This window comes from Bidens hawaiensis, unplaced genomic scaffold, assembly GCF_021521415.1.
Source record: "Bidens hawaiensis isolate Kalapana, Puna unplaced genomic scaffold, B.hawaiensis_p1.1 tig00021034_1, whole genome shotgun sequence".
In the NCBI taxonomy this organism is placed as follows: Eukaryota; Viridiplantae; Streptophyta; class Magnoliopsida; order Asterales; family Asteraceae; genus Bidens; species Bidens hawaiensis.
The window spans coordinates 1-127,669 of record NW_027493253.1 but is presented as its reverse complement, the minus strand read 5'-3'; the positions used below and the strand labels follow the sequence as shown (position 1 = coordinate 127,669).

The following is a 127,669-nucleotide window of genomic DNA, read 5'->3' as shown; positions in this document are numbered from 1 at the left end:
AAAACAGCGGGTAGTTCTTGAAAATATTTTTTAAATTTTTCTTTCATTTTTACACCCATATCAAAATAAGGTGCACCCCTACAATGAAGGTCACTCAACTTTGTGCACATGACAGCAATTTTTGGTAAAGCAATGGGGCTTGTTGGATAGTAAACCCCGGATAAACTACTTGTGCAAGATTTAAAAATTTGAAGAACCTCCGTAACGATCTCAATCAATAACCAGTTTCTAGGATCGTACGGTGCACATTTACCCCTATTTGACAAAATTTGATGAAACGCAATTAACGATTGTTTTTGTTGGATGGCTTTCTCAAACATTTCACAAGTCGAGTTCCATCTTGTTGGACAATCCCAGTTAGGCCCCAACCATTGACAGTTAGCTTCTTCACAAAATTTTTTGTATCTTGAAAATGTTGAATTGTTGCTAAAAACATCTCGTAACATTCTTTTAAAATTGTTTCTTTGCGTTTCGATCACGTTTAACCCATCTTGCACGGCCAAGTTGATAATATGTGCAATGCATCGGCTATGAAAAAACGCTCCATCACAGATAGGTTTATACTTTAATTTTAAATGGCCAACCGCGGCCGTATTGTTGGACGCGTTATCAAACGATATTGAAAAGATTTTATCTTCAATCTTGTATTGTCGAATGACTTTATCCAAGAGTTTAAAAATATTTCTACCCGTGTGCGGGTAATCAAACAATTGAAACGCAACGGTTCGTTTCATCATTTGCCACGACCGGGGGTCAACCCAATGAGCCGTCACACAAATGTATGAGTCGGGCGAACCATTAGGTACCGACCACACATCCGTGGTTAAGTTCACACCAGTTTGTAAGTTTGAAAAGTATGAAATTAGTTCGGATTTAGCGTTTTTCCATGCTTTAAGCATATCTCTTCTAAGGGTCGAACGACTTACGTGTTGGTAGCGTGGTTGAACATACGTTTGCATCATCTGCGTGAATTGAGGGTTGTCGAAGTGGTTGAAAGGAAGTGATTGTTGAATCACAAAGTTGCCAAACTGTTGACGTACCGCTTCAAGGTCGTACGTAAACACCGTTCCTTGATTCGTCATCTCCGGCTGCGAACTACTTCCGGATTCGTCCTTCAAGACCTTGCAAGAGGGCTTTTCTACATGAGCTCTTAAACTGGAGTTTGCTTCTTTGTTATAAAACTTCAAACAATGTTTGCATCTAGCTTTTTGGGTTCCGTTAGACATTTCGCATAGGTCGAAATGTTGCCAAATATCTTGGTTTCGTTTCGTGGGGATGACCCGAACGACGGTTTCTCCCGTGTTCGAGGCACCCATGTTGACCGATGAAGCAGCACTTTGGGAGGCCATGATAATCGACTACGAATTAAGAGTGGTATACTCGAGTATGAAATAAACGACTACGAAAGAAGAGCGTTTGGAGTTGTATAATCGCGTATGAAATAAACGTTTAGAGCTTTTGGAGTTGTATAATCAAGTGTGATCTAACCAATACCCAACCTAAACTATATATAGATGTTTGTGGGGGTAAAATGGTAAAAAAACAAAAAAAAAAAACGGCTAAAAAACGGTCAAAAACACAAAAAAACGGCTATAAGGCCGTTTGGTAACGTTCGAAAACCGGTTAAACGGTTAACCCGGTTATTAAAAAACCGGTTAACCGGTTTTTTTTATAACGGTAATAACCGGTTATTTTAAAAACCGGTTAACCGGTTTTTTAATAACCGGTTATTAAAAAAAACCGGTTTTTTTTATAACCGGTTATAAAACCGGTTTTGGGTCCAAAACTTATAACCGATACGTAAACCGGTTACGTAAACCGGTCAAACCGGTTTTTAAAAAAACCGGTTTTTTAAAAAACCGGTTTTCGGTTTAAACCGGCCAAACCGGTTCCGTAACCGGTTTTTTTTGACCACCTCTAGCCGAAGCGTGAGGCTCACGGTGAAGATTTGAAGGTGCACCGCATTACATAAAGCTAGACGTATGGTATATGCATAATTCTTTTAAAAAAAATTACATAGGTTTTATCAAAACTTTTGATATGCATAAGCTCTACATATGATTTAACACGGAATTAACTATGTGTAAATCATATGAAAGTGTGTGCATATGATCCACAAAATCTTTAATAGTCAGAAGTGTTAAGAGTAGCTCGAGCTCTGCTCGTTTACTATTTATTAATTAATTTTTATATATTTATAACTATCTTTATATATATATATATCCAATTATAATTTATCTATAACATGATAATTATTTAGTAATTTTGTCATAACAATTTACCTATTAATTATTATTAGTAGTATTATTATTGGAAAAATTATATAAAATGACAGACTCGTTTAAGTTTGCGAGATGACTTGAGTTCGATAAGTGAATCTCGGGTTCGTGTATTAAACAATCATACTTTTAGGCTCGGGCTCGTTTTAGCTCGACTTGATCGAGCTTTTTCACAAGCCAATCTCAAGTATCTCACGAGCGGCTAGATTCGTTTGCATCCCTATCCGAACCCCACCTAACCCAACCCAACCCATTTTGCTATGTTCTATATCGAATCACGGAACATTAAATCCGTAAAAGGGTATGAGTTGCATTGATGGGTATACGAGTGTTTATTTACTTTTTAAATAATGCATTATAAATATGAATATTTCTAGCTCCACGTTTTAAATGAAAGGTAATTCGTGCATCAAAGGTCAAAATGAGAGAAAGTTGTATGCTATAAGTCTATAACTATAATTTGTGTTAAACGTGTGTTATCATTTATAATACCTATGGGCTTTTTTTTAATGAGCTTCTTTTTTTAAAGAAGCTGCTAAGTGAAAACTAGAGAGGGTTTTAAATAAAACCATAAAATCTCAAAAACCAAGGAGTATCAATAACATGGAAAAACCGAATCGAATTGTAAATTTGGTTTCTAACTGTATTCGAACTGTGAATTCATTAACTGCTTGGTTATCAGATTTATTTCACACCCCTAGTGTTCAAGATATCATAGTTGACAATTCCAAGTGTACAACTAAGAAGACTAGGTGTTGGTAAAAGCTTGGGTACATGTTTTCGAAGACTATGACCGGTAACCAACAATGATCGGCTGTTTTGTTATTATATAAATGAATTAAAATATTTAAATAAAAAAGTTTAGAAAATTCAGAAAGTTAGGGATGACGCCGTCACTTTATTATTTAAATAAATTATATTCCTTCATCCTTCTCTTTTCATGCCCTAGTAGAGGATACATACGGTGGCTCTGGAACACAATATGCGACTATGTGTGCGTTCTTTTTGAACGGCCAACAAAAAAATAACCTCCGTTAATAACGCTAGCAAGTCGCTAGGCATCATAATACAATCACCAAAACACAAGCAAAACGACAACAGGGGTAACAACCACAAAAAACAAACAACCTGACCACATGTTACAACTGGAATCTACACCACTTCTCTCAAGAGAGCCCGCTCCCCCCCCCCCCACCCAATTCTTGACCAAAGAAAACCCAGCACTTTTATTTCCTTCACTAGGCCCGTAAGATGTACCTAATACCTGAGTGTACTAACGCGTTCCTTTTTTCCATAAACAGATTGCTTGGACTATCAATGCCTTCCCCTTCCGGAGTGTCGAGAAATTATATAGCTCCAACACATCACGATTCACGATAGCTAAAAAAGTAAAAGGTCGGTAACTTACACCATTGAGCAATCACACTCCACATCATTTGAGCTAGACCGTATGAAACAAACACGTGTTCAATCGACTCTTCCACCTCACCACAAATCGGGCAATAAACCGATCTCACCGGAATGTTCCTTTTAATCAACGCATCAAACGTAGGAAGTCGGCCTAAAACCGCTCTCCAAACCACAAACACAAACTTCTTCGGAACAAGTCGATTCCACTAAAATTTGTAATCCGGGGGCAAACACGAATTCAACAACATACAATCTTTCACACTTCTGAGTTCTGATCGAGAATGCGCCGGATGACTCAAGTGACCATAAAACCTTGTCCTCCCCCGGTTCTAAATTGACCCCTCACAAATTTGGAGCTGCCCCCGAAATACATTTATTTCCGCTATGTGTGCGTTCAATTATGTAAAAGTTAAGCATTTTATAAATAAAAAACATTTTAAAATCAAATTTTAAAAGGTTAGGCCGTTAAAACTTTAGATGAATATTCAAAGACTAACCCAAATTAACCACAAATATACCTTAAATTATTTAACTATTGTTAACTAATAACTTCAATTTCATTTCATTTAAATACTAAGAAGTCACCAACATAATATTTGAAGAAAAAAAAAGATAAGACATCACTTGATGTAGGTGATGAGTGATTGGTGACTAAGATGCAATAGAACACATCCAATAAACTTCTGATGCTATCCATGCTCTGGATTTTGTCAAACCCATCATAACCACATACTCAAATCTCCCAAGTCACGTATTCGGGTTGATTATTATTATCTTATTATTATGTGGCAAATACTCATACAGTCATGCATTCGTACATTCATACATGTTACTTCTTAAGTTTTGAGACCACATCATAAAAGTTTGTGGGTAATAAATTGAAAAACAAAAACAAATAAACTTGAATATTATTGGACCAAAACCTTATTGATTTCCAATTATGGGGAAGGTTCATGTGTATTTTAATTTTAACATTTGAATATAGGAAATAATAACAATTCTTAAGAAAATGAGAACGTAAGAAACAATACTAATATACATAAACAATGATTTGTAATAACAAAGAAAAAAACCTAAAAATTACAACAAAAGAATCAAAATCAAGAACGAAATAATAATAGCAAATACCAACAAATACTTATAACAACAAAAGAAAAAATATAATAATAACAACAAAATATAAATCAGCAAATACTTATGACGTCTCGTAATCGATAATTAGCAAATACGTACAAAAAATAACAGCAAGCACCTAAAAAATAAACTTAATAATAACAACAAATTAGTTCTCACTGTTTTCATGTTAAAAATAAAATGTATTTGATTTTGTTTCTTCCAATTAATACCCTCCCGTAAGAATTCATACAACCATACTATCTTGTAAGTTGTAATTTTCAAATAACAAAAGTATAATTACACCCAAGACCCAAGTGGTGTCTTAGTGTTATCAAAATTATTATTTATAAGTTTGATTTTGTTTCCTTCTAAAGAAGAGAGGCTTGGTCAGGCTACATGAAACAATCCAATCAGCCTTGCAACATGATATCTTTGTTCATCTATCGGGCATTAGTGAAATACGAACGATTAGGTTCGTAATTCATTTCTAAAAGTTATTGTATGAATCATTCGTACAATTGAATTTATGACATGTAGTAGGCAAATGTATATGATTGTAGCCAAATGTAGCATAAAATATTGAACGACAAACTATATATGTGGCGCATAGCCAAATTTATGTGGGACGCATTTTGACAAGTGGTCGAATTTATGAAACAAAATGTAAATGAGCATACCTTATCCCATGGTTGATTTTATGTGGGTTGTAGCCAAATGTGTATGGGACATACCCTATCATATGGCCGATTATGTTTTAGTTGAAGCTAGAACTTAGAAATCATAAGATAGGTCTTTTATTTAAAATTAAAGGCCTAAAAATATACAAGATATATTTTCATAATAATTAACGGTAGCTAAAACTTACAATGAAAACATTCAGATGATACTTTAAAAACAAACATAACTAATCAACATACCTTTATATATTATATTGTTGATGAGAAGTAAGGGTGTAAATGAGCCGGGCTACTGTCTACTCGATATTGGTTTGTGAAAAAACTTGATCGAGCGAGCTTAAATGAGCCCGAGATCGAGTCTAAAAATAAGTTTGTTTAATAAACAAGCGTGAGCTTCATTTATCGAGCTCGAGCCGACTCACGAGCCTAAACGAGCATGTCATATATAATAACTAGTTAATAAGAACTATTAATTAATAATAATAATAATATTAATAATAATAAGTTATAGCGAACGAGCTTTTGGTCAATTAGCATTGGAGAGGAAGTGAAAATTTGGACCGGAGACAACAAGACTTCAGGTGCGAATCTGATCCCAACTAGGTTATACCTTAGTGGGCTTTTGGCCGGCGGCTTTTCCCCAGGAAAGGTAATGGTGGGCTTCGGCTATCCAACGCTATCTGTGATTGTGGACGTATGAGGTTGCCTTTTGGCATTAGATTACCCTGAATATCCGGACTTTATTCGTTGGTCGTAAAAAAATTGATATTGTTATATTCTAAAGAAGTATTGTACATCATGATAAAACATAAAAATTAAATGTGAAAAGAAATTAGCCATATGTAGTTTACAAAATTGAGTTTTCTAACAATATTTTGAACTATTAAGGATTTTATGAGTTTTACTATATAGTGTTTAAATAAAATCAAGTCCATTCAGGAGCCCGAGCGAACCACTACTTGGATAATTGAGTCCCAAAGATGAGCTCCATACTAAGGTGTAGAGCCGCGAGGTGACCAAGGTCTAGTTATACGATTTTCTTACCGTGTCAATTCTATAACTGGACAAACATTAATATCATATGAAATGTGTGAAAGCTTTTACAGTGACACGGTCACACTTATTTTACATTAAATACAATATCCTGCTAGCAGTGGAAAAAATATTATAGGCAAAAGAGTTGTTTATAGGTAAAATGTAGATACTAAGTTGCATTTGTTCTCCGAAAAAGACTACTATAAAAGGCAACCTTAATGACTAAATGACACGTCATCTCATTTAATACACACTATTATTACCGTCATTTGATACTCTCTCAACTCAAATATTTACTAATGCGCTTTGATACTCATTTGAAAATATTTATTCTATTGTTGGAGTCGAGTCACAGAGAAAAACACCATTCTAACAGGATTGGTTAGTCGTGATTAACTTAACACCAAAGGGAAATAAGAATATAAATTTACACATGTTAATATTTGCGAAGTGTCATGTTGCCCAATAAGCTAGTTACGCATGCGAATGAATCTCTTTTTTATTACCTTATCGAAAGATTACCTAAAGTAGCTATGAATTTGGATAATAGATGAAAAACTACATTGAAACTACTCACCGGCCACGAAGGGATATCAAGGGCATCAATCAATAGCAAGTCACCTTTTGATCACTAGCAACTAGGTCCATCGGTATTAATTGATCATCATTAGTAATAGCACATCCAAAACATGTGGACCATCCACTACATCTAGTTGTTAGTGACAGCCACAAATTGCCGACAATTATAAGCCTTTATCGTCAGTAGCGGACCTAGGATTTTTTTCAATAGGGTCCCGATTTTTTCTGTTTACAAAATTTTCAGGCTGGTTGTTATTCGGGTCGGGTCGAGGCGATGAACATAATAAAACCGGAAATATGGTATCATTGGAAACGAGTAAGTAGAAAGAATTTAGATTAGAAACTAGATAGAACATAGATTTTTAATTCATACCCGAAAAACATAAACGTAAGTTATATATATAGTCTTACATACATGACCAGACATGAAAAACTAACTCTAACACAAATAAATGATTAATTATGAAATGCATACACAAGATAAATAATAAAAGAAAATACGCAAAACTCATGTTGCCATTACATATGTTGCACGGTGAAATGACTATATTGGAGAAACTAACGAAAAACACAAATACCCTAACTAAATAACTAATAATGACTAGGATAAAAAAAACAAAAAATAAATAAATAACAAAAACAAAGTAAGGTGAGGTTTGAAACTACAAGCTCTCATAAGAAAAGGAATGGAATTTCCACTAGACCGGTTCAGCCTTAATAGTATGGGTTTCAAATATTAATTTTTCTGAGGTCCTTACAAAATTTAATATACCGGCTCTTTGTAATTTTTAAAAAACATTGATGTCCAGGCACCCCGATAGTTTCTATGTGAGTCCGCCCAGTTTACCGCCAACCGTCAACCTAAACGTTGTGATGATTTATTCTCTAAACAAAGAAGGCATTTTGTCTAAGTTCCATACGTATTTTGAATCAAAATTTAAATTTACATATTCGTTATTGTTTTTATTTGAATTATCCGATTAAAACTTTCTGTCAGTACCATGAAATAGCTAAATATGATATATTCCCGGAGTGATCGTTATGTTCATACGTTCGCTCGACACAATGCCTAATTTATTTGTATCATCACTTGTTATAACTTATTATAATCCAAGGTTAAAATGTTAATTCAAAATCAACTCAAAAGTGTCTTAACAATCATTCTATGTTACTATGTTAGATCCTAGATATCTTCGCCCCCTCCGTCCAAATCAAGACCGTCCATTGACATCGTCACAAATGCAACGGTCATGATTTAGTTCAAACGTATTTAATGGAACAAATCAAAGGCAAAAGTGGAATAAGAAAATGACTAAAAGATTGAAATTAAAAGAAAAAAACGACTACCACGAGTTACTTGTCCCCACGTGGATTCATGACAGCCCACAAAACTCCAATTCATCAAATATATTTATGCCATCTCCACTTTGGTGGGATGGTAAAGGCTTTGGCCTTTGGGTGAGAGGTCCAGGGTTCGATTCCTGGCAATGGTGGTATAATGTAAATAGTAGGAGGAAAGCTTTAACATTCAAAAAAAAAAAATCAAATATATTTATTGATTATTTTTTTGTTTTTTCTAATAGCGTTTTTCCGAGTCTACATATAACGGGAATTTAACCATCATGGTTATTCGCTTCAAGCTTGACTCGAAACTTCCTATAGACGGACACCCAAACAACATGGTAAACCCCCCTCTTGATAAAGACAACGAGGCTAGAATAAACGACATCTTCGTGAAGAAATAACCAGACTACCACTAAGCTACGAAACCAATGGTGATTTAAGTTTTGTTAAAAAACTATATTAATTATTAAAGGAATGCGAGAATAGTTTTTGGGAACTATTGATTCACTTCTTAATAGTAATTTTTAATAATATGATATTTTTTTTTATATTTTCTATAGTTTTCTAAAACAATTCAAATAAAGGATTAATGTAATAAAAATGCAATGTGCTTACAATTGGTGACTTTAACACTACATTAGAGACTTAGAGCATTTTCCATGTTTAACACCAATCATTTAAGATAAAATTTTAGGGTGTCTGTGTATTTTCTTGTAACTAAAAGAAGAGAGACAATATATCTTTTTGATTAAACCGATAGAGAAGTAGGAGATTTTTATAGGATGAACAAAATACATAGATGGGATGATTTTAAGTTGTATTATAGGAATGTTGGTGACAAATAAGACCAACAAGTTTTTTTTGATATTATACTTTTAATCTTTATTCTAATATAATCATGATCCTTTTTTTCCTTGTTTACTTTTCTCATAGTTTTTTCTATATACTTGCAAACTACCATTCTCACCACCCTCTTCGGTAATGTGCAACTTCGTCCCCTCTTTGAATCGTCGTAAAAGGGTTTTCAAACAATTAGATATTTAGACTTTGTTGATATGTTACCCAAAAAGGCGCAAGTACATCCGTATCCATGTCTCAGATCATGATATGTGTGATGAAAGAATGTAATTCTTTTTTACAGTAATCAAACCATAAAGTTATAAAGTTAACGACTGAATCAAAGCCATAAAGTTTATACTTGATTCACAGTCAAATAAGATCTATTTCCGTTATAACTTTTCAAAATATTTATTGTACATTATATCTAGACATTCAACTATTCCACATTACTATAATGTCGACCGAATCAAAAACCTACGAAAACGAACTGGAATTAACCAATAACCGAATTACCTGAAAATCGGTTCACCAAAATTAACCAAACCGAACCATTAATATTTTTCATATATTTATAGTTTTTATACATTCATTTCATGTATTTCATGTTTTATACCAATATTTTATACTAGACCTTTACTTCATGTATTTATGCATCTACAAAAAAAAATACCTGAATAACCGAACCGGCTAACCGAAAACCGAATGACTAATTTGGTTGAGCTTAATAACCAAACTGAATCGTACACACCCTTAGTTTTACCGTAATCACGCCATAAACTTATAAAATTAACACCTGAATAACACTTGATTCACAGTCAAACAAGATCCATTTCCGTTACAACTTTTAAAAATATCTATACGTTCAAACTATTTTCACATTACTACACACATAAACACTTGAAAGAAATATAATACCTGATTATTAATATTTATATAGTGGTCGGAATAAATATATAATTTGATTCTGTGGGCCTAATATTGGACCATTGAGACTCAAGCACACACATTAAGACGAACCTTATTGGCTATAAAGCTTATATAAACCGGACCTCTTGAGCCTGCATACACCAGGACCAGGCCGGCCGTTCACTTAGCCACACGGCCATCTTGCACTTCCGATCTACTCGTCGCTAACTGCTTCCGTCAGGTAGTTATCTTCTCATTTGATTTCAATAATAATCGATTTTTTTATATATTATTATTATTATTATTATTATATGAATGTTGTGGTTTTTGAACGTATTTGTTGATTTTAGGTCTGCGATTAGCTGCATAGTCGATATGTTGAATAGATCTGGTGTTTAGGTTATACGTGTGTGTGTGAGGTGTTGAATTTGAGTACTGAATGCTGTGATTTGTGACTGTGTTCGTTGAGAAGATGATGTGTTTAATAGATCTGGAGTTTACTGTATACGTATAAGTTAATAACTCAATTTGAATGAATGAATGCTGTGATTTGTGATTGAATTTGTTAGGTTTTAGGTTTTAATTTTGTTTAGAAGATGATGTATTTGATAGATCTAAAGGTTTTGAGTTTAATTGTTTCTAAGGTTGATTTAGGTGGAATGTAGGGATGGTTTTTACTGAAAAAAACTGAAACAATAGGTTACGTAGGCATTGGTATTTTTGGAAACGGTACCGGTACTTGATTTTCATATTTTTAACTATTGGTTACGTTTGGTTTTGGCATTTTAATGTTATTTATACCAGTCAATTCTAGTTTGAAAAAGTCGGTTCGATAGGTGTTGTATTTGTAGTACGGTACTGATCTCATCCCTGATGGAATTTGCTTATGTTTTGGAGATTTGATGTGAATTTTTTGCGTTACTTTTGTTTTACTTACGTGATGCAAGTGTTTGATTTGATGACTATAAGCAATCTAAGCATACATTGGAACCGTTTCGTTTCATTTTTGTAAACTTTACTTTTGTTTAGCTTTTTTCTTTGATAAAGTGTTTGATTTTCTTAAAAAAAAGTTACAAAAATAATAGTATATACGTGTTTCAACTTTATAATCATGTTATAATAGGTATTTACCAATGTTCGCGTATCATAACAAATGTCCTAAAATACATGTTTTTTCCTTAAATGTTTACGGAATTAATAGTATATTTTACGTGTTTCAACTCTTTCATGTTTTTTATCTATCTCGGGTAAACGGGTCAATTTTGTATATTACAAGACATTTACGATGATATTGAGACGTCTATATCAGAGTTCTATTTTCAACATTTTATAATGGTTGTGGATTTAAAAGACGTTTGCTTCACTCAATATCTATTTTAGCTCAATAAGACAATAACTGACACATAATTGTTTTACAGTTTGGTAAAGTTTTATCAATTAAAGGTCACTGATCTGTTTCTAACTTTTCAAGTAATACACTAATACCTAACTGGCTTATTATTGCTGGAGTGGCTTTTAAGCTGCAGAAAATTCTATATTAATGAACAAGTTAAGCTTGAAAGAGGATTTGATACGTAAAATAAATCAATTTTGATTAGAAAAGCCCGATAAAAACGTATTTTTATTGATTTAGAAATTTCTATCTCATTTTTTTCAAACTTGGTCTTTACACTCATTGATGATTTTTTTTCAACTCACATGTCCTAAAACAAATATAACAATTAATAGTTGAATTTTGTGATATACAAAATCAATGTCACAAGTTATACCAGAAAAGAAAGTTGCAACTTTGCCAAAGAGGAAATGCTTTTATTATATTTTGACAAGACTTTTATGCACCACACATGTGACATTTGTTTTCTTTTTAAAATAATCTGGTGTCTTTTTCTTCAGCCTCATGTGCCTTACCTAACTCTGGCAACTTAGTAAATATCTTGTATTATTTTATTTGTTTATTTTTCAACTACATATTTATTGTACTTTTATGAACCAAGTTGTAAATATGCCTTTATCAACTGTCTCGGTTTTGGCATATGCCTGCATCGATCCCGTCCAATCAAATAATGTTGCTATCATATGAGTTTCCTAGTTTCCTCCTTTTATTTTGGATATATGCAGTATATTCTTAATTTCTTTAATAGTAAAGTTTGAGGTTTTAAGCTTTTTTAGACTTTTATATATTAGTTTTACGGTGCACAGTCGAGTTTGAGCCAAACTCTGGTTCGTTTAAGGTACTGTGCTTGAGTGCAGGCCGAACTTACGTTTGTTTAAGGTTTTTCTCAATATTTAAAAATGATTTCGAGTTTGAAAAAAAAAACAACTCACGTGTTGGGCTTTAGAAAAGAGCTTGAAACAGGTCGAGTTTGAACTCTCGTAAATCAAAACGAGTCAAGCTTGATTCTAGTTGAGCTAGGACACAAGTGGTTCTAACGACAGAAAGATGTGAATCCGTGTTTGATTGTATCAAGTTGTAAAATTAAATTATTATATTATATTTGAAGTGTTTTAAGAAAGTAAAACACTACTCTATGTGATAATATTTGCATTTACTTTATTAGATAATTGTGGTCAAAATTGGAATGCTAACATGTTAGTGGTTTTTTATTTGAAGAATACAAACCATTGAATTTTGCCTAGTTGATGTATTTTCAATACATAAAAAACACGTCACTTTTTGAGAAAACTGTATCTAAATTATTAAATAAGTGTTTGGTGTCTGTCTTTTTGCATAGATATTATTTTGTCATCTTTCTTTGCATAGATAATAATTTTAATACATGTATACTTAGATTCAGATCCGGTGTTTTGCTTACTTGCTTGTGCCCACGCTTTAGTTTTAATAATTGGCAGTGCTTATTTAATTATTTTATTATAGGGTACCCACATATTGAAGTTGTTGTTTTTAAAATATTTTGTTAAGAAACAATGACTAATGATTTAAGAACTTCACTGTCACTTGTTCAGAAACATATTTTGTCAAGTTGAAATAAGCACATGACCTGCCTTATTGATAATTAAGACCAGTCCTTTTCCTTACCAAATGGTCCCATTTGGATCTCTTTAAAAACCCATAAATAAAAAATCTTTGGTTTATAAAGTTTGATCCTCACAGCAATTCACACTTGAAAGTAATATTCATTTTTTGATCTCTTTGCAGGTAACTGAACCATGGGTGCAGGTGGGCGAATGTCGAACCCGGTTAACGGTGAAACCACACCCGACTCGAAACCAATCGAAAGGGTTCCATACCAAAAACCCCCGTTCACGGTTGGAGACGTCAAAAAAGCCATCCCGCCCCATTGTTTCAACAGATCGGTCCTTCGTTCGTTCTCCTACGTCGTGTATGACCTCACCATTGCCTCCATATTTTATTACATCGCCAATAATTATTTCCCGCTCCTCCCTAGCCCGCTTGCTTACGTGGCGTGGCCCCTTTACTGGGCCTGTCAAGGTTGTGTCTTAACCGGGGTTTGGGTCATAGCCCACGAGTGCGGTCATCACGCGTTTAGTGACTACCAATGGCTCGATGACACCGTGGGCCTTGTTCTACACTCGGCCCTACTCGTACCCTACTTTTCATGGAAATATAGCCACCGTCGCCACCACTCGAACACGGGATCGATCGAGCACGATGAAGTTTTCGTCCCGAAACTAAAGTCAGGCGTACGGTCAACCGCTAGATTCCTAAACAACCCACCAGGCCGAATCTTCACCCTACTTGTAACCCTAACCCTCGGCTGGCCCTTGTACCTCATGTTCAACGTTTCGGGCCGGTACTATGATCGCTTCGCGTGCCATTTTGACCCAAACAGCCCGATTTACTCTAACCGTGAACGGGCCCAAATATTTATCTCTGACGCGGGTATTTTAGCAGTGTTTTACATCCTCTTCCGTCTCGCAATGACCAAAGGGCTCGTGTGGGTGTTGACCATGTACGCTGGCCCGTTGCTCGTGGTGAACGGGTTTCTCGTCCTAATCACATTCTTACAACACACTCACCCATCACTACCTCACTACGACTCAACCGAATGGGACTGGCTCCGTGGGGCTCTAGCCACCATTGACCGTGACTATGGGATCCTAAACAAGGTGTTCCATAACATAACCGATACTCACGTGACACACCATTTGTTCTCGACAATGCCTCATTATCACGCAATGGAAGCCACCAAGGCGATTAAACCGATCTTGGGTGATTACTATCAGTTCGACGGGACTTCAATTTTTAAGGCGATGTATAGAGAAACTAAGGAATGCATTTATGTTGACAAAGACGAGGAGGTTAAGGATGGTGTTTATTGGTACCGTAATAACATATGATTCGTCAAAGGAGTGTTAGGTTATGTTTGGTTTGTGTTGTGTCGTTTAAGATGGGCATGGAGTTATAATAAGTGTTGAACTTTAACTATTATTCTTCTTTGTCTTTTAAGGGGTTTACATATAGTCTTAGTGTTGTTTTTCTGCTTGTTTTTTAGCATAAATCTTAATAAACGAACTGAATGAAGATTTTGTTAGTTTAGTTGAACAAATGAACATAAACACTTGTTTTGTTTGTTCATTTGTGTTTTCTTCAAGGCAAATGAATGGACATGAAAAAGCCCCTTACGTGTTTGCTCGGTTCATTTTCAAGCCTATTCTCATTTCTGTTCATTTTCATTACCATTCCAACTTTTGTTTGAAGTTCGTGTTTGAACAAACTTTCGGGTTTGGATTTAGTTTAAATAGACTCGAGCCACATAAAACTGTATGAAGATTGTTGTAGGTGTTCCCATAGATATCATAGTGTTGAGAATAAGGATTCAACAATCCTGCAAACTTTGCTCTACCATAACATGCTATAATAAATAGTATTAAATAAAAACACAAATTACGCAAGGGCTTTAGGCCCCTAATTTCCAAGGCTCGCGAATTCTATAAAAATTGTACTTTAGATAATTTGAGCTTTGAGATTGTCGGTTGTGGGATTTGTGACCCATTAATCATATTATCATAGGACCAAAAACAGTATCGTTTACCAAAGTTGCCCCGAGTCCCTGATTTTTTTCAATCGCTTTGGAGCCGACCGCCCGACCCTGTACTTTCGGGCCTTCAAATAGGCCGCACTCTTTGGGCCACAACACTTCTTGCTAGCAACGAGCCCATCTCTTTGTCGAATAGCTTTAACCCACTACTAGCCCGCCCAATCCACTACAAGCTCAGCTACAATCCCAACACCATAGCCTGAAACGTTCTTAACCCAAAAAGGCAAAAATATGAAATTGTAACATTTAACCACTAATTGGATTGTTTAATCTTTAACCACTTTTCATATGAAGTTGACTTTTTTTGAATATCTAGTTAACTTTCTATAATACAACAACCTTTGAAATAATTAAGTAAACTCATAAGTTATACACATGGATCATCCATACCAATTAACATCTCACTCATGCTCATCTAGTCATCATGCATAATGTATGCATTGGTAGCTTACATATGTTATATACTTATATTACAACTTACAAGGATAACTTTCTTTTTTTAAATGTTGTGATGGTATAAAATAACGGGCTTGACATTACATGGATAATCTAATGGAAAAAGTATAACAATGAATCAATCAAATTTAGTTTGTTTTTGTGTGTCAACAACCTTAGGGTGCATTTGGTTTGCTGAATGTTTTGGGATTAGAATTGGAATTTGCTTAGGAATTGAAACCGAAGGAATTGGATTTAAAATTTAAATATTCCAAAGGGAGTGAGAATTTGTTTGAATTGGACTCCCATTTCCATTCTTGATTTGTTTGGTTTGCCAATGAATTGGAAACAATCACCCCGACCCCACACCAACGACCCGCCCTGGCCTACCAACCATCCACAATGTTACGACCTGACCCGAACCCAAATGCTGAAACGTTGCGGATCGGTGGCGGGGCTGGGTCAGGTCAAAACGTTGCGACGTGCCAGTCTTCGGCGGGCCGGGTCGAAACTTTGGAGGTCCTGAGTGGCTAGTTCAGGTCAACGGACTAGGTTGAGATTCCAATGATTTTACTTGGTTCCTTTAGTTATAAGAATTTAAAGGATTTCATAAACAATTCCAATTTCTTTACTAACAAAAAAAAAATCAACAATGGAATTAAAATTTCAATTCCAACAAATTCTACGAACCAAACAATTTGAGAGTTAATTCTCTTAAACCCTCGCAATTAAGTGAATCATAAACTTTGTCGATATCAACCTTAAATAACATGCCTTTCTTATTACACCGTCGTATCCACACAAAAACTTCGCCCGACGAAGAAGGCAAACTCCATGGAATATAAATTACTGATAACACCCTTGAGACGATTGACCAAAACCTTATTAATTAATACACCATGTAAGGCTTATAGGTCTATATTGCTTGGGTCTCGATTGACATTTTACAAATGAGGTGTAAGCTAGTGTTAGGCAACGACGTGCCATAGACTAGACTAACCTCAAGGTGAATAGTAGTTAACTAGACATGGCTATCAACAATTAAAATAAATTACATTAAAGAAAATGAAGTACATTGTTATTTTGTAAGTTATCCATGTAACTTACATTATCATTTTGCAAGCAATAAATGGATACCCGATGTTAATTTGGATGCTCTAACATTTCTACATTCTCTTTTCTCCATGTGAGCTCTCGTTTAACCACGTAAACACTTCCATATCGTTAGGGTTGAACAACTTCTCATACGGACCTCTTAACACGACACGGAGTTAAACAAGTCTGAGTTTGTGCTTAACCAATTTCGTGTCTTAAACATGCGAACACATTTAAAAACACATTGACTATAAACTTAACATTTTACTGTCCCTAAATAGGTCATGTCGTGAGACATGTTTTCAAAAAGGTTCGTGGTTGAAAAAACTGGTACAATTCGCGATCGTATGCACCCCAAATAGTGGTGTGCCTGAGTCGGTTTGGGTCAATGTTGTCTCAAAAACATAGCCACTACCATAACCGAGATGTTGGTTAATAGATAACTATAACCATAACCGATCGGTTATGACATTTCAGTTAATTGGTTTTAAAGGTTATAACGAGTCAGTTAACTATGAATTTGGATTCTAGCTAAAAGCAGCTCAAAACAACATAATTAGATATTATTAAACATTTATAGATAATAGTATATTACATAACATTAAAAAAATACATATAATATATAATATTAAAAAAATTAGATATAATCAGTTTGGTTTGGCGGGTATGAAAACCTTGTTAACCATAACCAACCCAGTTATCGGTTTTCTATAAATCATTTAACCAACACATTTATTTTTGGTATTGACTCGGCTATATCGGTTCACTTTCATTGATTAATTTGGTTACGAGTCAACTAATTCGTTTTTCCGCACACCCTAATCACATACAATCGTATCTTATCTATCATGTCGTGTCGAACCTGTTATCCGGAAAGTTACAATTGCTTATGCACTATACACACATGACACATACACATTATAATTTTGACTTGAGGGTATCAGTCAAACTAATTCTGTTATACTTTCTGTTATTATTTTCAAACGAACTCACATTTAAATACAACTGACACCAGTCCACGTGTCACACTCACATTCATTCGTTACTCACTTTTAAACCGTCGCTAATTCGTTGTTCATTCTCCGGCGAACACTTTCGTCTCCGATCATCTTTTCTCCACCGCCGTCAAACTTCGAACACATCGTTCGCAGTTAAAGCTTCTGAACACTGTTCAGAGATTACGTAATTGTACGAAACAAATTCAATATAATGTAAGTGCTCTGTTTCTTTGTTATCAATTATGATCATTTTCGTTCGAATTAAACGTCAATTTGTGATAAATTGTACTGTTTGAAGTAATGGAGTTTCTGGGTTTTTGATTTAGTAAGTAATTGCGTTTGTAATTATGAATTTGAAGCGTGAATTTTGCTGTGTTCTTGAAGTATGAAGTTATGATCAATTTCGTTCGAATTAAAAGTCAATTTGTGATTGTTTATACACTTTGAAGTACTGGGTTTCTTGGGTTATTGATTTAGTAACTAATTGTGTTTGTAATTATAAATTTGATACGTGCATATTGCTGGGTTTTTGGGTTCTTGAAATATTGAATTATGATCAATTTCGTTCGAATTAAACGTTAATTTGTGATTGTTTATACATTTCAAGTAATGGGCTTCTTGGAATTTGGATTTAGTAATCAATTAACTGTAATTGCTCTGTTACTCTGCTATGAAATTGATCAATTTGGTTCGAATTAACCGTCAATTTGTGATAAATTGTAGTCTTTGAAATGATGGGGTTAATGGGTTCTTGATTTAGTAACTAATTGTGTTCATAATTATAAATTTGAGACGTGAAATTTGGTGGGTTTTTGGGTCCTTGATTTTGCGTAAATGTGTTTATGAATTGATAAATTATGATCAATTTGGTTCGAATTAAATGTCAATTACTCTTGTATATAATGGGTTTCTTGGGTTTTTGATTTAGTAATCAATTGTGTTCGTTATTATGAATTTGAAACGTGAAATTTGGTGGGTTTTTGGTTTCTTGATTTAGTGTTAATGTGGGTTAGGGTTTTAATTGTGTTTCAGTTGCATTGATTGTTAATATTAATATTTATTGGAATCTTGAATCCATAATGTGTTTCATATATCATTGATTCTTGACCTCTAAATTAGTTTCCGGATTTATGAACTTAATGAAATTGATCATAATGTGTGCACGGATTGATTTGGGTCGGGTTTTGGCTAAAACCGATTTTGGGTTTTCTTGGTTTTGATAATTGGGCTTCAAATTCTTGGGCTGAAAATTTTGGCCCAAGATATTGGATTCGGTTTCGGATTTTGTGGTTCATTTCGGTTATTATGACTCGGTTCGGTTTGGTTTGGTTTTGACTACCGTCCGTGTTATGAACTCTATAAAATTTGATCATAGTAATTTGGCCCGTTTGGTTTCGGTTATTGTGGCCCGTTTCGTTTTTTGGGGTTTAACTTTAACGACATACCGAACCAAACTGTGGGTTTTTTAGAACACATGACTAAACTGTCGGTTTTTGCTACTGTTTAGGTTTTTCAGTTATTTTGGTTACTGTTCAGTTTTATGCACTTTATTAATATTCTTGTTAAACTTTTTACAGTGGATATTAAGAAGGTACTGCAGGATGCTTACTTGGGTGAAAAACTTACTGCGTTCGAACAAGAATGTTGAGCTGGACCCTCCCAATGATCTCGATCCACTGCTCTGGTTTAGAGATTTGGAACAGCACGCGTTCGGTGAGTACTCATTTGCTGCTGTGCAAGGAAATACGGCTGTTGAAGATTTCAGCCAAGTGGAAACGGGTCACCAAGCAACGTTTATCGGTGTCTATGATGGTCATGGCGGCCGGCAAGCAGCACATTTCACCTGTGATCATTTGTTTAATCATGTTATTGGTGAGTCATCTTTGTTGCTTTTATGTTAATCACATAAATGATGGTTTGGTTTTATGTTTTTGCAAAAAATGTTTTTTTTTCTTTGGTTTCGGTTTAGCATGTACTGAAAACCGATAACCGAACGCAGCCCAAAACAACGGTTTAGTTTGGTTTTATGTTTTCGCGAAAACCAAATTTTCGGTTCGTTGACGGTTTTGCATGTCTTAAAAACCGAAAAAACCGAACAGTACCTTAAAAAAAGACTTTTGTTATTGAACTTATGGATTCTGATTTTTATTTTTGAATGTTGTAATTAATTTATAGATGGTATTGCTGAACATGGAATATCACAAAACACCTTAAGAGATGCTATTGCTGCAACTGAGGAAGGATTTTTAGCATTGGTTACTGAAACTGCTGGGGTGCAACCGTTAATCCAATCAGTTGGTACTTGTTGTGTAGCCGGGATAATATCACAAGGCACGTTATATGTTGCTAACATGGGTGATTCGAGAGCTGTTATCGGGCGTTTAAGGAACCCAAATGAGATTGTAGCTGAACAGATAACCGAAGATCACAACGTGAGTGTGAAACGAGTTAGAAGGGAGCTAAAGCGAGCTCATCCGGATGACCCAAATATCGTTATTAAGAGAAATGACGCATGGCGTGTCAAAGGCATTATTCAGGTTCTTTTTTTAACTGTTTAATTAAATTGTTAGATTAGATGTCGCGTTTTTGGTACATTTAATTATATGTTAAAATTTCTTGAAATGACAAAACTTATAATCTTATGTAATATATTCTGATTGTTTATAAATTATGAAAAGGTGTTGACGGGTCGACCGAATCGAAACCACCCATCTGACCCGTTACACAACTTGTATCATCTGCCCATTTTGCCACCTGTACAACTTGTGTCATATAAATGTATAATCTTTTTATTATTGTCATGCTGTCTTAGATTACCAAAAGCATAGGAGATGCATACTTGAAGAGGCCAGAATTTGCACTTGGCGAGGATTTCCCGCGGTTCCACCTTCCTCAGCCTCTCGTGACGGCCGTTATAGGAGACAAGCCGGCATTGTACAGTAGAGTGTTGACAGCGGCTGACAGGTTTGTTGTGTTTGCCTCGGATGGATTGTTTGAACATTTGACGAACGCAGAAGTCGTTAAGCTTGTGCACAGATATCCCAGATCAGTAAGTTTTTATTTTATTTCATGCTGCAATTAGTTCAACCATTTATGCTTAATTGAGTGACATTGACCCGTTTGGCTCAGTTTAAACACGCCAAACATTTTGGCACGGGTCAAGTTTTAACATTTTTTGTCAATTTTTTTAAAAAGAAATAATTAGTGTGTTAAATATGTCAAGTTAACATTTTTTGGCACGGGTTGGTTAAAACTGTCACGTGTAGTAAGTTTGGTACGGGTCGGGTCAATTTGTTTGACCCGATCACTTTTTTGTTCAGATATTTTATTTACAGTTAGTTAATGTTTTAAATATTTTTACAGAAGTTATATCGTTTCAGTAAAAATCTTTTGGGCCAGTTGACCCGTTTTCATCTTGTGACTTTACCTGTTTGAGATATTTATAACCCGAAACGGCCCGTTTAACACCTTGTTTGTGCAGGGTATTGCACGAAGGCTGATTAAATCAGCAGTAAAAGAAGGTGGTCGGAAAAGAAGGATGAGGTACCAGCAGGTGAAGAGAATAGGTGGAGGTCTTAGGCGTCCTATTCATGACGACATAACAGTGGTTGTCGTTTTCTTTGACCAGCTGCAAGCGAATGCACAAGTCGCTGAGTTGTCAATGCGTGGTTTTTCTCAAGCAACCACGCCATCGAGATTTAACACACTCTAAGTGAGGGGCTGCGTTTGATGGCATGAACATAAAACACTTGAGAGTTTTGTTTACTTTTGTTTGATATTGGGATTTAGTACATTGTAAGTAAGTGGCTGTTTTCATCATTGGATTGATATGTGTTTGATGACATGAATATAATAATAAAACAATGAGCTTTGGGATGTATCTCATATTCATACTCTTTACCAATGGGATTCTTGTATATCTTTTAGGTTCCCACATTTTTTTAAAACATTTTTTTTAAATACAGTTATAGGATTAAAACCCATGACAACTTGGTTAATTAAAATCTCTAGCATTTACCAACTTAATTATTAAATACTAGGGGTGAGTATAAACCGGTTAAAAACCCATGAAACCCGACCGGGATCATACCCGGTTATTTTTAATAGGGTCGGTTCCGAGTCCTAATAATACCCGTAAACAAGTCCGCTCGGATCTTGCGGGTCTAACCATTTACTTTTTACATATATAATACGGTCGGGCGCGCGAGATTCGTGAGACCAATGAGACTCGAAACGATTAGACCCAACTATTTACAATAGCGTTGGTCCCGATAAACGGGTCCAAATCGGATCACGCACACGTTTGCACACCCCTAAACTTAATTATGCTAAATAACTACAGTATAGAAATATATGAATATATATGATTATATTATACGACAACCATCGTTATGCCATCATGAACAGCACGCCTAAGACCCCTTGCCATCCTTTTCACTTGATGGTACCTCTTCTTATTTTTCCGTAATTAATGTATAAATTTCACATAATATGATTGATTATTATGTACTGCATGTTACATGTAAAAGAAAACAAGAATGAAGTTCTTCAATATATATAAGAAGTATAGGAGTAAAATTAGGGATATACGATTTTTTTGAACTTTAATTTAATTGAATTAGTTTTAAATTTTAATTTACAATATAAACCTTCAACTTCCTGATTAATTACATTTATACCCTTATTAGTTTATAAATTAATGGCTAAAAAGAGTTCTTAAAGAAACCTAACCCATATATGAGTTATGCATAATTACTTTTATCACAATAGTTGACACGGCTGTAAATGAACCGAAGGGAACCAGACGAGACTTTGTCCATGTTCGTCTGTTAAGCCTTTGTTAAAAAACGAACGGTTCATGAACACTTTATTGAATAAATTTCATTTGAATTAAGCTTGTTCTTGTTCTCCTGTGTCCTTTTTTTAATTTTTGTAAATGAACGGTAACGGACACTAATGGACATCAAAACATAAATGGACACATACTAATTTGAGAATAACAATCACTAAATCAACATAATATCACCCAAAAATCCGAAAGTTAGTATATTATAAAAACTTAACATAGTAATTATAAACATAATTAAATCAAAATAATACTAGTAAAAGATATATATGTAAACGAACGTTACCGGGCGAACATAAACGAAAGTAACTGTACCGTAAGCGAACGAACGTTCATGAACATAATTTAACGGGCGCGGCCTCCGCTCGTGTTCGTTTGATAAGCTTACCGAAAAAATTATTTGTTCATGTTCGTTCATTTATTAAACGGACGAACATAAAGAAATTTTTCCCGAACGGTTCATTGGGCGTCTCTGTTCGTTTAAAGTCTTAATAGTTAAATTTTTAATGTAGTAACACAAGGATATTAAAACCCAACAATTTGAAGTCCCCGCACGTTGCGACGGATAAAACTTGATTCACAAATGAACTTTAACGTCTATGCAAGTTACCTCGCTGGAAAGCCCGATATTATCCTTACCCTCTCTCTATAGATGCTTTAAGCTGACGCGTTGTGATAGGGACACGACGGTAACTCGGTTGGTATTGAGCTGGTTCGTTACGACACCATCAAATTAAAACTTTTGTGAATAAAGTTGAAATTCTAAAATTCACGTGCCCAAAATGTAAATACATGAAACCTAGATAGCTAAAGTTTGAAGGTTGAAAATTTAAAATTTGTTTTTAAAAGTTTTGGTGGCCAAATAATATGTTATTGCTTGGAATGCAAGTAATATTCAAATTATTGCAACACCGTATCACGAGAACTATCAAATTTAAACACATTGATTAATAAAAAATATCTTAACATATTAAAATAAAATAAAACCGTACATCATTTTACCATATTTATCATCCAAAGGGTTAAAAGTTTAATCGCCTCCATACAAATACAAATATACAATTACCTTAACATTAATATTATTCCTTCGCCACCATCTTTCTTGATCTTCACCTTCATATCCTTTGTAATTGAAGGCATGAACAAGGCAACCAAATTAGCTTTAGTTAACTTAAACAACTATCCCTTTTATGATCTCTCTCATTATTTTGTGTTATGAATAGTTGCTATTATTTTTAGTACTTTTATTACATGTGTCACGCTTTATGTTATTGGATACTATACTTAATGTCAAGAAAAGGGTTTTTTGTGGACATGCAAATTTTTATCTTTAATTTTTTTTGGTATGGAAAGTGAAAGTAAACTATTATTTTGGTCTTGTTTTGTTTAACGTTGAAATATCGATTATTGATTTCGCCATAATACTTTCAGTAAAGGTTATCTTCAGGTTGTACTTTCGCGCTTATCGGGTTGGGTGAATGGGCTTTAAGTAGTTGACGTAGAAAACTAAAAGAAGATAAATTAAATGCTAAAGTTAATTTATGATATTCACTTGTAACATAAATAAGTAAATAAAAAACCAACATGATCCAAAAACACAACCTTTAGAATAAAGAAACATTATCATTTTCACTTGTAGAATCGAACAAACTTGAAATCTTCGTAGAATTAATAGAATAAATAAAAATTTATAAGTAGAATAGCCATATAGTTTGAAATAGATGGAATGCCAATCGAAGAGTCTATGATGGACTGCTAAAAGTTTGAACGCCTTGCGCACTAATAGCAGTAAGGTATAAAACGCAAATGGGGTTTTCCGGTATACTTGAAATCCTCTAAATAAATAAAAGTAACCGTGTTGGTTCAGGCCCCAAATATAACACACACAAAACAAATCAAGAGTTTGTACGTGAGCTCTAGAAAAGAAAGACCAATGATATTTGGAATGCAACTTAATTCCTTATGCAAAACAACTACGTACATGCACTTAAATAGTGAAGAAACGTGGATCTACTCACTGGTAGCAGATCTACTTTCCTCGGGTTTTGATTGTACTATTTCACCGATGGTTCTTCTGGATCTGTGTTCTTCCACCTACAAAATGAACAACGCCGTTAACTTACCCCTCAGAAAGGGACAGAGGGGTCCTCTTTGGGGTAACCCTCCGGCGTGAGAATAAGTATGTGTAGGAGAAGATAATAATGTGAGAGTAAGGGAATCTGGAGAGTATTGCTTAATAGCTGAATACTGTATGATTGTGTGACTATGTGTTTGTATGTAACTGACTGTGAGTGAATGTAATTCAATATGATTGAATGTGATATCACTGCCTGTAACTGTCAATGATTGAGTATGAATGTGTCCATCAAAGTGGAGTTGATGCTGTATTTATAGTGCTAGGGTTTCCACTGATTGGGCTCAACCTCGTTGGCCTCCTCCAATCGCATTGCGCCACGTGTCCTCTGGGACACCTGGCGCTTTCTCGTTGGTTGTAATCGCGTGGTAGCACCTGTGTCATGCTGAGTTGTCGACCTTTCATTTGGCAGCTGTCAACATCAGCATATTCTTACTCCTTAAAAAGATGCCTTCTGGAAGGTTGCCTGACGTGCACAATCTAGGTTGCCCTAATCCTGATTGGGATAAGGACGAGGTCGATTATGTGCATGTGTGATATGCGCCAATCCTGAGGATGCGCGAGGTCTTCTCTTTATTCTCACGCGCAGATATTTCATGCGCAGATGTGATATGCACGAGCATGTGATATGCGCCGCGCGCTGATGCGCCGCGCGCATATGTGATGCGCGAGCATATGTGTGCCTGGGCATATGATGCCTGAGCATGTTTTGTATGCGCCATGCGCATAGGTTTTGGCTTTGTGCCTTCATAATGTCTTTATCTTGTGGGTTGACCCGCCTTGCTCGGTGCTGAGGCGGGTACATACCTCTTCAAGCCCCCCCAGTCTAATGTGTGTCTTATCTCGCGCTAGCGCGGTAAGATAGATATTAGACTTACTGATTTGGTCTTTTTAATGGGGTTTTGTCGTTTTCTTGGTTGTTTCCATCGTTGCGCGAAGTTCTATCCATTTGGTTGAAACGAAGGGTCCAAACACGTGGTTGGTTGGTGGTGACGTGCGCCGTAAACGTGTCAGACGTTTCGTGTGCTCGAGGTGCTACAGTTGCCTTTCATGTCCCCTCGCACAGCTGTCTGGAACACGTGTCGCGCTAGCATTGGTTTGCACCTGCGAGTGGGGGCGCGTGTCTGCTCCGTGACAGTTCCGTTACGTTTTTATGTCCCCTCAACAGTGTTAGGGACACGTGCCGCGCCCTCGTTGGCTTACACCTGCGAGTGGGGGCGCGTGAAATCCGATCAGTTGCCACTTTTCTCTCTCCTGGGCCTATAAAAGCAGGCCCTTAGGAAAAAAATTTTCTTCATCTTCATTGTTGTGTACTCCAAAGCTTCTATTATTCCGATTTTCTGGTTATTGCTTCCGAATACCCTGTTATCTGTTGCTGTTATTATTGTATGTCTGATAGCTCAGACTCCTCTAACCCCTCAATCACCTCTATTGCCTCTCGAAGACGTCGTGTGAAATCTGTGGTGATGTCGACATTGAAGCAAAAGGGCAAGGGGAATAGGGTTGTTGAAACCACATCGGAGGAAGTAGGGAGGACCAAGGCCACGAAAAGGTGGAATGAAATCCCCTGCAAATTGAGGCAGGCCGATCTCGACAGCCTCATCTCGTCACATGGTTTTCTCCCTGTGTTTGGCTGCATGTTGCCTGTGGCCGGGCAAACGGCGGCGGACCCGCCTTCCGGCTATATTTCACTGTACACCCATTTTTTCACCCACTGCAACCTTCGTCTTCCGATGACAAGGTTTGTAGGCGCGGTGTTACGGTTTTTTGGGATACATATATCCCAAGTCCATCCGTTTAGACTTGTGCGCATGACTCATTTCGAGTTCATGTGCAAATCACAGCGCGAGGAGCCCACCCCTCGGCGCTTTCAATTTTTTTACAAGCCTAAGATCCAAGATTCTTGGATCTCCTTTATTCCTCGCAGTCAGAAGGTTAAGTGCAGCACCGTGTCATTCAAGAGCCTTCATGACTGGTCTGAGAGATTCTTCTACATCAGGGCTGGTGTAATCCCCATCCGCATGACGATGCGCGCGATCGATTCTGCGCCCGCGGATGCGGATGTTATTAAGAACCCAACCGGCGCCTGGGTTAAGAAACTGACCGCCGAACCATCCCCCGCCAAGAAAATTCGCGAGGAGGCGCTGGTGGGGGTCGGCATGAGTAAGCTGTGGGCCGACAGCGCGCTTGAGCCCGTTATCCAAGTCGACGGGTTGTGTAAGTTTATTTCATTGCTTTATTTGTTTTTCTGCGCGAACATAATTCTTTTTGCTGATATCACTTGACTTGTTTTTGCGCAGTCACCAAGGATTATATCCACGCCGCTTATGATGATCAAGTGGAGGGTGGCTCCGTCGCGCTTGGCGCTGGGGAGGTTGGTTTCCCAGATCGCTTCGATGACATGTTCATCCCTGTGGATCTGGAATTTGACTTTGATAGCGACGCGCCTGGTAAGCCTTCGCACTTATGCTTATTCCTTTAGAATACCAAAGTTTATTAACAGTTCTGTTGCTTGTATTTGCAGATGCGCTTGAAAACTACGAGCTGGAGCTCGCGGAAGAGGAGGAGGAGGAGGAAGAGGAGGCGCCCCTACTAAAGCGCAAAGCTAAGGGGAAATCTGGCGCAGGGGGCAGTAAGAAACAGAAGAAAGATGACACCCCTGTCGCTCATCCCCATGCTCAAACGAAGGGACCTGAGGAAACCCAGGTGTTTACCACCAAGGTTTCTTTAGCTTCCCTGCCTGTGAGAGTGGGCAGACCTCCTGTCCACTTGAGGCATGGTGGCGTGACCTCCTCCCTTCGCGCGGCTGAAGAGAGATGCAGTGCCGCGCCTGCGACAGGTATACTTTGCTTACCCATAATGGTTCAATCAGGGCGATCCTGATTGAATGATTATTAAATCTTTTCGCATTTGAATGTTTGCAGGACCGGCGACGGTAGCAGATCAGCCGCAGGCGCAACAAGGTGCTGAGGCTGCGCCGGGGGCTGCTTCGAAGTCCCCTGTTCTACCCTCAGAAAAGGGTAGAATGAACTTTATGGCGATGTTCGCCGCGCGAACAGAATTGCGCCAAGGTATGTTTGCGCATTTGTCTTCTGAATTTTTTGTTTTGATCAAGTCATAAACCATTTTTTGTTGTTGCTTTGTTCATAGGAGTTATAGCTGGCGTACAAGCTGCTGGTGACACTCCTGGCGCCGTTGCCGGCGCCGCTGGTTCTGCCCCTGCTCCTGCTAGTGCTGAGTCTCCCCTTATTGGGATTACCAAAGAGCAGGAAGCCGTATTGCGCGCCGAACTGGCGGCGTCGAGACCTCCCTCGCCTCCTCCTACACGCAGCCCTCCCCGCAAGACTGGTTTGGAGCCCTCCAGGTCGCAGGAGAAGAGGCCTATTGAAGAAGATGAGGAGGATGAGGAGGCTCAAGCTGAAGACTCCTTGGGAGACCGCGCCAGCCCTGCGATGCCACAAGACTTCGCAGCGCAGACTTCTGGTGGGGCTGGCGCTGACTTTTCTGCTTCATCCCCGCAGGTATGTTTTAATTTGTTGCTCCGCTGCGCGTACCTCCATATAAGTATGTTTTATGACTTAGAACATTTATTGTGTTTTGCAGGAAGGTGACCACGTTTACCGCCCGAGATGGAATATTAATGAAGACAGTTCCTTCCAATCCATGGGCGTATGCGAGGACTTCTGGGCTCATGCCGTGCCTCCTACTGAAAGGAGGTATCAGGAGGAGCGCACCCGCGCGGACTTGCTGAATGACTATATTTTCGCTGGGTCAGCTTTCTTTGCTGCCTCCCAAGAGCTTCATCGTGATTATATTAAAGTACGCGATGCTCTTGTGGCAGCCCAGCAAGAGGCTAAGGTGGCTGCCTGGAACCTTTCTGATGCTCGCGCACGAGCTGAGAAACTCCAGGCGGAGCTCAGAGAAAACCGAGCAAGTGCCAACACTGCCTTTATTAAGCGCGGGCATGAGCTCCAAGCTGCGCGGGAGAAGCAGCAGGTGGCGGAGGCCGAAGTTGCCAAGTACGCGCGGAGAGTGCGTGTCTTGGAACAGCAGGCGGAGGCGCGTGACCAAGCTATCGTCCAGAGTATCACTGAGAAATCATCACTGGAGAGTGAGGTTGTGCGCCTGAAGAAGGAGTTGGCGGCCGCGCAGGCCGATAGAGATGAGGCCTTGGCGACGGCAGCGTCTAGCCAGGAAGCACTTGATGCTGCGCAGGCGGAGAAAGGAAAAATTTTGGCGGCAGCAGCGTCTGATAAAGAGGAGCTAAAAAAGACCAAGGAAACTGTTGAGTTATTAAACTCCCAGGTTCCTGCCCTCGAGACGTCTGTTGCTGGCCTCGCGCAGGATCGCCAATGGCTGGTGTCACAGGGCATGACTCGTTGCGCTTTGGCGATGAAATATTCTGCCGAGTTTCAGGCCCTTGTGATGGACTGCAATGCTGCCGCGCGCTTGGTGGGTCGAGCTGAAGGGTTTACGGATGGGTATGAATATGGCATGTTGAAGAAGAACCCATCCGAGTGCCCTTACAAGAGCGACGCGGCCTGCGCGGACATGGCCGCGGTGGGGGAGAAGTATATGAATACTCCCATCCCCATCCTTATGCAGGTACCTTGACCTTAATGAGTTTTTCTTGATTAATTTTCCAAGTGTTTTGTACTCAATACTTTTCTAATGATTTGCAGATAGCTGCGCTTGCTGACCAGCCCGACCTCGGCGCGCTAAAGAAGTTGCTCGATGAATGCGAGAGGGCTGGTGGCGATGATGGTGGCGCGGGGGATGTTGCCCCTGCCAGCGGCTCTGGCGCGGCGAAAGAATCTGCTCCTGACACCGTCGTGATAAAAGACTCCATTGAGGAGGAAGAACTTGACTATGGTCAGTTCGGAGATGAGGAGCGGGCCGCGCAAGATGCTGCGGGAGATGATGAGGGTGATGAAGTGGCTGACGTCGACGTGGAGACTTGAGAAGCCCTTCATCTTTCTAAATTTTTTTTTTTTTGTTTTTTGTTATACTTGTAATTTGTAACTCATCACACTTGTAAATTTCAATGCTATGGAATGAAATTTGTTTTCCCTTTTTCACATCTTGCGCATTTCCATTCATCTCTTCATGTTTGCTTGTATAGATATAAGATATGCTTGCACGTTAAAATAAGAACAAGGTTGTAAGGAAATTATTTACTTAACCATAGTCCTATTTTGTAAGTGGTTTCGCAGTATCTTGTTTATGCTGACATGCGCGATGACTTTTCACTATTCCTTTTTTGCGCGTCGTTGTCGCGCGTTTTTTACATGGAATTATGAGTTTTAGCCATTACATGTCAGCATGTGTTACTCAGATATCCACTATGATTCCGCGCGCGACCTCGACCTGAGACCTTAACAACTATGATTTGGCATGTACTTTGCCTTAGTTGTGTTTAGGGATTTTTATGATCAGGCTGCGCGGGAAGTAAGATGGATGTTTGTGAGTGTTTTGAGCTAAGGCTCTTTGTTTTGGGCTAAGGCCCTGACGTTTTTAGAGTTAAGACTCGTTAACGTGTTTGAGCTAAGGCTCGTAGGTTTGGGCTAAGGCCCTGAGGTTTTAGAGTTAAGACTCGTTAACGCGTTTGAGCTAAGGCTCGCGCATGTATGTTTTACTTCGTTTTATTTTGTTTTGAAGTCAATATAGTGTTGTCATATTGCTCCAAATTAATAAAGGAAGTGTGAAACATGTATGCAAAGGTAATAGAACAAATATTGAAAGATAGCGCGAATCATCATTCATGATGGCTTAAAAGCCTTGATTACATATTTGAATTTTTACATGAAGCATTTTCTAAGCTGTGCTGCGTTCCACGCGCGCGGTATCTTTTTTCCCTTCAAATCTTTTAAAGTGTACGCGCCTTTCCCCAATTCTTCTGAGATTTGATAAGGTCCTTCCCAATTGGGGGACATTTTTCCTGGGGGTATTGCGCGGCTAGCTTCATTGTTTCGAAGGACAAAATCATTTTTCTTGAAGTGGCACTCTTTAACGCGCTGATTATAATATTTTTCCAGCTTTTTCTTGTATTTGGCTTCATTGATGATAGCCGCTTCTCTGCGCCCTTCAAGCAAGTTGAGGTCCAATCTTCTTTCGCGCTCGTTATTAGTCTTGCTCATCATGAGTACCCTATGGGATAGGCATCCAATTTCTGCTGGGATCATAGCCTCTGTCCCATAGGTTAGGCTGAACGGGGATTCGCCATTGCTAGTTTTGCTTAATGTCCTGTGCGCCCACAGGACATTAGGTAACTCTTCGACCCAAGAATGGGATTCTCCCTCCAACCTTTTCTTCAGCCCATTTAACAAACTTTGATTCGCGCGCTCCACTTGGCCATTCCCCTGAGGGTGGTAGACCGAAGTGAAGATTTGGTTGATGTGCAATTCTTTGAGCCAGCTGGATATCTTCCTGTCAGTGAATTGTTTGCCATTGTCGCTCACAATTTCCATAGGAAGGCCAAAACGGCAAATGATGTGGCTCCAGATAAATTGCTTCATCGCCTCAGCTGTGATTTTTGCTAGTGGCTTGGCCTCAACCCATTTTGTGAAATAGTCTACCGCCACTACCAAAAATTTCACTCGCCCTTGCGCTTGCGGCAGGGGCCCCACAATATCAATGGCCCATTTGTGGAAAGGCCATGCGGAGGTCACTGGAATCAAGTTGTTCTTTGGCCGCATGGTGTTTGGCGCGTAGCTCTGACATGCCTTGCATTTTTGGATTTCTTTTAGCGCATCCAAGTACATGCCTGGCCAATAGTAGCCTGAGCTCATTGCCTTGGCAACCACCATGCGCGGGCCAGCGTGTATTCCGCAGATTCCTTCGTGAATCTCCCTAATCACATAACTTGCTTCTTCAGCATCCAGGCATTTCATGAGCGGTCCAAGATAAGAGCGTCGATATAATGTACCATCAAGTAGTTCATAGTTCTGCGCCTTGTGTCTTATCTTTCTCGCCTGTGCGCGATCGTCCGGTAACTTCCCCTCCTTCAGGAATTCCATTATTGGAGTTATCCAGGATGAAGGGGTTGTATGAATTACAAGGACAGATTGAGTTTGCACTGACGGGTTGCTCATCACTTCCACCCTGACATCTTTGCCAAAGTGATCAAAATTAGTTGATGCCATCTTACTCAACGCGTCAGCGGACTTGTTTTCGCTGCGCGAGATGTGTATGATTTTGAAGAAGTCAAACTGCTCAACGAGCTTTTTTGCCTGCTCTAGATATAGAGGCATGGTGTTTTCCTTGGCATCATAAAGGCCATTGACCTGTGCAGCTACCAAGTAAGAATCAACATGTGCCTCTAGCCTTTTAACTCCAAACTTGCGCGCAATGCGCAGACCAGCCAGCAGGGCTTCATACTCAGCCTCATTGTTGGTACTCTTGAAGTCCAACCTAATAGCATAAGTATATTCATGATTATCAGGGTCCACCAGTTTGAGGCCTGCGCCGGACCCTTCGCTGTTGGAGGCTCCATCAGTGAATAGCCTCCAAACATCTTCTTCATCATTTGCTCGCGGAGGCTCTACCTCGCGCTGAGCTTCTTCAATCTTTCCCTCTGGGATTTCCGTGATGAAATCCGCTAAAACTTGACCCTTTATTGCTGGACGGGGCTTATAGGTGATCGTGTGTTCACCTAATTCCAGCGCCCACTTTGTCAGCCTTCCGGATAGCGCGGGGCGTCGCAAGACTTGCTGGATGTTGTAACCTGTCAGAACTTCAATAGGATGACCATTGAAGTATCTATGAAGCTTGCGCGACGCGTGTGTTAGTGACAAAACTAACTTTTCCATGATGGAATAGCGCGTCTCAGGGTCTGTCAGCACCCGACTCACATAGTATATTGGCGTTTGGATCCCCTTGCGATCCACCAATAATACTGCGCCGATGGCGCGATCTCCAGCTGACAAGTACAATGTAAGGGTTTCGCCAGGAAGTGGAGCTGTGAGCGCGGGCAGCTTTATGAGACATTCTTTTATCTCACTGAAAGCTTGCTCAGCCTCAGGCGTCCACTTGAATTGGCTCTTCTTCAAGCAGTTCCTCAAAGTGTTAACGAATGGAGTAGATTTGCTGGCGTGGTTCGCTAGGAACCTGTTGATTGACACCAATCTACCATTCAGCTTCTGAACTTCCTTCATGGTGGATGGTGAAGGCATGTCAAGGATGGCTTCCACCTTTTCAGGGTTCACCTTGAAACCATCCTTAGTGACCATTACACCAAGAAATTTCCCCTCTTCCGCGCCGAAAGTACATTTGCTCGGGTTGAGCTTCATGTTGACTTCCGTTAATCGCTGAAGAGTTTCCTCGATGTCTTTGAGCATTTGTCTCTCCTCCCTGCTCTTGATCACCAAATCATCAACGTAGACTTCTAGATTTCTTCCGATTTGTTCCCTGAAAACCGAATCCATAAGTCTCTGATAAGTGGCGCCCGCATTCTTTAAACCAAAGGGCATTTTTGTGTAACAAAAAACACCATTGTCGGTTCTGAAGGCAGTCTTGTCTTCATCTTGTGGTGCCATTTGAATCTGGTGGTAGCCTTTGTAGGCATCCAGGAAACATTTGAGCTTGAATGGCGCCACGGAGTCCACCTTTGCGTCGATGTTTGGGAGGGGGTAACAGTCTTTCGGACATGCTTTGTTGAGGTCCTTGAAGTCAATACACATCCTCCATGACCCGTTGCTTTTCTTTACCATCACAGGATTGGCTACCCACGTCTGGTATCGGATCGGGCGGATGATGTTTGCGCGCAACAGGTCCTCAACTTGCTCATTCATGGCCTTCGCCTTTTCATCCCCTATGATTCTCTTTTTCTGAGCAACTGGCTCCACCGACTTGAACGTGTTAAGAGAATGTTGCGCCAAGTCTCGCGGGACCCCAGTCATATCGGAGTGTTGCCACGCGAAGACCGACGTGTATTTTGTGAGCAACATTTTCATTCTCAATCTCGTTTCGTCTGAAATGGTAGCGCCAATAGTGACCGTTTGCTCTGGGAATTTTGGGTTTAAAATCCACTTCTCTGGCGCATTGTCCGCCATTGGAAGTTTCATTCTCCCTTCCCACGGCGTGCTTGTCACTGCGCACAAATGATCGCGGTAAACAAATGTTACGCCCGTTGGTGTAGGGAACCCCAATGCGCCGTGCGCTGGCGACGGTATAGCATTAAATTGTGCAATCGTTCCCCTACCCAGGATCATATTGTGGCATGACGTGGTGGGCAAGACCAAGAAGTTGACAACTTCGGCTCGCTTGTGCTCATCATCCCCCATAGTTAGTTCAAACTGAATTTGACCTAGGGGATGGATGATTTCATTTGAAACACCACAGATTGGTGCGTTCACCATCTCGAGCCGCGCTTGGTCTGCCGGGTCTAACTTTCTGAAACATTGCTCATACATAATGTCAGATTCGCTTCCAGTGTCCACCAGGACCTTTGACACTTCGTAATGAGCAATGTGTGTGGTGATGACGAGAGGGCTGCTGATTGAAGGGCCTCCCCTGATTCTTGGGAAGATAACTTGCTGCTCGCACCAATCTCCGTGGATTTGCGCGCTTCTCTTTTTTGACGTCTGCCCTTGTCGTCCCCCCTCAGCCACACAGATTCTTTTGTATTTCTTGCTGGCAGAGGCTCCTTCCGGTTGCTCATCTTCTATTCTTGGGTTTTTCACCAAGTGAGCCAGCCTGCCTGATTTTACATCCTTCTCGATCGCATCCTTTAAATGATGGCATGCGTCGGTGTTGTGGCCCGGGGACCTGTGAAATTCACAATATTTGCCACTGTTTTGCGGTCCCTTGTAGTGTAGTTGCTTGGGGGGCTTGAATTGGACATTCTCAGTACTTAACACCTGTGAAGGTGTTTTAGTGAGGGGTGTCCATATTCTTGGCAGAGGTCTGCTAGGATCTCTGCCGCCCTCCCTCTTGTCACCCTCCCCGCGATTACGAACATCTTTTTGGGGCTGGGGTGAGCTTGGTTGCGTTTGCTTTTCTGCGGAAGAAAAACTTGTTGGTTGCAACCTGGACCATACAGAGTTCTGTTTGGCCCTCTTCTCTTTGCTGCGCGGTGATTCAGCCTGATGCGCTCTTTCTCTTGCCCTATCTTGGGCAATCTGTTTTTCATTTCTCGCGAAGACTCGCGATGCTTCCATTAGTTTTGCCCAGGTTGTGGGCATACCATCTCTGCTTACGAGAGCTCGGCGGAGTTGATCACTGCGCGCGCCTTGTATAAAAGCCACGCGCAGAAGTTGCTCAGTTATACCCCCGATTGCCAAAGACTCCTGATTGAAACGAGTGATGTAGTCCTCAATCGTTTCATCATTCCTGCGCACGCAGTGCATGATGTCATCAGGATCGCGCGTGTGTCTGCGCTGCTGTACGAAGTGGGCTTGGAACTTTTCCAATAGTTCCTCGAACACATCAATTTGCCCAGTCGGCAAGCTCTCGAACCAGACCCGCGCCGCGCCCGTAAGGCAGCGTGCAAACATGTGACACCATGTTGGCATCGTCCAGCTCTCTAGGTTTCCCGTGTTATAGAAACCTTGCAAAAAGTCATCTGGATCTGTTGTGCCATCATATTTGCCCAGACCACTTGGCATCTTGGTCTTGTGCTGGATGGGGGCCTTAGCGATGCGCTCAGTAAATTTTGAGTGCTTCACTAAGATGGCCGGCCTGTACGGCGTGGTTACGTCCACTTGCCCCCTCACTGGCGGGCTGTACGGCATGTGCAGATCCAGATCTGCTCTGGCTCCAGGCGCCATGTTCACTGGCGCGCGGAGTTGTGAGCCTCCTGCATGAGTATCTCGCGTCTTCCTCATGCTATGCACTTCTTCATCACTGAACTCAGTGTGTGCAGTGTGGACAGAATGTCCTTCTTCCGGCGCGCGCGGCCTTTTTGTAGTCTGCTTATCAAACGCTTGCCTTTGTGTTTGGTCGGCTAGCTTTTTCTGTTTGACCATTTCATTGTACTTTTCCATTAGACGCCGCTGCTCGTTTATGAGCCATTCATTCGGATCATTAGTTTCTTCTTCTGGACCCATTGGTCCTTTCAGTTTCGCGCCGGCAAGATTTTGTAACGTGAGATCGTCTGGAGGAGTTTCAGTCTGGCCGTGAGGGGTTGTGATGAGGGGACGGTTACTGGTGGTGCGCGTAGAATCACGCGGCACCCTCAGAAACTGCTGTCCCTCATTGACACCCTCACGTTCAATATCCTCCAGAGCTTGATCAGCGTTACGAACGCCAGAAACCATGGTGATTGATTTTTTTTATGTAGATCTGATGAGATCTGATTGCCGTTTGTAACCCACGGATGGCGCCAATGAAGAAACGTGGATCTACTCACTGGTAGCAGATCTACTTTCCTCGGGTTTTGATTGTACTATTTCACCGATGGTTCTTCTGGATCTGTGTTCTTCCACCTACAAAATGAACAACGCCGTTAACTTACCCCTCAGAAAGGGACAGAGGGGTCCTCTTTGGGGTAACCCTCCGGCGTGAGAATAAGTATGTGTAGGAGAAGATAATAATGTGAGAGTAAGGGAATCTGGAGAGTATTGCTTAATAGCTGAATACTGTATGATTGTGTGACTATGTGTTTGTATGTAACTGACTGTGAGTGAATGTAATTCAATATGATTGAATGTGATATCACTGCCTGTAACTGTCAATGATTGAGTATGAATGTGTCCATCAAAGTGGAGTTGATGCTGTATTTATAGTGCTAGGGTTTCCACTGATTGGGCTCAACCTCGTTGGCCTCCTCCAATCGCATTGCGCCACGTGTCCTCTGGGACACCTGGCGCTTTCTCGTTGGTTGTAATCGCGTGGTAGCACCTGTGTCATGCTGAGTTGTCGACCTTTCATTTGGCAGCTGTCAACATCAGCATATTCTTACTCCTTAAAAAGATGCCTTCTGGAAGGTTGCCTGACGTGCACAATCTAGGTTGCCCTAATCCTGATTTGGATAAGGACGAGGTCGATTATGTGCATGTGTGATATGCGCCAATCCTGAGGATGCGCGAGGTCTTCTCTTTATTCTCACGCGCAGATATTTCATGCGCAGATGTGATATGCACGAGCATGTGATATGCGCCGCGCGCATATGTGATGCGCGAGCATATGTGTGCCTGGGCATATGATGCCTGAGCATGTTTTGTATGCGCCATGCGCATAGGTTTTGGCTTTGTGCCTTCATAATATCTTTATCTTGTGGGTTGACCCGCCTTGCTCGGTGCTGAGGCGGGTACATACCTCTTCAAATAGAAAACAAATAAACAACTTAGTCCTACTAATACGGTCCACTACTCCACATGCAACTTGCTTTACACGTACACTCCCATAATACTCGGTCAAGCTACACCAATTTTGCAACAACCTAATTGACCCGTTAATGCTAAACTCGGTTTCGACCCGTACCCGTTTACCCGACTTTGACCCAATCAAGATTATACCCAACAAACCGAACCGAACAACAACGGATTGGGTTCAGGTTTGGTGAGTTCGGATGCGGGTTCTACAAGTATAGGTACTTACGGATTCGGGCTAACAGTTTCTCGGGTGGGATTTCGGGTTACGGATAGAAGTGACATGCCTAAATTTCGGAGACCCAACTTTAATGGAAGAAGACAAACAGAGTTTTGACTTACAAAGTTTTGTTGCAACTTTTATTTTAGTATATTTGATACAAAGTTCATGAATTCATTATGACATGTGTGTTCATATGTGTTGTCATATGTTTAGGGATGGCGTGAGCTTAACGAATGTTTTAGAAATCTTATTGATGGGCTCCTGGCTCAGCAGTAAGGGGGGCCATGGTTCCATCATGAGTGGTCAAGTTCGGGCCGTGCATTAGTAATCTTAGTCCTATACCTAGTGGTAAATCGTGTCCAATACTTGTCCCAATACCCGTCGGATATCAGACATTCCCGCAAGTATTGTGATTACCTGTTACTTTGTTAAAAAATATTCGTTAGAATTTTCAAGTACATGTTTTTGCCATTATACACCGTATATTATTTGTTTATATATCATCATAAATTAATAATATTATTATAACTTTTATATAATGTTACTGGGTACGATGATGATGATGATATAATTTTATGCATATACTTCACAACATACAAATATAATAATATTAATATAATAAGCAGATATACCGTAAGTTAAGTTTTCACATAATGGACCTACTAAAATGAAGGATTAAGGGAAAATATAAATAAAAATCAAAATTTTCGGGTATATGGTTCAGATTAACAGGTATGTGATTTCAGGTAATCGAGTCGAGTATTATCTAATCTCATAGCCATCTCATATTCACAAAAAAAAAAATTAATCCCATACTCGTCAAGTTTCTGGTATACCCATCCCATATGTTTCAGGACCCGTTGGGCTCGAATTTTTTTTTTATGTCCCTAATCATGAGTAGTTATTTCAACCAGTGTTGTTGAAACCGGACCGGACCGGACCAGCCGGTCGAACCGGTCCGACCGGGATTCGGTCCACCGACCGGTCCGGTTCACATAGTTCGCTCGGCTAGTTGAACCGGAAAACCGGACCGGTTGAACCGGTTTTCTAAAAAAAAAATTTTTTTTTGAAAAAATCAGTTTTTAAGCTTGATCAGTCATTTTTTGACCAAATTTGTTCGACCGGTAGGCCGTCCGGTTCGGTGTCCGGTCCGGTTATGAATACATTGATTTCAACTCCAAAAAAAATATATACAAAAAGTTTCTTTTTTGTTCAGAAGTGGCATTTGACGTGACATGGCATCAACCAGTGTCACATCATCATTATACATGATTGATAAATAAAAATTGGAACTTGTATTTGTATGATTTTTCAGAAGGATTTCAGCTTTACGAAGAAGAAAATGAAGTCGAATGTTACTTTTAGCACATTTTTATTTTTTCACGTGTTTAAGATAATATATAACCTGATCAACACATTCATTAGTAATTTGGTTAAAACTGTCACATGTAGTAAGTTTGGTACGGGTCGGGTCGGGTCAGATTGTTAGACCCAAACACTTTTCGTTCATATATTTTATTTGCGGTTAATGTTTTAAAAATTATTACAGAAGTTATATCGTTTGAGTAATAATCTTTTGGGCCAGTTGACCCGTTTTCATGTTGTAACTTTACATGTTTGAGATATATATACATAAATAACCCGAAACGACCCGTTTAACACCTTGTTTGTGCAGGGTATCGCAAGAAAGCTGATTAAATCAGCAGTAACTGAAGCTGCTCGGAAAAGAAAGACGAGGTACCAGCTAGTGAAGAGAATAGGTAAAGGGCTTAGGCGTCCTATTCATGATGATATAACGGTGGTTGTCGTTTTCTTTGACCAGCTACAAGCGAATGCAGAAGTCGCTGAGTTGTCAATGCGTGGTTTTTCTCAATCAACCATGCCATCGAGATACAAGAATCCCATTGTTAAAAGTATAGGACGCGCGAGATTCGTGAGACCCACGAGACTCGAAACGATTAAACCCAAACTATTTATAATGGCGCTGGTCCCGATAAACACAGGGTCCAAATCAGATCTCGCAGGTATGATCCCTTTGCACACCCCTAAACCTAAACTTAATTATACTAAATGACTACAATATAATATATAAATATTTGATTATACCATACTATATTATACGACAACCACCGTTATGCCATCATGAACAGCCCGCCTAAGACCCTTTTGCCATCCTTTTCACTTTATGCTACCTCTTCTTTTTTTTTTCCGTAATGTATTAATTTCACATAATACCATTATTATGTACTGTTGTTACATGTAAAAGAAAACAAGAATGAAGTTCTTCAATATACATAGCAAGTATAGGAGTAATATTAGGGATATCCGATTTTTTTTAACTTCAATTTAATCTATATGATATATATAAATGAAGACATAAAAGTCATATGTGTCGCGATATGGTCGCTCCCCCTTTTTTTGGAGTCATCAGATTTGTTTGATTTTTAAATAGAGACTTCTCATGCATTGACCCGAATTCATGGGTATGGGTCTTATCAAACCCAGATATTCCTTAAACGGGTTATAATATCTCATTAAATTAAAAAATATTCTCACCAAATTTTTGATGCAAAAATCCTATAAAATATGATATAATAAAATTAATATCCTATATATTTTATATATATATATATATATATATATATATATATATATATATATTATTTAAATTAAAAAACCAATTTGATAGTAAAAAAAATAAACGGGTATTGGGTCTCATCAAACCATAAATATATTATTAACTTTCATAAATATTATTTATAATTAAAAAACCAATTTGATAGTAAAAAATATAAACGGGTCTTTGGTCTCGTCAAAATCGTATAGCTTTTAAACCGAGTTATAACATCTCATATATATGTGAAACAATTTATTATCAAACCATAAGTATATTATTAACTTTCATACAATAAAAAAATATAAATTCAAAAAATAAATAAATATTAAAACAAACAATATAAAACAACCCCCGTAATACGGGGGATAAAAACTAGTTGAATTAATATAAACCTTCTAATTGCTTTTATCTGATGTATAGATCACAATAGTTGACAGGGTTGTAAACGAACTGAAGTGAACCAGACGAGACTTTGTTCGTGTTCGTCCGTTAAACTTTTGTTAGAAAACGGACGGTTCATGAACACTTTATCGGATAAATTTCGTTTGAATTAAGCTTGTTCTTGTTCGTTCGTGTTCTTTTTTTAATTTTGTAAATGAACGGTAATGGACACTAATGACATAAAACATAAATGGACACATATTAATTTGAGAATAATAATCACTAAATCAACATAATATCACCCAAAAATCCGAAAGTTAGTATATTATAAAAACTTAACATAATAATCATACACATAATTAAATCAAAATAGTACTAGTAAAAGATAAAACTTGATTCACCCAACAAGTTGAAGTCCCAGCATGTTGCGACAGATAAAACTTGATTCACAAATGAACTTTAACGTCTATGAGAGTTACCTTGCCGGAAACCCGATATTATCCATACCCTCTATCTATAGATGCTTTAAGATGACGCGTTGTGACAGGGACACGACGGTAACTCGGTTGGTATCTGAAGAAACACTAATAGACCCCGGGCAGATTACGGATAATCTGGGGGTTAAGTAGATGTTTCCCACGAGGGGTTGGGTCCGGCAAAGATGGTTGTTCTTCAGATGACCTGCAAAACAGACACCGTGAGCTCGTCACTGAGAAGGGGGGGTACCTCCTTGTGACCACCCTCCGGCGTGAGAATCAGACTAGATTGCTCTTGAATATAAGTGTATATTAAGAGAAATGACTAGAGCAGATATGATGGTATGAGATGAGATGATATCGTTCCAAGGTGTTGGAGTATTTACAGCCGAAGGTAGGTTTCCAAGCAGGTACACAAACTGTGTGCTACGCACGTGCCATGCTGGTGGTTGGTGGGTAGGCAGCGGCTGATAGTGACCAGGCCGGCTGTGTACTATTCCTTTCCCACCAACTGCAGGCTATGCACGCGCTACGACAGGGGTTGATGAGTAGGCAGTGGCTGATAGTGACAGGGGTTGGTGAGTAGGCAGCGGCTGATAGTGACCAGGCCGGCTGTGTACTATTCCTTTATCACAGTAAGCTGTCGCAGCTTTGGTCAGATCTTTTGTCCATACCTTGGCAGGTACAGTACAAAAGATCCTCCAGTAATGTACGGACTGGCTCATTTGGGCGGGAGTATTCCCGGCTTGCTCATTCCCTCTTCAGGTGACATTACTGAATTATTTGAGAGTTAGTGCCTTGTGCGTGTAGCCTTGCTGTGCGGGTAGCCTTCCCTGATGGCTAGTATCCGTAGCTGCGGGAACAGGCGGAGTACGTCGACCATTGGGAGGCGTTTCCTGCGGGAGCAGCTTGCGTACTGCGCGTAAGGACGTCGCGTCTCTGAGCATGGTTAGTCCTGCGGATCCAGTTGGTCTTTGCGCAGACGTCTCTTAAGGAGTCTTGCGAGTTCAACTGCGCAGACGTCCCTCTTCGAGGTGAGTCTTGCGGGTCGGACTGCGCAGACGTCCCTGTTTAAGGTGAGTCTTGCGTGTCCAACCGCGCAGACGTCCCTGTTGAAGGTGAGTCTTGCGGGTCCAACTGGGCTCTGCTGGGACCTACCTCTTCAGTATCGAGTTGGTTCGTTACGACACCATCAAATTAAAGGTTTTGTGAATAAAGTTGAAATTCTAAAATTCATGTGTCAAAAATGTAAATATATGAAACCTAGATAGCTAAAGTTTGAAGACTGAAAATTTAAAATTTGTTTTTAAAGTTTTGGTGGCCAAGTAATATGTTATTGCTTGGGTTGTAAGTAATATTCAAATTATTGCAACATTGTATCGCGAGAGCTACCAAATTTAAACACATTGATTTAATAAATAAAAAAATCTTAACATATTAAAATAAAATAAAACCGTACATCATTTACCATATTTATCATCCAAAGGGTTAAAAGTTTAACCGTCTCCAAACAGATACAATTACCTTGACATTAATATTATTCCTCCACCACCATCTTTCTTGATCTTCACCTTCATATTCTTTGTCACTGAAGGCATGAATTAGGGGTGTGTTTTTTAGCCGTACCCAAATAATGAACCCAAACCGAAGCGACCCGATACCTGAATAACCTGACTTGAATTCATCCGAACCAATTAAACTCCTAACCCGAACCCGAGATAAAATATTTGGGCCGGTATTTGGGTTGAAATACCCAAATTCGGGTTGACCCGAATAACTCGAAGTATAATACGTTGATGCATGTATCCCTAATTTTTATAGGGTAGTTTGTTTAGCATTGAAGTAACAGAGTGACCTTATGTAATCTTATTCGGTTGTTCTCTAAACTCCAATTAATATTTGGATCTATCACATTGTATCCCAATGTATTAGTTATCATAAAGCATGTTGAGAATTTGTGTTCAATTCAAAAACTTAAATATTATAGTATTTAAACCAAAATATTGAGCATGTTTTTTCAATCTACACAAGTATCGATCCATACCCGGGCTCAACAGTAAGGGTGCCAATGGTTGGGCCCACAGAAGTAAGTACCCTTCCATCATGAGGAGAGAGTAACAATAAGTCGAGGTCGAGTCGCGTATTGGTAATCTTAATCAATACCAGTGGTGAATCGTGTGCCATACGCGCCCCAATACCCGCCGGGTATCAGTAATCGGGCATACCTGTAGCCGTAGGTATCGGATTTACGCGTTAGTTTGTTAAAAATACTTGTTGAGAAGTACATTATTTTACCATCATAACTATTGTATAATTTTTATTTTTATATCAACATCCTAAATTAAAATATAATTATAACTTTTATATAATTTTATGTATATACTTCACAATATACAAAATGTAATAATATTAATATAATATTTAGATATGCCATAAGTTAAGTTTTCACATAATGGGCCTACTAATATGAAGGATTAAGGGAAGCTATGAATAAAAATCAAAATTTTCGGGTTTATGGGTTGAATTAGTAGGTATGTGATTTTGGGTAATCGAGTCGGGTATTATTTAATCTTATACCCGTCTTATATTCGCTAAAAATTTTTAAATTAATCACATACCCGTCAGGTTTCAAGTATACCCCCATATGTTTTGGGACATGTTGGGCTCGAGTTTTTTTTTTCCGTCCCTAATCATGGTAGTTATTTCAAATCCAAAATAAATAAATACAAAAGGTTCACTTTTTACAGAAGTGCTTGTAACATAATATACAAATTTTGAAAAAGTGTGAGGATACTTGTCCTGGTTTGAAAAGAATAATATCTAATTTTATAACATTATACTAATTATAATATGAACTCTTTTGTGTTTACTACAAATAATCTATCTTTCAAATAAGTATAACCATCATAACTTAATTTAAATGCATGTACTCAAAATTTCTGACATGTTTTGGTCTGGTCATGCTGTCTTAGATTACCAGAAGCATAGGAGATGCATACTTGAAGAGGCCAGAATTTGCACTTGGCGAGGATTTCCCGCGGTTCCACCTTCCTCAGTCTCTCGTGAGGGCCGCTATAGGAGACCAGCCGGCATTGTACAGTAGAGTGTTGACAGCGGCTGACAGGTTTGTTGTGTTTGCCTCGGATGGATTGTTTGAACATTTGACGAACGCAGAAGTCGTTAAGCTTGTGCACAGATATCCCAGAGCAGTAAGTTTTTATTTTATTTCATGCTGCAATTAGTTCAACCATTTATGCTTAATTGTGTGACATTAACCCGTTTGGTTCGGTTTAAACACGCCAAACTTTTTGGCACGGGTCAAGTTTTAACATTTTTTGTCAACTTTTTTTTTAAAAGGAAATAATTAGTGTGTTAAATATGTCAAGTTTTAACATTTTTTGGCACGGGTCATTAGTAATTTGGTTAAAACTGTCACGTGTAGTAAGTTTGGTACGAGTCGGGTCAATTTGTTTGACCCGAACACTTTTCTATTCAAATATTTAATTTACAGTTAGTTAATGTTTTAAATATTTTTACAGAAGTTATATTGTTTCAGTAATAATCTTTTGGGCCAGTTGACCCGTTTTCATCTTGTAACTTTACCTGTTTGAGATATATATACATATATAACCCGAAACGACCCGTTTAACACCTTGTTTGTGCAGGGTATCGCATGAAGGCTGATTAAATCAGCAGTAAAGAAGCTGGTCGGAAAAGAAAGATGAGGTACCAGAGAGTGAAGAGAACAGGTCCAGGGGCTAGGCGTCCTATCCATGATGATATAACAGTGGTTGTCGTTTTCTTTGACCAGCTGCAAGCGAATGCACAAGTCGCTGAGGTGTCAAGGCGTGCCTTTTCTCAAGCAACCACGGTATCGAGATTTAACACACTGTGAGGGGCTGCGTTTGATGGCATGAACATAAAACACTTGAGAGTTTTGTTTAATTTTGTTTAGTTTGATATTGGGATTTGGTACATTGTAAGTAAGTGGCTGGCTGTTTTCAACATTGGATTGATATGTTTTACTTTTGATGACATGAATATAATAATAAAACAATGCGTTTTGGGATGTATCTCTCATATTCTTTTCATATTCATACTCTTAACAATGTATATCTTTTTATGTACCAACTTATTAATTAGGGGTGAGCATGAGCATAAACCAGGTAAAACCCACGAAATCCGACCGGGATCATACCCGGTTATTTTTCTATAGGGTCGGTTCCGGGTCTAAAGAATACCATTAGATAGGTCCGGTCGGATCTCGCGAGTCTAACCATTTACTTTTTACATAAATCGGTTAGGACACGCGAGATTCGTGAAACCAGCGTGACTCGAAACAATTAGAGCCAACTATTTACACTAGAGTTGGTCCCGCTAAACGGGTCCAAATCGGATCAAGCGGGTATGACCCCGTTTGCACACCCCTAAACTTGATTATGCTAAATAACTACAATATAGAAATATATGATTATATTATACGACAGCAACCGTTATGCCATCATGAACAGCACGCCTAAGACACGCCATCCTTTTCACTTGATGGTACCTCTTCTTATTTTTCCGTAATTAATGTATAAATTTCACATAATATGATTATTATTATGTACTGTTACATGTAAAAGAAAACAAGAATCAAGTACTTCAATCTGGTGGGAATATATTTAGGAAGCATAGGAGTAATATTAGGGATATCCGATTTTTTTGAACTTTAATTTAATTGAATTAGTTTAAATTTTAATTTACAAAATAAACCTTCAACTTCCTGATTAATTACATTTATGCCCTGATTAGTTTACAAATTAATGGCTAAAGGAGTTCTTAAAGAAACCTAGCCCATGTATACGAGTTATGCGTAATCTGTTATTATACTCTTATGTGCATGTATATATCACAATAGTTGACACGGCTGTAAACTAACCAAAGTGAACCGGACGAGACTTTGTTTGTGTTCGTCTGTTAAGCTTTTGTTAGAAAATGGAGGGTTGCATGAACATTTTACCGAATAAATTTCGTTTGAATTAAGCTTGTTCTTGTTCGTCCATGTCATTTCTTTAATTTTTTAAATGAACGGTAATGGACACTAGCGGACACTAACGGACATAAAAACATATTGGACACATATTAATTTGAGAATTATAATCACTAAATCAACTTAAAATCATCCAAAAATCTGAAAGCTAGTATAAAGAAAAAAAACTTAACATAGCAATCATAAACATAATTAAATCAAAATAGTACCAGTAAAATATATATATATGTAAACGAACGTAACCGTACAAACATAAACGAATGTAACTGTACCGTAAACGAACGAACATCCACGAACATACTTTAATGGATGCAAACTTCGCTTGTGTTCGTTTGTTAAGCTTACCGAAAAAAATTATTTGTTCATGTTCGTTTGTTTATTAAATTGACGAACATAAACAAACATTTCCCAAACGGTTCATCGGACGTCTCTGTTTGTTTACAGTCTTAATAGTCAAATTTTTAATGTAGTTGCACAAGGATCTAAAACTCAATAAGTTAAAGACCTCGCGCGTTGTGAACGATAAAATTTGATTCACATATGAACTTTAATGCCTACGAAAGTTACCTCGCCGGAAAACCTGATATAATCCATACCCTTTCTCTATAGATGCTTTAAGCTGACGCGTTGTGACAGCCTGAGGGCACGACGGTAACTCGGTTGGTATCGAGTTGGTTTGCTACGACACTATCAAATTAAAAGTTTTGTGAATAAAGTTGAAATTCTAAAATTCATGTGTCAAAAAAGTAAATATGTGAAACCTAGATAGGTAAAGTTTGAAGATTGAAAATGTAAAATTTGTTTTTAAAAGTTTTGGTGGAATCATTGCAACATTATATCACGAGAGCTACCAAATTTAAACACATTAATTTAATAAGAAAATCTTAACATAATAAAATAAAATAAAACCGTAATATCATTTTACCATATTTATCATTCAAAGGGTTAAAAAGTTTAACCACCTCCAAACAATTACCTTAACATTAATATTATTCTTTCACCGGGTAAAGTTAAAATACAAAGGGAGACAAAAATGAGAAGCGTAAGAAAGTTTTGTGACCACACAAAAAACCTTTTAAAAATAAATTAAAAAAAAACATAAAAAAACATAATTCAAAATATAAATATAAAACGAAGAATATTAAAAAACTAAAATGTTTCCGCCAACATTCCCGTTAAAAAAATACAAAAAAAATGTGACGAAATGACACAATGCTGAGATAAAGACACAATGACGAAAATGAATAAAAGACACAATTATAACTAAAAAAAGACACAATAGATCGTAAAATATAACACAACGCCGAACAAAATACAGCACAATGTTAAGTAATATAACACAATATAAACAAAAAAGACACAATAATTGACGAAAATAAACACAAAACACAATAATAAATAAAAATAGACAACTTTTTCACTTACCATTGTGTTTTTTTATGAGAACGAGAAAGACGGTAGAAACATTTTTGTGTTTTTACCTTTTTTATATCGTTTTAGTAATAATCTTTTGGGCCAGTTGACCCATTTTCATGTTGTAACTTTACATGTTTGAGATATATATACATATATAACCCGAAACGACCCGTTTAACACCTTGTTTGTGCAGGGTACTGCACGAAGGCTGATTGAATCCGCAGTAACTGAAGCTGGTCGGAAAAGAAAGACGAGGTACCAGCAGGTGAAGAGAATAGGTAAAGGGCTTAGGCGTCCTATTCACGATGATATAACAGTGGTTGTCGTTTTCTTTGACCAGCTGCAAGCGAATGCACAAGTCGCTGAGTTGTCAATGCGTGGTTTTTCTCAAGCAACCACGGCATCGAGATTTAACACTCCGTAAGTGAAGGGCTGCATGGCATAGCTTGATGGCATGAACATAAAACACTTTAAGAGTTTAGTTTTGTTTGGGATGTGTTTCATAATGGGATTTAATACATTGTAAGTGGATTGATATGTGTTTGATTACATGAATTGTAAAGCAATGAGTTTGACAATGGGATTCTTTTAGGTTCCGCTTTTTTTTGGTTGGTTATATGTTTCAAAAAAGCGACTGTATCACTAACAATTCTACAGTTTCATAATATAAAAAAAAATTATTGAATGGTGCAATTTTGTGATTGGACTAAGATTAGCAAATAAGACTATGATTAACAAACCTTATTCTATAAAATATATATATATATATATATAGTGATATGATTAAAACCCATGACCACTTGGTCAATCAAAAACTCTAGGCAGTATACCAACTTAATTATTAGGGGTGAGCATGAATCCGGTAAAACCCATGAAATCCGAGCGGGATCATACCCGGTTATTTTTAATAGGGTTGGTTCCGGGTCTAAAGAATACTGTTAAATTGGTCCGGTCGGATCTCGCGGGTTTGACCATTTCCTTTTTACATAAACCGGGTAGAACGCGCGAGATTCGTGAGACCCGCGAGACTCGAAACGATTAGACCCAACTATTTACACTATAGTTGGTCCCGCTAAACGGGTCCAAATCGGATCACGCAGGTATGACCCCCGTTTGCACACCCCTAAACTTAATATACTAAATAACTACAATATAGAAATATATGATTATACTAAATACTATACGACAACCACCGTTATGCCATCATGAACAGCCCGCCTAAGACCCTTTGCCGTCCTTTTCACTTTATGCTACCTCTTTTTATTTTTCCGTAATGTATAAATTTACATAATATGATTGATTATTATGTACTGCATGTTACATGTAAATGAAAACAAGAATGAAGTTCTTCAATATATATAGGCGGTATACGAGTAAAATTAGGGATATCCGGTTTTTTTGAACTTTAATTTAATTGAATTTATTTAAAATTTCAATTTACAAAATAAACCTTCAACCTCCTGATTAATTACATTTATGCCCTGATTAGTTTACAAATTAATGGCTAAAAAGAGTTCTTAAAGAAACCTAACCCATATATAGTTGGCGGGGCTGTATACGAACCAAAGTGAACCTGAGGAGACTTTGTTTGTGTTCGTCCGTTAAGCTTTTGTCAGCAAACGGACGGTTCATGAACACTTTACCAAATAAATTTTGTTTAAATTAAGCTTGTTCTTATTCGTCCGTGTCCTTTCTTTCATTTTGTAAATGAACGGTAATGGACACTAGCGGACACAAACATATGCTAGTGGACGGACATAAAACAAAAATGACACATATGAATCTGAGAATAATAATCATTAAATCAACTTAAAATCACCCAAAAATCCGAAAGTTAGTATATATAAAAACTTAGCATAGTAATCATAAACATAACTAAATCAGAACAGTACTAGTAAAAGATATAAATGTAAACGAACGTAACCAGACGAACATAAACGAAAGTAACTGTACGAACGAACATTCACGAACATAATTTAACGGACGCGGCCTCCGCTCGTGTTCATTTGTTAAGCTTACCGAAAAAAATATGTTCATGTTCGTTCATTTATTAAATGGACGAACATAAACAAACATTTCCCGAACGATTCACCGGACGTCTCTGTTCGTTTACAGTCTTAATAGTCAAATCATTAATGTAGTTGCACAAGGATATTAAAGCACAACAAGTTGAAGACCCCACGCGTTGCGAGGGACAAAACTCGAATCACAAATGAACTCTAACGCCTACTCAAGTTACCTCACCAAAAAACCCGATATAATCAATACCCTCTCTCTATAGATGCTTTAAGTTGACGCGTTGTGAAAGCCTGGCAGGGACACGTCGGTCACTCGGTTGGTATCGAGTTGAATCGTTACAACACCATCAAATTAAAAGTTTTGTGTATAAAATTGAAATTCTAAAATTCATGTGCCAAAAATGTAAATACATGAAACCTAGATAGTTCAGGTTTGAAGTTTGAAGTTTGAAGATTGAGAATTTAAAATTTGTTTTTAAAAGTTTTGGTGGCTAAGTAATATGTTATTGCTTGGGCTGCAAGTAATATTCAAATTATTGCAAAATTATATCACGACAACTGCCAAATTTAAACACGTTAATTTAATAAGAAAATCTTGACATAATAAAATAAAAATAAAACCATACATCATTTACCATATTTATCATCCAAAGGGTTAAAAGTTTAATCGCCTCCATACAAATACAATTAACCTAACATTAATATTCTTCCTCCACCATCTTTCCTGATCTTCATATTCTCTGTTATTGAAGGCATGAACAAGCTGGCAACCAAATTAGCTTTAGTTAACTTAAACAACTCTCCCTTTTATGCTCTCTTTCATTCAACTCCGTTTTTCGATAGTCGACTACACACCCAATGAGAATCGGTAATCCCCTCTATACTATACCCTTTTATCTGTTACTACTATGGTTTTCTTATTATTTTGTGTTTTGAACAGTTGCTATTATTTTTAGTACTTTTATTACATGTGACACGCTTTATGTTATCTGGATGCTATACTTAATGTCAAGAAAAGGGTTTTTGTGGACATGCAAATTTTTTTCTTTAAATTTTTTTTTTGGGTATGGAAAGTGAAAGTAAACTATTATTTTGGTCTTGTTTTGTTTAACGTTGAAAACTGATATCGATTATTGATTTCGCCATAAAACTTTCAGCAAAGGTGTTCTTCATGTTGTACTTTCGGGCTTATCGGGCCGGGTTCCTCGGGTTTGGGTTTTATCGGGTTGGGTGAATGGGTTTTGAGTAGTTGACCTAGAAAACTAAAAGAAGATAAATAAAATGCTAAAGTTAATTTATGATATTCACTTGTAACATAAATAAGTAAGTAAAAAACCAACATGATCCAAAAATACAACCTTTAAAATAAACAAACATTATCATTTTCGCTTGTAGAATCGAACAAACTTGAAATCTTCGTAGAATTAATAGAATTAATAAAAATTTATAAGTAGAATAGTCATATAGTTTGAAATAGATGGAATGCCAATTGAAGAGTCTATGTTGGAATGCTAAAAGTTTGAACGCCTTGCGCACTAATAATTGTAAGGTACAAAACGCATAAGGGGTTTTTCGGGTATACTCAAAATCCTCTAAATAAATAAAAGTAGTAGAACCGGAAAACAACGGATTGGGTTAGGGTTTGGTGAATTCGGATGCGGGTTCCACAAGTATAGGTACTTACGGGTTCGGGCAAACAGTTTCTCGGGTGGAATTTCGGGTTACGGATAAAAGTAACATGCCTAATTTTCGGAGACCCAACTTCAATGGAAGAAGGCAAACAGAGTTTTGACTTACAAAGTTTTGTTGCAACTTTTATTTTAGTATATTTGTTAGGTCGTTAGGACACCCGTAGTGGGTGGCGAAATCTGGTGTTGATGGGCGAGAACACAACCCCCCCATGCGATAGGGGGGGATATATATAGGGCTACAACACCATTACACCTCAAAAACAATAACCTACCATTTGCTGATTGGGCGCCACATGACGCAAAACGACCATTTTGTAAAGTTTTGACTTACAAAGTTTTATTGCAACTTTTATATTAGTATATATGTTAGGCCACCCGTAGTGGGCGGTGAAATCCGGCAATGATGTGTGAGAACCCCCCTCCCCCTCCCCGTTGATAGGGGGCGAACTATTTATCGTCTGCTTCCATTTTGATTTTATTATTATTATAATTGATTGTATGTGGTGTGTGTGTGTGTGTATATATTGGACTATAACACCATTACACCCCAAAAACAAAAACTCATCATTTGCTGACTGGACGCCACATGACGCAAAACAACCATTTTGTAGCCCCTCCACTACACATAACTTTACAAAGTTTATGAATTTATTATGACATGTGTGTTCATATGTGTTGTCATATGTTTAGGGATGGCGTGAGCTTAAGGAATGTTTTAGAAATCTTATTGATGGGCTCCAAATATTCTATGGGCCCGGGCTCAACAATAAGGGGGGCCATGGTTCCATCATGAGTGGTCAAGTTCGGGCCTGTGCATTAGTAATCTTAGTCCAGACCTGATGGTAAATCGTGTCCAATACTTGTCCCGACCAAATACCCGTCGGATATCAAGCATACCCGCAGGTATTGTTATTACCCGTTACTTTGTTAAAAACTATTCGATAGGATTTTCAAGACATTTTTTTGCCATTATACACTGTATAATTTTTGTTTATATATCATTATAAATTAATAATATTATCATAACTTTTAAATAATGTTACTGATGATGATATAATTTTATGTATATACTTCACAGCATACCAAATATAATAATATTAATATAATAAGCAGATATACCATAAGTTAAGTTTTCACATAATGGACCTACTAAAATGAAGGATTAAGGGAAAATATAAATAAAAAATCAAAATTTTCGGGTATATGGTTCGGATTAACAGGTATGTGATTTCGGGTAATCGAGTCGGGTATCATCTAATCTCATACCCATCTCGTATTCGCAAAAGAAATAAAATTAATCCCATACCCATCAAATTTCAGGTATACCTATCCCATATGTTTCGGGACTCGTTGGGCTGGAATTTTTTTTGCTGTTTCTAATCATGAGTAGTTATTAAAAAATCCAAAAAAAATATACAAAAAGTTCATTTTTTTTTCAGAAGTGCTTGTGTGGCATTTGACGTGACATGGCATCAACCGGTGCCACATCAGCATTATACATGATTAATAAATAAAATTTGGAACTTGTATTTGTATGATTTTTCAGAAGGATTTCAGCTTTATGAAGAAGAATATGAAGTCGAAGGTTACGTTTAGCACATTTTTATTTTTTCACGTGTTTAAGATAATATATAACCTGATCAACACATTCATTAGTAATTTGGTTAAAACTGTCACATGTAGTAAGTTTGGTACGGGCCGGGTCAGATTGTTAGACCCGAACACTTTTCGTTCATATATTTTATTTACAGTTAATGTTATAAAAATTATTACAGAAGTTATATCAATTCAGTAATAATCTTTAGGCTTCTTTAGGGCCACTTGACCCGTTTTCATCTTGTACCTTTACCTGTTTGAGACATATATAACCCGAAACGACCCGTTTAACACCTTGTCTGTGCAGGGTGACGCACGAAGGCTGATTAAATCAGCAGTAACCGAAGCTGCTCGGAAAAGAAAGATGAGGTACAATCAAGTGAAAAGAATAGGTCCGAAAGTTAGTATAAAAAAAACTTAACATAGTAATCATAAACATAATTAAATCAAAATGGTACTAGTAAAAGATATATATGTTAACGAATGTAACCGGACGAACATAAACGAAAGTAACTGTACCATAAACGAACGAACATAATTTAACGGACGCGGCCCCTGCTCGTGTTCGTTTGTTAAGCTTACCAAAAAAAAAAAAATATTTGTTCATGTTCGTTGATTTATTAAACGAACGAACACAAAGAAACTTTTCCCGAACGATTCACAAACGGTTCATTGGGCGTCTCTGTTCGTTTACAGTCTTAATAGTCAAATACTTAATGTAGTTACACAAGGATATCAAACCCCAACAAGTTGAAGTCCAATAAAACTTATTCACAAATGAACTCTAACGTCTACGCAAGTTTCTTCTGCATATATCTGATTTTAGAATTCATCTTTATTATTATTATGCGTAACTGTATTATTATATTGAGTTATTATTAACATTTAAAGATTTCAGGCTGCTAGTTTACTTTTTTTTTGAATGACAGGGAATGTGAAATATTTTGAAGTGCATGATCCTCACCGGGTGGGAAATATAAAAGTTGAACTGGTAGGAAGGATTAAAGATTGTCGTGCTCTCACGTTCACGAGATGTTTGAATGCGCCTACAGATGTTTGCTTTTTTGTTGTTTTTACCACTTTAGCTAGTTCGTTTAGATATATATATACTAGGTTAGGTTAGGTACCCGTGTGATACACGAGTTGGATAAATTATATTATAAAATAGCCAATGAATTTAAAGATGCACTTAAAACATCTAATAAATTACAATGAAGACAAATAGAATTACATGACAAAACTCTCTAAAAATCTCTTTATATATAAAGTCCGTAGTCTTTTTTTAAACCTGACCATCTTCATAAACCTGACCTCTTGTTTTAACTCTAAACAGTGCAACATATAACTGGCCATGTGCGAAAATTGGTTGTCTAAGAAATAAACCAACCCTAGAAAGCGATTGGCTTTGACTTTTATTGATTGTCATTGCAAAACAAATTACAGCAACCGGAAACCGCCTCCTTTGAAATCTGAACGGAATTTTTTTATCTGTTGTTATAAGATATGTTCTTGAAATATAAGTGTGGTCACCAATTGGTTCCAGATATGACAACTTCAATAACACGATTATAAAGTCTTTTTACCTGTAGTCTTGTTCCATTACATAGACCATTTTTTTGGTAAACATTTCTAAGTAGCATGATTGGTACTCCAACTTTTAGTACTAACTTGTGATTTGACATTCCAGAAATTTTTAATCCATTTAAAACATCAGGAGAGTACATATTTTATTGAAGCGTGTCACAAATATTTTCATCTGGACTTATACTATCAGAGCAAATGTATTCTTTCTCTTCTCCTGGAAACATGGACAACAAACGATCGTTAACTTCCTCAACGACCTCATTTGTTGGTGAGTAAGGCTCATTCACTAAAGAAATCTGGATTTTCATAGTCTCTGAGGATACAAGGATATACAAAGTTAATTAATTGTGAAATAGGATCACTGGTATCCTTAATAAGAAGATCGTCAGGAATATCAAAAGTCGCGTTACCATTATTTTGACCACCAAGTTTTCCCTCTCCTAGATCCAAAAACCAATTAGCGAACTCTTTTGTTTCTTGTATTTTAGATTTGTCACTTCCAACGATTAACCTAATGTTTTTTGTTAGTTTAAGTAGTTTGCAACCCCAAAGGTAGGATGAATACAAAGATACATTAACAATGTCTTGCCTCGTGCCACCTTGAACAATAGGAAGAGTTTGTCTAAAATCATCACCAAAAACGACAAACTTTTCCACCAAATGGCCTTTCACAATTCATGTTACCATTTTGACCCAACATGTATCTCAAGGTTCTGTCCAAAGCTTCAAACGCATGTTTATGAGTCATAGATGCCTCGTCCCATATAAATAACTTTGTTTTCTTTAATAAATGGGCAACATCAGTGTTTTTTTAATGCCACAAGATGAAACCTCAGTAAGATTTATAGAAATTCCAAACCTTGAATGTGTTGTTCTTCCTCCCGACAATAATAAAGATGCAATGCCGCTTGAAGCAACATTCAAAACTATTTCTTCTTTGGATCTTATTGAAGCAGAAATGTCTTCCACAAAAAAGTTTTACCAGTTCCACCATAATCGTAAACAAAGAATACAACATTAGTTTTGTACATATTGTAAACGCTTATATGGTTACTATACACTAAAATTAACAATATCTAAAATTGTAATATTTAAATAATTTATGTAGGTAAGTATAATGTGTAAATTTAATATTGATGTGATGATTGATAAGGCTAATAAGCAATGTTTTAAATCTTAACTAAAATTGTATTTTAAATAATAAATTGAAGTAGAAATTATATAAGTGTGCCACTTGTCAAAATATTAGGCCAACTAAGGAGTTTGTAGTTCAACCAACATTTTTGTTTATTATAATAGTATATATATAATTAATAGTTTAAAGAACTTGCATATGCCACGATTATTTATGTAAGTGCTGCGCGCAATTTGCATTTATTTTTTTGTCTATTATGAAATATGGAATCTCTTTTTGTAAGAGCCCTTGAGATAGTCAGATACTAAAAGCTAGGTAGACCCAAATGGTTGTTTTATAAAAAAAAATAGATGGAACACATGTATTTACTTACGGGTTATTTTTGCTCTGATATTTGAACCTGTAAGGTTTTTTGTAGAGGTTTGTTTGTTCATCTTTCAAATTAAATTTGCAAAAGTCTAGGAGGTTTAAAAAGTTGGTTATCTGAAATAGAAACTGGATCAAAGTTGTTGAGGCTTACAAAATTAACCAAATTATCATTATCATTTTACAATCTCTATCTAGTTGTTGTCAACCAATCAATCATACCCAGTTAAGTCCCACCAACAGCAAATATATAAGTAGGGTCTGGGGAGAGTGGAATGTAGGCACACCGTACCTCTATTCAACGGAATAAAGAGGTGACTTCCAGAGAGACCCTCAGCTCTATAATACATATGTATGATGCATTACAAAGTAAATGACATAATAATAATAGTACTAATAAAACAATAATAGTAATAATAAAATAATAATAATACACATACTAAAATAAGGTGAATAGAAGCCTTAAGGTGTTCATTTCTCCCTAAAAATCTTTAACTTTAATCCTACTTCTCCAAGAATTCTTATCTCTAACCATGTCCTCTGAGAGGTTTAGGTCTATCAAATCACGTATAATCCTCTCATCCCAAGTCAATTTCGGTCGTCCTCTACCCCTCATCCCCTCTATAGTCATGTTTTCTACGGATCTAACAGGATTCGTCGAATGTCTTCTCTTCACATGTCCAAACCATCACAATCTCCACTCTCTTATCTTGTCTGATATGTTCGCTACCCCTAATCTCTCCCGAAACACAACATTTCTTATTCGGTCTAACCTTGTGTGCCCACACATCCATCGTAGCATTCTCATTTCTGCTACCTCCATCTTCCGCACTTGTGCCTTCTTGATGGCCCAACAATCTGTTCCATATAGCATTGCAGGTCTAACTGCGACCCTATAAAGTTTTCCCTTTAGTTTAGTTGGGAAACTCTTGTCGCACAATATACCTGTGGCTGCTTTCCATCTACACCATCCTACCTGGACTCGATGGGTCACATCACTGTCTAATTCCCCATCGCTTTGAACAAATGATCCTAGATACTTGAACTTCGTTACCTGCGGTACCACCTGCCCTTCAATGGTGATCTGTGTGTCATCATTGTCATTTACCCCCCCTCCCCCAAAAAAAAATCACAGTGGAGGTACTCCGTCTTAGAGCGACGAATCCTTAAACATTTTGTCTCTAAGGTTGATCGCCACTCCTCTAACCTCATGTTTAGATCTTGTTTTTCTCTGCAAGTAACACAATATTGTCTCCGCAATCGACTTTGACAACTCATCCAAGACTACTGCAAAAAGAAACGGACTCAACGTTGACCCCTGGTGAAGTCCTACCTCTACGGGGAAGAACTCAGTATCCCCCATAGGCGCACACACACTTGTTGCACTCCTGGTATACATATCCATAATTATCTCTATATATTTCGTCGGTACTCCTCTACCCTCCAAGCACTCCCAAAGCACCTGTCTTGGCACACTATCGTATGCATTTTCAAGGTCAATAAACACCATATGCAGGTGACGTTTCTTCTCCCTATACTTTTCCATCAATCTTCTTATAAGGTGTATTGCCTCTGTGGTGGAACGCCCCGGCATGAAGCCAAATTGCCTCTGTTTATATATTATTCATTTCATTTTTTTTCTTTGACTATTTATGAAGGTGATAACAACCCCGAATGGCGTATTGGACCATGAAGAGACTATTCGACAAAATGTTGGATGTCAGGTTATGGGCTACTTTTATTGAGCACGCTAGGATTGATTTTCAAGTTTCAAATCCATGACGAACCTTCAAATCGTGATTGATTTTATTAATATGCAACTCTGTAATGTGGTTTTTAGGTATCAAAATACCTAACATTAGTCTGATTTTTGAGTTATATATATTTGACTGGTTGTCAAATTTACTATTATGCAATGGTCTAAAACCAAAATGCAACTTGATGCAAGTATTCGTTACAGTTGAATGCCCAACAATTACAGTTGAAAGTAAAACATTAAGTGGGGTTGCAGATTGTATGTTCAATGGGTGTGATATTCATATATGTTAACCATCAATTGGTAGGTATATGTTTTAGAATCGGTCCATACGTCTATTTTTGTATCAGTGGTCATGTACACTTGTGAAGATGTTACAATCTGAATGTCACGGATGAACAGTATCATGCCATATGTGTAACAATTATGCATATGAACAATATCTCACAACATAATCTTGCGAACGTGTGATAGTTGTTACAACTTGTACTGTTATCACAAGCCAAGAAGTTCTATTACAAGCATGATGTTAAATATAGGGTTTACAAACACAAACATCAACTATGTAGTATGAACATGCATCAAGAAGCAATGATAGTGGTCATAAATGTATATGAAGAAACATGCATGTAAATTTATTAAGTTATAAAGATAAAATGGGGTCAAGGTTCTAATCACTAACCTCTTAGTTGCAGGGTAGTTCAAACATTCAATTCATTGAGGGTCAATCATAAGATTCATTTATCTACCCATGACCTATTTTGTTATCAACTAAATAGTTAGCGGTTGCGGTTGCATGGTGGTCGGAGGTTGTTCGGGGGAATGCTCCAATGTTAAAAAGTAAAGGGAGTTTGGCACACAAAATAGTGGCGATTAGGAACTAGCAAATAGACATGTAGTGTTTGTGTCAACCTGACGAGCTTGTGAATTAACCTATCTACCCGTTTATATATGTAAACTAAAAAGATGTTTTATTAGTATTTTACGGCAACTTTTGAAAAAAAAAAAAGTTAACATCGGGTTTTAATGTAATTTGATTCTTTTAGTAAAATTTTAAATTTTACGTAAAATAGATGTATGTGTCAATTTGGAAAAAGCTAATGTAATGTTCGGGTTCATGTTACTTTGACACAATTTTCAGATTCATGTGTGTGTCAGAGTGTAGGATCGCGACCCTTGATCCACAAACACAGAGAAACTTAACACCACTACTAGAAAGCACATTGTGAGGCATAATTGCATAAATAGGACTAGAGAAGGATCGGAGGGTACTTAGTTCAAAACTTCAAATGGAATACAATCACAAGATCCATGAATACAACTGGAACATGTTCAAAATCATCAAAAGCATTGATATCATTCATAATACCAATATGATAATACCATATATTAAGGATATGCCTCTGCCTCACACGATACAATCTCGATTCTTAGTTTCTTTCTTTTACACGTTCGAAACATCCTGCAGCTGTACACAAACAATTTCAGATCGTTGACTTTTTAACCAGCAATAATAAGAAGAAGCAAATCACAATCTTACTCCCAACTTTTTTAAACTGCTTGTTGCTGCTGTAAAGTGGTTCTTAGTTGTTGAAATTCCTAATTTCCATTCACACAATATAAATGACAATTTCAACCCATGAGTCGGTCAATTTGGATTGTGTTTAATCTCAAACGGGCCAAATCAATTAACTTCCACATTGAGAGTTTTCTTGAGGTCAGAAAGCTCCTGCAGACACAGTAAAAAGTCTAAACTAAAGCATCCTGTGCTTAATAATAAATAATCAATCATATTTTTTGAAGTTATTTTATATTAGCATACCAACAGAAGTTCTTATAATAAATAAACCACAACATGGCAATGCTCCATTTCATGCGAATCAACAGCTTCGTCTAACTTCAACTAAATTTGACAATTTTACAATTTAGTATGACTTATTATTATATTTACATCACGGTAGCTCTTAACTTGAGTATCTCCAGCTTTGAAGATCCTACAAATTGAACTCAAATACAATACAAGCAATGAGTAAAATATCATGATAAAACTTATATTAATTGTTTTCATCTTGTAACATTACCTGTTTGAGATATATATAACCCGAACGACCCGTTTAACACCTTGTTTGTGCAGGGTATCGCACGAAGGCCCTCACTTACAGTGTGTTGAATCTAGATGCCATGGCTGCTTGAGAAAAGGCACGCCTTGACACCTCAGCGGCTTCTGCATTCGCTTGAAGCTGGTCGATGACATAACAGTAGTTGTCGTTTTCTTTGACCAGCTGCAAGCGAATGCAGAAGTCGCTGAGGTGTCAAGACGTGCCTTAAGCAACCACGGCATCGAGATTCAACACACTGTAAGTGAGGGGCTGCATGGCATAGTCTGATGGCATGAACATAAAACACTTGAGAGTTTGTTTAGTTTACATAATATGATTTACATGTGAAGCAAACAAGAAAGAAGTACTTCAATATATATATATATATATATATATATATATATATATAGGCAGTATAGGAGTAATATTAGGGATATCCGATTTTTTTGAACTTTAATTTAATTGAATTCATTTAAAATTTCAATTTTAAAAATAAACCTTCAACCTCCTGATTAATTATATTTATACCCTGACTAGTTTAACAATTCAATGGCTAAAAAGAGTTCTTATAGTTCATATTAAAATTAAAATTGGAGTTCATATATAAACCCAACCCAACCCAACCCAACCCAACCCAACCCAACCCATATTATATATTAGTTATGCATAATTACTTTTATTGTCTAATTAAACTCTTATGTACATGTATCACGATAGTCAACAGGGTTGTGATGGGCACAAACAAACGTTACAGGACACTAACGAACACATATTAATTTCAGAATAATAATAATAATAATAATAATAATAATCAATTAATCAACATAAAATCACCCAAAAATCCGAAAGCACACCACATAGAATAAAGACAAAAACTTAACATGGTAATTATAAACATAACTATATCAAAATAGTAATAGTAAAAAATATGTATATAAATAAAAATAGCAGTAGTAAAATTATGATAAACGGACATACATATGTAAACAAATGTAACCAGAAGGATATAAACGAAAGTAACTGTACAAACGTAAACGAACAAACTTTCACGAACATAAATGAGCATACGCCTTTGTTCATGTTCATTTGTTAGACTTACCGAAGAAAATTAATTGTTCTTGTCCGTCCATTTATTAAACTCGCGAACATCAACAAAGTTCCCCAAACGGTTCACGAACGATTTATTGGACGACGTCTGCTCATTTACAACCTTAATAGTCAATTTTTTAATCTAGTTACACAAGGATATTAAAACCCAACAAGTTGAAGACCCTGCACGTTTCGGTGGATCAAACTTGATTCACAAATGAAATCTAACGCCTACGCGAGATACCTTGCTGGAAAACCCAATAGAATCCAATTCCTCTCTCTATAGATGCTTTAGTCCGACGCATTGTGGCAGGGACACAATAATAACTTGGTTGGTATTGAGTTGGCTCGTTACGGCACCATCAAAATAAAAGTTTTATGAACAAAGTTGAAATTCTAAAACTCTTTCAAAAGTGTAAATACATAAAACTTAGATGGCTAAAGTTTCAAGAAGAGGTAATTTTGTGATCAAAAGTTAAAATTTTAAAAGTTTTCAAACTTTAAAAGTTCTGGTGGCCAAATATAAAAATATTTTTTTTTATATCCTATTTTCGATTTTTTCGAATTCTAGTCTGATTATTGCTTGGGCTACAAGTAACATTCAAATTAATGCAACATTATATCACGAGAATTACCAAATTTAAACACATTGATTTAATACAATAAAATCATAACATATATCAAAATAAAATAAAACCATTCATCATTTACCAATTATCATATTTATCATCCAAAGGGTTAAAAGTTTAACCGCCTCCATCTTTCTTGTTCTTCATATTCTTTGTAATAATTGAAGGCATGAATGTAGGTGTATGGTACTAAACCCGGCTTACGACTTTAATTTATTATGTTTGGCTTATTTTATTATATGGACTAATACAATATTATTGGGCTGAGGGGGTTTTGTGGAGGTAACCCTAACTGGGCTAGGCCCATTAGAATACCATGATGGTGGCCATGAGGCTCCCTATATAAGGAGGTCTCCACCTCCTTATTAAGGTTGTTCTCAATAAGAGCCACCACCATAACCATTTTTGTGTCTGTAAACAAGAGATCCTCGAGATTTCTTAGCAGTCACCTCCACATCCCCAAAAACCATTGCAGATCTGAGTGGAGGAGAGCGAGATTTGGTTACATCATCCCGTAGAAGACGATCCGAACTATGCCTAGTACGTTTCGTGTTTCTTCATTGGCGCCATCCGTGGGACCACATCGAAAACGAGCCGCATCTTCGACTCTCCTTTTTTGACTTCTAGATCTGCTTTTTGGAAGAACGAGAGGGTGAAATAAATCTGAAAACCTTTTCAGATCTGATAATTTTTCAGAAAAAGCTACCAGATTCGGACAATAATGCTCCGGATCTGTGACGGTTTTAATTAGATCTGACTGTGACGTCCAGATCTACTTTATTTCGGTGGTCAAAAATTCTCACGGTGCAAGATTTGCATTTTTTCCGACAATACAGCCAAGATCCGGCGCAGAAATCTTCATATACGAGTTCATAATGCAAAAAATGAGCTTTTAGATCTGCTACCTTACAAAAAAAAGGATGGTGGTTGTTTCATTTTCTGTGCAAGTTTGTCACGTAAAAGGGGACATTACATGACATGTGGGTCCCAGCTTCAATTGTCTTGTCATCCAGGGATGTCTTGTACAAATCTCATCAGAACAGTGCTGGCCAGATAGACTCCGCCTCCTTCTTCTATTCAGCTCCGTCGGGGCTGTCTCCGCCATCAAGGCGCCATACATGTGCGCCGCCGCGGATCTGCATCGTGCGGCCATCCATGAGCCCTGGCGTGAATCAACACCGCGCGTCATTGCAGACCATATAAGCGCTATGGCTTTCCAACACCACCACTGTGATGTCCATTCCGCGCCCATAAGCAACAGTGCGCCATCATGCATGCGCACAGTCGAACACCCGATACAATATATGAGCGCCACCGCAGATCGTCGCCGCGTCACCATGCATGCGCGTCACCACGGAAGAACAACGCAACACGCATGTCTGCTACCGCGGCACAACACTCCGCCACCACGCATGCGCCACCGCTGTTCGATACACCGCCATCACGCATGCGCCACCGCGGTTCGATACACCGCCACCACGCATGCGCAACCGCGATTCAATACATCGCCACCACGCGTGCGCCACCGCGGTTCGATACATCGCCACCACGCGTGCGCCACCGCGATTCAATACATCGCCACCACGCATGCGCCACCGCGGTTCAATACATCGCCACCATGCATGCACATCGCCGCGGATCAACATTCCGCCACCATTCATTCGCGCCACCTTGAGGCAACATCGCGCCGCCATAAAGCAGTAGCGCGTCGCCGCGGATCACGATGCGCCGTCGCGGGCCAATACTCCGCCACCATGCATGCACACCGTCGCGGATCAACATTCCGCCACCATTCATTCGCGCCACCTTGAGGCAGCAGCGCGTCGCCGCGGATCACGATGCACCGTCGCGGGTCAATACTCCGCCACCATACATGCGCACAGTCGCGGATTAACATTCCGTCAACATTCATGCGCGCCACGACAAGTGAACCTCGCCACCACGTAATGTCATTGCGCCACCACGCGTACACGCCACCGCGGATAACCATCTGGCCGCCATGGTGCATGCCACCATGCATGAGTTCCACCGCTATGAAGCAGCAGCGCGCCATCACGCATGCGCGCTGGCGCCGAGCACCGCACCACCGCGATCCAACACCTCGCCTTTTTATGCTCTCTTTCATTCAACAAGCTGGCAACCAAGTTAGCTTTAAGTTAACTTAAACAACTCTCCTTTTTATGCTCTCTTTCATTCAACTCCATTTTTCGATAGTCGGCTACGCACACAATGGGAATCGGTAACCCCCTCTATACTATGCTCGTTTATCTGTAATGTTACTACTATAGTTTTCATACTATTTCGTGTTATCAATAGTTGCTAGTACTTTTATTGGTTGTGTCACGTTTATTATATCTGGATACTATATTTTATGTTAAGAAAAGAGTTTAGGTGGGCATGCAAATTTTTATATTATATTTGGGGTTTAGAAAGTGAAAGTAAACTAGTATTATTTTGGTTAACGTTGAAAACTGAAGTTACATATTGATTTTGTCATTAGGTGTTCTTCAGGTTGTACTTTTGGGTTTATCGTGCCGGGTTTCTCAAGTTTGAAAAATTCGTATATAGAACCAAAACCCGGCCCTATTCTCTTAGGTTGGGTTAATAGGGTTTCTGAGTAGTTGGCCTAGAAAAAGAAAAAAAACACAATATCATTTTCACTTATAGAATCGAACAAACTTGAAATCTTAGTAGAATTTATAGAATAAATAAGCAATACTTATAACTTAAAAGTAGAATAGCCATATACTTTGAAATAGGTGTAATGCCAGTCGAAGAGTATGTGACGGAATACTAAACGATTGAACGCCTCACGCACTAATAGTGTCAACGTATAAAACACGTAATGAATTTTGCGGATATACTCGAAATCTCCTAAATAATTAACAATAAAAGTGACATGCCTACTTTTCAGAAACCCAACTTCAATGGAAGAAGACAAACAGGGTGTTGACTTACGAAGTTTTGTTGCAACTTTTATTTTAGTATATTTGTTACAAAGTTCATGAATTCATTATGACATGTGTGTTCACATATGTTGTCATATGTTTAGGGATGGCGTGAGCTTAAAGAATGTTTTAGAAATCTTATTGATGGGCTCCAAATATTCTATGGGCCCGGGCTCAACAGTAAGGGTGCCAATGGTTGGGCCCACAGAAGTAAGTACCCTTTCATCATGAGTGGTCGAGTTCGGGCCGGGTATTAGTAATCTTATTCTCATACGCGATGGTAAATTGTGTCCCATATTTGTCCCAATACTCGTCGGGTATCGGGCGTACCCGTAAATATTGTAATTACCCATTACTTTGTTAGAAAATACTCGTTGGGATTTTCAAGTACATTTTTTACCATTATACACGGTATAATTTTTGTTTATATATCAGCATCCTAAATTAAATACAATTATAACTTTTCTATAATTTTATGTATATATTTTACAACATGCAAAATGTAATTAATATTTTTATAATAAGTATATTGTAATTAATATATATACCAAAAGTTAAGTTAAGTTTTCACGTAACGGACCTACTAAAATGAAGGAATAAGGGAAAATATATATAAAAATCAAAATTTTTGGGTATATAGTTCGGATTAACAGGTATGTGATTTCGGGGATCATCTAATCTCATACCAATCTTATAACCGCAAAATAAAAATTAAATTAATCTCATACCCACCAGGTTTAAGGTATACCCATCCCATATGCTTAGAGACTCGTTGGGCTCGAGTTTTTTTTGGCCTACCCGGCTACCCTAATCATTAGTAGTTATTTCAAATCCAAAATAAATAAATACAAAAAGTTCACTTTTTTCTCTGTGCTTGTGTGGCATTAGACGTGACAGCTGACATGGCATCAACCAGTGCCACATCAGCATTATACATGATTAATAAATAAAATTTGGAACTTGTATTTGTATGATTTTTCAGAAGGATTACAGCTTTATGAAGAAGTATATGGAGTCGAAGTTGAGACGATTTTTCAGTCTGCTTTAGGTTGTAACACCGGGTTCTACTTTTGGTCGTTAATAAACGACGAATCGCCAATAAACACATCGAGCTATTATTTTTATTATAGTAACAAAAGTTATTATGTTTATGATAATTATTATAATAAATATTATGATAATTATTATGATAATAATAATAACGATTTTAATAATGATAATAATAATAACAATGATTATAAGAAGAATCGGTCTTCACGTAAAAAGAGACGATGGTTTGAAGAAGACGAGGATGATGACAGGGACGCGGACGGGGATGATAAGTCAGCAAGAGTGGAAACTGTTTTAAGAAAAGACAGAATTGCCCTTGGTTTGAGTGGTTCTGGCCCATTAAGCCTTGAAGATGTTAAAAACGCGTAAACTTTTCTATATATTTCCTATAATGGTATCATAAAGGTTTATTACCTAAAAACAGTTATTATAGTCTCAGTTTTGAGTTTTTATGTTAGTGAAGGCGGAAAATGAATTTGTTATGAACGTTTGTGTTTTGTAGATACCGGGCTTGTGCGCTGAAATGGCATCCAGATCGTCATACTGGTTCTTTCAAGGTAACTTCTAAATACGGGTTGGGTCGGGTCGGGTCAGGTCAGGCTAGACCGGGCCCATAAACACTCTTTGTTCAGTGTTTATTAATTTATGAATAATATATGCATTAAATAAGATTGTAAAAACATTTAGAGTTAAAACGAAAACATATTTTTTTCTTGATAAACTGATTTATGAGGTTTTAATAATTTCAATAAAAGCTTTGGTGATTATTGACCCGTTTGACCCATTTTTATTTTAACAATTAAAATAGGCATGGTCATACGGGTTGCGACAGGTGAAAATTGGTCATATGGGTCGTATGGTAAGCAGAAGTTTGTCATATGACAAATGGTGTTCGCCAAATCATATGGTACATATGATGTGTTAGACTGATACAAAAACGACTGATTTGACCATGGACAAAGTCATACAACTCTTAAGACCATTTTTCACTGTTGATTTGCAAAACTTGATTTGACATCATACGGCCTAAATAACATCATATGGCATGCATATTTGGAGTGGTGTCTTTTTAACACCACGTGTAAAAATAATAAAACGGTGTACATGAATAGGCTATTGCAGAGGCGAAATTCAAGGTCTGCAACGCTGCATATCAATCTTCATGTAACAAACTCGGGCCGAAGTAAGAACAATATCGGATTCAAGTCAGTTTGGGAGAGTTCGTTCGATTTGATTGACGTAGTTTTATACGATTCAAGATCATCATCATGGAGAAGACACCTAACTTAACATAGATTGTTTTGGCTGCTGCTAAATGTATTTCTGTATATGACCCTTTCAAACCTTGCTAAATTAATAGGTTATAACATTTTTGTAGTTTTTCTAATAAATAATTTGTGTGTTGGATATCATGAGAAAAATTAAATTATTTCAGTAACAGTCTCATTTTATAATAAGATAGATTAACTAAACAAATTGTATGACTTAAGTAGTGAAATAAATAAGTATTTTATTAATATTTTACTTAGAATTGGTTATGTATAATTAGTTAAATACTAAATCACTGTTATACAGAGAAACTGTGAGTGTAGTGCACTAAAACTTGTTCCATGGAATAATATGTTTTTGCATGCAACTTTGAAATTTTTTTAGCGGAATAAATCGGGTCACTAAAAAACTAGCTTCAAGTGTTTTACCCGATTGAATCATGTTTAGTGAAAAAATAACTCGTTACCAAATCTAGTAAATTAAGAGCGTGATGTTTTATTAATTTCGTCATTCGTAAAAAAAACACTCCACAAACAACCAACTTTAGTTTTATATCTTCACCAATTAAGAGTGTGTTGTTTTGTATGCAGGTCGATATCCGGAAAAAAAATATATGGGGTCAATCAAATTCTGATTGTATATACATAATATACAAATTTTGAAATTTGAAATGTGTGATGACACTTTTTTTTAAAACGACGACTTTCTTTTTTGAGAGAACATATGAAGTGGCCATAGTTTCTCAACCATAAGAGGATTGGACTATAATTAAGCCAGTGAAGACACAATAACTTGGTGTTTACTTGTAAATATTAATATTATTAATATTTAGGACTCACGCGTTATGAAGTATATGGTTTATTAAAATTCCAATTAAACTATACATGTTATATTGTATTTTAACGAATACTCTAAAAGAATAAGTAATAGCTCCAATAGTTCGAGGGAAGAAAAGTAGTACAACTATTGAAACATAGTGTACGATAAAGCAATGCACCAGAAAAAGGAATCGTAACCTTGATAAAGGAAATAGATTTAAAAAAAAATAACATATAGGAAACGCAGCTTTTATCCATTGTTTCAAAGTTGCATCGTACCATGATCGGAACACCATAGTCCAGTTAAGCAACCATGAGTTGTCCACGTACACCTGTCGGTTAGTACAAGTTGTCATTTAAACCAGTAACGTCTACTCACTATCTCATTAATATTCAACACACCATTTGCAATCGATTTATTTACGCAATTCTCACAATAAATTTATTCTATAAAGAAATGTTAGAAAATTTTTAAAAAAATAAATAATAATAATAATAATAAATAAATAAATAAATAAAAACCCTACTACATCAATTACCATACAAATGGTTGAAAGAAAGTTTTAACCTTTTTCCATTTTCTCCATACAATTACCACCTTCCTATTATTATTATTATTATTATTATTATTATTATTATTATTATTCCTTCACCTCCAATTTCTTTGTAACAATTGCAGGAAGGATGAACAGGGCAACCAAATTAGCCCTAATTAACTTAAACATTAACAACAATTACCCTTTATATATCAAAGCCTCTTGCTTTCATTCAACCCCTGTTCTTGATCGTAGACGAAAAACCCATTGGGAATCTGTAAGCCTCTTTCTTTAATTTCTTGATTTTAATTTAATTCATTCAATTACTCTGTTTTTTTGTTTGTTTGTAATTAAAAAAACAATCTTTAGAGCACATGAATAACATTAGATTAATTGCTTAGGGAAATTAGTCAATTAGATTGGGGAAATTGATTTACATAATTTTTAGGTTTTCGGTAACATTAGATTGACTTATTGGGCTTAAAGGGTGTTGGGATTTGAGTTTCAGTTTGTAAAGTTTCTATCTTTAGCATTCGATGTTGCCGGTGCTTGACTTGGCTCCTGCAAGGTCTGGGGAGGGGCCACATTAGGGGTGCAAACGAGCCGAGCTGCTCTTGAGCTCGAGCCTTGTATGTGAAACTCGTTGACCGTTAACGAGTCTTGTGTGTTTTTAACTTTGACCACTTTTGGACTTCTATATGTATTAATGGGAGATACTGCACTACGGAGCTCGAGCCAAGCTTTGGCTCGTTTAAGGCACTACATGAGCTCGAGCCAAGCTTAGGTTCGTTTAAGGTTTTCTTAAAGATATATAGAAATAATAAAAATGTATTGAATATTAATTAATAAATAATAAACGAGCCAAGCTCAAGCCTAGTTGTGCCCGGGCTTGGCTCGGCTTGTTTGCACCCCTAGGCCGGATCGATAAAAGAACTGATTTTGATTTAAAGTAAAAAAGATTAGAGCTTTGTAAGTGCTAATAGAATGAAATATATTAAATAGCTTGTAACTTGAATATACATGATGAAAGTATGACACAATCTTGTGTATTATTGTGGTTTCATTTGATCATAGTTAGCAATATGTGAATTTAAATCACTTAGTTTTCTAATCGCACCCTTTTCTTGTTCTTGAATGTCGCAGCAGATTGGACGGTCTGGTAGGAGTTCCTCACGGGTAAGAATCTTGGATGCAACCCTTTCTTTTCAAGATTCCAGTTATTCAATTGCTTAAACATGTTGTAGTAAAAGGGCGGGGTCCCGGGGAGGGGGGGGGGTCATACACATCCTTACCCTGCATTTCTGCAAGAGGCTGTTTCCGCAGCACGAACCTGTAATATGTTTGTGCAACGATTTCTTAAGAATTATAGTTGAAGTATTTTTCACTCAACATTGTTTGTCGTGAAGTGAGATGAGCTATTAGTATCTAAAAGGCATGATTTTTCTCATCAGTATGAGTACCCTAAAACTGATTATTGATTTCTTTGCGGTGTTTTCAGAGACCTAACTTCAATGGAAGACAACAAAGAAAATATTATGCCAAACAGGAAATGTTGAGGAATGTTAATGCTTTTGCAGAAAATATTTTCCAGGTAAATCTCATAATCAAATAATCACTCATGTATGAATATCATTGTTGAGTTGGTTTAGTCACTTATGTCAATATTAAATGTAAAATATGAGATTCTAGGGTGTTTTCTAGCAAGGGTAATTAAATCCTAAAGTTCAAACTTTCGTATAAAGTTCATGTCTTTTCCCCCCTTTCAAATCACTATAACTGTTTGTCACTGAATAAACAAATACGAAAACCACTTTTTTATCGTGAAACATCGACAGAATAATTTTTTTTTTCTGTTATAAATAATTGATTTTATAATTTTTTACTATGGAATAGGTAAATACTACATTTTTAGTATTTTGAAAGGGTAAGTAATTAAATATGAGATTATTAGTATCAGAAGGATATATGTGAAGTTGCCCCAAAAGTTTAGCTAAAAAGGGGTCAAACAGATTTTGTAGCTTAAAAGTTGGACAAAACTTACTTACTTGAGTGTTTATAACCTCCTTGTTTATTTTATAGTTCATTAGTTCAATAATTTTGTTGTAATAGTATTAAATATTTATGAAATTCAAAGGAAGTGGAAAAGTATTGAGACACGACATGTCTTTATGCACCCTAAAAATATATGTATTTTGACCCATTATATATGTTACCAAGTTTTGTCACAAGTCACAACTTTTGTCATTAACTTATGTGTTAGTATATTTGTTTAAAAGTTCATGAATTTATGTTGGCATGCCTGTTGTTATATGTTTAGGGACGGCATGAGCGTGACGAATATAAGCCGTCTTCACGCTCATGGTATAAAAATAACGGGCCCCGAAGATTCTATGGGCCCTGGCCCAACCCAAAGGGTGCCAATGGCTGGGCCCACAAAAGTAAGTGTCTTTCCATTATGATTAGTCATTTGGTGAAGAAGTTCATATGCCTCTTGTGTTAGATTTCCATATGTGTATGCCATGTGGCATCTCGCTTGATAATTTTTTTCAAATCCAAAAATTTAAAAAGTTCAATTTTCAGTCTTCTAATTTTTTTGTTTTTTTAACATAAGAAATTTTTACATATGTGGCATGTGATATGGCTGCTGACATGGTATCAACCAGTGCCACATCAGCACTATACAGAATAAATGAATAAAATTTAGAACTTGTATTTGTATGATTTTTCAGAAGGATTTCAGTTTTATGAAGAAGATGAAGAAGTTGAGACGATTTTTCGGTCTGCGTTTGGTATTAACGCCGGGTTCTACTATTGGTCGTTTATAAATGATGAACCGCCAAGAAACTCATCGGGCTATTATAGTAACAATAATAATCGGGATTCATGGAAATGGAGACGCCAGTTTGAATCTGATGAGGATGATGACGAGGATGAGGACGATGAGTTAGAAAGAGTAGAAACTGATTTAAGAAAAGACCGAATTGCCCTTGGTTTGAGTGGTTCTGGCCCGTTAAGCATTGAAGATGTTAAAAATGCGTAAGTTTTCTAAATATTTTGTATAATGGTATTATAGAGATTATTGTCTGCAAAAAATGACTTCTGTGTCAATTTCGATTTTTTATGTTATCTAAGGCGGAAAATGATTTTTTTATTAACATTTGTGTTTTGTAGATACCGGGCTTGTGCACTGAAATGGCATCCTGATCGTCACAATGGTTCTTCCAAGGTAACTTTTAAATACGGGACGGGTTGGGTTGGCCCTCAAAACACTTTTTTTGGCATCTTTATTAATTTTTTGAATATTAAATGTATTAAAATAGATTATAAAAGCGTATAATCATTTGGAAACACTCTAGTAACCGTTTGGCCCGTTTTCATGTGAACAAGTATTAAAATAGTTTTGGCTAAGGAAACACCACTGCCACATTTTCCACACTATTGACGTTTCATTCGGGCCGTATGACATGCAGAATCAGGTTATAAGGATCGTATGACAGGCGAAAATTTGTCATGTGGGTCGTATGACAGTTGGTGTTCACGGTCCACCAAATTACCCGCCCCATACGATATTTTGACTGATGTAGAAATGACTAATGTGACCACTAACAAAGTCATAGACTCATAGGCACCCAAGTGACAATTTTACACCCTATCATACTGCCTTAATGATATAACAGCCGCTGATGTGCAGACTTGGTATCACATCATACGGCCCGCATGTTGTCATAGGCACGCTGGCGTATAAATTTGGAGTGACTCATTAGTATAACATCATGTTGTACATGAACAGGATATTGCCGAGGAGAAATTCAAGGTTTGCAGCGCTGCATATCAATCGTTATGTGACAAATTGGCGCCAAACTAAGAATAGTTACGGATTCAAGTCAAACGCATAGAGTTCATTCGATTTACATGATGTACTTTTACTCAATTCAAGATCATCATTATGCAGAACACGCCTAAATTAACGTAGATTGTTTTTACTGCCGCTAAATGTTTTAGTCTTTTAGATATTGTTACTGTACTAGTGTTACTAGCTTCTTATGCCACAGATGAAATAGTTCTTTTATGGATAAGTATGTATTACTGAATTTGTGTCATTATAAAAGATATCTTGTAGTTATTTTTCAATAATAAATGAATACATTTTAATTAAAATTTTACTAATATTTATAGTTAGTTTTTTAGAATAATCTAAAGAGCTAAATGCATAGATAACCATAATGTAATCTATTTTCAGTTGCACTTTCACGTATTTTGTTACAATCATTTTTATACCAACAATTTTTTAAATAATAAACTTATTTTACTTTTATTAATCAAAAAAGGAATTTTGGATTCTGTACTGAATAGTGTGGTTAGATAAACCTTTTTCTAGTCATGTGATTTTTTTTCTCCCTCCCATCTAGCGCTTGCTAGTCAATGTTTATTTAACTCAGTACCACCGTTAAAAAACATGTTTCTCTATTCAAACTAGATTAAGTTTGACATGATCAACAATCACAAGATTTCGCAATCCCTTCACCATCAATAAAACATCTATTGTAATATACAAAAAGGACAAACATGTTGTGTTTGCTAAAATCTCATACCCGTTATACGTTTTTTGTTTGTTTGTTTTCTTTTGTTGTATAGCAATTTCAGAACTATGTTGGTGTGCAGGGCCGGCTCAACGTCCTCGGAGGCCTAAAACTAACTAAAATGTTTTGGCCTTTTTATTATTTTTTTTATGCGTATAGCGCTAGAGAGTATACAATAATTATAGAATATGAATAATATGTCATGATAATGGATAGCTTGTGGCTCATTATTTAGTTACTAGTTCTAAAAGAACTATACTTTCAAAATCTCATAATACATAACTTTTAAATAAGATGGAAACCCTATAAATCTGGAGGCCTAAAGCCATTGTCTCATTTAGCTTAGCCACAAGATGGTCATGTGCTAGTGTAGGGTTAAATTTCAACTTATGCCAAAACTAAGGCCCAATTGAAATTCATTTAAAGAGGGTGAGAAATATGATGACTTTGATTGTTGAACAATCCATTTTTTAAATTTTTATTTATATTATAATAATTATTATCAGTAAAAAAAGACTTTCATTCCACAATGTAAGATGCAAGTACAATCTTACCTGGATTGAGCAATCACATGCAATTATTCGTTCATGACGTATTAAATGACATTCATGATATATCTCTATAATTCTTGATATACAAATAACATCAAATTGTTTATTGGTGTAGATTTCAGTTGATGTAGTTTTGAAAATAGATTGAATTTTAAGTTGATAGATTGGTTTAACTTGTGTAAATTTGATGACGTGGTTTTCATGTTGTTGTGCTTTCTCTCCGGCTTATTTATAAAAGTTGGTTGTTGGTTATTCAAGGGGGCTGCTGGTTGTGTTGATTTATTTATTAAAGTTTGCAATTTGAAATAAAAGATAAACAATTATTTTTATTGTCTTAGCTCAAATTCATGCATTTTTTTTATTAAACTTGTTTTATTCGAGTTCCGCATAATTTCCACTTGCTTTATTCAACACTAGTTTTTAGCCCGTGTGTTACGTGAATTTGTTTAGTTTTTTTTTAACATTATTTTGAATATACAATTTTTTATATTTAATTTAATTAATTTTAATTAATTGTGCGTTATGATGTTTCGGGCCTACATGGGCAATGGTTAATGAGTGGGCTTATTTTTTTTGTTTTCAAATTTTTAAGGATATATTGTTATAATGGTTTCGGCCTATATGGACTATGAGTGTCACTTTTAATGTCATTTTGAGTGTTGTTTTCTTCAACCGAGATGAGGTATATTTATTGTTGTGGTGGAATTTAATTACAAGTAAACGTAATGACTCAATGTTTGTTGTTTTTGTTGGTTATATCAAGCTTATTGTTTTGTTCTCTATAGTTGAGGTGATTTAATGTTTGATATTTTGTTTGTCTGTTTTGCATCTAATTCATATCCGATGCTATTAATTTTTAGTTATTTTTTTGGAGTGAGGTATGGCTAATTTTTAATTTTCAATGTATTTTAGTTTTTGTTTAAATAAGTTGTTAATTTATTTTACTTGATTTTAGTATAGATTTTTTACGTAAGTTTATTTAGATTTAATACATACATATTAGTCTGTTCACTACACGGTCTTTGTGTTCGTAAAGCCATATAACAAAAAAAAAATTCCATTTACAGAATCGTTTAATTGCACTCGGGTTTGGGTGTTACAGTTGTTCGCATATGTAGCCTTGTACACGAACTGAACGAACTCAATGGCTTGTTTAACGAAAATGTAATGAATATTTAATAATAAAAAGAATTGTTGTCACCATTTACAAAGGCAAACTTGGTTGTGTGTATAAAACTTTGTTCACAGACATGAGAATGAACTCTTATTAAGAGAAAGCCCAAAGGCCTGTAAAAACTACATTTTTATTAATTTGCTAATAGGATCTTATGAGTATTATGGTTATCATTTTCCTAAAGTATAAATAAATCGCACTTTAATTATCTAGAGCTTTAATGGGGTTGTCACACTTAATTAAGATCACTCTTATTCCTAGTTCTTTCTCTGCTAATCTTATCAGCAATGGCTAATTCGCATCAGTATCAGGCTATCAGCAATTGCAAGTTTAAGTTCTTTGACTATTTCAAAGTCAACATGGTACAGATTCTTCACCAGATGTTTTTATTCCATTTTAAACTAATTATATTAGTGTTTTGAAATTAGAAAATAAAAGTTGTTTCCCTTCAACTTATCAACACATGGAGAAATTGCAATGTATAAGTAATTAATTGATTAATTAATTATTTATTTATGAACTACGAATCATTCTACTAAACAATTTAAACCACATAATACTGTTTTTTTTGTTATTCTTCAAAGTACATACTTCCCAACCACTAAGCATAAAATCCTACTCATATAGTGGCTCTTTTGTTATCTGAACAACTGTAACACCCGAACCCGAGTGCAGTTAACCGGTTGGTAAATGGATAGCAAACTTCCGTGTTTGAACATAAACTGTCTTACACGAATTTATTTTAGACGGGTTGTTTGGATTATTGTTTGTACGGAAGTTTGTTTAGATTATAAACTTAAATATTAGTCCCTGCGTACCTTCTCATTCTTTGTCGAGGGCATTTATGTCATATGACAATGGTGGAGCAAAAGGTTTATCACTTGCAACATCACCATGCATTTGACCGGAATGAAATCAAAAAATTGGTCGTACCTTGTATGTTAAAGTACCACCAAAAAAGTTAGGCTGACGAAGTTTTACATTTGAAATAGTATCGTTTGTAGAAAGAAAACATATGGCTTTTGACCCATGTTAAGCAAAGGATATAATCTCCATATTAACAATTTATTATCCTAGACACAAGAAATAAGCTTAATAAGTGCTATTAATATAATTAAAATACTCTTAATCTCTCATATTCGTTTTTTGAGTGTAATTTGAAGTCAAATTTTCCTATCTTTGAATCGATTATCATTGACCAATAGTCAAAGTAGATTCAAAAAACACATGATACATTCATATTATTCACGCTCAAGAAAATTAAATCTAAAATAAAATATTGGATGAAAATACCTATCAAAAATTAACTATAAGCAATTGGGCACAAAATTGAGAATAAACAAGTACAGCTAATGCAAATGTGAATTGGGAAAGTCATGGTTTTAACCCATTTGTAAATTGCAATCAATTATGTTATAAAAATAAAAATTTTCCAATCTTAAGTTCATATTTTAAAAGTACACATCTTAATTTCCCAACAATCCGATTACAATAACAAAGTACTACATGGATGAAACAAAAAATGATGGTTTTTGAAGAATAAACTAAACAAACAATTCCATGAAATCTGTTTTGACTATTGATACTCAGTTTCTTGTTTTCTTATTTTACAATAACAAAGTACTCAGTTTCTTGTTTTCTTCATATGTTTCTCGTTTCAACTCCGTTTTCTTCGCCGTTCTCGCTCACGTTCTCGTGATTTCATCTTCTATCTCCACCTACCTGAAATTATACGAGTAACCGTAATATAATTCCATGAAATTAATTGGTTAAGCATATGCATTTATATCTTTTGGCTCGCTTAACGGCTTCCCTACGTGCACCCGTCAGGTACCGATTTTGGTACCGGTACCAATCGGTACCAATATCGAATTTGCTCATCCCTATTTTAAAGTAGTTTTTCCTTCTACTTGTACAACACGTTACTTATCTATATACTTCGAAGACTATTTCACCTAAATGTTAACTAAGTTTCTAAAACCTTCCATGTTTTCATTAAAGTCACTCATTTTATTTTTCCTTGAGAATAAGACTGTGACTTAAAATGAAAAATATATAAATTCGGTTACAATTTAATGATTATTTTTTCAGTTCAAGCTAAAGTAGAAAATAATTGTATAGTTAAAGGTTTACCGAATAAACGAATAGTAGCCAACTTTCAATAGTGTTCTTTGAAATATAGCTTAATGGTATTGTAGTATGCTAACTATTTCAATCTAGAGGTCGAGGGGTCGACTCATTCTGAAGTGTAAACTCATAAGTAGTATTAAGAGTAGATTAAATGAGTTTATGAGTTACTGTTTATAGAAAAAACATAATTGAATTAAAAAAACACTAAATAGTAATCAGCTAAGTACATTTTCATTTAGATAACTTAATCTTTAAAGTTTTATATCTATAAAATTTTTATAAGAAAGAAATAATATTGGAACTTAGGGTAATTTTTTTAGTTTAGAAAAAAAGTGCAATTACAACATTGAAAGTTTGTTAATATTTTATCATATAGTTTTACTAATTGGTCAATAAGACTTGACCCTCAATTTTCGTTAACGTAAAATTTACTTTGTTATTCGTATATGTTTTTATTTATCAAATATATCAAAGAAGAAATATAATTTGTTTTCTTTTCTTTAACTTTACCTAAAAACTTAGTTGATTTGTAGTTCTAACAAAAAAGAAACACGATTGATACATTGCAAAGGTAAAGCTTTACGGGTCTTAAAAAGACAAGAAATTTATATGGAATACAGTTGTTATGCAAGTTCCAATCATAGATTCATAGGTACGTGTTAAGAAATCGTTTTTGATGTTGATTCATTTCCGTTAAAAGCTGATAAAAACACCATGTCATAAACTTGGCATGTGAAATATATAGCTAAAATGAATAAAGGTTAAATTTTATGTTAAGTTCACTTTAAATAGAATAGGTACTTATAACAAACACTTTCGGCTTCAACGTGTATAAGAAGGTTTGTAAACTATCACAAAAAAGAAAATTCTTTTTAAGGAATTGGTTTTTCAGTTAAAGCGCGATGCTCTACAATAGGCATCCACCTTTTTCCTTTTAATTTATTAATAGTTCAATATAACAAGTATTGCATTTCCATCTATATCTGTAAGATCGTATATTTTTTTAATGTTAACTTATGAGTATTTTTGTTATTTTACCTATTTAGATGAAAGTGTGATCAAACCTTATGGACTAAAAAAAAACTTATGATAACTCTTAAACCAACTCATTGTAAACTAGCATTAATTAGGGCTGTCACTTTAACCAAAATTCAAAACTCAACCTGAGAAAAGACGTACCCAAACTAACCCGACCCGAAAACCCGAACCCGAACTAACCCGACCCAAAAACCTGAATATGAGAAAAGACTAACCCGAACCCGAACCTAAGTAATTCAGGTTGATTCTCGGGTTTGATTTTTAAGTTTCGGGTCAACCCGAATAAATTTTAGTTTTGAAATTAAATATATTTTTATGTATAATAGGCTTAGTCTTAACCACTAACGTTATCAGAATCTGGTCCTAATCGATTGTTGTCATTGCAACTTTTATAGATCGACTGTTTATTGTTAATTTATATATTATGTTTATTACCGATAGCAACCGTAATCGAACAACCAAATCACGCCCGATTGAAGAAGATTACTGTTCGAGTTAATTTTACTCTTCTTTTGGCTTGTTTTATTAAGTTATGTTGGTTTATTATTTGATTATTTGTTTACGAGCAAAGAATAACATGTTGTAATTTTAGTATTGTACTTTTTTATTTTATTTTTTTGTTTTTTGTTTTGTTTTCTAGGATTCTCAAAACCCGATAAACCCAACCCGAAAAAACCCAAAGCCGAATTACCCGAACCCAAAAAACTTGTGAGAGATTCGGGTTGGGTTTCGAGTCAAGATTTAAAAATTTGAAACCCAAAGAACTTGAAAAACGAACCCGACGAACACCCCTAGCATTAATCATTCGGTCGCCTCCTCTTCTACATTTCCAGTTGTCTTCCCTAGCCACTACCAAACTTTGGTCGACGAAATTCCGACGACACCCAAAGAATAAAAGCGGAAATCAACCATCGTTTTCTTTACGAAACCATCTGTTGGGAATTTAGAGTAATCATATTATATATTTGATTAAACATATATTAGCAAAAATTTTTAATTTATAAAGAACCAGCTTTTATCCTCCGTATTATGGTGTTTACATTATCCGTTTTTAATATTTATATATATTTTTTTAGATTTTTATAAAATTTACTGTAAGGAAGTTATAATATACTTAGGATTTGATAATAAAATGGTTTCACAAATAAATGAGATGCTATAACCCGTTTAAGGTTATCCGAGTTTGGTGAGACTCATACCCGTGAATTCAGTCAAATGCATGAGAAGTCTTCATTTACAAATAAAACAATATGTTGCCTTGAGAGAATGTAAGAAGCAACCAGGAAGCTTTTAAAGGTTTCGTTTATATATATTTAAGATTCAGATTCTTAGTTCTATAGTTTTATTTTCTTTCATTTTCCTTTTTTTTGCACGCAACATGTGTTGTAATTTATTTACATCCTCATGTGTTGTTTTACATTATTCGTTTATAACATATATATATATATATATTGAATTTTAATTTTATTTATTATAAGGAGGTTAATAATATGCTTAGAAATTTATGATAAAAGGGTTTTATAAATAAATGAGATGTTATTGTTGGTTTAAAAGCTATTTTGGTTTAGTGAGATCCATGACCCGCTCATTTATTTGTTTTACTACAAAATTGTTTCTTAAAATAAATAATATTTTTTTTTAAAAAATGGATATTAATTTTTAGTATATCCCTATTTTATAGGATTTTCTTATTAAATAATTGTACACACGTGTCAGTTTGTGGTTAACCCTTATAATTTTTTTTCTCTCCAATCATAGATCAATAATTATTCACTTTTCTTTTACACTTCATTTATATTATATCTATAACATGATTAAATTATTAATTTTTCTTTAAACTCTATTTATATTATATCTATACGCTTTTATAAAAATAAATGTTTACATATTATACTACTACACATTGTTAGAATATATTTCACAACATACTTGGTGAAATCCATAAATCAATAAAAAACCGTGTTTGTTAAATATTGAAATTAATATAATTATAAATGCTATCATTAACATATTATACTATGTATATTGTTGAAGATTGTAAATAAAAAATAAAAAAAACTTTAATATGCTTTCAATTTACGAATTAATTTTTTTTAATTAATAAACTATAAATATATGTTTAAAAGTTAATCCATAAAATAAATCCATTTACCTATTGGTTTTTTTGTACATTGTCATATAAAATTTATAAATTATAAATATATGATTCAAATCTATCTATTTATTTTTTCAGTTAATTTAATAAACTATACATAAATATGTTAAATTGTAAGGATAGTATATACCAATCACTTTCAAATATAATAAAGTTTATCATACTTAGTTTATTTGATTTTTTTACCAAGGATTGCTTTGGGTTTTTTTTTTTGAACTTAAATTTGATTATTACATGTTAAAAGTTGGTAATCGTTTGATACAAATTAACTACATTTGGCTCAAAATTTATGCTCAAGTAAAGCAAAACATTCACAAAATTGAACGTATTAACTTGATTTTTTTTGTCAATTGGCAAAGTAGAGAAGCCACTCAAACTTATCAAAATATTTTCATAGTGTAGCTCAAAACTATTATTATATGAGAAATATTCTTCAAAATTGGTTAATAACAGAATTTCTTTCGATTATACATATATGTTACTGAGAATAAATTTTCAATGGATGAAGTGTTCTTGAGTATGTTTTTCACGTGCATTATTTTTTTATTAAGTTCATTTTTTTTTGGAAAGAATCATTTTGTGATATAAATAAAAATCAATTTATGTATAATGTTACAAGTTAGATGTAATACAATTTTCTATATACATTATATATTGTTTTATTTGTAACTTAATTATTTAGATCCTCTTGTGTTTTACACGGGCTTTAAAATTAGTTTTTAATATAATAAGATGTTATAACCCGTTTAAGGGCTATATGGGTTTGGTGAGACCCATACCCGTGAATTCGGGTCAAATGCATGAGAAACCTTCATTTAAAAATAAAGCAATCTGGTGTCTTAAGATAATTTAGCGAGCTTTCGTTTATATATATATATATAGAAATGTTCATGTACATTTTAATCTTAACATGAGAACATAGAAAATATACTAATTTATAAAAAAATAAGAACGTAAGAAATAATACCAACTGCAATATCAATCTATATAAACAATGATATATAATAACAAAGAAAAAAACCTAAAAATTACAACAAAATAATCAAAATCAAGAACAAAATAAAATAAAGCAATCTGGTGTCTTAAGATAATTTAGCGAGCTTTCGTTTATATATATATATATATATAAATGTTCATGTACATTTTAATCTTAACATGAGAACATAGAAAATATACTAATTTATAAAAAAAATAAGAACGTAAGAAATAATACCAACTACAATATCAATCTATATAAACAATGATATATAATAACAAAGAAAAAAACCTAAAAATTACAACAAAATAATCAAAATCAAGAACAAAATAATAACATCAAATACTTATAACAACAAAAAAAATCTAATAATAACAAAATATAAATAAGTAAATACTTATAACTTCTCATAATCGAAAATTAAATTGGTTCTCACTATTTTCATGTTAATAATAGTAGCAAACACCTATAAAAATAAACCTAATGATAACAACAAATTAGTTTTCACTATTTTCATGTTAAGAATAAAATGTATTTGATCTTGTTCTATATACACACACACACATTAGGTTTTATCTCCCATATTATGGGTTTTCTATATTTTTTGTTTCTAATATTTATTTAATGAAATCTATATCTATACTCTCTAATAAAAGGCTACAAGTTTTGTCACTTGTCACTCCTACATTAATCCTCACCATTTTTAACAAATTTATAATAGTAAAATAATACTTTCAATTCTTAAAATTTATGTTTTAAAATTTGTTAATTTAATATTTACTTCCAGTTTGGGTCATTAAGGTTCGTGTAAAATGAAAGTAACTCATTTATTATCGTTGAGGTGCAAATTGTGGTTCCTTGTTCAGTTGTTCTCTCTGATCCTGTTAGCTTTTCTCCCTTTCTCACCGTCTTGGACTCTTGGTGTTTATAGAATATTAACCAAAGTAGGTAATTATATAGCTTTTATCACATGTATTACAGAGGTTGTTTTAGATTATTCGTTTTTAATATTTATATTTTTTGGATTTTAATTTTATTTATTGTAAAAGGGTTTCAAAAATAAATTAGATGTTGTAACCCGCTTTAAAAGCTATCTGATCAGTTTGGTGAGACTCATAATCCGTTTTTTACTATAAAATTGTTTTTTAATTGTACATGATATATTTCTTACTTTTTAAAATCGGAAATACTTAGTGGATTAAATTTTAATTTTATGGGATGTTATAAACCGTTTAAGGGTTATCTGGATTTGGTGAGACTCATGCCCGTGAATTTGGATCAAATGCATGAGAAACCTTAATTTGCAAATAAAACAATCTGGTGGTTTGAGCAGATGTGAGAAACAACCGAAGAGCTTTTAAAAGTTTTGTTTATATATATTTAAGATTTATAGTTAATTGAGTTCAAACCATTGATCATCTTTGATTTTAGTTCAAACCGAATGCTCTAATATATCATCAATGTAACCTCGAAACCTGCTAATTAGAATGGAACGTTAAATGAAACTTTAATGACCTTAAAGAGAAAAAAAGGGAAAGATTTGAGTAAATTTAGTGGAACTTATGGTAAATATTTCATCATATTATTACTGGGCAAGTCTTGGTGATAATGTTACTCAAGGGAAATGAACTGTTATAAAAAGAAAATTAAAATGCATTTACCCTTCTATCTTTGTTTTAAGTAATTAATCTCCAAAAAATCTCAAAAGAGCAAAGTGTAAAAGGAATGTCCAAAAAAATCATAATATATTGGGGAAAAACCTTATCCCTAAATTACGCTTTCTTTTTTTGTTTTTGTTTCTTTTGTTGTATAGCAATTTCAGAACTATGTTGGTGTGTTGTTAAATCTCAACATGCCAAAACTAATTAGGCCCAATATGATGGCATGTACAATCTTATCTGGATTGAACAATCACATTCAATTATTGTTCATGATGTATTAAATGACATTCATGATATATCTCTATAATTCTTGGTATATAATTAACAGCACATTTTTAGGTACACAATTATTGGTGTAAATTTCAGTTGACGTAGTTTGAAAATAGATTGAATTTTAAGTCAATTGATTGGTTTAACTAGTGCACAAGTACGATTTGCCTAAATTTTTTTTAAAAGTGGGGTATATTTGGGATTACTAATCACTTGGGGTGGGGGGTTGGGTTTGTTTTTAATCATATTTGGGGTGATAGTTTTTAATAGTGGCGAATAAAAGTGTTAGTATATGTGTGTAAGAGAATGTAAAAGAGTTGTCAGGTGAGGGAATCTTATTTGTATTTGATAGTGACGAATAAGATAAATTGCGTTTGATAGTGGCGAACAAGGTTAACTGCGTTTGATAGTGGCAAGTAATGCAAAGGCTCTCTCTATGTACAAGCGGGTTGTCCATCAACCTTTTTTTAATATTTTTGAGAGATTCCATGGTAAAGTCTCTTCATTATAAATCTTTATTTATTTTGAATTTGTTTTATATGAACCCAATATAGATTTATTCGAAGCAAAGCATAGCTACCCTTACTCGCCGATATCAAGTGACATTAAGGTTATTCGTCAATACTAAGTGCTAATTGCACTTGGTCACGTGATCTCATTCTTACTTGCCACTATCAAACGCAGTTAACCTTGTTCGCCACTATCAAACGCAATTTATCTTATTCGTCACTATCAAATACAAATAAGATTCTCTCACCTGATAACCTTCTTACATTCTCTTACACACGTATACCAACACTCTTATTCGCCACTACTAAAAACTATCACCTCATTTGTGATTAAAAAACAAAGCCAGCCCCCCAAGTGATTAGTAATCTCAAACATACCCCGTTTGTAAAAAAATTCGATTTGCCTCGACTTGCAGACGCACTGCATGATTTGATAAGTTGTACGTAGAGGTGGTCAAAAAAACCGGTTCGGGAACCGGTTTGCCTGTTTAAACCGGAAACCGGTTTTTACAAAAACCGGTTTTTTAAAAACTGGGTTTACAAACCGGCGGTTTGTACTTCGGTTACAACTTTTAGATCCAAAACCGGTTTTAAAACAGGTTAATGAAAAAACCGGTTTTTTTTTAATAACCGGTTTTTATAAACCGGTTAACCGGTTTATAAAAAAACCGGTTTTTTACCGTTGGAAAAAAACCGGTTAACCGGTTTCTTTATAACCGGTTAACCGGTTAAAAACCGGTTTAGACCGTTGTATAACGGCTATATGGCCGTTTTTTTTTTTTTACCATTTTACCCCCACAAACATCTATATATAGTTTAGGTTGGGTATTGGTTACATCACACTTGATTATACAACTCCAAACTCTCTAAACGTTTATTTCATACGCGATTATTTTGTTATCTCACGCTCAATTATACCACATTACCACTCCATACGCTCTTATTTCGTAGTCGATTATCATGGCCTCCCAAAGTGCTGCTTCATCCGTCAACATGGGTGCCTCGAACACGGGAGAAACGGTCGTTCGGGTCATCCCCACGAAACGAAACCAAGATGTTTGGCAACATTTCGACCTATGCGAAATGTCTAACGGTAGCCAAAAAGCTCGATGCAAACATTGTTTGAAGTTTTATGGCAAAGATGCAAACTCCACTTTAAAAGCGCATGTACAAAGGCCCTTTTGCAAGGCCTTGAAGGACGAATCGGGAAGTAGTTCGCAGCCGGAGATGACGAATCAAGGAGCGGTGTTTACGTACGACCTTGAAGCGGTACGTCAAAAGTTTTCAAACTTTGTGATTCAACAAACACTTCCTTTCAACCACTTCGACAACCCTCAATTCACGGAGATGATGCAAAAGTATGTTCAACCACGCTACCAACACGTAAGTCGTTCGACCCTTAGAAGAGATTGTCTTAAAGCATGGAAAAACGCTAAATCCGAACTAATTTCATACTTTTCAAACTTACAAACTGGTGTAAACTTAACAACGGATGTGTGGTCGGTACCTAATGGTTCGCCCGACTCATACATTTGTGTGACGGCTCATTGGGTTGACCCCGAGTCGTGGCAAATGATGAAACGAACCGTTGCGTTTCAATTGTTTGATTACCCGCACACGGGTAGAAATATTTTTAAACTCTTGGATAAAGTCATTCGACAATACAAGATTGAACATAAAATCTTTTCAATTTCGTTTGATAACGCGTCCAACAATACGGCCGCGGTTGGCCATTTAAAATTAAAGTATAAACCTATTTGTGATGGAGCGTTTTTTCATAGCCGATGCATTGCACATATTATCAACTTGGCCGTGCAAGATGGGTTAAACGTGATCGAAACGCAAAGAAACAATTTTAAAAGAATGTTACGAGATGTTTTTAGCAACAATAAAACATTTTCAAGATATAAAAAATTTTGTGTAGAAGCTAATTGTCAATGGTTGGGGCCAAATTGGGATTGTCCAACAAGATGGAACTCGACTTGTGATATGTTTGAGAAAGTCATCCAACAAAAAGAATCACTAATTGCGTTTCATCAAATTTTGTCAAGTAGGGGTAAATGTGCACCGTACGATCCTAGAAACTGGTTATTGATTGAGATCGTTACGGAGGTCCTTCAAATTTTTAAATCTTGCACAACTAGTTTATCCGGGGTTTACTATCCAACAAGCCCCATTGCTTTACCAAATATTGCTGTCATGTGCACAAAGTTGAGTGAACTTCATTGTAGGGGTGCACCTTATTTTGATATGGGTGTAAAAATGAAAGAAAAATTTAGAAAATATTTTCAAGAACTACCAGCTGTTTTGACATGTGCTGCTGTGTTAAACCCTTGCATCAATGTTGGTGGTGTTGAAGCTTTAATAGAAAAAATTTGTGATGAGCTAGAGTTAAACGACGATCAAAACCCCTATTATTGCCAAACTTTAAAGAATGCTTTCAACACCACCTTGTCAAACATGTATGATGTTTACCTTACAAAATACGGGTCGTCTTCCCAAATTCATGACTCGTTAAGAGCTGTTGCCCAATCCCAATCCCAAACTGACCTTGAAATGGGGATGTACTACATGATTTGGGAAGACGCCGGTAAACGTCAAAAGGTAAACACCCCAAGCAGTGAACTTGGAAGGTATGGTGGTACCAACTTTGTGAAACACATGACTCCGGATGAATTTAGAAGTCTTGATTTGCTGGCTTGGTGGAGAGGTAAGGAGGATGAGTTTCCGATCCTCGCCGCCATGGCCAAAGATTTACTAACGGTCAAAGCTTCCACGGTAGCTTCGGAGTCTGCTTTTTCTGTTTCTGGCAGGGTTATATCGATTAGGAGGACTCGACTCACTCCACCAGCTATAGAGATGTCGATTTGCTACAAGGATTACTTGGACTCTTTAGATAAGGCACAACATCAACGCTCACTCGATGGGGAAATGGAGTATGAGGCGGGCTTGTATGAAGACGAGGTCAATCAAGGACACACTCAACCAATGACCGATGAAGAAGCCGCGTACGACGATTACCTAAGGAATAGCTCGGGATCGGGTAGCGAAGAAAATTAGTTAAAGAAACAGCAAACATGGAGACAAATAATGAGTAAGAAACAGCAAGTTGTTCATGTAATCGTGTCTAAGCATTCTTTAATGTTTGTATTTTTGAGTTACGAATATGCGATAACGATTTAATGTTTGTATTTTTATTGTAAAAACTATAAATGAAAGTTATGTGTTTTTAATCTTCCAAGCAAAGAACCCTAACAACGAAAGCAAAGAATGGCTTCGGTCAGTCCGTTTTGCCTTGTAGTTACCGGTTTGCCTTGTAGTTACCGGTTTGTTTATACTGTGAAAAAATAATGGTTATTTAAAAAAAAAATAAAAATAAAAATAAAAAAAAACCGGTTAACCAAAAAACCGGTTATTAAAAAACCGGTTAATAAAAAAACCGGTTTATTAACCGGTTCTAACCGGTTTCTAAACCGGTCCTAACCGGTTAGACCGGTTAGGGTTTTGACATACAAAAACCGGTTATTAACCGAACCGGTTTTTTTCCGGACCAAAAAAAACCGGTTCGGTTAATAACCGAACCGGTTTTAACCGATTTGTGCACCTCTAGTTGTACGAGTATGGATGTCAATAACATCAACGCGCCAGGAATCTTTGTACGACTATTATAAAATGAAAAGGTAATGAAATTAGTAATAATTTACTATGCTCAAGAAAGCTGGCGGCTGTGACTCGTACACTATAAAAGGTAGCATATTTTGCAAGAAACCATATCAAACCAAAGTTATTCCCAACTCCACATTATACTCAAAACTTTTAATTGTTAATAACACACCATGGGTGAAGCCGTTATGATCTCTATATCCGATAACTACCACGAATCTAGTGGTACCTCACCAAGGGACATCAATGATCTTGACGATTCGTGGTTTGAAGAAGTAATCGATGATGATCTTAAATGGTCTTTTGCATTGAACAGGTTTGGTATATATCTCACTAACTACTACTACTCTATTAGAGTTGTTTGTTTATTTCATATCAACCGTTTAACACGTTAGAATATGAAATGGATTGGTTTAAGTTTATAAACATTATCATCTTGATTCTAACGATTTAGACATACATATGTTTTAATTAGTTATTTTACACTATTTTCCCGTGTTAAAGTGTGTTACATAAGGGGATCAGTGAGTACCAAGAAATCGTTCTTTTGGACACAAAGCGCTTCGGAAAGGTATTATGAATATTTTCGAGTTGAGAGTTAGCTAGCTAGCTTAAACGTACTAGCTATCAAATACCGATATTAATATCTATTAAGTTTGTAAAAAATATGTAGGCGTTGGTAATTGATGGGAAGATGCAGAGCGCAGAACGTGACGAGTTCATCTACCATGAATGCTTAATTCATCCTTCTCTGCTATCTCACCCAGAGTAACCTCATTTCAACCCTTCTAGTTTCATTTCATTTAACACAATTGATTAGTCCTTTTGTTTATACTAGAAAGGTGTCCGCGCGATGCAACGGGTGTTTAAACATAGACTCTGGTAATCACGTAACAATTATGGGAGTTCATGGTTCGGTTTGAAACCTTACAACTGTTTAAATAGGTCATCGGTTAGGTTAATGATTGGTTTTTTCTTTAACTTTCGGTTTCAATTTTCAACACTTTAGATACTATTTTCGATGACAAATAATCGTTACTAATAGTTTGGCTCGCATGTTTAAATTAAACCGTCAAAACCGGCATTGAACACGCATACGTAACATGTTGATTTATTTAATTGTAAAAAACTCCAACAATATCATATTTAAATTAAAGAGAATAAAATGTTCGTTTTTATGGTACAACTTTTTTTAAAAAATATTAACATACGAAAAAGTTATGTCAATTTAAAAAATCATGAGGGAAATTGGTTTAAAATTAAAATAATTAGTAATAAATGGTTACAGATGAGGGGAAAAAATGTAAGTATTATTTCATTTAATAAAAGTTAATAGTAAAAAATTGTAAATATATTAGATGGTTTGAAAGTTCAGGTGTGCAATTTATGCTTGAAAGTCCATTTTGCTCTTCTTTTTTATGCTTTGTATGTTGTACCATGTGTTGTATAGAGTGTAAATCCCGGTGTCTTAATTTGTCATTTTCTCCTACATTATATATGGTATAAATAACCGTATGAAAGCATAAAATAGTTAATCTTATAATCATTTCAAAATAAAATGTATGTTTCACACAAAACTCAACTCGATTAAAAGAATCTTAATTAAAATTGCGGATACTTGATCATAAGTTTGTATTTTAAAATCGGAGATGACGATATATGCAGCCCAAAATCAGTGTTCATAATGGGAGGTGGTGAAGGGTCTACGGCAAGAGAAGCACTGAAGCACAAGTCAATTGAAAAAGTCACCATGTGTGATATTGATGAGGTTTGTTAATTTGGCATAAATTAATTAAGTACAACAACTACTAAGCATGCTTATTTATTTTATAATATAATAATTTATTTGGTCGTACGCATGCATGCATGATGCATGAGTAGGAGGTAGTTGCATTCTGTCGAGAACACCTCACGGCAAATAAAGAAGCATTCGGTAACAACTTGCTTGAGCTCGTCATCAATGATGCTAAGTACGTAACCTTTTCATTAAAATATTATTCCTTTTGACTTTGACTTTTAGTCTTCGTTGACTTTAAATAATTGTAAATATTTTTGGTTAAAAAAGGGTTGAACTGGAGGAGAGGAAAGAGACATTTGATATCATAGTTGGAGACTTGGCTGATCCACTTGAAGGAGGCCCATGCTATCATCTCTACACAATGTCTTTTTATCAGCATATTCTTAAACCTAAGCTTAATCCCCATGGAATCTTTGTCACTCAGGTCCTTTAATTTCCTAGCTATTATTACAAAACAAAATGATATGTATTCATGAAATATCTACAACGATTACAGAAACGGATGTTTTAAAAACCGGTATTTTACTCGTACCGGATTTGGTTTAAAAATGATACAATCGGGATGAATATTTAACCATGTTCCACATAAATACAAACTCAACCCAAAAAATAACCCAAAAGTACATTAATAAACATCACACATGAACAATACCGGTTTTGAAGTATAACCGGTTCAACCGGCCGGTATGTACCGGTTTTTAAAACATTGATGGTAGCAATAACTGATGAAAAAATTTATTTAACAACATATATCTAGAAAAGGTATTATTATTATTATTATTATTATAAAATACACAAAGTTTCTCTCGTTATAAAGAAAAACGATAATTTTATTTTAAGCTGAATATGGGTAGTGATTGATGCAGGCTGGACCAGCAGGGGTGTTCACACACCAAGAAGTATTTTCATCCATATACAACACCATCAAGCAAGTCTTCAAATGTAAGAATTAAAATTCTAAATTGATTCATAAGTTAAACAAAACAATAACTAAACCTTTGTTGGCCATCATATATATATATATATTTGGTCCAGATGTGGTTGCATACACGACCTATGTGCCTTCTTTTGCTGATGAATGGGGATGGGTTATGGTTAGTACTTTTATGTTTTCCAATATCCTTAATTGTCAACATTTGTACGTTGTCTTTTTGGTGATCCAAGTTGATGAAAATGACTTAATTCTTGTTATATATAGGCGTCAGACTCGCCGTTTTGTATCGAGGAAGAGGAAATGGACAAGAAAATACGAGAAACGATTATTAATGGAGAGTTATTGTATTTAGATGGTGCTTCATTCTACTCCTTAACAGTTCTTAACAAGATGGTTTCATCCTCGTGAGTTAATGACGTCTTACTATGTATATACATATACTAATCATTCTATTTATAAAAACTAAATTGTACGTATTGTTCGCTTATGTTGTTTTCAGGTTGAAAAATGAAACTCATGTGTACACCGAGGACAATGCAAGGTTCATTCATGGCCAAGGAGTTGGGAAGAAGGAAAATATTTGAAAGTACTGTTCTTTAATTCAAGAACAAATTTATTTAAGATGTAAAACATTGGCAAAAAGAATCATGAATTTATAACTGTTGATACAAATTTTAGTTTTAGTTGGAGCAAAATATGGGTCGGTAAATAACGGATTACGCCAGTTAGAGCAGTAGAAACCCTCAATGTAGAAGGAAGGAGGAGCAGAGGCAAACATGATTTACCAGAGTTACACCTCTCTGAGGACATGGTCCATGACATGACTTCATGGAGACGTAAGATTAAGGTTAAGGACTTTTAAAGAATGCCACTTTTGTATCTTAGCTTTAACATATGGACACAGACTCTTCTACATTTTAGGAGATTTTGTTTGTGCTTGTTCTTTGCTTGGTATGTCTATTTGGATTCTACGATTTCATAGGTGATGGTTATTGACTACGCCACTTTAGCACTATATGTTTTGTTATTGGTACATGTGTATTTGTATGTTGCATGCTTTGGAGTCGGGGATCTCTTTGGAAGCAGCATCTACATCCTCATGGATAGAGGTAAGGTCTGCCTACATCACACATTCCCCATACCCTACTAATAGCTTTTGCTATTGGTAGGATTTTACTGGGTACGTTTGTTGTTTGTTGATGTTTGTTCGTTCTAATTTTATCAATTTTTTATATTTTAATTTCATTTGTTGTTATGAAGTTAATAATATACTTAGGATTTGACTAGTAGGTATGCCCGCGCGTTGCAGCAGGGACATAATGAGGATTTGGTCGGTATGAGTTCAGCTTGCGTCGCATATGCGATGGAAATTTAATGGCATCAGTGTGGTTGGTGACGATACCATAGTTTGCTATAGGTTAATGCAAGATATGATAGTGGAGCTTGAGTTAAAACAAGGTTAATGAGACAAATCGGGTGAGGACTGTGGAGTCTTTAAGGTCAGCACAAGACAACTTGTAAGACGGTACTCGTTTATGTTAATTTTTCAATCATCTCACGATATATTATACTTCTGTCAGTTTTGTTAATAGTTTATTATATTCATATATTTTTTATTAAAGTTTAGAGTTAGTGGCATCAGAGTGGTGCGATATTATAAAACCGCAAACTCTGTTTTGTGCGAGTAGCAGCATATCTTTTGTATATAGCATGTCACTGAGATGATTAGTAAAACCTTCTTGCAGAACATATATTTAAAAGAATCCGATTTTTTCAACTCACATGAGTTTTCATTTTATCCTTTCATATAAACAAATAAATATTTAACAAGAATCCGACCCGTTCTCATCCATTCCTTTACCTTTATTTTATCTAGTAATTTTTACGAATGGTTGTGACTTGTGAGTAAATGAAAAGAAACCAGTTAATAAAAATATATTAATTAATTAATTGACTGGTAAAATTTTTTAAGATTGAGATATATGAGATTTTTTAAAAGACCTTCATTTATTATAGAGATAAATTAATATTTTGTTTCGTTAAATTACTTCCCATAATAATAATTCCTTTATCGCCATCCATCATCTTTGTAATTGTAGGCATGAACATGGCAACCAAGTTAGCCCTGGTTAACTTAAACAAATCCTCCTTTTATGCTCTCTTTCATTCAACTCCGGTTCTCGATCGTCGACTACGACCCCACCGGGAATTCGTAATTCTCATTCTTTGATTTCATGTATTTTAATTTGCTTAGTTTGATGTACAATACAAGTAGCATTGAGTTACAAAGTTTCATGAAATTGTGTTGACATATGTTTAGGTAGACACGCACAAATCGGGTACACTTGGAAAACCCGAACTGGTTCGGAACCGGTTTTTTTCTCACCGGGTAGGAAATGGCACCGGTTCTAGTCAGGAACCGGTTCGGTTCCCGACCCGAACTGATGCCCCGAAATGCCAACTTTTAGGAACCGGGTAGGGTAGGAACCGGGACCGGTTAATACGTAAAAACCGGTTCCACCGGTTTTTTTTGAATTTCAAATAATATAGCCGTTACAAACCGGTTCCAACGGCTATATAGCCATTTTTGACCGTTGGAACCGGTTTTTTTTTACTAAAAATAGGTTATTTACCTTCTATAAATAGCAAGGTATGGTGTGTACTTGTTAAACCACTTCCAAAACTATAAAAACACACACCAAAACACAATTAAGCTTAAACCGACAACAAATGGCAACTAACGACGACGTTGTTATGGTGATCGAAACAACACGATGCCCCGATGTTTGGGTTCATTACGATTTGTGTCTCATGACCGACTCACAAGAGATGACTCGTTGCAAATATTGCTCGAAGTTTCTTAAAGCAGGGTCCAACTCGATATTAAGAAAACATACGAATAAGTATTGTCAAGAGAAAAGAAGTTTGGATGCTAAAAAAGCGGAAGTGAGAGAGTCGTCCAGCTCTACAACCCAAGCATCTACCGCCGGTGACAACGCTTAATCGTTGTAGAACACCGGATTAAAACGGCGGACTTTTTTTTAGTTTAAGTTGTTATGTTTAGTATCGTTTATGTTTTTTTTAATAAAAGACGATCTCGTGCTTGGACCATATAGTTGAAAATAATGGTCATAAATGTCTTGAAGGTTTTTGTTAAACTTTTCACACGCTTCCGTCGACAACTTCGGGTCGATCTCGTGCATACCCATGTTGTCGAATATTTCTTCGATCATTCTCTCAACCCCATTAACATTCCAATATGGGTTTAAAGCGGCGGCACAAGTGAAGACCGGCGGTATGTTTTCAAAATATTTTAAGAACTTTTCCTTCATACCCCCAACAATATTCTTGAATAGTGTGTTCTTCTCCTCAAACTCTTTAAAAGTACAAGACATGTAGTATAATTCTTGCAAAACCCAACAACTAGTAGGGTAATAGACTCCAGATAACTTTGTTGTTGAGTTTTTGAACACGTCAAGATACCCCAACAAATAACCGACATTGACCCAAACACTTTCCAGAAGCATATCGGCCTCTCGTACGTCAACAAGATTGTTATGAAAACTTTGTAGAGTTTGCCGTTGGGCGAAAGCACACTTGAGCATATGACAAGTTGAGTTCCAACGGGTTGGAACATCCCAATTCGGCCCCAAATACTTTCTTTCAACCGACTTGCAATAATTCTTATATTCAAGATGTCTTCTTTTACCACTTTTGAAGACATCTTGTAACATAAGTCTAAAAAATTTTAAATCGTCACAAATATTTTCATTTTCGAGACCTTTTTGAACAACCAAGTTGATGATATGTGCAACACATCGAACATGAAAAAAATCCCCGAAACAAGGTGGTGAATATTTAATGATAAATTTTTAAACCGCCTTAGTATTGTTTGATGCGTTGTCAAACGAAATCGAAAATATTTTATTTCTCAAATTGTAAGTCGTTATAACTTCATCAAGCAAGTCAAACAATTTTTCGGCGGTATGTGGGTACGGGAAGTTTTCAAAAGCTATGGTTCGTTTCATCAATTGCCATGTCACCGGATCAACCCAATGAGCGGTGACACATATGTATGATCCGGGCAACCCGTGTGGTGCCGACCAAACATCGGTAGTTAAACTAACCATCGCTAGTAAAGAATGAAAAAACTCGATTAACTCTTTTTTAGCACACTCCCACAACTTGATACAATGACGTCTTAAGGTAGTACGACTTACATGTGTGTATCGCGGTTGTAGAGTTTCTCGAATCAACGACGTCAAATCCGGGTCATCAAAGTGGTTAAACGGCAAACCTCGTTGAATAACGAACTTTGCCATTCTATCTTGAACATGATTCGTGTTGTAACGAAATAGCGTACCATCATTACCCAAGTCAACTTGATCGGTCGCGCCAATCCCTTTCAAGGCCGGGCAATATAAATTCTCGATGTGCTTTCTCAAAGTCGAGTTGGAATCGTGTTTTAATTGTTTTCCACATAGTTTGCAACGAGCCTTTTGATCACCTTCGGCATTGACAACCAAATCCCAATTCTTCCATACGTCTTGGTTTCGGGTATGGGTGACGACCGCAAGAACATTTGGGTCCTCCATAGCACGAACGAGTTCAATAAAAACATTCTTCTTTGCCTTCTTGTTAGTTTTTTTTATGGGTGTCATAATAATATTTAGTTGGATAGTCGGGTTTGCTAAAGGAGAAGTTTTTTTGTTTGTTTTTGAGTTTGGTGGTGAAACAAGTAATGGAAAACAACTTATATATAGGTTTTGGGCTACAAGAACCGGTTCCAACGGCTATATTACCGTTGGAACCGGTTACAACGGTTCTTTTGTTTCTCAAAAACCGGTTCCAACGGCTATATTACCGTTGGAACCGGTTACAACGGCTCTTTTGTTTCTCAAAAACCGGTTCCAACGGCTATATTACCGTTGGAACCGGTTCCAACGGCTAGTTTGACCAGTGTTTGACCTTTTTAAGAAAAACCCGCCGGAACCGGGTATTTCGGGTAGGAACCGGACCGGGTACACTTAGGAACCGGGTAGGAACCGGGTTGGAACCGACTGGGAAATACAAATAGGGGAACCGGATATAATATTCGGGTACAATAATACCCAAACCGGGTATTTGCTCCATCGGGTAGGAACTGGTTTTTTTTGCACGTCTATGTTTAGGGGTTTAGAAATTTTAATGATGGGCTCAGAAGATTCTATGGGCCCAGGCCCAACAGTAAAGGTGTCCATTGTTTGGGTTGGAACTACAAAGGTAAGTACCTATGTATAGTTTATTTTTAAATCCAAAAAAAAAAGTTAGTTTTTTCATACTTGCAAGTGAATTTATAAATGTTTAGTTTTCTTGAGCAATTTTTGCATATGCAGCATTTGATGTTGCTGCTGACATGGCATCAACCAATACCACGTTAGCACTATTCAATATTCATGTAAAATGAAGTCTAAAACTTACTTTTGTATATTTTATATGACGGATGTCATGTTAAGTACAAGTATGAGGATGAGGATGAGGAAGAGGAAGAAGACGAGGACGAGGATGAGGATGATGACGAGGAAGAGGGAGAGGAAGATGAAGAGGAAGAGCAGGAGTATGAGTCAGCAAGAGTGGAAATCGATTCAAGAAAAGAAAGGATTACCCTTGGTTTGAGTGATTCGGGGCCGTTATGCCTTGAAGATGTTAAAAACGCGTAAGCTTTTCTATATATTTTCAATAATGGTATTTTAAAGGTTTATTATCATTGTTTAGAAAAATATTTATTGTCTAAACTCTAAACACAATGATCACAGTTACAATTTTAAGTTTTTAATGTTACAAAAGGCAGAAATTGAATTTGTTATTCGGGCTTGCGCACTGAAAAGGCATCCAGATCATCACAATGGTCCTTACAAGGTAACTTTAATTTGGGTCGGGTTGGTTCGGGCTAATGAATGTATTTTCAAATGTTATAAAAGCATATAATGTTAAAATAATAATCTATTTTTCTAATAAACTGATTTATGAGGTTTAAATCAATTAAATACCCTTTGGTGCTTGTTGACCCGGTTGGTCCTTTTTTATGTTAACAATATTAAAAAAGGAACATGGCTAAAGAAACACAGCTGACACACTATTCACAAAACTGATCATATGAGTCGTATGACAATTGATGTTCGTCAAATCATATGATTATTTTTCACCCTATCATACAACTCGTATGATATAACTAGCACTAGTGTGCATATTTGATTTGACATTATACGGCCCCTATGACATAAAATGGTTCGATGATATGACGGACATGTTGGTGTACGAATTTGGATGGTGTTTTTTTAGCATTGTCTGTTAAAATAATAAAATGTTGTACATGAACAGGCTATTGCAGAGGAGAAATTCAAGGCATGCAATGCTGCATATCAATCTTTATGTAACAAATTGGCGCCTAAGTAATTAAGAATATTTATGTATTCAAGCTTATCACTACGTAGAAGATACCTGAATTAACATAATTATTACTGGTTGATGCTGATTTAACAAGTTTACTGCTTTCTTTTTTAGCCACATTTGAAATTGGACAATGGATGAGTAAACATGCATTACCGAATTTGTGTCATTATAAAAGATATCTTGTAGTGGTTTTTTTAATAATGAATGAATAGATTTCAATTTATAATTTACTAGAATATATAGTTTTTTACTTTTTTAAGGATATTTAAAAAGCTAGCTGCAAAGATAACTAAAATTTATATAGTAACAACTGTCCTTTTTTTATATTTTAGTACAATCATTTTATACTAAACATTTAAAAAAATATATAATAATAAGTTATTGATTTTTTTCTTTGCCAATGCCATTATCATTTTTTTCTTTTACAAACAGAATGCAAGCGAGCAATAAGTTACACCGCTACCCCTTTTTAATTTAATAAAAAATAGTTTCAGACGTTATACAACTTTTGTCATAAAATAGTAACTTTTTTAAAACTTTATTAATCAAGTAAATAAAAAAAAATTAGATGTCATGCTTGAGCATAGTTCAAGAAAGATTCTAGCTAAAATAAATCAAGCCTCAAAATAATAACTTAAAAATAATAACTTAGAGATAAGGTAAGATCTAACAACTCTAATCTATAGACTTGATAAGCATATATTTTATTCAAACACAACAAAGTTTGACATGATCAACACGTAGAAAATAATCTTGCAATCTATTTGTGTGTCCATCAATAAAACATCTACTATGACGGGTAGAATCAATAAATATATCGTATTGATTAGAATCCCATACTTGTTATGATTAAAATCCAACTGAAGATCAAAAATCAATTAAGTGCCTATGTACATAGAAGATCCACCTATATTAGGGTAGATATTGTATGTTTCCGCAAAGCCAATCGACCTATCAGGGTCGGCTTAACGCTTACTGTTAAGAAGAATGTAACCCATTTCCAATATATCCTTATTCATTTATAAATCTCTTGTATACGCCTTATACACACACATACATATATAAAGAGCCGTTTAATACATAATATACAAAATTGTAAGACCCATTTAAATACTTATTAATATGTCTATAGGGGATGGATCATGCGAGAAGTGATGATTAGATGTAATCAATGGTTCAAAATTGACAATGGTATTTCTGTTCTGTAATTATCTAGATGTTCCGAATGCAGTTTATAAAGTTGTCCAAAATGTGTAGGCCAGGCCTATAGAAGAAACGTACCGATATAATGAGATTCCCTTCAATTCTTCTGCCAAAATCATCGTAGCTCTAATGCACAAAATCTTCAATCTCAAACGTGATGTAAGGTAAAAGAAAGGGTAATCATCTTCGTTCTCGCTTGCTCAAAATTGGAGCATCTGAAGGATATCGGTCACAACAGAACAAGGTAACTCGACTTTTCTGTTTTTTTTTTATTATCAATCTCACCGATTATCTCTGATATTATGGTTATATGGATTCATTCGATTTTTCTGCACAGTATTTATCATGGAGATAAAAAGGTCTTTTTGTGTATGTTGTATACGTTGTATGTTTATTGTGTTGGTAGGTAGGGGTTTTTGATTTCATATTAAGGATGTGTATATATGATTTCCCTGTGTGGTATGATATCGTTGATGTGTAGGTAAATTATGTTGTGAAGGTTAATTTGATTAAATATATCGTAGGGTTTAATTATGATAGATATCATGTCAAATTGTAAGGTATATATGTTGGGGGGTAAATTGTATGATATTAAAATCTTAGAGTGTAGAAGTTAGTTCTCATGTGTAGCAGGTATATCTTTTTCTATGTTAAACTGTTTGGAGAAGGTTGATGGTGTTAATTATTTTTACGGTCTATAACCAATGGATTCCTTCGCAATGAATATTGTTTTGTTTGAGTATGACCGAAAAGTGAGACTTGCAAAGAACGTACATGGCCTTTTCCAAGTGTACGAACGATGCTTCGAATCCAGTTGCTGCGGTAGAGGATTATATCATATACAGTAGGTGTATTTTTTATAATTATTATGTGTTGTGAAAGTATTAGTTATGCTATTTTTTTGTTTTTATATACATACAAATCAAGTTTATGTAAAGCTTTTAAAGCAATTGTATCACAAGATGAAGATGGTGTAAAGGAGAACAAGTCAACAACAAAGATGAACAATAATGGCCAATTTTGATATGTCATGAGTTTTCTGGTGTTTTCATAAATGTCTTGGAATATGATATACGTAAATGGTGTTGTTTGGTAACCGTGTATGGTATGCTGCTGTGTAGGGAATCTTGATATTGTAGAGGAGTTTCGGTGTCTTTATTGGTATTCATATTTTTTGTTTTTAATGAACGAATGTAGTGGTGTAGGGGAATGGGGATGGCTATGTAGGGTAAGTTGGTTAGTAGTGTTGGGAAACTTTGTATGTTGTGTAAGGGAAACTAGAATGGTATTAGTTGTTGATGTTGTGAAGGAAACTTGGTTAGTTGTGTAGAAAGATCTATTGATTGTATGTAGGAGGTTATGGGTTTTGTAATGTGTAATATGTTTTTTTATTATGCATTTTTCTATTATGTATTGTAAGAGAATTGAGATAGTTGTGTAGGGTAAATTGGTTAATGATGTTGGGAAACTTTGTATGTTGTGTAGGGGAAGGTAGAATGGTATTGGTTGTTGATGTTATGAAGGGAACTTGGTTAGTTGTGTCGGTAGATCTATTGATTATGTGTAGGAGGTTACGGGTTTTGTAATGTATAATTAGTTTTTTTTTTAATTACTTATTGTTCAGTTATCTATTATGTGTATGATAATTCTTTTTTCTTTCTTATACATGGATAACTGTGTAAGGTAAGTTGGTTAGTAGTGTTGTGGAACTTCATATGATGTGTAGGGGAAAGTAGAGTGCTACAGGTTGATGATGTGAAAGGAACTTGGTTAGTTGTGTAGGTAGATTTATTGATTGTGTGTAGGAGGTTATGAGTTTTGTAGTGTATGTAGATTTATTGATTGTGTGTAGGAGGTTATGAGTTTTGTTGTGTAGGTAGATTTATTGATTGTGCGTAGGAGGTTATGAGTTTTGTAGTGTGGGTAGATTTATTGATTTTGTGTAGGAGGTTATGAGTTGTAATGTGTAATATGTTTTTTTATTGTGTTACTTTCTAATTTGTATATATTTTTTTTCCAGTTGGCAGGAGACATATAAGCAGTTGGTAACTATTATGGTATATTGATGTGCAAGGAATGTTGATATTGTGCAGCGATGTATAAATTTTCTATTTATATATATGATTTGTTGTGTAAGAACAAAGGTACTCTGTTAGATGTGTAGGGTTGGGTGGTTTGTGGTGTAAGTTGATTGTGTTATGTTGTGTATGGGAAATTGGTGTAATCTGTTGATGGTGTGGAATGGATTGGCATTATTAATAAATTTGTTTGTTTTGTTTTGTAAACAAAACGAGAGGCATGTGAGGTTCAAAGGTTTCACACACTTAAGGGGTTAAATTTGGTGAAAAACAATATTAAGCGCACAATAAATAACGATATCTCTAGATTGACAATGAAACTATTTGAATGTTTTGATGTAAAAAATAAAAATCTTTCGATTTTGGTTATCGACAATGTCAATTCATAAAAGAAAAACATTTTTACTTTTGCATATTACCATTTCATATTTTTGCCGTCGTCTATTGTTACCTTGACATAATTTTTGGAGTGTAGGATTAAACAAATTGCCATAATGATTTATTAAAGGGGACATTGCAATAATGATCAAAAGTATTGTTAGATTGGTGTGCTCATACGACACATACATTGGTAATCATGAATTGAACTTTAAAAATGCAAGTTGTCTCAATAGAAATAACCTAAATTTGTTTATACTTTTTATCATGCATAGACATATAAGTCATATGTAGGTATGTATAAAGTTTGTGTAGTTTCATCTTTATTGGATCGCCTTATTTTAGACTAACCTAATAATTTAATAGTAGGAAGCTTTATAGTCATGTAATTGGATAGATAACGTATGATCTGTGAATTATAATTAAATTAAGATAATGATGGAAATGATAGAAAGGTTTGACATTGAGTTATTCAAATAAATTCTATGGATGTGAACACCACACATTGCAACTGAAATAATCACATTAATTAAATTAATCTTAAAATCAAACACAATTGAATGAATATAAGGATAATATCAAAACCGAACTTGGCATGTCTCGGTTTAAGTATAATATCGAATAGAAACAATTAAATATAATGATAATATGAAATTGATCTTAATAACAAACTGAATTTGGTGTAGCTTGGTTTAAGGATAATCAACAGAATACTTATGGGTAATTGATGGATCGGTCCTTTGTATTTGCAATTCTTGATGCGTTGAATCATGAGTCCCTGATTCAAATATTCGATCCATATAATTAAGGAAATTGGAAGAAAAGGATATATATTTTTCTTTAATTGGGATAATTAATCAAAACAATCGATGTAGGTTTATCTGGTGATTACAGCTTGATTCAATTGCTGGAATTGGGGATACTTGAGAAATCGAACATATAGATTTAGGTTTATTTGTTGATAAAATATAATTCGGAATATATAGATTATTTTCAAGGAAAATGAATAATACTTGTATTATTAAAACAGTTAAACAACCAACAAAAAGAAAATATAACTTATCCCATATTGTTGTTACTTACCATATATAGAAAAAACTGGATTTACTAAAATACCCATTTTATTAAAATAAATCATAAGTAAAGGAAAAAATTGTAATTGATTGGATTGATTTCTCGCACTAAGAAATACTTTTGAAATAAACCTAATCCTATGTCTCTATATGTATATATATATATGGTCTTACACTATATATCCATGATTGATCCCCGCGAACTTATTAGTGGCCTCGAGGTTACGTCTTGGGACCCATTCTTTCCAAGTTTCTATGATTATCAAAGGAGCAGTGCTCTAGCGGTACCCGAATGACTTTCTTTCGATGATGTCATATGTTTGAGTTTCATTCATGACAAAATACTACGCGTAAGCTAGAGTTTTACCACAGTGAGCTTTCAGTTCCCCTGGAATTGGTGGTGCGCCGGATCACCGACACTGTCTGCGACCGCGAACGTCTTTTGGAAAAAAAGTAATAATAATTTGAAATTAAGAAAATCATAAAGGACCATTCTTGTTACTAATATTAACTCTTTGAAATCCGAACATTATGGAAGGAAATGAAACCCCAACTGGATTTGGGGAAAAACCATTTGATCAAATAGGATAAAACAAAATCAAGAATCAAGAATCAAGATTCATGAAATTGCATCTATCAATTTGAATAATAATAATAATATTAATAATGCACAGAACCATACAATTTCTGGGTTCCTCTTCAGGGTTCTTATTCCAAAGATTAAAGCTTCATGGCAACCATTATTATTATGCAAAACCATCTTCAAGATTAATAATTTCAAGATCACCCCTTTATTTTAGACAATTTAGAGCTTCTTCAATTCGTTCTGAATCAAACCCAGATGCAGCATCATCTTCTTCATCTGCACCTGCACCTTTTAGATTAACTGTAAGTGTTTTGTTTTCTTGATTGTGTATATATGCTAAAGATGCAATTTTTATGGGGGTGAGGGCTTTTTTGAATTTTGTAATGATTGTTGTTGCATAATTTGTGTGATGGTTTGGATTGGGTCATTGTTAAAATTTGTTATTATATTTGATTATTGATTTTGGGGTTAATGATCATTTTTTAGTGTTTGTTCTCTAACGGGTCAAACGGGTTGAAAGTCGTATGAGGTGTATTTGAATGCGTAAAGACGTCCTTTAACGTGTTCTTGAAAAAAAGTTGGATTTTTATTGAATGTCGGATAAAATATGCTGATAGCGCAACCCGGGCCCAACTTGTTTAGACGCGTTAACATTCATTCGTACGGGTCATATGGGTTGAAAGTTGTATGAGGTGTATTCAAATGCATAGAAGCCTCTTATACCGTGCTCTTGAAAAGAAGTGGATAAAAATGTGTTTGTTGGTTTTTCAACCTGGACCGACTAGTTTAGACTCGCTTAACGTGATCCGTGATCATACGGGTTGAAAGTCATATGAGGTGTTTAAGTGTCTTGACCTCTTATACCGTGCTCTTGAAAAAAGGTTGGATTTTTAATAGCAATGATGTAGTTTTAGACTTTTAATGCGTATATGTAAGGCATTCTTTATGAAACTCAAAAAAGTGGATAAAAATGTGTGTGGGTTTTTTCAACCCGGCCCGACTCGTTTAGACTCACTTAACATTAATCCGTGATCATATTGGTGTTGGAAGTCATATGAAGTGTATTCAAACGTATAAAAACCTCTTATATCATGTTTTCGAAAAAAGGTTGGATTTTTAATGGTAATAATATAGTTTTAGTGCTTATATATACCACATTCTTATTGCTGATTGCTCAACCCTGCTAGACTCATTTAGACTCGCATAACATTGATCCATGATCATACAGGTTGAATGGGTTAAAGGTCGCCCAAATTGTGATTTTACTGCACAAACTTTGATTAATATCGAAAGAATATAACTTATACAATCATATTTTGTTATCGACACGCGTAAGTGTTTTGGGTCAAACTGACCCGTGTATTAAGTTATTTGTAACACGTAGCAAGCACTCTGCAAGGCAATACTCGTATATTTAATTCTGTTGAATTATAGATAGCTCCTGCATTGCTAGAAATACATTTTTTTAGGGTAATGATTTATTGTTGTATAATTTGTGTGATGATTGAGATTGGTACATTGCTAAATCTTTTTTACTATTATATTTGATCATTGCGGTTAGCTAAATGAGCATAGTTGGTGTTTTTTCTCTAACGGGTTGAAAATCATATGAGGTGTATTCGAATGGATAAAGAAAGACCTCTTATACCATGTTCTTTGAAAAAGGTTGGATTTTTAATAGTATTAAGATAGTTTTATTGCTTATCTAAGGCTATCTTTATGAATGTCCTAAAAGTGCAAAAAATGTGTTTGCTGGTTTTCCCAGCCTGGCTCAACTCGTTTAGACTCGCTCAACATTGATCTGTGTTATAATTTTTATAACTCGTAAAGACTTATCAAATATATAACTTTTGTAATCATATTGGCTTGTTGACACACTAAGTGTTTCGGGTCAAACTAACCTGTTTCATGTGAAGTTATTTGTAACATGTAGCACTCTGCAGGACAATGCTCGTAAAATTAACTTCTGTCAGTTATGTGGGGGCCCCACGAAGCGCGAGATACCCGATGGTGACGAGAAAGAAAGAGCTATTTGTACCCTTTGTGGAAAAATTGCATATGAAAATCCAAAAATGGTATGCTTTTTTTTTTTTTAAATATATATGAAACACTTTTTTAATATCTAAAAATGTATATTTTCAATTTATACGATGCGTAAAATCTAAAAACTGATGGTCTCAGGTGGTGGGTTGCTTAATCGAGCATGATAACAAAATCTTGCTATGCAAGCGGAATATTCAACCTTCTTTTGGTCTTTGGTATGTATATCTTATCATGAAACCAAACAATTAAAAAATAACATTTGGCCCGTTTAACACGTTAGAGATAAAACACAACCCGTGAGTTTATGAAGCTTTGTTGTCCACAGGACACTTCCGGCTGGTTACATGGAGATTGGTGAGTCAGCTAGCGAAGGGGCTATTAGGGAAACATGGGAAGAAGCAGGGGCTAAAGTGGAAATTATTTCTCCTTTCGCTCAATTAGACATCCCTCTCATAGGCCATGTGAGACTAAATTCCTTAAAAATATTCAAACCTTTTCATTTGTGGTTTTTTGTTACAATTTTTTTTTTTTGGGTGCAGTCTTATGTAATATTCTTGGCAAAGCTGATAACGCCACACTTTTCACCGGGGCCCGAATCATCAGAATGCAGGCTATTTGCACTTGATGACATCCCTTATGAATCTCTTTCGTTTTCATCAATGCTTATTACCTTAAACTTGGTACGTATTTTCGTTGCTGTTTTTCGTGTTTTGTCTTCGTTTAGTAACTAACTTAAAGTATTCATCTTTTTTTTTCTTTTGTTTTGTAGTATATAGAGGATATTAAGGTCGGAAAACCGAAGTATCACTACGGGCTAATTAACAAGAGGTATGTTACTTTGTGTATTACATAACTAAATGTATATATATATATATGCATGTAACCTCTGCTTTGCCATTTAATTATTATTTTTGAAAAATAGATATATTTTTTTTTATTATAATTTTTTCACATGCATTTGTTGCATAAATGTCATGTTGATAACGAGTGCCACATAAGTAATTTACTGTTAAAGTTGGTTGCCAATATTGAGAGAAATAAAGTGTAAAATCCAAATCAAATCAAAATCGCATACATAACGTGTTCACATATAACTATTGTTGTTTACAGGCCTGGAACGGGTCCATCAGAAATCCATGCATATACTTTCGACTATCACCTGCGGATTTGAGTAAAGGCAAATGACAGTTGAGACGGTTAACATTTTTCATTTTTCAAAATGTTAATTCAGCTTTTGGTTCGTCGCAAACCCCTCATGTAAAGTTGTATATTCTTGGATTGTCAAGTTTTTGAGCTTCTGTTATCAACTTATTAACTTCAAAATGTGGATATAAGTATATAACATATATTTGATTCTTTGAAACTATATTTTACTTTGTTACAAAGTCATCTTTGTTATTTGAACAGTTTACTCGGTGTCACATTTTATTACCAGAAGGGTAAAATAGTCATTAGCGAAAGAGTGTCTGAATCTGCAAAAAATGATTCAGAAACTTAAACTTATATCTATTTAAGTTTACATTATTAGTTTTCCAATATTATCACTATTTTTATTATCTATTTATAATTATTATTGTTATTATTATTATATCTATCCGTGTTTTTTCCTATGTAGTCTAGAAGTCTTTTGTTGAAAGTTTTGTTTCTTGGCTTCATACACTTGATTTTGGAGCTAGAAGCAACATCTCTATCCTTTGGGATAAAGGTACGGTTTACCTACATCCACCCTCCTCGGACCCTGTTTATAGCCTTGCTATTAGCGGGATTTTTACAGGGTATGATTGCTTGATTGATTGTTTACATTAGTCGCAGTAAAACATACAATCGGCATTTCCTAACGAAAATAAGAAACGAGCATAACAACAAAAGCTCGATAATTTTGATGCTGAAGTTGCAAAGCGACGCGGGTTCTTGAGAATATGTTGAAAACGGGCCATAATTCGATTTGACCCAATTCTCAGTCAGATTGCTTATTGGAAAGTTTATTGTAGAGGAAATCTAGTACCGAAAGCTTCGGCAGTTATATGAAAGAGCAAGAATAGGTAACGGGTCAAAAGGGTTCTTTAACATAACCCGTTAATCGACCTGTTTTTAGGTGAACGGGTCAGTGTAGTCACCTCTAATTGCTCTCACACAACTATTATAAACAATATCGTGGCAAAGTGTTACTATTATAAACTACTATAATGTGTCATGTTAGTTAAGCTAACATATGTTTTACACTAAAACAAGGAAAAAATAAAATCATTTTCTTACAAGTTACAACTTAAACTATTATGAACTATTAGGTGGTATGTTGTTGTCGATTTTTTCAAGGGTAAAGCAAGACAACAGATGAAACAAGGAAGACGATCATACCTACTTTTAGTAATACTTTTGGTTAAACAAGATCGTTTGAAAAACTATTAGTATTTAACAATTAGTAAAAACTATAAGACGTACACTAAATGTTAAGAAAAACTAGAATATGTTTAATCGTCAAATCAAAAGAAAATAATAGGACAGGCAATAGATGATAAAATATCGTCCTTTTTAAATAAATAACATAAATATGCATGTCATTGTAAACGCGTTTTCAATAAAAAGTTCAAAATAGAAAGAGTAAAATCTAATTTATATGTTTAATGTAGGAAAATCAACTAAATGATAAAGTTAATCAAGAAAACTATCTAGATAAATTTGTGATTAGAAAATAAATTCACTGGTTTTAACATTTGACAAAAATAAAATGATTTTTTAGCTGTATGGTTTTGAACTAAAAAACTTTTTAAATTGATGTAGATATAACAAAGTATATAATAACAATATACTTATATTAAACTTTTTATTAATATACTACTTATTCATATGTAATGTCTTAATATCTTTGAAAGTTAATTATAACATTATCTGGTTCTTAACTCCGATATAACTGGTGAAGTCAGTTAATTAATAAAACAACCGGTCAAATCCAGCTATGAAAACATTGCTAGATAATTTTATTGTTAATGTCGGTGATTATCAGTTTGAGAGTTTAGAAACATTTGTTTTACAATTTACACAAAAATACAAAACTTATTAGGAATCAACGTCAAAGAAATAATCACATTTGGCCTCTATATTTACCATTTGCACTTCTTTTGAGTTCATAATAAACCTTCAAAATATGGAAAACCTTGATGGTAATTCCTCCATATACCATTTTAGTCACAAACATCCTTTAAGCCTTCAAAATTTTCCGACACCAATCATTGATAACGCTACATGTTTAGCTTGCAGTCTGAGTGTTGCTGACTCACTTTATTATACTTGTGTTTCATGCAACTTTTATCTTCATAAAACATGTTCAGATCTTCCGCAGACTTTAAAACACCCTAGCGATCAGTCTCATGATCTTGTTCTTTTACCTTTTCCCATGTACCCACAAGGCCTTTTCAAATGCGACGCTTGTGGGTACCATGGGAAAGGATTTTCGTACCATTGTAGCGATTGTCAACTTGATTTGCATGTTGCTTGTGCTTCCATGCCACCGTCAATAACCCATAAAGCCCATGGTCACACACTTGGCCTTTGTTTTAGACCACCATACGAGAAACCTGGGTTCAAATGCGATATATGTAAGCAACATGCCTCGAACCAGTGGCTCTATCGATGCAGTTTGTGTGAGTTTGATGTTCATATTAAGTGTCCCACGGCTAAAACCACTTCTCGAGCAATACTACCCAAATCCAAGAGTCTTCCTGATAGTGTACGGTCTACAAAACCGAATGACTTCATGAATAACATGGTTGGGCATGTAGTTGAAGGTATTGTTGGAAGTGTAACACAGGAGGTGATCCAATATGTTCTTGAAGGGGCCGGTTCTTCGAACAATTAATAACGTTATTGTACTTAGTTATATTTGGGTTGTGTTTGTTCCTTAAGTGTTGCATGTGTTAAAGTCTTAAAAAGTAATTTCTTGTTTGAGTTGTATAAGTAAATTTGGATATTGTGTAATTAATAATGTAATGAATTGAGGAAATATGTGTGATTCGGATTCCCCACGAAAATTTTCCATTCTCGTCTCACAATCATGAAGCTAATAAAAACTTTCGTTGTATAATTGTTTTCTTGAGAAATTTTTTTTTGGAAGGTCGATTTCATTCTCTAGTAAGCATCATTGCATAAAGTTTTGAAACAAATTCGTCATAAGCTTTACTTTTTATTTTTCTTTTTTCTTCATCTGTACCTACCAGAGTTATTGAACCACCACTAGTTGGCATTTCGGGGTTGGAATAGTCCCTTCTTCACATGTCATTGATTTTTTCGTGCTAGCACCGGTTTCTTCATCCACTTCACATGTAGGACGGGAATGTGTTATACCGTATCTAGTTTAAACACGATATATGGTTTTTACACATAACTTCACTAAAAACAATGATGTCATTGAACTTGCTCCCAATTGCCACAAAACTTTTATGGGCATCCCTCTCAACATCTTTCAAGCTCATTTTACTTCGTCTTTAGTGATACGCTTCACGGTATGCCCCAAACCACCTCTGGCCATTTTTGTTAAGTTATTTATATAAACAAAGATTATTTTTTTTTGAATTTTTGTAGATATTTTTGAAACAAATAAGATAAAATATTTAAGTGATAAGATATGTCAAAAAAATATCTAGTAATCCAATTAAATTTTAAATTTTTACATTTAGACAAAAATCAATTTAGGCTTTATTGCAAAATTGGTTTGGTTATACACAAACGTCTTGATGTGTTAAATTGAGTTTTCAATTATATACTATATTAAAGGAAACTTAAAAATGCTCTATCAAGCTATGGTAAACTTTAAAAATTGTCAACTTTAGTCTTTAGGTTTTAGGTTGTTTTGATTTAACCCCTCAAGTTTTAAACTGTTTCAATTTTGAGCCATGATTTTTTATCTTTGCAACTTTAGTCCTTCAGTTTTAGATTGTTTCAACTTATCTCCTCCAAACTTTTAAATTGTTTCAATTTTGAGCCACGGCATTTTTTTTTTGCTAAACTTTGTTTACTTTTCACTTCAACATCCCAAAGTTTTCATGGTTTTATCATGTGCCTTAACAAAAAAAATTCATAGGTTTGACTTATGATCATGTGTTTTTTTTTATGACGAAGTAGCTTAGGATCACTTAAGGTTATACGTAGAAGGGATAACTACCAGCATGATATGCCTTTATATACACGTTTAGATGTTCAATTCTATGATGGAATTATCATAATTCATCACGCAACGCGCGTGGGGAACACATAGTTTTTTTTTATTTCGTGCAGTCAACCGACCAAAGAAATTTCACCTAATGGGAGTAGTCTTTAGAGAGGACAGGGTGTTCTTCTCAAGTACCTCAATTTACACTAATCATGCATTATCTTGTAATTTACACTCTAAACTACCTTAGAACACCTGTATCATAGGCAACACTCCTCTCACATACGTTAAAATCATTTTCTTTTTGCTTTTTTTTAAATTAAAATTTAACATATAAAATTAAAAATAAACCTAACATTCCACTAAAACTTAGGAGGTGTTTGGGTGAGCTTATAGGTTTGTTATTTTGCTTATTTGTTTTTTGAGAAGCAAAAAACATTTTTGAAGAGATTCATTTTAAAGCTTTTGGATGATGTTTACCAAACACCTTTTACTTTTCAACAAATAAATAACAAGTAAACAAGTTTTAGAAGCTCACTCAAACACCCTTTTAAACATTACATTCAAATATGATAAGTTAAGTGAAACAAAAACTACAAAAAATTGAGCATAAAGAACGTTTACTTTGAAAACCAAATAATCTAGTGTAACTTGCTCAATCCTTAAAATACATGGACTCATTTGCAACATAGTTGATTACAATGAAATCTTAAAATTTAAACTCTTTTTTGAATCATTTCACTTCCATCCATATTTGTTCCAACCTTCATGTCTCTCTCTCCACCAAATCATTGTCCTCTTCTTCCACACCTTTTAAACCCAAAAACTTCCAACAAACATGAGCCTCTCTAGATTCCACACTCAACAACACATGTGTTTTATGTTTTAACATCTCTTGTCTAGTCTCCACTTAGTTCATAAGGTGATTTGTTTTGGTTCTTAGATCATATGTTCATTTACTTGCTTAGATCTAACAAACAAAAGAGAGTATTCATGTTGTTGTTTTTGACATTTGTAGGTGTTAAGAGACTAGCATCTCTTGGAGAACTTATTTGCTTGGTGTGGATACATCTTGGAAAAGAAACGTTTTGGTCTTTGTTCATCCATCTTTCACCAACGACCTACCACTTCCCTACAAAGGTTGTTGAGTTAAAACACTTTATGGTTGATTTTATTAAATTTCAATATCACTTACATGTGGATCCTTTGATCGGTTTTGTACTTTTGTTTTATAGTGTTTAAAGTAGCATGTCAAAAGACTAATTTTCATATTTGATATCAACTTACTACTGATAGGGGTGTAAACGAGAGCCAAGTTCGAGCTCGGCTTGTTTCGAGCTCTTTTTAAAAGCTCGAGATTGACTCGTTAGTTGTTTTTCAAAGCTCAGGCTTGTCTCGTTTATTCTTTATTAACTAGTTTATGTATGTTTTTGATTATTTTTATGTATTTTGAAAACCACTTTAGACTAGCCTAAACTCGGTTCAAGCTTGTGTAGTATCTTAAATGCGTCCAACTTTTTACACATAGGATGCCTTTTTTTTACAAGAATCTTTTACTATCCAACTTCGTACACACTAAAATATAAAATTTCACGTGCTCTATGCGTCCACCAACTTTTCTTTTACATATAGGTGATAAATTTCTTCTCACTCAGTCTCTCTACCGACAATATTAACATAATTTCTTCTTTTGTATCACCTTTCTTCTCTATTTAGTATATATATTTTTTTAAACAACTTTTTTTAATAGTGTTATCATATATATTAATATTGTATTTTTGTCTTTTAAACAACGAAACCAACTTGCTATGCGACAAAAAGGCATCCTATGTGTAAAAAGTTGGATAGTGTAGTGACTTCGGAACTACTCGCTAAGGCTATGCGTATTGGAGGGACTACAGATGGGGGCGAATTGTGACATGTGGCGTCCAGTCAGTAAGGAGTGTGAATTTCTTTTTGTGGTGTAATGGTGTAGGGGCTACAAACTGAACCCACAGTATCTTTTTTTATTATTTTCTTTTTATAATTAAACTAATCAAATAAAAACCAATTTATTTAAATAATTAAATAAAAATGCATTAAAATTAAAAAGAAATACAAAAAAATTACATAACTAAAAAAAGATACATAACTAAAAAAACATGACTAAAAAAAACATAACTAAAAAAAATACTAGTATCCATAATATTCGCGCATTTTTTCGTCGTCGTTGCAACAATGCGGCCTCTTCGTGTGACCCAGCCGCTTTGAGGGATTCATATTCTTTACTCATTCCCCGCAACTCCATCATAGCGGCAATCTTTTCGTGTTGTTTGTTGGTTTCTCTCATGGTATCGTTGAGTTCCTCGACAAACTTTTCGTGATTTTCGATCATTTCTGTCATGATAGCGGTGAGTTCCATGGGTTTCGGTTGGTTCGGGTTGTTTGTAGGATTCATTTTGCTAGATTTTTTTGAAGAATTTGGGTATGAATTGTGTATGAAATGGAGAAGAAGGTGTATGTTTATACAGATATATATATATATATATATATATATATATTGCTTTTATTATTTTTTTTATTTGACCGTTTGCAACGGTCATTAGAATATAATAATAATATTTTTCAAACATTCCGAGCGATAAAAGTGTGACAATCGTCAATTTCAGGTGAACTCCGTTAACTCAACTCCGTCAATTCAAACTTAAGATCACTGAACCTATAACGCACACTTCATTACATTTAAACTAGGGTTTAAATGACGCTTAACACTTACTACATGTGTAGTCTTTCGGGAATTGCACCGAAACGCAAACGAGTTGACACAAACGATTGGTGAGTAAACGAAAAAACGTCAAAACAGTAATTATGTGATAATTATGTGTTAGACTTATGTGTTATGTGATAACATCGTTATAAACACTAACTCAAGATGTAAACAAGTTAGTTTAAGCTAGATAAGTAATACTTAGAAGTGGATGGACCAAAGTGTAACATGTAGTATTATAAATAATAATAATAATAATAAACCCTAACTTATTATTATTCTCCCCACACAAATCCCGATCGGAAACCCCCCCCCCCCCCCTTGGCTCCTTGGCTGCCGTCACTTATACACACACATACAACTAGGATTTCAAGCTTTTGATTGAAGATTAAGGTGCTAGGAAGGTATAATCGACTATCCTATGCATCCTTTATACTTGATTTTGATGTTTAATGGGTTAATTGAAAACCCTAGATGGCCGATTCTATGTGTGTATGAAATTAATATGATTGTTGTTGATTTGATGATGATTTGATAACTAGATTGGATATTGTTACATGTTAATTGTTGTGTCTTTGAATGGAGTTCAAACAAAAACCCTAATCATGTATGTAATGTGTAATTGATGTGCATGGATAGTGTTTATGGAGTCTAGAGTGTTATATGAATGCATGATGGTCCATAGATAGTTAATATGTTGAGTTTGGATGCAAACAGTTTCTGGACAGATTGTGTTATTGATGTTTAATTGACTGTAACGAAGTGTAAATGTGAAAATTGGTTGAGATTATTGATACTACAGTAAACTAGGTTGAGTCTAGTTTCTAAAGAATATAAATTTGCAATTTTTGGACGTGTAGAAGTTAACTTTTATGATTTTACAAAAACGTTGTGCAAAGCTGAGCTGTTAGACCTGCTGTTAGGTTGTTTTGTAAATGTTATATCTCATGAACTACGAGACCAATTGGGTTGGTTCCACTTCTGGAAGTTGAATTATTGAGTTAGGAACCTAACCCAAGTGGTCTTGCATTTATTGGATTTTTCGTTTAACGGGAATGTCAAATAACATTCTGTTGCGCATGAATTTGACTGTTATGAGTTTGCTGTAATGATTTGATGATTGTGAGAAACCTATGTGGAATAAAAATATAATAAAATATGTTCTGGAAACCTAAGACATATATGCTTTTGTGATGATTTTTGGTAAATTAATTGTGATGCTATGATCGGTGAGATAGTACAATCTTTCAAGTAGAATTTCTGTCTCGGTGAAACTAGCTGCTGAATTTGATGAAAATGCATGAAACATGATACTTGCTATATAATTGTTATGTTTTGACCAAATTGCCCTTACGGGGAGTAATTGCTAGTGATGTACTTTATGAATACATGACACGAAAATACTTGCTTACACATGTAATGTATCACAACTACACTTGTTAAAGTCACACACGATCCACAAACGAAACACGAAACATGTTATGTGCATAGGTATTATGTGCCGGGTCTAGAGACTCGATAATATTCCGACACTTAGAAAAATCTCTTTGTTGTTTTAGAACGCAAGAGAGAGTTTTCTGTGACGCGCATCTTGGTGATTTAATTTTGGAATTTCTTCGCAAACAGTGAGTTTCACTTACCCCTTTTAAACTTTTTAAACGCTTTTCACTTGGGGGAGATAACATACTCCGAAAACGCATTTAAGATTTTGTTAATATAGATTATATATCACTTGTAAAGACTAAGTGGCAAACGCGTTAACTAAAGTCCTTCATTCACATCGAACCGTTTAATATTGGATAATAGCGAGTCATTGTTGAGTAGTACTACTGGGTTTGACAAACCTCACCCAACGCTAAACTCGACTGGAGGTCGAGTGGGTGTAATCTTGGCTAAACACATACCATGGTCTGGATGACCTGGTGGCAAGGCAAATGATAAACAGTCAGCTTCGGTGTCGAACACTTAGTGATACTTGTTTTATAGGCTAGCTACCTATAGATATATAATTGACATAACACTATCTGGTAACGCAAAACGCTGTAACGCAAAACGCTGTAACGCAAAACTCTTAACGCAAAACGCTGAACGCTTTATTTTATATAAACTTGTGAACTCACCAACCTTGTGTTGACACTTTTAGTATGTTATTCTCAGGTAGCCGAGGCGGGCGCGCGGTTTAGGATCATGCATTGCTTGAAACACTTTTAATTATGCAAACTTATTTTAAACTGTTATCATTGGGTTTTTAAGTCGTCCTGCGTGACGCAACATCGGTTTCTATGGTTTTACGCTTCCGTACTTATTTTCATTTAAACGTTTTTATGGTTTGATTATAACTAATGATTCCGATCCTGTTAGTTCACACCATCTGACGGTAAAACTCCGTTAGTGAATTTTGAGGGTGTGACAAAAAGAACGCCGCCCCTTATTGCCCAAAATCGCCCGGGGGGGGGGGGGGGCGGCGGTGTTCGCGCCCCTACTCACCCACTTGTCGCCCAAGCCTACGCCCATTACATATGGCCTAATAAACAACCAATGGCGAAATATCAACCCAGTGACAATGAGAATTAAAAGTTCTAAATGAACCTATGCGTCTTGAACCAGTACGAGCAAGAATTTAAACAATTCGTATCTGATTACAAGATCCGTTTGACTTGAGATCCTAAATGGCAATGTTTTTAAGGACATAACTCTTAGATTCATACGACGCACTTTGAGTTCTTGTGTAGAGCGTTGCTACTTGAGCCCTCACTAAAATATTTTAGGGATATCTATAAGTTTATTACGCAAGGGGATTTTTGAACACAAGAGAAACGTAAAAGACTACATTATAGAAAGTTACTCAATTCCCTTAATGGCTGGAAGCAAAACTTCTGTTACATTAATGCCATTGTCATTCCAACCGAAATGTATAATAGAAATCCTTTAGACCTTCTTATCGATGAGGAAACACTCACAGAGGAATATGAAAACGATGCAATATACAAACAGCCGGATGAGATATCAACTGAATATCATCGTGTATTAACAAAGCAGGCATAGGCAACAGTTGACATAGGTCTAGCCTAAAGTCTACCTTGTCCTAGGCTTGTATACCAACATGACAATGGTGGTAGGTCTTGACCATTATAGTCTTTTTTCATACCATCCTTAGGTTCCGCTATACATTATAGTGATCAACAAATTTATGTACCTTCTTCCAGGCAAACGTTGCAAGATGAATCCATATATGGCTCCATTGCATGACAAAAAGATATTAGCATTTATTAAAATATACCCTTAGGCTAAATAAAATGTTGTTGATGCCGTTACTATGAAAGGGACATTTGCAAACCGTTCTATACAACAGATCCAATATTTTGTGTAACTAAAGGTAGACGAGTCAATGATCTCGATGGTGATAATGACAAATCAATTGAAGATGTTGGCAATCTTGTTATACGCAAATGACAGAGAGCAAGTAACAAGCGTCCCACGAGATAAGGGTAAACAAGCTCATAACAGCTTCCTTTCGCAAATACATTTGTTAGCATCAATGATTTCATCAGGGCAGAAGCAGATAGTTATGCTACCTCTGGTGTTGATTCTCATTTTCAAGTTGGTCTTGTCTTGTAAGACCTTTGTTCTTTGGGAAAGATTTTAATGCCACCTTCGGTATGCTTCGGCCCATGAACGCATTAAGGCAACACCTTGCACCATGAGATTGTTAGAAAGGATTCGAGTGGAAGCATACCAGAGGTGGCATTATGATCTTGCCCAAAGGTATTATATAGATAGGACCAACTTGAAAGCGAAAACGAGCACCTAAGGTGGCATTATTACCTGCTTCCGCCATGATGGAATCGGAGATGCGAAAGGAAGCTGCTATGAGTGTCTTCACCCTTATTATTATGTGGTACGCTTGTTGTTTGTGTACAACAAGATTGTCTGCATCTTTAATCGATTCGTCATTATCATCATCGAGATCATTGACTCGTTTAACGTCGGTTACAGGTAACACTAGATCTGTTGTATGGAACAATTGTAGATATCCCTTTCTTAGTGTAATAACAACAACGACATTTTGTTTAGCCTAAGGGGGTATTTTGAGAAATGCTAATTTCCTTTTTGACAACTTTTGGGTCATCCTCTTTGTTGCCATGCAGGGGATTCATCTTGCAATGTTTTTTTTTTTTCGGTAGAAGGTACATAAATTTGTTTATCACTATAAACTATAACATAACATTAGGGATGGTATGAATGAAACATTATAAGGGTGAACGGTTCAAGGCGTACCACGATTGTCAAGTTGAAACAGGTTAGACTCATGTCGACTACTGCCAATGCATGCTCTCGTTATACAAAATATTTATTTGGTATCTCACTAGGCTGTTTGTATATTGCATTATTTTCATGTTCCTCCTGTTTCATCATCAACTCGAGGTTCTGAAGTATTTTTGCAATGCATATCGGTTGGAATGGCATTGGCAGTAATGTAAAAGAATTTTTGCTTTCAACCGTTAGGGAATTAAGGAATTTTCTACAATGTGATCTTTTATGCTTCTCCTCTACTTGAGAGAGTACCAATCCCCTTTTATAATAAACTTATAGAACGCCCTAATATATTTTTTGTGGGGGCTCAAGCGGTAACGCTCTGCAGGAGAACTTAAAGTGTCTCACTAGGCCAAGTCCAAGAGCTTTGCATAAAATTTAAATTTGTTATAGGAAGGCGAAAGTTTGAATGGGAAAATGGCAAAAGGAATAGCTTGTTTATGTGGAGGGTTGCCATGGGTAGAATCGCCTCCACTGAAGCAATAACAGTAAAGGGAGTAATTTTAACCGAAAGCCATTGTCCTCGTCAATAGGTACGAATGATTAAAAGGAAGGGGAGTTTGGGGGGTGGGGTACTGGGTGTGTCTTTGGGTTGGCGTGACGCTGTAGTTGTCAAAGTTTTTTGGTCTGCTGTATTATTCGTGTCTGCGTGGATATGTTACTAGGCATCTTGATCTGTCGGTTTTATGGTACAACCTCTTCTTTTGGAGTCCGGTCTTTGGTGTGTCCGTGTCTTGTTATTTAACGGGTTGGTTTAGTGTGTGGTCTGGTTCATCTTTTGGGTTGTTGGTGTGAAGATGACTTTGTCTTGGGTTTGAAGTTCGGTGTTGCTGTTTATCAAATCATAACAGAGAGAAAAAGTTGATTAAAAAAAAAGATGAAAAGGGGGTATATGCTTATTTTGGTGTTGATACAAGCCTACTGTTATAAAGACAATGTTTGTGTTTCTGTGATGAAGTGTAGTTCTTTTCTCTTCATGATTCGTTTCGCATGGGTATCCGTGACGGTGTGTTCAAAAGAGAAGACTCAACTGGTGGATCAAGAACAACCATGAATAATGTAGCAGACCAACAAGAACTATAACTGGTAAGCAAGGAATTTCGAACATAGGAACTCGAAATAAAAAAGATGGAAACAAAGGCGACAAATGAAGCATGCAGCCATGACTAGCAAGAACTCACTCCCATCCTGGCATCAGTACAACAAGTATGTCGGGCGACTATTTAAACGATGGACCCTTCTTCTATTCTAATCTATAAGAGGCAAACAAAGACGGAAGTGAATGTAATTTATATGTTTGTTTTCTTGAGGATTAAAGACTTCCGAGTATCTCATGGAATAGGTAGGCTTATGGCAAGGAAAATGTGCAGTTGTTTGTACCTTTAGTTGGTTCTGTTGGTAAATAAAATAAAAAGTTAAGGGACGGGTTCTTTGAACAATTAAGAGCATGTTTGGGATTACTTCTTAAAAGTGTTTATGGCTTTTTGGAGAGGCAAAATATTCAAAATGTCCCTCAAAAGCACCTAAAAGCTCCAAGTGCAATCCCAAACACCCCCTACGGGGGGGAGGGGTGGTGGATGTGGTGTGATCACTCATCACACACCCCACCCAATTATATTGTGCCACATCACCAACCCAAATTCCATCACATGTGATGGTTTTTTACTAGTGGTGTGGTGTGATGGTGTGTGATGGAATTTTTTATTTTTTATTTTTTTTTTGTAACTTTAAAAATTAAAACAATATTTAATAGAACTTAAAAATAAAAACAATAGTTTAATAGAACATAATTCAACTTAAAATTTAGAAATAAAAAATAAAAGTTACAACGAACGTCTACTCCTCGTCTGAATCCGAAAATTCCAAACCTAAAGAACCTATATGCGCAACAAGATCCCATCTCAACCGATGATGAATATCTTCATCCCGCAAGTCTAATTGGACATCATCGGGAACGGGAACATGAGTCGGAGGATCCGGTACCCAATCTGGAGAAATTGATTTCCATCTTCTTTTATTAACATATTGTGTAATATGATGCATGCATACACGTAGCTAGAGATCGTGGGTTTTTTCATTGCACGAACCGGTCGACTGAGTATGCACCATCTATCCTTTAAAACACCGAAAGCTCTCTCGACATCTTTTCTTGCCGATTCTTGCAACTTCTTGAACGCCTTTTCATTGGTCTCGACAGGAAACGAAAAGGCTTTCACAAAAACAGACCATTGCGGGTAGATACCGTCGACAAGATAGTAGCCACGTCTGTAATATCTCTCGTTGACAAAGTACGGACAGAAAGGTGCGGTGCCATCTGTTACGTTCTGAAACAACGGTGATGTGTACAGAACAGTGATGTCGTTGTTTGAGCCGGGAACACCAAAATAAGAATGCCAAATCCATAAATCATTTGACGCAACCGCTTCTAGTGAAATGATCGGTCGTTTGATATCACCCCTAACATACGCCCCTCGCAACTCCCGTGGACAATTCCTCCATTCGATATGTGTACAATCGATGCTACTGAGCATCCCTGGAAAATGCCATCTAGCCTCGTGTGCGGCGTAAAGACGTGTAATGTCGTGTCTTGTTGGTTTTCGTAGAAACTCTTTGGCATACAATTTTATAATCGCGTTACAAAAGAATCGTAGACATTCACGTGAAGTTCTCTCAGACATTTGTAAATATTCATCGAATTGGTCGGGTGGGTTACCTGTCGCTAGTTGACGAATAGCGGATGTGCATTTTTGAAGCGGCGTAAAACTTCGTTTTGCTTCTCGCGTCATAAGATTCTTGAAACAATTCTTCGTTTGCTTCGAAGTCGGCTACAATCTTTAAGAATAAAGATTTCGGCAAATGAAAGCGTTCCCTAAACGTCTCGTCGTTGTACTTCGGCTCCTCCACAAAATAGTCGTTCATTAGCACGTCGCGGGCATGTATACGATCACGCTCCACCACCTTTTTCTTTGGATGGCTCGGGCCTTCAAGTTCTTTGTATAGCAACGGGAACCATTAGAGAATGTCATCGTCCGAAGACGAAGAGCTATCGGTGTCTAAGGGCATCGAGTGTTTCGGAAATTCCATATTTTTTGTTGTGAATGAAGGGGAAGTTTGAGAGTGTTTTTGAGTTGGATTTGGTTTTGATTTGGATTTGGTTTATGTTTTTGTTTTGGTTTTATATTGGTTTTTTTTTATTTAAACCCCCTTCCAACGGCTAGATCCCCACCCAACGGCTACATTTCTTCTTGGAAATCACACCCCACCAAGCGTGATGGCCATCACGCAAAATACCATTTTGCGCGTGATCATGGGAGCGGTGGCGGTGTGGGTTTTCTCATCACGCGTGACGGGGAGGCCACCACGCACCCCCGTCCGCCCTAATAACGCTATTATACGCACATATATTTGGATTATGTTTTTTCCCAAAGTGTAGTACGTGTTAAAGTGATTTATAACTTGTGTTTGATAAGCAAATTTGGAAGTGTGACTAATAATGTAATGAATTACATACAAAAACAAAGGATTGTCAAGCGAGAAGGTAAAAGCCCAAGATAACACAAAAAAAGTTAAGATAAGCTACCACCAACAACTAAGCAAACGAATATGAAACTTATAAAGAAAACTTTTAAAAAATAAACTTACATCCTGAATTATTTTCTTCAATTTTCCACCCGCGATATATTAACCGATGTTCTCCTCTTCCTCAATAAACATCACCAAGATGCTATTTTTCTTGACCCGTAACCCTGAAACCCAATACTTCTCCACATCAACAATACAAAATTTATTATTTATTACTACAATTTAAAACTACACTTTTATTATATATTGTAATTTTAATTTTTATTTTGAAAGGCAAACGAAAGCAAAAATATTATTAAAACCCAACAAAAAAAAACAAAATACACACCAGGGGCAATAATGTAAATGTAAATTAACAAAAAGACAAGAAATTAATAACAAGAATTTATTAATTTAACATTTATGACGTTATACTTTGAATTTAAACCTGTTGTCATCAAAGTAAGCCATCAAGAATCATAAAGCTCTCATCTTTCTCACTCAAAATTACTGTTTACCGTCAGATATGATTCAATTAGCCACGCTGTAACCCAACAACACATCCGTCTTGATCGGTTCACCTTAATTACACTTATTATTGGGCTTAATTTATAAAATTAGGGCTTTTTTTACTACAAGTAATTAGGGTTTTTACTGGCTGTGATTCAATTTCATGTTCTTAAAAGTTTATGGCTTTATGGGTTTTTGTTTTGCTGATTATCTATTTGAAAAAAGTTAGGGTTTTTATTGCTCTGTTTCATGCTCTGTTTCTTGATACTTTAATTTGAGAATTAATATATAAAATTAGGGCTTTTATTTACTAAAAGTGATTAGGGTTTTACTGGGTGTGATTATTGTTTATGAATTTGGATTTTGCTGAATTATGTTTTGTTCTGTTTGTTATTAATTGCAAAAAGTTAGGGTTTTTATTGCTCAAAAAGTTAGGGTTTTAATTGCTGAATTATGTTTTGTTCTGTCTGTTTCATGCTCTGTTTCATGCTCTGTTTCTTGATTCTTTGATTTGAGAATTAGTTTATAAAGTTAGGGTTTTTTTTTACTATTAGTAAGAGTTTTTACCGGGTGTGATTTAATTACGTAATGAATCTGGATTTGCTGATTTAGGGTTTTGTTCTGTTTATTATCAAGTGAAAAAAAGTTAAGATTTTTTTAGGGCTGTAAATTAACCGTGCAACAGGAAGTTCGTGACTTCGTTCGCTTAATAAATGGCCGAAGTTAAACAATAAGTTCTGTTAGATATAAAATGAGCAAACATGAACAAATCGTGTTTGTTCAGTTATGTTCGTGAACGTTCGCTAACTTTCTTAGTTCACGTTCTTTAATTTCCATTTGATTACATTCATGTTTGTTTGTTTGTTTATGTTCCGTCATTAAAGGCTATTTATATTTTTTTCTGTTTTTTTATCGAGACATTTAAACTTTGGGAACTTTGACCTCTCACACGTATTTTTAATAATAATGATTATGATTATTATGTTAAGTATTTATTAGTTAAACTTGACTTATCGTTTGGATGGCTATTCTAATGTTTGTTTATGCCCGTTCGTGTTCGTTTATAAAGTTAACGTACGAACATGAACTAGTTCTTTTAACAGACGAACATGGACGCAAAATTTCGTTCAGTTATGTGTTCATGAACTGTTTGTTTGTCTGATACAAACTTAACGAACACACAAGGCTTCGTTCACTTTGGTTCAGTTCGTATACAGCCCTAGTTTTTGTTGATCTGAAAAGTTGAATTGAGGGTGCCTTATGTTCTCACTTTAGAGTTTGATGTTATTCGCCTGAAAAACTTAACTAGTTTCAATAAAATTTGTATAAATTTTAAACAGGTTTTGAACTTTTTATCATTCATCACAGGACACAATGGATCTTGACCTTAATCTGGAACCTTTTGTTCATCCACCTCAAGATGATCATCCACATAATATAACCCTTTTTGAGGATCTGCTGCATAGCTCTACAGTTAGCCACCGGTTGGCGCCGGTGGTGACAGCCAGTGGTGTCGCCGCCTCGATGGCTTCTGTTAACAACAAAAGGCCTCCAGAACCGCTCAAAGCAGATGAAAACGACAATGAAAGTAGCTTTTTTGATTGTAACATATGTTTGGATTTAGCAAGTGACCCCGTTGTGACATGTTGCGGTCACTTATTTTGCTGGCCGTGTATTTACCGGTGGTTATTTGTTCACTCGAATGCAAAACAATGCCCAATTTGCAAAGGGGAGGTTACAACGAAAACCATAACTCCAATTTACAGTCGGTCAAACCGACCGAATGCAAAAAAAGTACTTGATCCACATTCAAGTTTCAAGATCCCGTGTCGACCGCTAGCCAACAGGGTCGAGAGCTGGAGACAATCTTTCCAACGAGACACGCTTAATTTCCCGATACTCGATATGGTTCGACGCCTTGATAGTAATAGGTTTAGTCTTTCTGATCCGATTTCTAGCAACCCGCAAGAAATTTCGAGTACTCATTTGCTAAATAGGATCTTCACGTCCCGTGGGATACGAAGGGGGCGTGACTCGGTACCTGCTACTGCACCGGATGTTACAATGGACTTGGTAAATGATTATGTTCCTGACCTTACGTCCGCAGAAAGTTTTGTTGACTCGTATTTTCGGGACCACCCGGATGAAAGAAGTCAAGACGAGCTTGCGTTGATCGATAGCCATTTAATGTCAAGTGTTGGTGGCATCATCATACAGTCGGAGGTCTCGACAGCTGGCACGGGCTCGAGAAGGAGACGTGACCCGTCGACGTCTAGGGTTTTGGATGTCGATAGAGGAAATTCTCGGCCGAGAAGGAGGAGGTTGCATTAAGGTTTGAAGATCTTTAGTGAAGTGAGCTTGAAAACTATTATATAGATTGGCTATATGTGTATGGTTTTGTTTTCTGCAATTAGATGGTGCTTAAATGATTGGGATGTTTATGAGTTTTATGATATTAGATGGTTACAGTATTTTGTGCTTTGGTTTATGTTTGAATAGAATCCTAGATGACAATGGTCACAAAACAATGTGCATCATCTATAACATATTGCACAGTGAACATAGCTTGTGCTTTTTATCTTAGATAATTTATATCACAAAAGAAACTCGACTTTTCTTTTTTGGATCGTCGCAAACTAATGTGCGACAAACAGGTGTTGGGGCCGGCTCAATATATGTTTTAAGTAAAATGAGTTTGAGTCAAAATGAACTGTTTAAAAGGGGTTATATGCTTGTTTGGGTCAAAAGAGTTCAGACAAAAATGTACCCTAAGGCTATAATTAGTCATTTTGGTACCGTGTCAATAGACAAAGGCGACAACAATGGTAATGTCCACAAGGGTGATGATAGTGGTGACGACGTAGACAAATAGATGGTGGAGACAAACAATGATCATGAATTATGATAACTCATGGATTGTTTTATGCAAACAGATTTGTTAATAGTTTGTTTTAATTTGTTGTCTAATTTGGGGGTCAAGTTATTCTACAAAGGGTTATAAAAATGAGAAGTGTGAGAAGGCATAAATAATTGACATTGTGTCAAGTGTGGACCAAAAGGAAAAGGGTATAGAGGTAATTGTACACATTTTCTCTCTCCACATGCAAGGCATATGTTAATACCCCCATCATTTTAGAACGTCTATAACTTTTCCGTATGATATTTTTTTTTAAAAAAAAATTCATCATAATAACAGACGTTTTTTTTATCTTTAATATGAGTATGATTTTGTTATATAAAATTTAAAACAAAAATTACGTCATTGTGTCTTTTCGCACACCATTGTGTCTTTTCGCACACCATTGTGTTTTTTCGCTTATCATTGTGTCTTTATTCGTCATTGTGTCTTTCCGCACACCATTGTGTCTTTTCGCTTATCATTGTGTCTTTTTTCGTCATTGTGTCTTTTCGCACACCATTGTGTCTTTTTTCGTCATTGTGTCTTTTCGATTATCATTGTGTTTTTTTTCGTCATTGTGTATTTTCGCACAACATTGTGTCTTTTCGCTTATTATTGTGTCTTTTTTCGTCATTGTGTCTTTTCGCACACCAATGTGTCTTTTCGTTTATCATTGTGTCTTTTTTCGTCATTGTGTCTTTTCGCTTATCATTGTGTTTTTTTCGTCATTGTGTCTTTTCTCATACCATTGTGTCTTTTCGTTTATCATTGTGTCTTTTTTCGTTATTGTGTCTTTTCGCACACCATTGTATATTTTCGCTTATCATTGTGTCTTTTTTATCATTGTGTTTTTTCGCCATTGTGTCTTTCAACTCATCATTATGTTTTTTAAATACTAATAACACCGTTGTGTAGTAATAATAATATGTAAAAATAACGATAAAATAACAACAAATTATCTAATACATAAAACACAATGATTAATACATGTTACACAATAACTTGAAACGTAAAACACAATGGTGAATAGGTATAACACAATGACTTAAAACGTAAGACACAATGGTGAATACGTATAACACAATGACCTAAAACGTAAAACACAATGGTGAATATATATAACACAATGGAAACAACATATTACACAATGAACAACAAAAAACACAATTAAAAATCCTTTAATTTTTTTTTATTTTTATATAATAATATGATACTTATATTAAAGATAAAAAAACGTTTATTATTATAGTGAAATTTTTTTTAAAAAATAATGTCGTATGAAAAAGTTATGAAAATTTTAAAATGATGGAGGAATTGGCATTTGTCTTGCATGTGGAGAGAGAAAGTCAACAAATGTGGGTTATTACCTTCATGCCCTTTCCATCAATTTTTATTTATTAAATTAATCTCAATCATTTAAATATAAGATCAATGGACTAAATTCTTTTTCACCATTCTCATTTTTATTGTCCTTTGTATTTTAACTTTACTCAATGTGTAAAAATTGGCATGTCTAATTTAAGTTGTACAAAATGAACCCACATAAAATTTAAGCATGCTCTGCAAAAAACAGGGTCAAGATCGTCACATATAATAATAATACGATAGCGTTTAGTTTATCGTAGTCAAATTACGTTTTAACAATCCAAAATACCAGTTGGTCGATAATAATTCACACTTGCAATATGACTAATGACATTTCTAACTTCCATTTTTGTTACCTATGGGCAACCCCACTCTTACGAAAAGGTAACTATGTCCGCTCCTGGTAAACAATTTACCGATTCATGTCTCAATATTCATAATGTTGCAAATTGTTTGTGAAGCAACATAAATAGAAGTTAAAGGTTGACGCATTTACTTTTCCGTTAGACTAGAATTGTTCATGATAACGGAAATGAAAATAAGGAGTGTCAACGGTCATATTGCAAGTATGAATAATTAATTCATTATCAAGTGATACTAATATGGTTTATGCTGGAGTTACGCTCGGTCAATCCCTTATTAAACTACTCATATTAATGATATTTAAATAATTGTATTTAAATGCTTGTTTCTATTATTATTTAAGGTTGTGGTAGATTGTTTGGCAATTAAGTTGTGACATGATTATGGCAATTTGCTGAAATTAAGTGGGTTTGATGATTGGTTAGAAGAACAAAGTTGAGAAGTTGGAAAAGTTGTGTGCCTCTGAATGAGTCCATTCCAAGCAAAAATCTTAATTTTGATTTTGGTCAACTTCTCCTTCTCATCATCACTTTTTCAAATGAAATGTTTTTTTGTTATCATTTTTACCACTCAAAAACCATCTCAACATCATCATTTGGAAATATTAGGTAAACTATAACATTAATTTCATGATTATGACTTTTTATTTAAAAATGAGTATGTAATAAAATGTACTTCATCATCAGTTTAAGTACATGTTTTCGTGTATAGCAAAATGGATTATTAACTAATGTGTCACTTATAACTTATCATAACATGTTACGGTAAGTGCTCATGTATATGTGCTTGTGCGCTATCGCACGTTCACATGCGCTTGTATATAATTTAAATTAACTTTTTAAAAGCAATATGTTTGATACATAAAAAAGGAGTTAATATGCTCGCGTGAATGAAATTCATTACACTCGTTGAGTGTATATAAATAACTCATGATCATTTTCTTATTCTTTTATGTAGGTCAATCAAATGAATCAATGCATCAAGAGCCGGTAGACATGCCATCATTCATTTAATCTGTCAATTTGTTTCAAAATCAAGCACACAATTAATAGGCTTTAACCATTTCATGCTTATTGTATGGATCATCACATTATGACTAGAATTATTATCCCATTATAAAAGCTACAAATTTTACTTCTTTCATAGAAATCATTAAATTACTTTTAGAAAAGGGCTTTTATGATTCATTATTGTCGTAATATCAATAAATTTTTATTCTTTTGGGTTTTATAATGTTATTACAATTGGTTAACTTTGTACATGTATAACAACCTTTTTATAGTGTGAAATGTGATATTTCCTAGGAGCTTAATCGTCATGTTAATAATTACACCCATCAAGCTTAACTATTGAGTTCCAATGAGAACCAATGTGCCTGTGGCCCCAAAATGGGTCACGTAATCTTCATTACAAATCTAACATCTTCCTCGTGTGTCAGTGCTTTGCGGATGTGAAGGAGTGTGAAATATAAGTTATCGCGAAGAGAATGCATCACACATCACTAACACATAACGGAGACGCTAATTTGCATAAGAAAGCCTTGATCATATCAAACATGACACGTTCTGGGGACACAGGAGCACTAAGGTATGTCATCATAAGTAACCTCTTTGAGACACTCCCATGTGTTTGCTAAGAACAAAACCTCAAGAGTTGGGGCCATATTTACTTTTCCAAAGAGAACAATATCATGTTGTTATGGACGGAGGTGTTACACTTCATTATGTGAAAATAGAAATTAAAAGAACTTTGACAAGAAACAAAGATGAAATGATCAATAACTTGAGAGTGAAAGTGGGGAATCATCTTACTTTTGGGCAAAAGAAATGTACTATTTATTGTTTTGACTTTATTAACTGATTAAGTTAAATATGATAATACAAAAGTAGATAGAAAAGAAGTAAAAATGCACACGTTAAAAACGATCATCACAATTTTTTAATTATAAATGCACATTTTATACAATGGTTTTCATCAGTCTTAAGTTGTGGTATTATGTATGCCCTTTGTATTATCTTTAACTAGCACCTTTGATTTGTTAAAGTTAACCTAATATACAATTAAATGCTAAAGTTTACTAAACAAAACACAATGCTTATGTGTTGACGACTTTCAACTTTCGAAGTTTGATGTATGTAATGTGTTATCTTGTCTAGCATTCCAAACACATTTCGGCTTATATAAACCAGATTTTACGCATCCCAAATGTATCTTTGACCCATTACTTAGATGTAAGATCTCATTTGGATGTTTTCTGTTTTGATCTTGGTCTTTATCCAACGTAACTAGGTTTGTGTTTCTAACAGACAGGACACCTTCCTCATGAGGTAAGTTCCACATACTTCATTTCAAAACTCAAATCTTATTTTATGACTTAAATAAATACTTGTAAAACACTTACTATAAGATTTGAGTTATATTAAAACTTAATTAGTCATAGTTTTATAAAATACTTTTGGGGTGGTCATAGTTTTAAAAAAAAAGTTTCATTTTTATTAACATTGTTATATTAATAGGATTTGTTTGAGATCTCTCTAATTCCATAACATATTCATGTGTTTGGTTTAAGCCTTGATTCACACATGTTGATGTAGATTCTCAATTTTGATCCTTGTAGACTTGAGTATCATTATGGTTGCGATATTTGGATTTGTTGATTATCAAAACTTGAGATGATTCATTAAGTGTATAGGGATATGTATGTGGTATATAAGCATCTTTAATAAGCAAATGATAACACTAGTTACATAATGTTAAGTCATTATAAAAAATAGGGATCATTAAGTTTAAAATTATAGTTTAATTAAATAGTGTTTTCCCAACAAAGCCGATGAAGGAGGGCTTCATATCGCTTCGATTTGCTCTCCTATTCTCATGTCGTTAATACGAATGGAGTAAAAAACAGATAACTATATTTTCTTGGTTTTTGATTGATAGTAACCTTAATTCAGAAAATCAAAATTAGTCTAGCCAAACACACCAAATTGATTATTGCACCTTTAAGTCACAAATCACATAATCACTTAATTTACAAATCAAAAACTCATTAATCTCTAGTTAAACTTACAACACTCAAGTTGACTCGATCCAGTAAGTTATTAATCGACAATAAGCTTTCTTACGCTGATTCGATTATATTTTTTAGCATTGGAAAAATATCCAAGGAAAAAAAAACTTGGATTCGTCAACGCTAAAGAACAAATCGTATTGAAGAGGTCAACTTATAAGACAATTTTGAACACCATATATTGTCTTGACATGATGGTTAATACTATATCATGAGTATTGTATGAGGGAACATTGTGATGAAAATAGCAAGAACTATGAGTATAATAATGGGCTAATGGCAGTCCATATATCCATGTCCAACAACTTCATGGCATGATTCAGTTGTCTGTGGGATGCATGTCCCACCCCTTGGCAAACATAAAAACAGCATCCCAGGTTGAAGATAGTTAAAGATAATTGAAGAATGCATGATGATGATGATGATCATTATGGCTACAAATGATACTAATGATGATGATGATTAGATATAATCAAATATAAGAAAGCATGGAGATATATAATCATTTTGCCACCGCATTTTCCTTTGCTAGGGTTTGCATGAGAAGATGTCTTTCCACTCTATAATCTTCTAGTAATCATAAAACAACTAATTCTTTAATTAACTTTTTTTTTGTTGCTTTAGTTTTACCAAATAAGTACTTTCAAACTTTATATATGCTTTCATAAAAGCTACCATATTAATCATGAATACTTTAAAGGGTTGAGAGTGAAT

General features: G+C 35.5%; 6 protein-coding genes and 2 pseudogenes across 8 annotated transcripts; all 8 read left to right on the top strand.

Moving 5' to 3' along the window:
- Window positions 1–10,319: 10,319 nt before the first annotated feature.
- LOC143562570 (delta(12) fatty acid desaturase FAD2 pseudogene) lies at window positions 10,320–14,586 on the top strand (annotated as a pseudogene). Its single transcript, XR_013140509.1, has 2 exons — window positions 10,320–10,427; window positions 13,344–14,586. The product of XR_013140509.1 is annotated as a delta(12) fatty acid desaturase FAD2 pseudogene (transcript).
- Window positions 14,587–16,044: 1,458 nt separating this feature from the next.
- LOC143562568 (putative protein phosphatase 2C 43) lies at window positions 16,045–21,447 on the top strand. Its single transcript, XM_077050334.1, has 5 exons — window positions 16,045–16,161; window positions 19,313–19,607; window positions 19,911–20,272; window positions 20,548–20,784; window positions 21,217–21,447. Exons 1-5 carry the CDS (start codon window positions 16,045–16,047, stop codon window positions 21,445–21,447), a joined length of 1,242 nt encoding a protein of 413 aa, XP_076906449.1.
- Window positions 21,448–42,788: 21,341 nt separating this feature from the next.
- On the top strand, window positions 42,789–47,592 carry LOC143562567 (putative protein phosphatase 2C 68 pseudogene; annotated as a pseudogene).
- Window positions 47,593–67,846: 20,254 nt separating this feature from the next.
- On the top strand, window positions 67,847–71,715 carry LOC143562566 (uncharacterized). 2 transcript variants are annotated; one of them, XM_077050332.1, is made up of 7 exons: window positions 67,847–68,029; window positions 68,899–68,928; window positions 69,251–69,343; window positions 70,070–70,190; window positions 70,482–70,788; window positions 70,924–70,978; window positions 71,543–71,715. In XM_077050332.1, exons 1-7 carry the CDS (start codon window positions 67,901–67,903, stop codon window positions 71,615–71,617), a joined length of 810 nt encoding a protein of 269 aa, XP_076906447.1. In that variant the 5' UTR covers window positions 67,847–67,900; the 3' UTR covers window positions 71,618–71,715. The 2 variants fall into 2 exon arrangements, with proteins under 2 accessions (XP_076906447.1, XP_076906446.1); XM_077050331.1 differs by having other exon boundaries at window positions 68,896–68,928.
- Window positions 71,716–86,506: 14,791 nt separating this feature from the next.
- On the top strand, window positions 86,507–89,775 carry LOC143562564 (thermospermine synthase ACAULIS5-like). Its single transcript, XM_077050330.1, has 10 exons — window positions 86,507–86,775; window positions 86,964–87,030; window positions 87,133–87,227; window positions 88,125–88,227; window positions 88,341–88,429; window positions 88,525–88,681; window positions 89,124–89,199; window positions 89,293–89,351; window positions 89,456–89,595; window positions 89,691–89,775. Exons 1-10 carry the CDS (start codon window positions 86,633–86,635, stop codon window positions 89,773–89,775), a joined length of 1,014 nt encoding a protein of 337 aa, XP_076906445.1. The 5' UTR covers window positions 86,507–86,632.
- An 11,083-nt stretch (window positions 89,776–100,858) lies between these two features.
- LOC143562563 (nudix hydrolase 23, chloroplastic-like) lies at window positions 100,859–104,344 on the top strand. The gene is made up of 7 exons (XM_077050329.1): window positions 100,859–101,243; window positions 102,885–103,016; window positions 103,123–103,199; window positions 103,310–103,445; window positions 103,524–103,664; window positions 103,754–103,812; window positions 104,095–104,344. Exons 1-7 carry the CDS (start codon window positions 101,022–101,024, stop codon window positions 104,153–104,155), a joined length of 828 nt encoding a protein of 275 aa, XP_076906444.1. The 5' UTR covers window positions 100,859–101,021; the 3' UTR covers window positions 104,156–104,344.
- Window positions 104,345–106,129: 1,785 nt separating this feature from the next.
- LOC143562571 (protein VACUOLELESS GAMETOPHYTES-like) lies at window positions 106,130–106,840 on the top strand. The gene has a single exon (XM_077050336.1). It carries the CDS (start codon window positions 106,130–106,132, stop codon window positions 106,838–106,840), a length of 711 nt encoding a protein of 236 aa, XP_076906451.1.
- A 13,683-nt stretch (window positions 106,841–120,523) lies between these two features.
- LOC143562569 (uncharacterized) lies at window positions 120,524–121,738 on the top strand. Its single transcript, XM_077050335.1, has one exon. The coding sequence runs from the start codon at window positions 120,636–120,638 to the stop codon at window positions 121,590–121,592; it is 957 nt and encodes a 318-aa protein (XP_076906450.1). The 5' UTR covers window positions 120,524–120,635; the 3' UTR covers window positions 121,593–121,738.
- Window positions 121,739–127,669: the final 5,931 nt, after the last annotated feature.

Excerpts from the sequence above, each read along its gene's own strand:
- LOC143562568 (XM_077050334.1), top strand. The coding sequence starts at position 16,045 with ATGTTACGACCTGACCCGAACCCAAATGCTGAAACGTTGCGGATCGGT. Across the intron at positions 20,273-20,547 it reads GTGTCAAAGGCATTATTCAG|ATTACCAAAAGCATAGGAGA; the intron begins GTTCTTTTTTTA and ends ATGCTGTCTTAG. Across the intron at positions 20,785-21,216 it reads TGCACAGATATCCCAGATCA|GGTATTGCACGAAGGCTGAT; the intron begins GTAAGTTTTTAT and ends TTGTTTGTGCAG.
- LOC143562566 (XM_077050331.1), top strand. The coding sequence starts at position 67,901 with ATGAACAGGGCAACCAAATTAGCCCTAATTAACTTAAACATTAACAAC. Across the intron at positions 68,030-68,895 it reads GAAAAACCCATTGGGAATCT|CAGATTGGACGGTCTGGTAG; the intron begins GTAAGCCTCTTT and ends TGAATGTCGCAG. Across the intron at positions 70,789-70,923 it reads ATTGAAGATGTTAAAAATGC|ATACCGGGCTTGTGCACTGA; the intron begins GTAAGTTTTCTA and ends TGTGTTTTGTAG.
- LOC143562564 (XM_077050330.1), top strand. The coding sequence starts at position 86,633 with ATGGGTGAAGCCGTTATGATCTCTATATCCGATAACTACCACGAATCT. Across the intron at positions 88,682-89,123 it reads ATGGAATCTTTGTCACTCAG|GCTGGACCAGCAGGGGTGTT; the intron begins GTCCTTTAATTT and ends TGATTGATGCAG. Across the intron at positions 89,596-89,690 it reads AACAAGATGGTTTCATCCTC|GTTGAAAAATGAAACTCATG; the intron begins GTGAGTTAATGA and ends TGTTGTTTTCAG.
- LOC143562563 (XM_077050329.1), top strand. The coding sequence starts at position 101,022 with ATGCACAGAACCATACAATTTCTGGGTTCCTCTTCAGGGTTCTTATTC. Across the intron at positions 103,017-103,122 it reads CATATGAAAATCCAAAAATG|GTGGTGGGTTGCTTAATCGA; the intron begins GTATGCTTTTTT and ends TGATGGTCTCAG. Across the intron at positions 103,813-104,094 it reads TACGGGCTAATTAACAAGAG|GCCTGGAACGGGTCCATCAG; the intron begins GTATGTTACTTT and ends TGTTGTTTACAG.
- LOC143562571 (XM_077050336.1), top strand. The coding sequence starts at position 106,130 with ATGGAAAACCTTGATGGTAATTCCTCCATATACCATTTTAGTCACAAA.
- LOC143562569 (XM_077050335.1), top strand. The coding sequence starts at position 120,636 with ATGGATCTTGACCTTAATCTGGAACCTTTTGTTCATCCACCTCAAGAT.